This window comes from Phoenix dactylifera, chromosome 18 (assembly GCF_051530095.1).
Source record: "Phoenix dactylifera cultivar Ajwa chromosome 18, Ajwa_hap1_PhDact_Kaust_v1.1, whole genome shotgun sequence".
Taxonomy (NCBI): Eukaryota; Viridiplantae; Streptophyta; class Magnoliopsida; order Arecales; family Arecaceae; genus Phoenix; species Phoenix dactylifera.
In genome coordinates this window covers 7,482,913-7,604,808 of record NC_143207.1, presented here as the reverse complement: position 1 = coordinate 7,604,808, position 121,896 = coordinate 7,482,913, and the positions used below count along the sequence as shown (strand labels likewise).

General features: G+C 40.6%; 3 protein-coding genes across 13 annotated transcripts; 1 reads left to right on the top strand and 2 right to left on the bottom strand.

The window, feature by feature from the left end:
* Nucleotides 1–13,677: 13,677 nt before the first annotated feature.
* Nucleotides 13,678–57,476, top strand: LOC103698259 (protein FAR1-RELATED SEQUENCE 6-like). 11 transcript variants are annotated; one of them, XR_005507173.2, is made up of 7 exons: nucleotides 13,745–13,917; nucleotides 14,462–16,632; nucleotides 16,724–16,792; nucleotides 30,212–30,292; nucleotides 31,129–31,230; nucleotides 33,930–34,050; nucleotides 57,168–57,476. XR_005507173.2 is itself a non-coding variant. In XM_039116613.2 (5 exons), exons 2-4 carry the CDS (start codon nucleotides 14,485–14,487, stop codon nucleotides 30,254–30,256), a joined length of 2,262 nt encoding a protein of 753 aa, XP_038972541.1. In that variant the 5' UTR covers nucleotides 13,745–13,917; nucleotides 14,462–14,484; the 3' UTR covers nucleotides 30,257–30,292; nucleotides 57,168–57,476. The 11 variants fall into 11 exon arrangements, 5 of the variants coding, with proteins under 5 accessions (XP_088570552.1, XP_038972541.1, XP_088570550.1 ...); XR_015974725.1 differs by lacking the exon at nucleotides 31,129–31,230 and adding an exon at nucleotides 30,375–30,611; XR_015974727.1 differs by lacking the exon at nucleotides 31,129–31,230 and having other exon boundaries at nucleotides 13,678–13,775.
* Nucleotides 57,477–88,223: 30,747 nt separating this feature from the next.
* SUB1 (calcium ion binding protein) lies at nucleotides 88,224–90,653 on the bottom strand. Its single transcript, XM_008780642.6, has one exon. The coding sequence runs from the start codon at nucleotides 90,204–90,206 to the stop codon at nucleotides 88,530–88,532; it is 1,677 nt and encodes a 558-aa protein (XP_008778864.2). The 5' UTR covers nucleotides 90,207–90,653; the 3' UTR covers nucleotides 88,224–88,529.
* A 21,074-nt stretch (nucleotides 90,654–111,727) lies between these two features.
* Nucleotides 111,728–113,446, bottom strand: LOC103722899 (pentatricopeptide repeat-containing protein At4g18520, chloroplastic-like). The gene has a single exon (XM_008813624.3). It carries the CDS (start codon nucleotides 113,342–113,344, stop codon nucleotides 111,986–111,988), a length of 1,359 nt encoding a protein of 452 aa, XP_008811846.1. The 5' UTR covers nucleotides 113,345–113,446; the 3' UTR covers nucleotides 111,728–111,985.
* Nucleotides 113,447–121,896: the final 8,450 nt, after the last annotated feature.

The window sequence follows — 121,896 nt, the reverse complement described above, 5'->3', positions numbered from 1 at the left end:
ATTCCGAGGAAGGGTCGAGCATGCGCCCCCTAATTCTGTTCTCCTTATGAGCATAGATCATCATCAGCCGACTGTTCTTCCTCGGACTCTTCCAAAACCATTTTTAGATAATGGTTGAAAAAAAATTAATCTACATTTTGTCTGGCTGAAGACATAAAACTTAGCGCTCTTGGGAGGCAACCCAACATGTAAATATTATATATAAATATATATATATAATAAAAAATAAAAAAATTTAACAAATTACTAACATGCAGGTTTGGGGGTTTTTGCCCCAATTGTCAATTTACCTACCCATATCAGGTAACTTCTCCTCTGTCCTATTACTACTTTAAATTTTCTTTAACATTGAGGACAATGTTAGATTTAGGTATGGGGGTGAGAATACTTTTGAATTTTCTCTTTAAAAAAAAAGGGATTTCAAATTTTTAACTCAAGATCTAATCTTTTTGGTTGTATAAACTAGGAATTGCTTTGACAATAGCTTTGAGTTAAGGAATATGATAGCAGTTCTAGCTTGAGTTTTCGTCCCACCTATCTTCTGCTAACATGATAGAAGACGATTTAGTACATATACGTAAGCACATGAATAGTGGGGCATGTAAACTTGCAACTAATATGAATACTTTTAATTGTCTGGATAATTTAAAATTATATGTGTGATGAACACCCTATTAAAAAATATATATATAAATATTAAAAAAAAGAAGAAGAAAATAAAACGAGTTTATTTTAAGTCTTCTCACTGGGTAACCGGCCCTCTTGCCTGGCAAGCAGCGAGTGTTCGCGTAAAAAGGTGAGGATGGCTAAGATTAAACTCTGAGTGACTAATTTGGCCTTGGAGCCTAGTTAACTTGAGTTATTAAGCCTGTTAGGGTGTCTTTACACTTAGTGCCCTGAGCTATCTGGATCGGAAGTCATTGGCCTAACACTCGCTACATGGGTTAGCTAGAAAGCTTAATAAGGCTAGATATTGCACAAGTCATTCTTTTTAGCATTCCAAAAAAAGTGAATAAATAAATAAATAAATAAATAAAAATCTGGGGTGTTTATTACTATTTAACTCTAGAAAGTCTTGAAAATTGGAGTGATCATGTTGAAAGTAAGTGAAAGCCATTCATTTATATGATACTATCTTGCACCTCACTACATTCTTGACTTGTTAGCAGATAGATGGAGAGTAATGGAACTTGAGTTAGAGTCTGCTTAAATATGATAGCAATAAGTCTTTATTGTTCTTGCAATTCTAAGTTCATACAATAATACTTGTTCAAATTTTGAGTTAAACATTAGAAATCCCTGACTAATGAAGTTTGTGGGTAACTTCACTCAAACTCTCACGAGACAACACTCGTCCACTAGGGTAACCTAGGGGTTTAACAGCTTGTTGCATGTGCTAAGTGCAATCGTATCTCTACGAAAGTGAGTATTTATTTTAGTTCATTGATGAGAGCACAAAAGTGCAATCGTCAGACCATCTTAATTAGTATTTTAGCTAATCATTAATAACAGAATTAACTAATTAATGTTTTATTTGTGCAAGTAGCCCAATCAGCTCGTTCCCCGCATTGTGCCAGCATCCGCGCCGTCCATCAGATCACCATCATCTTCAGCCTTCAATCCCAACGCCCCTAGCCACGTCATCTTCCGCGATCCATTCCAGCAGCCGGTAATCCAGATCCCACGATCAGCAACCGTCCGTTTCAAAGAGTCCCAGCTCCTTCCCAAATCAAGCCGAAGCCCCATCCCAGCCGTTCGCATCCCCCTCTTGGCCCGAGGAAGGAAGCTAGCGTCTTCACCTCGTCTCCACCGCATCCATGTCAGCGGCCATCATCCCGAATCCACGCTCCCGGCTCCTCCCTCCTTCCGCATTCAAGATCCACCGCATCCGTGACACGCCTCTGCACCCACGGATCCATCTCATCCCGTGATCCCGTTCATCTCGCGATCAGCCCAGAAGCAACCTTCCAGCATGCCAGCCCAGCTGCAAGGCGTCTCCAAATCCTCCACGCCATCAACGCGTTCACAGCCAGCCGTCCGTCCTCAGCGGAATCACAGCACAAAGCATCCAGATCAGCCTCTCCCGTGATCTAAGCCGGATTCCCAGCGAGCCCGTGATCCTTCCTTCCGCATCAGGCCGCCATCTTCAAGCATCCCACAGCACCCTCCTGCGATCCCACGGAAATCAGCAACGATTCCGTAGCCAGCCCATCCTCCCAGCGGCATCGCGTGGCTGAAGAAGGAAGTCCACGTCCCCAAACCGTGATCGGCTCCTCCCAGCAATCACGGAAGATCCCAGCATCCGAAGAAGGAAGCCCCAGCCAAGATCGCTCCTCCTCCGCCTCGCAGCCGTCCATCTCACCGCATCCAGCTCCTCCCAGCAGCCGTCCACGAAGCTTCCGCCCGTGATCACCGCATCCAGCTCCTCACAGCGCCCGGATCACGCCAAGATCGACTCCTCACCGCGTCTGCCATCTCCCTTCCGCATCAGGCATCCGTCCGCGGCTATAAGAGGAGAAGGAGGAAGAGAAGAGGGGTGTGCTCGGTTGGGGTGGGAACCAAAGAAGGAGTCGGCTGTTTTTCAAGAACAGGGGTGTTCTGTTCTTGGGAAGAAGAAGAACATAAAAAGTTATTTTATGTTGGAAGTCCACCGTGGGAATGGGAGAGAAAGAGAAGTGATTTTTTTTCTTTGTTTTCTTTTCTTTATTTTATTTGCAAAATAGGGGAGTATTAGGCCTCTAATCTCCACTTTTATTTGTAATCAGTCTTCTTTTTATGAAATCTAGAAAAATTTCTTTCATGCAATCCCTGTTCTAGGTTCGAGTTAATTTCTGTTTTCTTTTTATGAAATCTTTTAATTTTTCTTATATGCAATTCATGTTTCAGGTTAAGTTTAATTCCTGCAGTTTGTTTTATGTTATGCAGTCTATGTTCCAGGCTTCAATCTCCCTAAGCACTATTTTCATCCATTTTAATTTATGCAAAAAAACTCTTCTTTGATTAATTAAATAAATGCTTTTCAAATTTAAGTAACTGTCTTTCTGTTAATTTCAATTAGAAAACATTCTCTGGTAGTTCAGGGAATCATTCAACATCCTCAAGATAATGTTTTCCTTTTATCATTCAAAAATCGATTTCAAATCCGAGTGAACGTTCTAATTTTTAAGCAACTCCAATCGCCTCCCTGTGGATCGACCTCTTACAACCACTATTCTTCGAGTAGAACAGGTAAGAGTAAATTAAATTTAACTTTTGTTCGTCGGTTCTAACAACGATCTGTCTAGCATATTTTTAGGTGGACAGGAACCGGACGAACAAAATTTTGGCGCCGTTGCCGGGGAGGCAAATCGAGAAGCAAGAACGATCACGAAGATCAAATTGGATTTTGGATGCCCGGAGTGAACGCACTCCGGTAGTAAGTTTTTATTTTTATTAATTTTTCTTATTTTGATTATTTTAGTTAGTAATTTCGTAGTTATTAAATTCTGAAATTTGAAATTCGTAATTAAAGTTTTCTAAAAAAGAAAGTTCAAGAATTCAAAAATTGAAATTCAAAATTTGAATTCTGTGATTCGAAATTTGAAATTTAAATTAAAAAAAAGTAAAAAAAAATTAATTAAATTCAAAAAAAATATTATTTTTGCTAGTAATTGATAGGGTGCAATCCCTCGGGGTGATCATACCTCTATTGGGACTCCTCACGGAGTAATCTCCAGAGCTTATTCAACGGGCATTCGGAGATTGACTGACGCATAAGGACTAGTTTTAGTTTACATTCAAGTTATTCCTATATTAAAAAAAAAACATAAAATTAAAAAAAAAATTAAGAAAAATAAAAAATAAAAAAAAAAATTGCTTGCTCATTTAATCAATACAACCTAATGACATTGCATAAATTTTAAAAAATATATTGATTATTTGCTGCATTTAGTATTAAGCATTTGCATAAAGTAATTAAGGGCAAAACCCACTAAAAAGATAAGGTCGGGAAGTCATTACCTGTCCTTAGCCCAAAAATCACCACCTTGCATACTTATCCTAAGCCAAATTAAATTAAAATCAAATTAGACGTTGGCCTTAGGGTTTTCGAGCTCAATTAGGCTCTTGGAAAGAAGCGGCTGAAAGCCACTCCAGTGAGAATTTAGTAATTGGTGATGTCTAGGAAAGTTTTACAACAGTGAGAACTGTTACGGGTATTGTGGTATCGGTGTATCCCTTCTGGCACCACTGCACACCCCGGGACTTTCCTGGTCACTGGTTACTGGATCACTTAACTGGTAAGCTCAAGCTTAATCTGAAAGGGAGATTAGGAGCTGTCTAATCTAGAGAGAATTTCAGGAACTTTTTTAACCTGATAAGTCTCTATGCAACTAGATTTAAAAAGCTACTAAACCTCACTTAGCTCTAAAATTTATAGGGTCAAATTATTGTGTGGTGTTGATTGTGGTCATCTTGGTCTAGCCCTTCTTCTTATCTTTTAGGATTTCGTTTAAAAAAAAAAAAAAAAAATTGAGTCTAATTAAGTTGTGGAAAATGTATGCATGGTAGAAGGTCATTAAGGGATAAGTTAACCCCATTTGATCCTGAGATTGACAGAACTTTTCATCATAACTTGCGAACTGTAAACCAACTGTCAATCTCTACAATGGGTGAACATATTAGAACCCTGAATGAATTATTCGCTCCTGCATCCGCTAGTCCACCTACATGTATAGTATTGCCAATAAATAATGTAGCCCAATTTGAAATTCGGGCTGCAACAATAAACATGTTACCCAAGTTTCATGGGTTCGAGAGTGAACAACCCTATATTCATCTAAACAAGTTTTTGACAATCTGTCAAACATTTAGAAATCAAAACTTAGATGAAGAGGGTATTAAATTAAGATTGTTTCCCATGACTTTAGAAGATCGTGCTGCTGCATGGCTGTATTCCCTTGCTTCAAATTCCATCACATCATGGGAACAGTTGTCTAGGAAGTTCATGGCTAAGTTCTATCCCATAGTAAAAACTGAAAAAATTAAGGATGCCATCAGAACTTTTAGAGGAAAATCTGAGGAGGAATTTTCCCAACTTTGGGAAAGATTCCATGATCTGTTAGTCAAGTGCCCGCACCATGGGCTTGACAAGGCTGATCTAGTACATTTCTTTTACAAAGGACTAACTCCGGCACATAGAAACATGATTGAGTCCATGCACAAGGGTAGGTTCATGAACCAAACCCCGGATCAAGCCTATGAATTTCTTGTTGACTTAGCTGAAAATGCCCAAAATTGGAGTAGCTATGGTGAGGAAGTAATTAGAGATGAGTTTGGATCTAGAAAACTAGGTAATTATGAAATGAAAGCAGACCCAGAACTCAAAAATGTCATGTCTAATCTGGTGACTGAAATGAACAACTTAAGTAAAAAGTTTGATGCTTTCACTGTTTCCACTAGTTCGAGTTCATACAAAGAGTCAAATCCCGTCATGAAAGTGGATCACGAGTTATATAATTTGTGTGTCTTGTGTAACAGTCCGGAGCATCTAGTGGAGTGCTGCCCTAATCTGCCCACCATAAAGGTCGAGCAAGCAAATGCTCTAAATTCATATAGTGCCTTTAAGAAGCCCACTCCCAACTCGTTCAGCCCAGTTTATCACCCTGATAATAGGTTCCACCCAAATTTCTCATACAAGCAAAATGAACCTATTCAGCATCAAGGTGGTCCACTAGGTTTTCAGAACAACTTTCCCAGAATAGGTCCATCACAAATGAACCAACCATTGGTTCCATCTGTACCTCCTTATAATGCCCCTATCCCACAGCAACCTTCACAATTAGAAACCATGATGGCTAATATGATGAAACAACAACAAGATTTTATCAAGCAACAACAACAGACCAATACAGCCCAAGCCCAGACTAACCAATTCCATGCGCAAGCGATTGCAAAACTTGAGGTTAGTCTAAGCCAAATAGCTAACTCTTTAGGGGATAGGAAGAAAGGTGAACTACCTAGTCAACCAGTGCCTAACCCTAGTGGACAACAAAATCAAGGTCAGTATCAAATCAATTCTAATGGAAATCCGACCTATGAAGTCCAGGCAATTACCACTTTAAGGTCTGGCAAGCAAGTGGACAATAAAGTTCAACTTCCTGAACATGAAAAAGAAAATAAAACTGAATCCGATAAGAACCCTATTCAGAAGAGGGGTCAAGAACAGGACAAACCGGAAAAAAGGGAAGAACCCATAGAAACATACAAACCCAAGGTTCCCTTTCCCAGTAGACTTCAGGACTCCAAGAAACAATCTAACTTTGATGAAATCATGGAAGTCTTTAAAACTGTTCAAATAAATATACCTTTTCTCGATGCCATAAGACAAATTTCCTCCTATACAAAATTCTTGAAAGACCTCACCACTGTCAAAAGAAAAACAAGTATTCCTAGGCAAGCTGTTATGGCTGCACAAGCCTCATCTCTCATTCAACAATAGATTGCTCCAAAATTCAAAGACCCTGGTTGCCCAACTATTGAAATAAAAATAGGAGAGACGATCATCCAAAGAGCTCTATTAGATTTAGGAGCCAGTGTAAACCTACTTCCCTACTATGTGTACCAAAAATTAGGTTTGGGGGAATTAAAGCCTACAAATATTATCCTTTTCTTAGCAGATAGGACAGTGAAGTACCCCAAGGGGATTGTAGAGGATGTAATAGTGAAAGTAAATGAGTTTTACTATCCTGTGGACTTCGTTATCCTTGAGACTGAACCTGCAATACATCCAGACAGTCACACACCTATAATTTTAGGTAGACCTTTCTTAGCCACAGCAAATGCTGTGATCAACTGTCGAAATGGGATGCTGAAGTTATCTTTTGGCAACATGAAAGTCGAGCTTAATGTCTTCAACATAAGTAAACAACCACCAGACGACAAAGAAATCAATGAAGTTGACATGATTGAAAGTCTGGTTCAGGAGACTTTCTTACAAACTTATAATAAGGACCCTTTAGAAGCTTACCTTGCCCATTCCGAGGAAGGGGTCAAGCATGCACCTCTTAGTTCTGTTCCCCTTATGAGCATAGATCGTCATCAGCCGACTGTTCTTCATCGGACTCTTCCAAAACCATTCTTAGATAATGGTTGAAAAAAAAAGAGGAAGATTTACATTTTGTCTGGCTGAAGACATAAAACTTAGCGCTCTTGGGAGGCAACCCAACATATAAATATCTTCTATAAAAAAAAAAAAAAAGATTACTAACATGCAGGTTTGGGGGATTTTGCCCCAATTTTCAATTTACCCACCCATATCAGGTAACCTCTCCTTTGTCCTCTTACTGCTTTAAATTTTCTTTAACATTGAGGACAATGTTAGATGTAGGTTTGGGGGTATTTTTAAGCATTGGAATTTTATAAAAATAAAAAAAAAGTTTTTAGTTAAAATAAAAAAAAATAATATACAACACACAAGGTATATAAAATCTAAGAGCCCAATGACTAGTTGGAAGTAGTGCAAAGTGAGTTCTTTTTATTAAAGTTCCTTTTAGTGAGTTGTAAGCTAATTAGTGCTTTGAATTTCACAACACATCTGGCCTACATTTTCTAAGGTATAGGTTCGACATTGTGTTGAGAATATGGTAGCAACCTCGAATCCTGATGAACCATCTTTTTCTGATCCAAAAAAAAAAAAATGGTGGATTTAGTCAGGTACATCGAAAAGGGCTACCTATTGTCAAAGGTCAGCGGGCTTGTGATGAGGAACCCGAGCATAGGTCCGTAGGGGAGTCTTGATGCCCGACACCTCATACCAACTGGTATGAGAATTGTCGACTAATTGCTCGCTACATGGAGGAATCATCACAGGAGTAAAAGTGCACAATATATACACTATCATTTCTCTTTAATGAAAAAAAAAACAAAAAAAAACAAAAAAAATGATGAAAAAAAAATGTATATTGACCTTAAGAAAGACAATAGTGTGAAAGTCGTCGTTGTAAAAATTCGAGTAAACTGGAATATTACAGATAAAACCCATGAGGTATTAAAGTAAACATCCACAGCTCTCGAAATCCTGCAGATAAGATGATTTTGAATCAGCAAATAGGTCTTTTCCGACCAATTCTTGGAAACTACTAATATTAGCGATATTTTGGAGATCCAAAACTTTAGCTGGTGTATGGTCCAAACTTCACTGAGCACTCAAGTATAAATAAGTTTTACAACTTCCTAACGGAAAACTTAATGACTTCAACTTAAATTGCATACTAACCTAGAAATTGGGCTACTTAGTAATTAAAACCTTGTGTGCTTTTTATCAGTTATGTACTTGAAATTAGACTTTCATTTCATAAAACAAATTTTATTTTGGGATTGAAGTTTGTGGGTAACTTCACTGCAAACCCTCACGAGACAACACTCGTCTACTAGGGTAACCTAGGGGTTTAACGGCTTGTTGCACGTGCTAAGTGCAATCGTAATGCTCTACGAAAGTGAGTATTTATCTTAGCTCATGTATATTTATATATATATAATAAATAAAACTTTTGCACTCCCATTTTATCATTGTCGCACTAAATTGCTAGAGACTAGCAATAAGCTGGTTGAGGGATGTGATGAGAGCACAAAAGTGCAATCGTCAGACCATCTTAATTAGTATTTTAGCTAATCATTAATAACAGAATTAACTAATTAATGTTTTATTTGTGCAAGTAGCCCAATCAGCTCGTTCCCCGCATTGTGCCAGCATCCGCGCCGTCCATCAGATCACCATCATCTTCAGCCTTCAATCCCAACGCCCCTAGCCACGTCATCTTCCGCGATCTATTCCAGCAGCCGGTAATCCAGATCCCACGATCAGCAACCGTCCATTTCAAAGAGTCCCAGCTCCTTCCCAAATCAAGCCGAAGCCCCATCCCAGCCGTTCGCATCCCCCTCTTGGCCCGAGGAAGGAAGCTAGCGTCTTCACCGCGTCTCCACCGCATCCATGTCAGCGGCCATCATCCCGAATCCACGCTCCCGGCTCCTCCTTCCGCGTTCAAGATCCACCGCATCCGTGACACGCCTCTGCACCCACGGATCCATCTCATCCCGTGATCCCGTTCTTCTCGCGATCAGCCCAGAAGCAACCTTCCAGTATGCCAGCCCAGCTGCAAGGCGTCTCCAAATCCTCCACGCCATCAACGCGTTCACAGCCAGCCGTCCGTCCTCAGCGGAATCACAGCACAAAGCATCCAGATCAGCCTCTCCCGTGATCTAAGCCGGATTCCCAGCGAGCCCGTGATCCTTCCTTCCGCATCAGGCCGCCATCTTCAAGCATCCCACGGCACCCTCCTGCGATCCCACGGAAATCAGCAACGATTCCGTAGCCAGCCCATCCTCCCAGCGGCATCGCGTGGCTGAAGAAGGAAGTCCACGTCCCCAAACCGTGATCGGCTCCTCCCAGCAATCACGGAAGATCCCAGCATCCGAAGAAGGAAGCCCCAGCCAAGATCGCTCCTCCTCCGCCTCGCAGCCGTCCATCTCACCGCATCCAGCTCCTCCCAGCAGCCGTCCACGAAGCTTCCGCCCGTGATCACCGCATCCAGCTCCTCACAGCGCCCGGATCACGCCAAGATCGACTCCTCCCCGCGTCCTCACCGCGTCTGCCATCTCCCTTCCGCATCAGGCATCCGTCCGCGGCTATAAGAGGAGAAGGAGGAAGAGAAGAGGGGTGTGCTCGGTTGGGGTGGGAACCAAAGAAGGAGTCGGCTGTTTTTCAAGAACAGGGGTGTTCTGTTCTTGGGAAGAAGAAGAACATAAAAAGTTATTTTATGTTGGAAGTCCACCGTGGGAATGGGAGAGAAAGAGAAGTGATTTTTTTTCTTTGTTTTCTTTTCTTTATTTTATTTGCAAAATAGGGGAGTATTAGGCCTCTAATCTCCACTTTTATTTGTAATCAGTCTTCTTTTTATGAAATCTAGAAAAATTTCTTTCATGCAATCCCTGCTCTAGGTTCGAGTTAATTTCTGTTTTCTTTTTATGAAATCTTTTAATTTTTCTTATATGCAATTCATGTTTCAGGTTAAGTTTAATTCCTGCAGTTTGTTTTATGTTATGCAGTCTATGTTCCAGGCTTCAATCTCCCTAAGCACTGTTTTCATCCATTTTAATTTATGCAAAAAAACTCTTCTTTGATTAATTAAATAAATGCTTTTCAAATTTAAGTAATTGTCTTTCTGTTAATTTCAATTAGAAAACATTCTCTGGTAGTCCAGGGAATCATTCAACATCCTCAAGATAATGTTTTCCTTTTATCATTCAAAAATCGATTTCAAATCCGAGTGAACGTTCTAATTTTTAAGCAACTCCAATCGTCTCCCTGTGGATCGACCTCTTACAACCACTATTCTTCGAGTAGAACAGGTAAGAGTAAATTAAATTTAACTTTTGTTCGTCGGTTCTAACAACGATCTGTCTAGCATATTTTTAGGTGGACAGGAACCGCACAACATTCATATATATATAATAATTAATAAAAATAATAATAAAAAAAATTTTGTACTCTCATTTTCTCATTTTCGTACTAAATTGCTAGAGACTAGCAATAAGCTGGTTGGGAGGTGTGATGAGAGCACAAAAGTGCAATCGTCATACCATCTTAATTAGTATTATAGCTAATCATTAATAATAAAATTAACTAATTAACGTTGTATTTGTGCTTGAGTGCAAGTAATCCAAGAAACCAATTAACATTGGGTTTGAGCCCAATGCCCGGCAGCCCGAGCTCAAGTCAAGCCAGCATCTTCACATGATGGAGCTCAGCCCCACGATGCAACCGGATCTCTTCCGTCATCAACGGTCTTCAGCCTTCAATCCTAACGTGCTCCCAGAATTTTCTAGCGTCCGAGCCGTATCAAAATCCTAGCTTCCTTCCCTATTGCGTGAGCCCAAGCATTCAAGTCCAGCCGGTCCATGCGATCACGGGAGACCCCAGCCCATTCCAAGCTTCACACGATGAAGCCATCAACAGCCCGTGCCAACGCCCATGTCCCAGACTTTCCGTAATCCAAGCCTCCCACGTCTGCTCCTCCCAACATCGTGCGCAGCAGCCCGCGTTCTTCACGCGGTGAACGTCCCAGCAGCCGGTAATCCAGCTCCTTCCGTCGTCTCCACCCTCTTTCGGAAACCCAGCATCAACCCGTTCGCAGCTCCTCCCAGCGATCCCGCAACGTCCCAGCTCTTCCGTGACCCAAGCACCGCGTCCGTGATCGGCTCCTCCCAGCGATCCCACGGCGTCCTCCCGTCGATCCCGCGGCATCAGCCTCCTTCCCGTGATCCCAGCGCCTCACAGCCGCTCCATTCCGTCTCCTCCGCGTCTGCAAGCATTCCATGATCCAGCTTCCCGAATCAGCGCCCCGCCAGCTGTGATCCAGCCATTTCCTTCTTCGTCTGCAGCTCCTCCGCCTCTGCTCCCTTCCGTTTCTTCATCCCGCAGACCCCAGCCACGGATCACCTTCCAGATCCAGCCTCCTCCGCCTCTGATTCTGCCTTGATGCAGCCGAGATTCCGCGTCCGTTCCGAAGAGGTGATCCCGCACACGACCGCAGACCGCGCCCTCCTCCTCTCCCGGGATCCATCGCTGGCTTCAAGGTCTTCGGCGATCTATAAGAGGAGGACGGGAGGAGAAGAAAGAGAGCTCTCGGCGGGGAGAGGATGGAGTGTTCGGTTTAGAAGAGAGAGAGAAAAAAAATAGAAACAGAGCATGGCTCTGTTTTGGTTTGAAAAAAAAAGAGAATAAAAAAAATAAGGGGAGGGGAAGAAAGGGGAGTTTTCTTGTTTTTTTTTCTTCCTTGGTTTTTATGTTTTATTTTGTTGAAGGAGGAAGTATTAGGCTTCCAATCTTCATTTTATTTTTGTAATTGCCCTTTTATGCAATCCATACATTTATCTTTTATGCAATCTATGTTTTAAGTTTCAGTTTAAATCCTGCAATTTATTTTATGCATTTTGGAATTCTTAGTTTTAAGATAACTCTGAAATTAATCTTTGCTGTTCAACTGGCGATTTCAATTCATAGTCCGTCTTTAGAAATCGACCCCTACTCTGCATCCAATTTCAATTGCAAAGTTTTCCTTCTTCCCTTTGTTTATTTTCAATTAGAAATCATTTAACATCCTCAAAGTAATGTTTTTCCTCTATCATTCAAAAATCGATTTCGCCTCCCTGTGGATTGACCTCTTACGACCACTATTCTTCGAGTAGGGCAGGTAAGAGTAAAATTAATTTAAACTTTGTTTGTCGGTTCTAACAACGATCTGTTTAGCATATTTTTAGTTAAACAGGAACTGGACAGAGGTGCAGTGTTGGTTTATGGTAGAAAGGCGTAGTGCTGGGCTAGGTACAAGTATAGCGCTAGGTTACAGTAAGGATGTAGTATGGGATATGGTTGAAATTATAAGTTATGCCTACTCTTGAAATAAAAGAATAGGATAAAAATGAAGGTAATTTGAGTGGATTAATTGTCGAAGTGTTTTTCTTCTGAGTATAATTCTACTATTTACACTAATACATAATAATTGTCCACAAACTCAATAATTATTTAGTTTGATGGTTGCTTCCTATATTTGGTCTCCATTTTTGGTGGTTTTAGTAATTATAGCTAATCAACTTCTCACTGTGTGCAGAAGCATAATAACTTTGCCACTACCAGACCAATAATCATGCTTTATTAGCCTTTAACTTGTCCTGATATAGCTTGTGTTGGCCATTTTCTGTCATTCGATTTATAATAAATTCTCTGTTCTTAGAAACTAGGGCAGTATGATCCTCAGTCTTCTACCAACCATCTTTCATAACAAAAATTTGATCTTCTTAACCTGCTTATTCATATTATGATTGAATTCCAGCTGTTAGTTTGGATCTCCACCCTTAATATGATTTTACAACTGAATTCTATCGAGTCTTAGCAAGAGATAAGTGATTCTCACGAGGTTCAATTCTATCAAACTTAATCCACATTACGCTTGCTTTCAGCCACCAGCAAAATTATTGAGATGTGCAAATACTACCTTAATATTTCTTGTAATTAGAAGTTATTTAGCTCAAGGATAGGGTATTTTATACATAACTCTAAATGCGACCAAAATCAAATTTATTTACTTTTAAAAGTGCTATCATTATTTAGTTAAGTCGGCTGTACTTTGTTGGAGTCAAATTTAGATCCAAAATCTTAGGACTTGTTGGTTCGTGGGAAAAGAAGGAGAGAAAGAGTGGTCAACGAAAAAATAAAAAAATATCTTTTGTTTGATTGGAGTTTTCAAAGGATAGAGATTGAAAAGTAGTATTCTCATAGAAAAAAAAATTCTTACATTCTTATGGGAAAGAAAAATTTATGGAAGATATGAAAAAACTATTTCCCTGCCGGTTGAAAATTGAGGTCATTTTGTTTTTCAAAAAGTATCTTTAAGCCATCAAAATCAATGAATAAAGTCTTTTTCTTTATTATAAGTACATTTGTTTAACTTTCTTAAAAAATGTAGATGCTCACCCAAATATTAGCCACTTTGAAATATAATATTTTAATAATTAATTAAATATATTAAAATTAGTTTTTAAATATTAAATTTTTTTAAAAATATTTTGACGAGGAAAATTTTTTGACGCGAAGCAAAGGAATTTTGGATGATAATATTTTCGATCCACGGCCGAGGGCGTTAGGTTCGTGTCGGATACGACTGGAGCGACAGCCCTATTTTATCCTTGACATATCTCCAACCGGTTCAGGATAGAGAGGTCATTTGCTGTCAGTCCAGGTACGAACGACGCCGAACTCGACTCCGCCGCTTCTCTTTCTCCAGATCCTGCAATCCCCACCCTCTCCGCCGGCTTCCGGCGGCGGCGACGGCGTTTCTGCAGCGTCGCGCAATCAGGAACTCGTTACAGTCCTTGTTGTCGGTAATCGTTCGGTTTCTTCCATTTTTTTCAAAATCGTTGGTTATTCTTTTATGAATTTTAGCGTGTTTTATCGTTTCGTCGGACCTTAGCAATGAAGCACCGGGTCAGTCGAAAGCAGCTATTTTTCTTGAAGAGGAATTTTTGGGCTCTCCTTCGTATACTGTTTTCAAATTTTACTATATAAACAGTTGTCACTTTCGTTTGAAATTTTCAGTTCTCCTAGTTTATTTCTGATTTTTTCCCCTTTACTTTCTTTTGCTCCTTTACATTTTATCAAGTTATATCAGTATTTTTCTGAACTTTAAATGGAATTCGTGTTGTTTTTGCGTCTTTTTTGGCTTTTGTAAGAAATTCGCTATTTTTTTAGTGCAGCACGAAAAGTTGCGATTTTGCTTGATATTTTCAGTGCTCCATGTCTATTTCTTGATTTTTTTTTTTTTTGTTTCACTGCATTGTGTTAGGATGTCTAAAAGAGTTATAAAGTATTGTTTTTGTGATTCTTCTCTTGAAGCATAACCGAAGGTGCCTTTGTTCTCTGGTGCAGGAATTCTTTCGAATGCTTCTATTATGGAGGAGCAATCCGATGATGATCTCACGATAGTTTCGGTAAATGGATTAAGAGAAGGGCAGGAGCTTGCCATGGTAAATGCGCAGGAGACTGATGTGAGGAAAGAGTCCGAAGCCACTCAGGAAATGAATGGAGGTGATGAGGATGTACCGAAGTTGGGGATGACGTTCCAAACCCCAGAAGAAGCTTTCAGATTTTATGACAAATATGCTTGTCGCACTGGATTTGGCATAAAGGTGCTAAATTCAACATACTATGAAGATGGAAGATGTAGGTATCTCTGGCTTTCGTGTAACAAGGATGGTAAGGTGAAATATAAAACGGATTTCCATTCATCAAAACCAACCAAAAAAACAAACTGCATGGCGAGAATCCAACTTCGGCACAGGGCTGATGGATTGCTCCACATCAAGCAAGTAATACTTGATCACAATCATCCACTTAGTCCTGGGACAGCTAAATCCTATCATACAAGGAAGCGGAAACGATTTCTTGAGAATGATGATGGAGTGATGACGCCACTGGACTGGTCATACCCAGAAGGAGGGTTTGGGAGGGTACGGAAGCGAGGAACTGGAGAAAAGAAGTGTGAGTTGAGGCTTGAAAAAGGAGATGGTGAGGCTATACATCAATTCTTTATAGGCATGCAAACCAAGGACTCTTTCTTCTTCCACTCGATGGATCTGGATGAAGAAGGTCGTTTAAGGAATGTATTTTGGGCTGACGGCAGGTCTAGGACACAATATCAGTACTTTGGTGAAGTTATTTTATTCGATACTACCTATTTGATAGATAAATATGATGTGCCTCTGGTTTCTTTTGTTGGGGTAAACCATCATGGCCAGAAGGTGTTACTTGGATGTGGTTTGCTTTCAGATGAAAGCAATGAAACATATATTTGGCTATTCAAAACCTGGCTATCTTGTATGTTTGAATGTCCTCCAATTGCAATAATCACTGATAGATGCAATGCCTTGCAAGAAGCTGTTGCTGAGGTATTTCCAAAAGCTCACCATCGTCAATGCCTATGGCATATAATGAAAAGGATTCCAGAAAATTTACAAGGGCGTGTGGACTATAAAGAAATTAAGAAGACTTTGAAGAAAGTAACATATGACAGTTTAAGAACTGATGAATTTGAGGAAGACTGGAGAAAAATGGTTGAGAAATATAAACTTGAAAATAATGAATGGCTCGAGTTATTGTATGAAGATCGACGTTATTGGGCCCCAGTCTATGTCAAAGAAACATTTTGGGCAGGAATGTCTGTTACTAGACGTGGTGAGAGCATGAAGTCTTTCTTTGATGAGTATGTTCATTACAAGATTACTTTAAGACAATTTCTTAGAAAGTATGAGATGGTTGTGCAGAATAAATATGAAAAGGAAGTTCAAGCTGATATTGAATTGTTCCATAAGAGCCCTCAATTGATAACACAACTCTACATGGAGGAGCAGCTTGGCAAAGCCTACACATTTGATGTGTTTAAAAAATTCCAAGCTGAGATTAGGGCCTTGATATACTGTGTCTCTTCTCTAGTTAAGGTTGATGGTCAAGTATATACCTTCAAAGTAAAAGAACGTATAAGAGTGAAAAATAGTAAACATATGGAGAATAAGTTCTATGAAGTTCTTTACAATGAAAAGGAATTAGAGGTGAGCTGCATTTGTTGCTCTTTCCAATTCAGAGGTATTTTATGTAGACATGCATTATCTGTGCTTAACTTTCAAAATGTGGTTGAGATTCCATCTAAATACATTCTTGAACGTTGGAGAAAGGACTTCAAGCGCATGCATGCTTTGGCTTGTTTTCCTAATGAGGTTGTAGCTGATGGGCCATTGGATCATCATGGAAACTTTTACAAGCATTGCCTTAAACTTTCTGAGATAGGGCTGATGTCCGATGAAAAATATGAGTTTGCATTGAAAGTAGTAAATGAGGCAATACAAAAACTTCTTGCAAATGACAGCATATGTGATGTCAAACAAACAGAGAATGTTTCTCATGAAGCTCTGTCAAACTGTAATATGGTTAATGTCAATGTGAATGGAGATAGAAATAGGGGAATTGAAAGTAATGGGTTTCACAATCCTGTGCAAGTGAGGGAGACAGTGAACCATCCACATTTTGAATTTTTTCAAAATAGGGTAGGTACATGTAGTTTATAGACTTGTTTTTCTTATATATATTTGTCTATTTAATCCAAATAATTCTTATTAAGCAAATTACTTGTCATAGGGTCGCAATGATCAACAGTCAGCTGGCTATCGGTCAGGGATGGATTGGGGCTTTCAACAGTATTTTCGGGTACATAATCAAGTTTTATCTTCAGTTTATGTGTCTCCTATCAGCATCTGGTTTCTCACCTAATGGGATTTTATATTTCAATGAACATTTGCCCTGATCTATTTGTGAGAATCTTAAAAGGGGGAGATATGTCTTTGTACATCAATTCTAATTCAAAAAGCTATAACAAAAGTAAGAAGTATACAGATTCTATGTGATATCTCTTTAACAGAATACCAGACAGAAAAAGGTTCTAGTTTACCATACATGACAAAGAAACAACTGCAAATATAAAATTCATGAAGAAAATATCCAAAGTAAAGAAGATTGGAGTTGAAAATAAAAAGAAAGCGTGAGCTATCCTAGTATCCTTAAAGACATTTTCAAAGCATATGCCTATCTTCATCTCCTTCCTATTTTAGTCATGGTCATATGATACTCACAAAAAATTTGGCAAGCTTTGATTATTTTTTGTTTAACTATAAATGACTCCAACCCTTCTTCAAAATTTTATTTGCCCAAGTTCTTTCTTTTTTAGTTAGTTCACGGATTCAACATTTTCCATTGTAAGCACTGAAAAACAGAGAAGAAAAAAACTGTACAAGAGATAAATAGACAGGAATTGATATGTTCGATGCGGAAATAAATATCAAAAGTTCTAAAAAAAGATAAATGTTAATGTATTTTGAAAAAGTAAAAACATGACACTAATGACCTTCAATAGATAAGTCAAAATGGAATAGAATAGAAATGTGCATCCTTTGCAAATATGATGTCTCAGGGCCGTGCTGTAACTGTCCCTAGGACCACTATTATGGGCTTTAACTCTCAGCGTAGTGGAAGGAGTGCATTTCCACGGAAGGCAGGAGAGCCACTATCCGAGGTAAGAGGGCTCAAGTCGGCCTAGAATGGCAATCGGGTTGAATGGTTGTTTGCCCAAGCTACAGGACTTTATTTGGCACGTTGGGCAATGCGTGACCTCGGAGGTCAGCTACACAACTCGAAGATCGGTTACTTCTGTTCTTCTCAACCTAGCTTTTAGATTAGTCGGAGTTGACCTAGGCCAATTATATCAAGGGGATGCTGAGTGTACCTCAGTTACCATGTCAATTGTGAGCTGGGCTAATCCGGCCGTGCCGCATCATTAGGCTTATTTTATGCCACATCAATGACATTAATAGGAGTCAAAGAAAGCAATACTTTAAATTCAGGAAGCAAATAAAATTACTATTTTATCACTAACTACATGGTCTCGGTTTCATTACTTGGTTTTCTAGAGGTTTCTCAATGTAATATGAAGAAAAAAAAATAGTGGAAAGAGTGGTTCGCTGTACCGATCCGAACCAAGTGGTATGGGCCTTACTGTACTGTACTGGTTTGGTACTAGTACATGGTACGAAAGTGTACTGACACTCAATATGCTGAAAAGATCCGTTAGCATACCGTACCGACACAGTGCTAGTTTAGCACCAGTATAAGGTCTGGTACTGAGACGACGAACCTTGGTTGAAAGCAAAGTATGCTGAACCAGCCCATATCGGCCGGTTCAGCCCATACCGAACTGATCCGGTCTCTGACCGGTTCGGTTCGGCCTAAAAAACGGTTTCGGCCCATATGGGGCCGGAACCAAGTGGCATCGAGCTGGAACTGGCCGGTGCTAGACGCGTACTGGACGAAACCATCTCTGGTACGGCTAGAAATCGGTGCAAACCAACCGGTTCGCATTGGTTCGCTACAGTGTACGCTGTGGGCAGCGCGCTGCCCGCGCATGCTGTGCGCTGCTCGTGCTCGCTGTGGGCAGCGCTCTGGTTCCGTCCGGTACGGCTAAGAATCGGTGCAAACCGGTTGGTTCGCACCGGTTCGCCACAGCGTGCGCTGTGGGCAGCGCGCTGCCCGCGCATGCTGTGCGCTGTGGGCAGCGCGCTGCCCGCGCATGCTGTGCGCTGTGGGCAGCGCGCTGCCCGCGCATGCTGTGCGCTGCCCACGCTCGCTGTGGGCAACGCGCCCGTGCATGCTGGGGGCAACGCGTGCGATGCACTGTGTTATGACCGGTTCGGCACCGGTCTGAATCGGTCCTGAACCGGTCCGATAGGCGACCGGTAGCGGTTCGGCATACTTTGGTTGAAAGTTTTAAGGACCATGCTTCCAGCACTCCATACTAGGACGATCACAAAAATGACCTCCCATTCTTATACAAAAACTATCAACAACTTCCGTGAAAGGTGAATGAGGGGGGAAATAAAGGGATTAGATAAAGATTTATGTACATATATGCTAAAATAGGCAAGCTGCATAATCTAATCGTCCAAAGTTTGAGCTTTGAGAGCACATTTTGATCAGAGCATTTCTGATGGGAGCCTTGCATAGGACCCTTTTAACGGCCCTCGGACGCGCATAGGATGGTAAAACATTCTCCCATCAAACAAGCAGAAATTACACTAGTCATTCTCAAATCAACGTATTAATTCCCCATATTTCTCACCAACTTTCTCCCATTTTCCATTCTGACCGTACCCAAAATCAAAGTACTCCTTGAAACAATGTCTTTCTAATACGTTCCATCAAATGCCTTTGAAGCCTTGATGCCAAAGAACCAAACCTCACATCCATGTTACTCAGAATTCTCAGTATTTGGATCTGATCCAAAAAGCATTTCTAAAACATGCCTGTGGATTCTCTGACCCATCCCATGTAACCTAAATCAGCAAGAACTCCAGTAAAGTTCAATATATCAAGGACCAATCTCATCCTTCTTGTTTGCTATAATAGTCCAAAGCTTTTGAGAACTTGCCATTACAGGTGTGACATTGTTATTCAAATGGGAGGTTGACAGAAACACCGACTGAGAAGCAGCTGGATTCCTGGGATCTAAATACTTATGAGAGAAGAAGGTGGATTGAACAAGGCTGAAGGTGAGGAAGAGAGTGGATATGATGTTGTAAGGGGTTTTGAGAAGGGGGATGGCTTCCGCCACCAACTGACAAGGCATTAGATGAAAAGGAAACGGTATACTAAGTAAAACTTTAAATTTCTTCCACTGCTGCCTGTTGGGAACCCGCCCATGCCGCTGATATTTCAAAAAATTTCAGATGGCAGCGGAATCGGCATGCACGGGTTCGACGTTCATCGCATGAACGCTTGTTTCGAGACCTTTCGTAATTAGGTAAGAATTAAAACTTTTAGAACTAATAGGAAGATCAAATCTTCACCTTGCGCGGGTAGATGATCACCGCGAATCTGAATTCGTGGTTTTGGAAGAGGGTTCGTTTGAAGCCGTTCAAACGTCCGGCCTCTACGGGTATCCACACGAAGTAGAGAACCGATCAGAGCTTTCTTGTCTTCCCGGGGTGCTAGCTCCCTTGCAAAGACTCCTTTGATGGCTGATCTCTTCTCTTTCTTTCAACTCTTGAAAGTGCTTGAGAGGAGGAAGAAGAAGAAGGAACTCAAGGAAGAAGAACACAGCTTCTGCAGCCTTCTTTCTTTTCCCTGCGTTGGAAGAAGGATTGGAGGAAGAGGAAGACGCCAACGCTTGGACCTTGCTCTTCCTTTGCTTGCGGCTGAACTAAGAGAGGAGAGGGGAGGGTGGCGGCAGCAAGAGGAGGATGGCTCCAATATCTAGGGCGCCGGCCTCATGGTGCTTCTTATAGCCATCAAGGGCTCCTCCAAAGTAGGAGCCCTAGATGGTTTTCCAAAGAAAGAAAGGGGGGGTGCGCCGGCCCCTCTCTCTCCTTCAATCCGCACCATCCAAGATGAGAGGGGCTGATGCCCCTCTTACTTGGTTAACCTAATCCTCTTCCAAAGAGGATTAGGTGCCTCTCTCATGGTTTAATCCTAATCTAATTAGGATTGGCCAAATTGGGTTCAATCTATACTAGTCCTAATCCAATTAGGACTTGAATGAACCATGACTCAATTGAACTCTTCAATCCTAATCCAATTAGGAGTCATGTTGATTCATTAGATTAATAATTAATTTGGACTTAAGGAATCCTAATCCAATTAGGATTTGTTTAATTTTAGTCCTGATCCAATTAGGACTCTACTTGAATCCGAAGTCCTAATCCAATTAGGATTTCTAGGAATCCTACTCCAAGTAGGAATCCAATTTTTAATTCAAAACTCCTAATCTCATTAGGATTGAGGAATCCTATTCCAAGTAGGAATCCCAGTCCTAATCCAATTAGAACTCTAGTTATCCTACCCAAAGTAGGATTCTTGTTTCAAGTCCAATTAATTAATTCCTTTTTCCTTCTTCAACTTCTTATCAATCAAATTGATTTCTTGTGATTCCTAATCACGATTTCAACCATCGGATCGGTCAATACTTCTAGTGTGTGTGACCCCATAGGTTCTATTCTGACTGGTAGTGAGATATATTGTGATCTCTATCACTATATCATTGAAAACTCCTTTCAATGGGTTGGAACGATTCCAACTCAACTCATTAGGGTTTATCGATCATCAAGATAATCCCTATGAGTCCCACCATCCACCAGTGACACCTAGCAGCATGTAGTGGCTACCCAGCAGAATGGAATGATGAACCTCTAGGTGCAGTTAACATGTGATACTGTCCTACTATCGTGGATCCCTACAGGACGGAGGTCATGGACAACTCGTCAAACCCCATCGTCTGTCATATGTCAAGATTTATTCGACTCGAGTTCGATAGTGAAAAACTCTTTCTCCACTGTGCATACTGCCCTGGCCGAGGTCTTACGAACTCAGTCTTATAAATCACATAGGATCTCTCCTTATCTATCAAGGTCGATAGATTCCATATAGGTGCATACCCTACTCCTACAGTGAACTTACTGCAGCCAATCTACACTGCATGGACCCATATGGCTAGAGACCATGTATGTGTGCAGTCAAACTACAATAACCTCACTGTGAGTAGCCGAAGCGCCGCAGGTCAAAGGACCAGTCACACTACTGCAACATCAAGCAAGTCACTGACGAGTGGATAGACATCCAAGTGACTTCTTGTATTGGTCACGCTCAGTACCCTTGTTCTCTAACAAGCACCTGCACTATCACTTCAGTGTCCCTACACTGTGGACTCAAGTCTCGTCCATCCAGAAGGAGAGTGATCTGTGCACTGATCGGATCGATCACCGTCCTCGTGATGATCCTTTGATCAGGAGCATTTAGAAATTAATCACCAATGATACATGGCTCAAATTCTCAACTCTTGAGAATATGTATCATCATCTTATTAATTTCTTGGACGATTCATAGACACATAAACAATATGAATGAAAAAGATGCCTTTTATTTATTCAATAATAAATAGTCAAGTACAAAATTATGTCCCTAGAATCAACAATGTGTCAGCCAAATTGGCTTCTAGGGCATACATCTAACAATCTCCCACTTGCACTAAAGCCAATTGGTCATATATCTTAGGCCCATCTTCTCAAGGTGGGCTTCAGTCTTTTGCTGACTCAGCTGCTTAGTGAAAGGGTCTGCCACGTTATCTGCGGAGTCTACTCTCTGCACCTCTACATATTTCTTCTCCACATAGTCGCGTATGAGGTGAAAGCGCCGCTCTATATGCTTAGACTTCTGATGAGACCTTGGCTCCTTAGCAAGGGCTATGGCGCCATTATTATCGCAGTAGAGTGTTATGGCATCTGATGTCATCACATCCAACTCTGCAATGAATTTCTTGAACCAGAAGCCTTCCTTAGCAGCTTCAGAGGCGGCGATGTATTCGGCTTCCATAGTCGAATCAGCAATGATCGGTTGTTTAGAACTCTTCCAATTCACCGTACCACCATTGCACAAGAACACGTATCCAGATGTTGACTTCCTGTCATCGACATCAGTCATGAAGTCTGAATCTGTGTACCCTTCTACCTTTAACTCTGATGATCCTCCAAAAACCAAGAATAAATCTTTAGTTCTTCTCAAGTACTTAAGAATATTCTTCACAGCTGTCCAGTGTTCTTCACCTGGATTCGACTGATATCTGCTTGTGACACTCACAGCAAGAGCTATATCAGGTCGTGTACATAGCATGGCATACATGAGGCTTCCTATTGCCGATGCATAAGGAATCTTGCTCATGCGTTGAATCTCCTCAGATGTGTTGGGGCACATCTTCTTGGAGAGATGAATTCCATGCCTTAGGGGTAAGAGACCCCTCTTGGAGTTTTCCATGCTGAACCTCTTCAGCACCTCCTCTATGTACATTTTCTGTGACAGGCCAAGCATCCTTTTAGATCTATCTCTATAGACCTTTATTCCCAAAATATAGGATGCTTCCCCAAGGTCTTTCATGGAGAATTCTTTTGACAACCAGACCTTGACCGAGGTTAGCATGGGAATATCATTCCCAATCAGGAGAATGTCATCTACGTACAGTACGAGAAAAACGACAGCACTCCCACTAACCTTTTTATAAACACATGGTTCCTCCTCGTTTTTGATGAAATCAAACGTTTTGATTGCATCATCGAAACGAGTGTTCCAACTCCGAGAGGCTTGCTTTAGTCCATAGATGGATCTTTGCAGCTTGCAGACCTTGTGATCTCCATCACTGGAAGTGAAACCCAAAGGCTGTTCCATATAGATATCTTCATCAAGATATCCATTCAGGAAAGCAGTTTTCACATCCATCTGCCAGATTTCATAATCATGAAATGCTGCAATGGCAAGCAATGTTCGGATGGATTTTAGCATGGCTACAGGTGAAAAGGTCTCCTGATAGTCAATGCCTTCGCGCTGACTATACCCTTTCGCCACAAGCCTTGCCTTATAGGTCTCTACCTTTCCATCCGAACCTATCTTTCTTTTGTAGATCCATTTGCATCCAATAGGTACAATACCTTCTGGTGGATCTACTAAGGTCCAGACTTGGTTGGAATGCATGGAGTCTATCTCTGACTTCATAGCTTCCAGCCATTTCTCGGAATCGATATCAGATATCGCCTCGTTGTATGTTTTGGAATCCTGTATGTGATCCCTATCTCCCACTAGGAACATTTCCTCAGTATCCTCTTCAAGTATACCTAAGTATCTATCGGGAGGATGGGAGACTCTACTAGATCTACGAGGTGGTTGAGGGACATCGTGTACTGGCTCCTTATGAATAGGTTCTATAGGATCCATGACTCGTTGCTTTTCAGAGACTTTCTCTTCAAGCTCAATTTTCCTCCCACTGCCTCTATCAAGGATAAACTGATTTTCCAAGAAGATGGCATGACGGCTCACAAACACATTGTGATCCTCTGAGACGTAAAAATTGTATCCTAATGACTCTTTAGGATATCCTATAAAACGAGCACTTATGGTCCTAGCCTCTAACTTGTCCGCCTGTAGTCGCTTGACGTGGGCCGGACATCCCCAAATCTTGAGATGACCCAGACTTGGTTTCTTACCATGCCATATCTCATACGGTGTGGTAGGAACGGATTTAGAGGGAACTCTATTCAATAAATAAATCGCTGTGAGTAAGGCATCTCCCCAAAGGAACATAGGTAAATCAGTGAAGCTCATCATGGACCTGACCATATCCAATAGGGTCCGATTTCTCCTCTCTGACACCCCGTTGAGTTGAGGTGTTCCCGGAGGTGTCCATTGTGAGACTATGCCGTTTTCTTTGAGATAGTCCCGGAATTTCCCACTAAGGTATTCTCCTCCTCGATCTGATCGAAAAGCCTTAAGAGGTTTTCCAGTTTGTTTTTCTACTTCATTCTTGAACTCTTTGAACTTTTCAAAGGATTCAGACTTGTGTCTCATAAGATACACATACCCATACCGTGAATAATCATCGGTAAAGGTAATGAAGTAAGAATAACGTCCCCTGGCTAGCACATCGAATGGGCCACATACATCTGTATGTACTAGGGTAAGTATTTCAGTGGTCCTCTCCCCATGTCCTACAAAGGGTAGTCTGGCCATCTTTCCTTGAAGACAGGACTCGCAAACTGGATATGACTCGGAAGTCAATGAGCCTAAGAGCCCATCTTTATCCATTTTGTTCATTCTATCTTCTCCAATATGGCCAAGTCTGAGGTGCCACAAATATCTTTGGTTTATCTTATCTCTGGATCTTTTGGATCCTTTGGCACTCACATCTTGCTCGGTAACATTCACAGATACATCCATATGTAAATGATAGAGACTGTCAATCATAAAACCACGTGCGACTATTTTATTTCTCAAATAAATAGAACAACAGTCTTTGTCAAATGTAAAAACATGACCTTCCTGTGCTAGACATGAAACAGAAATCAAATTTCTGCTAGCAACAGGTACATAATAGCAGTCTCTAAGTATTAAACTAAATCCAGACGGTAGTCGCAGATGGTAGGTGCCCACAGCCACAGCAGCAACTTTTGCCCCGTTGCCAACCCGAAGGGTTACCGCACCTTCTGCCAGCCTTCTACTTTCCTTTAGACCCTGCATGGTAGTGCACAAATGAGCACTAGAACCAGAATCTATAACCCAACTGGAAGTAGAAGAAACCGTTAGATTAGTTTCAATTATGAGCAAGTCTATACCTTCTGAAGGTGTGTCACCTTTCTTGTTCTTCAGGCTCTCGAGGTATGAAGGACAGTTTCTCTTCCAGTGGCCTTCGACATTGCAGTGGAAGCATTTTCCTTTGTCGTTAGCCTTTTTCTTTTGAACTTCCTTCTTTGGCTTCTTGTCTTTCTTCTGTTTCTTTGTAGGCTTCCTTTTCTTCCAAGTAGACTTTCTCTTGGAACCAGAAGTCAACTCAGCAGCGAGGACATTGCCCCTTGAACCTTTCAAGGCTCCCTCAGCAGTTACCAACATGTTGATTAGTTCAGTCTTAGTGCATTCAATCTTATTCATGTGGTAGTTTACTATAAACTGACCAAATGAATCAGGAAGTGACTGTAGGATCAAATCCACTTGCAATTCCTTGTGCATGTCCATACCGAGCTTCTCAAGCTCCTCTAGGTCCTTGATCATGGTCAGACCGTGATCATGGACAGACTGCCCTTCGCGCATCTTCGCTTTGAAAAGCCTCTTGGACACTTCAAAACGAGCTGTGCGACTCTGCTCACCATACAACTCTTGTAGGTGTGCCAGTATGTCCCTAGCAGTCTTTATATTTTCATGCTGGCATTGGAGTTCATTAGACATAGATGCCATCATATAGCATTTTACTCTAATGTCATCATCCAACCACTTTTTATGCATCTCACGCTGAACATCAGTGGGACGTGCTGGTAATGTGGGGATATCTGAATCGAGTATATAGCCTATCTTCTCACAGTCCAAAACTATTTTGAGATTTCTAAGCCAGTCCTTGTAATTGGTTCCAGTCAGTCGGTTGGTCTCAAGAATACGGGTCAAAGGGTTTGAAGCCGACATTGTATCTGCAGAGAGTAAAGATTCTAGTTAGACTCTTGTACTTGATCCTAATCTGTCCTAAGGTCTTTTAGAACAAATATGACTCCCACTATTTTTTCGAATTCCTCACACTCCCCTGGTAGGAAAACGGAAATCCCACACGACTAGGGTTTCTAGTGGGTACTGCGGTCCCACCAATTCACATGCCACCTCACCTAACAGTTATTGGTGACACATAGATGGATGAGTGTACAACTCTTGTACAATGCTTCTCAAGCATGTTGCAGTGCAACTTGGTCTCTAAGCCATGAAGACCTCACCTAACAGTTATTGGTCTCATTTCTTAGTTAAGTCAGACCCACCGTATAACCGTAGGAATAAAGTCGTCATTGGGTCTTCACCTAACAGTTATTGGTGCCCAACCCCACCTTTACCCTACAACATCTCATGTCTATAGAGAGGTCCAGCCCCCCAATGCAACTTGACCACTGTGTCCAGCCGAGACAAATCAACATCAGAAAGGCCTTAGCAGCTCTACTACAGTGGAAGACCTATTGACTTAATATTGGTTAATCAGGTCTTAGTGTTTGCAACTTGAGCCTTTCATAAGAGGTAATCGAACAATTGGCCAGGTAAGCAGGTGGGAGGCTCCCCTTACTTAGAGAGTAAGGTCCTAATTAAGTAACCACCTTTCATGCTTTCCTAGACACCAATTAGATCAATTAATCTAATATGACTTGCTCATGTCGGTTCACTCTCGACTTGATTGAGGAGGTTTTGATTTAGGTCTCAATTGGGTTTGCTACATCACATGTAGACCTATCTACCCGACTCTCATTCACATCACATGCAAACGGCGCATTGCAGGCAGTTATAATCGTGGCAATAATTAAAGCTAAACTTTAACTAGGTGATGATCATGGATTCTAATTAGGTCGTATTACAAGCACATGCACATCAATCGATCAAGTGGTCTTCAACTCTTGAATTGGATCCAAGCTTCCTTGATTCGATCCTTGATCAACTCTTGATCCCATCGCCATCAACCGCTTAGACCCCTGTTCATCTCATGCATCGTCTTCGACTTGATCGTTGATGTACATCACATCACAGAAATACAATCAGATGTAAAATAAAAATAAAAATAATTTACATCTCCTTTTAGGAGGCACGCAGGCCTCTCAAAATATCAAATAAGATGCATGCAAGCATCTGAAAAATTACATGACATCGCAGATCACATCGCAGGTCATTACATTTGATACCAAAAGGGGTTGAATCCTATGATCATCACTGTATGCTACAATTATAATTTTCAGATCTGAAACTTAACTGATTATATCATGACATAGGTCGCTGATCATGCTAATCATGATTCTAAACTTTGTAATCCCATTAACAATGCAATTAGAATCATCTTTTTATCACATAAAAATCAGCATGTAAAAATCAGCACCCCTGAAAAAATCTGCATGCAGAATTTTTCAGCATGCATGATCATTTAATTTTCAGATCTAATATGCCTTTAGATATTTAATTCTTACCTTAATCTACGAAGCCTAGGCTCTGATACCATTGTTGGGAACCCGCCCATGCCGCTGATATTTCAAAAAATTTCAGATGGCAGCGGAATCGGCATGCACGGGTTCGACGTTCATCGCATGAACGCTTGTTTCGAGACCTTTCGTAATTAGGTAAGAATTAAAACTTTTAGAACTAATAGGAAGATCAAATCTTCACCTTGCGCGGGTAGATGATCACCGCGAATCTGAATTCGTGGTTTTGGAAGAGGGTTCGTTTGAAGCCGTTCAAACGTCCGGCCTCTACGGGTATCCACACGAAGTAGAGAACCGATCAGAGCTTTCTTGTCTTCCCGGGGTGCTAGCTCCCTTGCAAAGACTCCTTTGATGGCTGATCTCTTCTCTTTCTTTCAACTCTTGAAAGTGCTTGAGAGGAGGAAGAAGAAGAAGGAACTCAAGGAAGAAGAACACAGCTTCTGCAGCCTTCTTTCTTTTCCCTGCGTTGGAAGAAGGATTGGAGGAAGAGGAAGACGCCAACGCTTGGACCTTGCTCTTCCTTTGCTTGCGGCTGAACTAAGAGAGGAGAGGGGAGGGTGGCGGCAGCAAGAGGAGGATGGCTCCAATATCTAGGGCGCCGGCCTCATGGTGCTTCTTATAGCCATCAAGGGCTCCTCCAAAGTAGGAGCCCTAGATGGTTTTCCAAAGAAAGAAAGGGGGGGTGCGCCGGCCCCTCTCTCTCCTTCAATCCGCACCATCCAAGATGAGAGGGGCTGATGCCCCTCTTACTTGGTTAACCTAATCCTCTTCCAAAGAGGATTAGGTGCCTCTCTCATGGTTTAATCCTAATCTAATTAGGATTGGCCAAATTGGGTTCAATCTATACTAGTCCTAATCCAATTAGGACTTGAATGAACCATGACTCAATTGAACTCTTCAATCCTAATCCAATTAGGAGTCATGTTGATTCATTAGATTAATAATTAATTTGGACTTAAGGAATCCTAATCCAATTAGGATTTGTTTAATTTTAGTCCTGATCCAATTAGGACTCTACTTGAATCCGAAGTCCTAATCCAATTAGGATTTCTAGGAATCCTACTCCAAGTAGGAATCCAATTTTTAATTCAAAACTCCTAATCTCATTAGGATTGAGGAATCCTATTCCAAGTAGGAATCCCAGTCCTAATCCAATTAGAACTCTAGTTATCCTACCCGAAGGAGGATTCTTGTTTCAAGTCCAATTAATTAATTCCTTTTTCCTTCTTCAACTTCTTATCAATCAAATTGATTTCTTGTGATTCCTAATCACGATTTCAACCATCGGATCGGTCAATACTTCTAGTGTGTGTGACCCCATAGGTTCTATTTTGACTGGTAGTGAGATATATTGTGATCTCTATCACTATATCATTGAAAACTCCTTTCAATGGGTTGGAACGATTCCAACTCAACTCATTAGGGTTTATCGATCATCAAGATAATCCCTATGAGTCCCACCATCCACCAGTGACACCTAGCAGCATGTAGTGGCTACCCAGCAGAATGGAATGATGAACCTCTAGGTGCAGTTAACATGTCATACAGTCCTACTATCGTGGATCCCTACAGGACGGAGGTCATGGACAACTCGTCAAACCTCATCGTCTGTCATATGTCAAGATTTATTCGACTCGAGTTCGATAGTGAAAAACTCTTTCTCCACTGTGCATACTGCCCCGGCCGAGGTCTTACGAACTCAGTCTTATAAATCACATAGGATCTCTCCTTATCTATCAAGGTCGATAGATTCCATATAGGTGCATACCCTACTCCTACAGTGAACTTACTGCAGCCAATCTACACTGCATGGACCCATATGGCTAGAGACCATGTATGTGTGCAGTCAAACTACAATAACCTCACTGTGAGTAGCCGAAGCGCCGCAGGTCAAAGGACCAGTCACACTACTGCAACATCAAGCAAGTCACTGACGAGTGGATAGACATCCAAGTGACTTCTTGTATTGGTCACGCTCAGTACCCTTGTTCTCTAACAAGCACCTGCACTATCACTTCAGTGTCCCTACACTGTGGACTCAAGTCTCGTCCATCCAGAAGGAGAGTGATCTGTGCACTGATCGGATCGATCACCGTCCTCGTGATGATCCTTTGATCAGGAGCATTTAGAAATTAATCACCAATGATACATGGCTCAAATTCTCAACTCTTGAGAATATGTATCATCATCTTATTAATTTCTTGGACGATTCATAGACACATAAACAATATGAATAAAAAAGATGCCTTTTATTTATTCAATAATAAATAGTCAAGTACAAAATTATGTCCCTAGAATCAACAATGTGTCAGCCAAATTGGCTTCTAGGGCATACATCTAACACTGCCAGCATGTTATACTAAGATAACCTAATAACATCTAAAACCAACATGTCTTAAAAATTGAAGGTTATCATGGGAAGTAAAAAATGTGCTGCCAAGTCTGAATGAATATTTGCAAGATGCTTCAACATCCTTATACCTTTAGAGATGAATGATTTTAATACCAATTGTTATTTCTGCTCTTTCTTGATGTGTTAATGTGCATTAACATGCAGGAATCTCAGATACAGGAGACAAATCCCAGCCCAAGGCCTTGGTAGATGATGGAACATCTACTTGCAGAAATGTAGCTTCAGGTATCTTTTGAATCTAGTACTATTATCTATTGCTTTTTGTTTCTTTATGCTTCAGATATCTGAGGTCAAATCTTACTAACAGAGGAGAAATAAAGGATGCTGGATGGTTTTTTTGTTGGTTGACTAGAATATTTGTCTGGTCCATATGGATTTGATTAGCTCTCATTTAGTGTATCTTCATACATTCAAGCAAGATGTGCCACAAATATTTGTTTGTCCATGTAATGTTGCTCCAAATCCTGTCATGGGAAAAGAAATGTGAGTGCATCTTGAGGGGTCCTTGTTCAGATGGCTTTGCACCACTTGGAGAGTTTTTAAGGTCAAGTATTTGCATTGACTTATCTTTCAGCAGTACTTTTTTTTGGTAAAATATTTTTTTTGAGTTTTAGAGTACTGAAGTTGATAATGCTTTCTAAAATTTATCTTATTGTTTTCGAGAGCAAATGATTATCACTTGCAATATCTACTATTATACTGGGAACTCCTAGATGATGGAGAACCAAGATTGTGCCTTGATATATCAAGTGTTGCAGCTTCGAGGTTTTTATTAGATTTAATTTTTGTTATTTGTTTTCTGTACTTTTAGTTTTTTCCTGATTATGTTTAGTATTATTGGGTTATTTTGGAAATGAGGGTTGAGAATTTGTGATTAAAAAGATCTTAGATCTTATTTGATGTCTTGATGAGCCCAATTACTATAACAATTACTGTTCATGGCATCATTCATGCTACAGTAACTGGCCTTTTATCAAGGGTAATTTAGGGAGTTTGAAAGTTTTATTAATGTTTGTCTCTTTAAATAGAGAGTTGCGTTTGTAATCAGGTTTGTTTTGCAGAAAAAGATGAACGAAAGTTGAGAGTTTTCTTTTCTCCTATGGTGTTATGTGGTAGAACAAGTATGAGGCTTTCAACCCTAGGTGCGATTCCTAGGTTCTTAAGTGAGTCCGGTGTTATTCCCCCTCTTTCTTCTTTTTTTTCTTAATTTTTTTTCTTTTTTTTTTCTAGTCACTACATGCCTTCTTCAAATCTTCTTTGATAAAACATATACTTTTATTTTCCCTAGATCTTTCATGTGGTATAGATATCAAAATTTTTCAGAAAAATTCCAGCAAGCTTTTGATTTCCATTATTTAATTGTATGAACCCTTAAAATCTCAATTTAAAGCCTAGAATTCTAAACCCTATGTTAGATTATAACCATCTATTACCTACTTTTTCAAAAAAATTACCCTTCTAGTTTAGTTTTATTGAAAACTCAGGTTTGAACCTAAAATTCTGGCAACCCATAAGGTTTAACCTTGCTTTCCTGGACCCTATTGATGCCTATCATAGATTGTCTTACATCATTATGGTATTGGTATCATTGCTTAGGTTACCCACCATGTACCCTCATCAACAATGGTCATGGTATTAAGGTGATGGTGGTCCTTGACACTTCATGTAGAACAAATTGGATGCAGTTTCGCACTACCTACAAGCCTTTGATTACCATAGTGTGGAATTGTAAAATGGACTGAATCAGGAGAATTTCTAGCCAGGAGATTTGCAGCTATACATCATATGCAAAGCATTAAAGCACCAAAAGCTTGAGGACTTCATGAAGCCCTTGAAGAAGACATGAAGGAGGAGACAGTATCAATTTCATCAAATAAATTTTCTCAATGTGAAAGTTAGGCTGTGGAAAACAAGAGAGCATTATGGTTAAAGAAGTGAAAGAAGAGCAAAAAGAGGAGATGATCCCACAATTCAAAGAAACTCACATTGAATTTGTTGCAATCAAGACCACTATAGAAAGAAATCATCAATATTCTGAAATTGTCTGGGAACATCTAACGGCCTTGGTTGACATGTCACCTGACCCATTGAAAATCTATGAGAATTTCCACTCAAGAGCGGATTTGTGAAAGTTATAAATATAATAAGATTGCTTATACTGAGTTTGTAGAATCTAAAGAATTATTTAAAGATAATGCTATTGAAAATGATCATGAAGGTTTGATGAATAGAAAATTTTCAGCAGTAAGATGTATGCTTTGTTGCTTCTAACTTCAAAAAGATCAGAAGATGCATAAGTCCAAAACTTAACAAATTTCAGATATGATTGTAATCATCGATCACCAATTATCATTGCAACGAGGAATCAACTAGATCAGTCCCAACATTGACTTAAAAGAACTCGAGGCAAGTTCTTGTGCAGCAAAACCAATGGAGAACCAAGATCATGCCATGATGCATCAAATGCTGCACTTTAGGGACTTTTATTAGATTTTATTATTATTATTATTAGTTTCTGTATTTTTATTTTATTTCTGGTTATCTTTAGTATTAGTTGGTTATTTTGGAATAGAGTGCTAATATTAAAAGATCTTAGAGATCTTATTTAATGTCTTGATGGGCCCAATTACCCTAACAATCACCCTTCACAGCACTATTCGTGATACAGTAACTGTGAACAGTAGCTGGCCCTTTATGATGGGTATTTTAAGGAGTTTGGAAGTTTTGTTAGGATTTCTTTCTCTTTAAATAGAGATGGGTTGTAATCTGGTTTTATGAGGAAAAAAAAGATGAGTCTTTTCTATTGAGGTGTAATGCCGTAGATGGGGTGTGATGCTGTAGATGAAGTGTGAGGCCTGCAACCTTTGGTGTTATTCCTAGTCTCCAGACCACATTTGGTATTATCCTTCCTCTTTCTTTTCTTTATTTTTCTTCATTAATTTTTTTAATTCTAGTTGCTACTTGTCTTTCTTCTAATCTTCTTTGATCAAAAACATTTCTTTCTTCTAATCTTCTTTGATAAAAAAACATTTACTTTCCTATATCTTTCATGTATACATACTTTTTCCAGAGAAATTCCAGCTGGCTCTTGACTTCAGTTATTTAATTGTATAAATCCTTAAAATCTCAATTTAAACTCTGGAATCCTAAACCCTTGGTTATATAATGGCCATCCTTTGCCTATTTTCTACAAAAATATTACCTTTCTTGTTTAGTTTTATTGTAAACTCAGGATTTAACCTAAAATTCCTGCAACCTACGAGTTTCAGCCTTGCTTTTCTTGTCCCTGTTGACCACCATAATAGACTGTCCTACATCACCAGAGGTGGGCTTCCTTTCCTTTTTGACTCCCTTTTTGTGATAATTACCAACTGCCACACAATTCTTCACAACAAGTGAACAGTTCCAAACATCTCACAATGCTTAACATTTTCACTAATCTCACAATGCCCAATATTTTCACTGTATTTCTTTTCCCTTCAAAGTAACATGCATTGCACGTGTCTGATACTAGTTAGACATATATGCCATCCTAATATGGGCTCTCCCTTACATGAATTTGTTACATGTGTATTTGTATTATTTCATTTTCTTTATCTTTTCTGTTGCCTTGAAATAGTAAAACTTGTCATGAATTCTTGAAATTACGTACCTGGGCTGTTCAGCTTTATGGTTTCACTTAGATAAATGACTCTAAAATTTAAACTCTAATGACATGTTTTCAATGGTCAAACTCTCCTGATCTATGGGCACTCCAATTCCTTCTTGCTGATTCATATGAAATCACAATTTGCTATAGCTTTAGTTAGTTTGTCATTTTTAAGATTATTATTTTTACTGATATACTGCTTATTTGTTTCAGTTAAGTAGGTGGATACTTCAAGACAAACAAGTTTCTTCCTATCTACCTCAAATCAGGATTTCAAACAGCAAATTTGTCATGTTTACTGCCTTTGTGATGTGGATACTTCTATCTTGCTGAGGTATTAACTTTGGCGACCTATTTGGCACTAATTCTTCACATGATTAGTGTTTCTAAATGAAGAATCTTTTGTTCGTCCAGTAGAATTTATGAATTCTCCTGTCTTTGAAAATCTCATACCTTTTATTTTCCTTGCCCTTAACCAAATAGATATTTTGTAAATAAAAACAAAATTTGCTCATGCAATTCTATCAATATATTTTTCGTAAAACATTTATGATCATGACTAGCAAGGTCCGCCGAACCGGTACCGAGACTCGTATCGATCGGCGGACGGATCGGTACAGTACTGGAAACACGGTTTACTTGGGCGTGCTGGTTCCGTACCGACACATCCAATTTTATGGAGTTTTTTAAGTTGATTTAATTGGAAATCAATCTTTTTGAATTTTTTCAATAATTTTAAGTCTAATTTGATGTTTTTTTGATGTTATGATCTCGATTTAATCTAAATATTGCATCTTATTATTCTAAAATGATACAAATCATAAAATAATTAGTGGGATGTTGCATTCTACAAGAAGCAATATGAAATCTTCAAATCAAGTAGTAAGGTAAAAAATATAAAATAATACAATCAATTATATATATTTAAAGTACAACATATATACCGATATCTAAAATCTTGTCGAGTGGCGATGCCTTTCGTAGATATCCAGATCATGAGCATAGTCAGGAGGCACATTACCCATCCTTTTAACCAAGCGGTGTTATAGTTTTGTATGTTTATCCCATAAGGAACGCGCTTCGGATTATAAGCACTCTCGAATCTCTCGCTGAAGCTCTAGTTTTGAAAGATGTCTTCTGGCTGATAAACTGGCTGTGAAAAAGTCCATTCGAATAAACCGGCAGCAAAATTCGATCCATAAGATACTTCGGATTGCGTAGAGTAGTAGCCATTGAAAGATGCCTCAGACGCACTATATCCATATCCGTATCCGTATGGGTCATAAGCTGCTTGTGGTTGTGGATAATAGGATCAACTATACGACTCGGAATCTGATACGTCTATAGATCCTACTCCACATGCGAGGTCATCTGCAGCTGCATCATGGCCTTATGAATGACCTCGAGGAGCCTGTCTACTTCAAAAATTACTTTTGAATTATGTAATACGTACTACTAATTTTTTATAATTTTTGGTATTATTTATATTATTAATTATTTTTTAAATTTAAAAATAATTTTTAAATATTAATATTTTTAAAAATTAATTTCAGCTCAGATCCATGTAGAATCCAACAATAGATACTACGTATATTTTTCTAGGCCTATGGGCATGCATCAAAGGCTACTTATTTCTCAAACGAAATTGTCGAATTTCGTAGCACGTCTTTCATCGCTTTTTTTTTCATAAGAGAAAGAGGCTCCTAGACAAAGCTGATAGACCAAAGGGGAAAGACGTAGGAGACAAAGGAGACCTTGTTGGTAGGTCTTTATGTCTCTCAAAGGACTGCGGACTTAGCGAGACTCATGATAAGAGTGGCTGTTCTTTTCTCCAGTTTTCATATTTTTTAAATTTAAAAATAATTTTTAAATATTAATATTTAAAAAAATTAATTTCAGCTCAGATCCATGTAGAATCCAACAATAGATGCTACGTATATTTTTTTAGGCCTGTGGGCATGCATCAAAGACTACTTATTTCTCAATTTTTTCTAAATTTAGGCCTAGACCACCATACGTATGATCACATCAAAACTTGAATAAATAGACACTAAATTTTGTTGATAGCTTGCATGCTCCTAAATATATTATTAATTTTTAAAAATTATATATAATTCAAAAATTAAAATTTTTATGTCATCTTATAGATTATCTATAGATCTACAACATATAATAAAATCAAGTTCAGATCAAAAATTTTGGCATGATCTTTCTTTATTTTGCAAATTTCTAGCTATTTTTTAAGCCTCCCTAAAAAATTGAGAGAATGAGATAGGAGAGAGAAAGCATACCTTATTTAGGCTTGGATCTTTCTTCAATCGTACTGAATCGATGTGATTTTCGCCATAAGAGGAGGGAGAAAGCCGGAGAGTTTAGAAACTATGTTGGGAAGGCTCGAGAAGGCCTTCCCAACATCTTTTAATCAGCAAATAAAGAAAAGAAGAGGGGTCTGGTTTGCACCGAGTTTGAACTGAATCGACCGATTTCGATCGGCTTGAAATCGGTTTCGGCTGGTTCGGGGTCGGAACCGACCCAGTTTTCCACCGGGTCGGCTTGGTACAGGCCGAATTAGATAGTTCGGTCCTGTTCGGCCTTTCTTGATAACTAGGGTATATTTTCAATTAAATCTTGTTGGAATAAGTCCATCTATTTGACTTTACATCTATGGACTAGCTTTATTTGTTTTATCAAATCTAGTTCTAGTTTTTTTATGGACTCAATTAAAGTTTATCGTACTGTACCGAACCGGATAGTATGGGACGTAGCATACCATATCGGTTCGATATCGATACATGGTATAGGAGGCATATCGACATTCGGTATGCCGAACCGGCCCCATACCGTACTGTACCGATATAGTGATAGTTTGGCACCAGTATAGAGCCTGGTACCGAAACGGTGTACCTTGATTGCAATTGTCCTTGGAATACACTAAGAAAAGTGTGTATATTTTCATAAATCTGAAAGGTTTTATCATGTCATAATGGGCAGCTGCAGCTAGGAATTTTAAAAATTTCTTAATAAAATCCCTTAACATGAAACCCTTTTAAGCCTAGATCAGCTTAATGGTAACAATCAAATAATAAATAAATATAAATGTAGGAATAGAATAATACCTCTAACGCTAATTCAATATGAATGATCTCCACGAGGCGTCCAAGTGTCCGCCCTCCAATGGTGATCCACATGAAAACTTGATTCAAGACTTTAGCTCCAAAGACTTTGATCCTTAATGCAGAATTCTTCTAAAGAACTCTAATGGCTTGCTTTCCTTCCTTTCTAATTTTCTTCTTCTTTCTAAATTTGCTTCCAATCCTCTTGTCCTAAAGAAGAGCATCTTGTCTTGGCTTAGGACACACTAGTAGCAATGTAAGAAAGAAGGGAACCAATGTAAGAAAGAAAGGAAGAGAGAAATACGGTGGATTGGGATGATGAAACCCATGGAGCGCTAACCTATTTATAATAGGCGTGGGGATGCATCTCCAAGGGATGCATCCCATCCACACATCCTCTCATGAAAGGGCATCATCTAAAGGGCCATATCAAATAAGAGGAGGCGCAGATCAAGTGAGGAGGTGTATGAAATGATATGTCCTTTCATGTGGCCATATTTTGACCAAGTCAACATCACATGCCAATCACATGTCCATCATGCCTCACCTCTTGATCTTTCATGATGATGATCCAAGGGCTCCAATGCAAGGCGCCATTCACTTGATCCATTATGTCTTCATCCAATGGTGGAATTTAGAACCAATGGTCAATTATGATAGCCATCCTCTAACCCAATCCAATTGGGTTAAACCAACTCTCCATTATGTCTTCATCCAACGGTAGATCAAGATCTAACGGTTTAGATTGAATGATTTATCAAATCTAATCCAATTAGACTCAAACCAAGCCAATTAGGTGCCAACTCTTGGCTAACCCATATTAGAACATGATCTAATCAAATTAGATCAATTAAGAATCAGATTGGAATTCAATTCGAATCAGATTTGAATCCAATTCGAATCAGGAGCTAAGGGTTTGCAACACCTGCTAGGATGTCTATCTTGCAAACATGATTTAATCCAATTAGATCCTTGATAAGTTTCCTTGTGTGTGACCCATTGGGTTCCATACTTAGCCAGCAATATGTGTGAGTGCGAGTTAACCCAACTTGATTAGAACTCTTCTAATCGATTTAAGTCCAAACTGCACGAACCCGAACTTAACAATTAGAATTCTTTCTAATTGGTGATCGAATTAAACTCTTTAATTCGATCAAACCTATAAGACAAGATTGACGTCTAGCAACGTGTCATGTCTACTCGGAAAATATAGAATTTGGTGGAAATACCAAAAACACCCTTCAGTGGTAAGTTACCGTGCAATTCAATCCTTCAATTAAACTGCATTCCGAATATGTATATGAGTATGAATATATGTCAAACTCAATTTCATATTCATATATTTCTCAATTTTCTAATGATAATTCGAATAATGAAACATTAGAAACTCTTTCTAATTTTCATTCTGCTTTGATCAAAGGCTCCCTGAATTATCATATGATTAGAATAAATAGGATGCGATCTTCTCTTACTATAAGTGATTAATTCCTTGTTGACTTACTCATAACCTTCGCACACAATCTACCATATCCAGAAGACCTCGTACACAACTTACTGTCATGAATGAGTGTAAACCAAAATATGGATTTATGTGCACAAGATATCATGGTGATCTCAGGTCAAAGGATCAGTTGCACAACTCCCACTAAGAGAATCATCTTTTGACATGTAAGTAAGACTTCATAAGATTTCTCTTTGTAGGTCAATTCAGTGAACTCATTCTTCTAATGAGCACCCATATCTTTGTATTAGTGTCTCCACACAAGTGATTGTGAGATCAATCACCCTCTGCATCGAGCATACATAAGATGTGCCAGTCTTGCCGGTAAATATTGATCCTCGACTCAATGTACCAATGACTGGAAATATTTAATATTGGGGTTTTAGGATTTTAGGTCTCACTAGTATGATCTCATCATAGCCTCAAAACCATTGCCCTAATCTAAGGGGTTCATCACAAATATAATCAACAGCATATGATAAAACACAATGCCTTTATTCATATTTAAATGTCATGTACATGATTTGGAAAATCAAAAGAAAATCCTTTGCAATACATATTGCGATTGGCTTGTAGGGCATCTACTCTTTCAAAATCCACATCCAAGGCCTTGCTGCTGGATCTTTTTTCTCTCTCTTAGAATATGGAGAATAACATGTTTCATAATGCCCTAAACTGGTATCCTATACCACAGCTTGTGTACTATGTTAATCACTTCAACTTTTAGGATATCTAACATTAACCTGGACGTATACAGGTTGTTTATGGATCTTGATTTTTTTTCCTGTTTTTTATGGGATTTATTCCAGCTGTTTGATGCATCACTTGGTTCAGTTTTATCTTCTAATTAAAGCTGGGTGGGCCTAGGAAGCTTGTTGCCCAAGGTGACAAGCCAAAAGGGGGGGTGAATTGGTTTCTTTAAATTTTTACTATCTTAATTGAGTCAATTGATGAGTGAGTGAAGTTAAGACAATACACAATGCAAACACACAAGAAGTATAGTGGTTCGGTGCTCTCCTAAGCACCTACGTCTACTCCCCAAGCGACCTCTTGGAAATTCACTATAATCTCGCGGATTACAGTTGGATTGTTTTCCGGATTCACAATCCAAAAATCTTTACACTTTGATTTTCCGGGATCACCAAAAACCTACGTTGGTTTTACGGGCTCACCAACGAACCTTCATAATTGGTTTTACGGATTCACCAATCAACCTACACCATTGGTTTTACGGGCTCACCAACAAACCTTTACAAGGTGATTAAAAAGAAGAAAGTTGAAACTCCTAGATGAGCAAATATAACAATTATAAGCTACAAAGAAGAGTTTAGAATATAGTTATCGCTTGATGAGACTTCTCTCTTCTTTATCAAGATTGCTTCACTCTTCAAGGGTTGATGAATCTCTTAATGTTGCTTAGAATCTGCTTTTCCACTTTCTTTTGACTCTTGAGTGAAGCACTTGGATAAAGAAGATTAGGGCACTTGTCTTTCTTGTGTAAGCTTTGATATTTTGCAAAAGGATACATTCTCTAATGAATAGTGTCACTTTAAATAGTTTTCCTCATCCATTGGACACCCCCTATTGGTTAGATTTCAAAAACTAGCCGTTACTTACTGTTGGAAGGACAAAAAGTACTTCTGCAGAACTAGCTGTTATGTTTTCCGTGCTGGGGTCGATCCAAACTTTCATGGGGTCGACTCAAACCACTGTTCATCAGACTTGGGGTCGACTCAACTTTCACTGGGGTCGACCCAACTTTCACTGGGGTCGACTCATGCTACATTGGGGTCGGCCCTCTCAGGAAACACAAAACCTTATATTTCAGCCGTTTTTCACTGGGGTCGACTCAACTCTTTTTGGGTCGACTCAAGGTACAGTGGGGTCGACTCAAGTTCCATTGGGGTCGACCCTCTCAGGGATTCCAGAGATCCAGTTTTGAATGACACAACCTTGGGGTCGACTCATGTTCAGTTGGGGTCGACTCAAGGTGGGGTCGACTCAAGTTACATCGGGGTCGACCCTCTCAGAGATTCCAGAGACTTGTTTTCTTGAGGCTTGAAGATGGGGTCGACTCAAGCAAGCTTGGGGTCGACTCAACTACTGTTCATTCGTGCCATTTTTGCTGAAGTGTGCCTGATGGTTCCATGATGTGCCGGGGTCGACTCCATCAACCTTGGGGTCGACTCATTCCACACTTTGCTGCAACTTAAGGTTAGATTTATCCGTATAATCAATGAAATATACTTCAAGCAATTTTGAATGTATGCCATGATATTGCTACATACTCTTAACAATGAAAATTACTATTGTCCTCTTAAGAGTACGTTTCACTTGAAACTTTGCCGAATTAGAATTTAGAATTCACTATCTCTTTTTTATCGCAAATTCTATCTCATTATTAATCATTGAAATACATCTTGATCTCATTCTTTTAATGTACCGAGAGTGTCGAACTTAGTAATGATGTATCAGATTAACCTGTAGTATTTAATTAGATATTTTCTTAATAGTTGTGTTAATCATCAAAATACCACTATCATCCTCAATCTCTCCCTTTTTGATGATTACAAAATATTGAGTATGAGCAGATTGATACTTAACTTAAAATCAGTTTTAGAAGAGCTCAAGTTGCTGAATTTCAACTTTTCAAATTTGAGAGTGAAGTCTCCTCCTTTTTCATCCAAATATTGCCAATTTGAACTTTTGATTTTCTCCCCCTTTCTTTTATATTTGGTTAAAGATGAAACTTCAAAAATTTGAGATAAAGTAAGAGTTTCAGATTATGTATTGAGGTATGAGAGGTATGTGCCAAATTCTGAAATTTGATTGAGAGTTTAGACTTTAACATTTTCATTGTTACATATCGCTCCCCCTTAAGTGTATATTATCTCCTATTATAATTTTCAACCTTGTTTGTCAACTTATTGCAACTTCTTTCTTTCCTTGCTTCTCCCCCTTTTTGTTATCATCAAATAGGTGCATTGCAATAGATAAGTAGACGCAGTAAATAATAAATAGTCAAGTTTTACTGATCAAAATGGAACATTGTAGTACATTAACGCCAAAAATACAATGTTCTTCAATCAAAGTGCAAAGTACATGAACAACACAAAATACATATGAGAACTAGATAAATCATAGGCACTAATCATAATGCTAACATCAGCCTAGGGGGTATTTAATGGCTGTGATCTAGTCCTCATCCTCCTAGCATAAGTGGCGAGGGGAGGTCGAGCCTGATGGGACTGAGTCTGGCGTGGACCTCGCTGAGCTGGATGACTCTGTGCCGAAATCTCTGACTCAGCTGCTCGGGGCACAGATGGACCATGAGCCTCTCTCTTTCTCCGTAATGCTCCTACCTACTCTCTGAGATCGCTAATCTCAGCAGTCAAGATGTCCATCCTGCTCATCAACCCGTCAGAGATGGTCCTCGCCTGAGCTGACACAAGCTCAGTCATCCTACTCCAAAAATTCTCTGTGCACCCCGTGGGTACAGATGACGATGAAGGTCCAGCCTCTGAAGGTGCTGTAGGATGATCCGCAGGTACCTCAGCCTCAGGGATGGGGTCTCCAATCTCTGGCGCATCACCCTCTGGTGCATCACCCTCTGGTGCATGTATCCCTGCTCCTGCACGCACCCACTGCCCGTTCACCTTCTCATAACCCATGCGAATTAGGGACTGTGCAGTGTAAGTGTCAGTGAATAGTAGATGCCTGGAGATCTCTCCCTCTACTGATATGTCATGTTGTCAGAATATCAGGATAAGTATCATACCGTAGGGCAAAGAGACTCGATTTGCATATGGCCTCTCGCATCTGCCTGATCATCATAGCTGGAAGATTCAGGGGAATGCCCTGAATGACATGCTCCATAATGACCATGTCTCGCTCAGATATGTGATCGAATCTCCCGCTCTTCGGAAACAATATCCGACCTATGAAGTTGTGCAACAACCTCATCTCAGCTGATAGAGAGCTAGATACTAAATTTCTGAATAATCAAAATTCTCTCTCTCAAAAATCAGCTGTAGAGCTCTCAACTTACTTTCTGGTCTTTTCGATGTAGCTCCTTCGCAGGGGAGATGAAGCAACTCACTCAGACTTTTTTCTGAAACCTTAACCCTTACACCTCGGACCTCATATACAAGCCCTTCCATTCCAACTTTTAGAAAGGCATAGAACTCACGAACCAAGCCCGGGTAGGTCATCAAATCTAGGAAGCAAAGATACTCCCATCCCTGCCTTCGGATCCAATCCTCCAACCGAAACTCTTCTTGATCCAAAAATTCGGAGTGGATCCTTCTCCCTGTGGTTACCGATCTCCCCGCATATTTAACAAGTTGAACTGAAGGGGAGAGAGGTGGAGGAGGCTCTGCACGTGTTTCACCTTGTGGAGGTACTGTAGACGAGTCCCTAGCATGCCTATCAACAATGGTTGGCCGTGAGACTCTCCCGGATCGCTTAGCAACGGCTCGCTTGGGTCCCGTTCCTTCCAAGATCTTGATCTAACGGCTTGGGGAAGCAATCTAGCACTATTTGGAGATGATTGGAAGAGATTGGAAAGTGGAAAATGGGGTTTTAGGAAGAGGACAAGATGAAACAGTGCCCTAAAATAGCTCACGGTTCCCTCTTTAAAAACAGGGTCCCGCCGTTGGGTCGACCCCAGATTTTTCTTGGGTCGACTCAACGTGGGGTCGACCCCATTCTGGCTCGGGTCGGCCCCAGTTCAGAAAATTTTCTTTCTCTTCCTTTCCTTTTAAAAATTCTTCCTTGCCTCCAATCCTTACAAATTCTTCATGGGACACTGATACATGAGTAAGGAATCTATAGATGACTAGTTTGACTAATGTTTCATGGGTTTTTCGAAATGGAAGGAGAGTATCATGAGACAACTTGCTCCTTTTTATATCTCCTCAATCAAAAGGATCACATATGCCTAATTCCCTCCTAAGCATGCAAAATCTATCTTTACTTAAAGGTTTTGTGAATATGTCAGCTAATTGTTTCTCAGTACATACATGCTCAATACATATGTTCCCATTTTGCACATGATCTCTAATGAAATGATATCTTATTTCAATGTGTTTGGCTTTAGAGTGCTGAACCGGATTTTTAGTAAGGTTAATGGCACTAGTGTTATCACACTTTATAGGAATGTTGTCTAGTTTAATTCCATAGTCCTCTAGTTGTTGCTCGAGCCATAGTACTTGAGCACAACAACTTCCGGCAGCTATATATTCGGCCTCAGCCGTTGACAGTGCTACCGAATTCTGCTTTTTGCTAAACCATGATACTAAGTTATTTCCTAAAAATTGACATGTTCCACTAGTGCTCTTTTTATCTAATTTGCAACCAGCAAAATCTGCGTCAGAGTATGCAAGTAAATCTAGATAGGAGTCTCTAGAGTACCATAAACCTATGTTTGTGGTTGCTCTCAAATATCTAAGGATTCTTTTGATAGCACTTAGATGTGACTCCTTAGGATCTGATTGGTATCTGGCACATATTCCCACACTAAACACTATGTCTGGCCTACTAGCAGTAAGATAAAGCAAAGATCCAATTAAGCCTCTATAAAGCTTTATATCTATACTTTTTTCTTTTTCATCTTTGTCTAGCTTACTAGTGGGATTCATTGGGGTGCCTATTCCCTTGTGATTTTCATTCCCAAACCTCTTTAATATTTCCTTTGTGTACTCAGTTTGATGAATGAAGATACCTTCCTTAGTTTGCTTGATTTGTAATCCGAGAAAGAAATTTAGTTCTCCCATCATGCTCATCTTGAATTCTCCTTGCATTAATTTAGCAAACTCTTTGCATAGATTATCATTAGTGGCACCAAAAATTATGTCATCTACGTATATTTGAACTACTAGCAGATTTTTGTCTTTTCTTTTGAGAAAAAGTGTTTTATCTACATTTTCTCTACTGAAATCATTGTTCAGTAGAAATTTGCTTAGTCGATCATACCAAGCCCTAGGTGCTTGTTTCAATCCATATAATGCCTTATGTAATCTAAACACATGATTTGGCAATTCATGATTCTCAAAACCAGGAGGTTGCTCTACATATACTTCTTCCTCAATAGAATCGTTTAAGAAGGCGCTTTTTACATCCATTTGATACAATGTGAAATCCATGAAGCATGCAAAGGCTAGAAGTAATCTAATAGCTTCTAATCTGGCTACGGGAGCAAATGTTTTCTCAAAATCTATCCCTTCTTCTTGATTGTATCCTTTAGCTACAAGTCTAGCTTTATTTCTTATAACTACCTCATTTTCATCTAATTTATTTCTAAAGATCCATTTTGTTCCAATTACTGAGTTATGCTTTGGTCTCTCAGTTAATGTCCATACATTACTTCTTTTGAATTGATTTAATTCTTTCTGCATAGCATTTATCCAATTTGTGTCTTTTTCAGCTTCTTCATAAGTCTTAGGTTCTAATTGTGAAACAAAAGCAAGATAATCGTTTAAATTTCTAAAAGAGGATCGAGTTCTTACCTCTTGAGATGGATCACCAATGATTAAGTCTTTAGGGTGTCCATGTGCATACCTTCATTCCTTTAGCAAGTCTTGAGATTGTGGTGGCACGCGTTCATTTTTCTTTTCTTGATTTGGCACGTCATCAAGATTCAATTTTTCAAAGTCAATAATTCCTGCATCATCATCAATAATATTTTCTCTCCTAGGAGGCTCACTATCAGACTCATCAAATATGATATTAACTGACTCTTCAACTACAAGAGTTCTTTTGTTGAATACTCTGTATGCCCTGCTAGATGTAGAGTATCCTAAGAAGATACCTTCATCTGACTTGGCATCAAATTTACTTAGATCCTCCTTGCCATTATTTAAAATGAAACATCTACATTCAAATACTTTAAGATATTTAGCAGTTGGTTTCTTATTCTTCCAAAGTTCATAAGGAGTTTTCTTGGTTATAGGTCGTATTAAAATCCGATTTAGAATATGGCAAGCAGTACTTATAGCTTCAGCCCAAAAGTACTTTGGAAGATTTGACTCGCACAACATTGTGCGTGCCATTTCTGCCGAGGTCCTATTTTTTCTTTCAACAACCCCATTTTGTTGAGGCGTTTTAGATGCTGAAAATTGATGTGAGATACCATTTTCATTACAAAATTCTTCAAAGTGTTGATTTTCGAATTCAGTTCCATAATCACTTCGAATTGCTATTAAGGTGAGCTACTTTTCAGTTATGATGTTTTTATAGTATTTCAAGAATGCTGAAAATGCTTCATTCTTATGTGCAAGAAATGAAACCCATGTATATCTTAAAAAATCATCTACTATAACCAGTCCATACTTCTTCCCTCCTAGACTTGCGGTTCTAGTGGATCCAAATAGATCCAGGTGTATGAGTTCAAAAGGCCTAGTGGTTGATACTATATTCTTTGATTTGAAGGATGTTTTTGTTTGCTTTCCTAATGAGCATGGTCCACAGATTTTGTCATTTTCAAAGATCAATTTTGGCACATCCTTTATCAAATCCTTCTTGACTAGTTTTGATATTAAGTCCATACTAGCATGTCCTAGTCTACGATGCCAAAGCCAACTTGTTTCATTTTTTCTTTCTTCATTAGTAATTAAACATAATCCATTTTTCTTGCCTAACTCATGAAGATCTACTATGTAAATATTTCTCAGCCTTTGTCCTATAAGTACAATGCTATTATCTTTAGGATTTGTGATTATGCATACTGAAGCTTCAAATGTGACTTTAAGACCTTTATCACAAAATTGACTTATGCTAAGTAGGTTATGTTTCAGACCATTAACTAATAAAACATTTTCTATAAAGGTGGATGGAGTAATGTAAATTTTACCCTTTCCAATGATAAGTCCTTTTCCATTGTCTCCATAGGTTACCACTCCACCCTTCTTAGATTCCAAGGTGACAAATTGTTCTATGTCACCTGTCATGTGTCTTGAACAGTCGCTATCTAGATACCATCATTTATCCACCTTATTTGCTGCAAGACACTCCTGCAATCAAGATCAAGAATATACTTTAGGTACCCAAACTATGTTGGGTCCTTTAAGGGTTAGTACTTGATGTTCCTTTTGAAACCCAAATTTTCTTAGATTTTAGCTTATAATTATTACTCAATTTGTTGTAGCTAGACTTTATATAGTTATACTTATATGCTTTATATCCTAATTTATTGCAGCAATGATAAGTTATATTTTCATTTTTGGCTTTCACAAATATGTTCTTTAAATATTTTTGTTTTCTATTTGTTTTATATCCCAATCCAGCTTTATCGTATACAGCTTTTTGACTATCAAGAATCATATTTAATTTGGTTGAGCTAAGTGTAAACTTGTCCACTAAGGATTTGTATTTTTCAGCATCTTCTTTTAACTTGACATTTTCAGCAATTTGACTTTTGGTTTCATTTGTAAATCTCCTACTTAATGTTTAATAGTCATTAGATAGTTTTTGCTTTTCTTGGATAAGAGATTGATTTTAATTTTGTAAAACTTTATTTTTATTGATTAATTTCTTGTGTTTTTCTATGAGTTCTAAAAATGCATCATGTAATTCTTCAACAGTAAAATCACATTCAAGTTCAGAATCTACCTCATCGTCATTGGCCATATGACAGATTTGGGCCGTCTCTTGTTGATCTTCCTCTTCCGAACTTGACTCCTCACTTTCACTCCATTCAGCCATGAAGTTCTTCTTCTTAAGTTTTCTTGCCATCCACTTCAATTCCGGACAATCTATCTTGGAATGCCCGGGCTTGTTACACTCATAGCAAATTGGTGTTTCCTTTTTCTTTTCTTTGTCCTTACCCTTTTCTTTGCTTGAGCTACCTTTGAGGAAGGGCTTCCTTTTATAAAATTTCTTCTTTCCTCTCATGAACTTTCTGAATTTTCTTTCAAGCATAGCCATTCCTTCTTCATCATATTCCTCCTCATCATCAGATTCTTCTGATTCAGTTTTCTGTTTTGGAGTAGTAGACTTCAAAGCAATGGTCTTTCTTTTCTTGACCTCATCTTCTGAATTTTGCCTCATGGTCAACTCATAGGTCATGAGTGATCCTAGAAGTTCTTCCAATTGCAGTGTATTGAGGTCCTTTGCTTCTTGAATTGCTGTTACTTTGGCCTCCCAAACTCTTGGTAGAGATCTGAGAATTTTTCGCACTAAATCAGAGTTAGTATAAGACTTTCCTAAACTCTTTAGCCCATTTATGATTTCCGTGAATCGAGTAAACATTTCAGTTATAGACTCAGTGGACTCCATTTAAACAACTCATACTTATGAACTAATATATTTATTTTTGACTCCTTGACTTGATTAGTTCCTTCATGTGTGACCTCCAGTTTATCCCAAATTTCTTTCGCGGAGATGCATGTCGATATTCTATTGAATTCACTTACATCTAATGAACAGTAAGTACATTAATTGCTTTTGCATTTAGTTGTGTTAGTCTTCTATCACTCTCATTCCAATCCATTTCTGATTTTGGAATGATAGTGCTCTCTATACTAATTGTGGGTGTGTGTGATCCTCTAATTATAATATACCACAATTCATAGCCTAGAGTTTGAATGAATATCCTCATCCTAGCTTTCCAGTATGTGTAATTAGTGCCATTAAACAGAGGAGGTCTATTTGTGGATTGCCCCTCGCTCATAGAACATCCTACTTGGGTTGTCATGATCTTTGTCTCTTGATTGTGAGATCAACAAATACTATGTGAGCACCTTGCTTTGATACTACTTGTTGTCCAAGGTGACAAGCCAAGAGGAGGGGTGAATTGGTTTCTCTAAATTTTTACTATCTTAATTGAGTCAATTGATGAGTAGTGAAGTTAAGACAATATACAATGCAAACACACAAGAAGTATAGTGGTTCGGTGCTCTCTTAAGCACCTACGTCCACTCTCCAAGCGACCCGTTGGGAATTCACTATAATCTCGTGGATTACAGTTGGATTGTTTTCCGGGCTCACAATCCAAAAACCTTTACACTTTGGTTTTCCGGGATCACCAAAAACCTACGTTGGTTTTACGGGCTCACCAACGAACCTTCACAATTGGTTTTACGGGTTCATCAATAAACCTACACCGTTGGTTTTACGGGCTCACCAACAAACCTTTACAAGGTGATTAAAAAGAAGAAAAAAGTTGAAACTCTTAGATGAGCAAATATAACAATTATAAGCTACAAAGAAGAGTTTAGAATATAGTTATCGCTTGATGAGACTTCTCTCTTCTTTATCAAGATTGCTTCACTCTTCAAGGGTTGATGGATCTCTTAATGTTGCTTAGAATCTGCTTTTTCATTTCCTTTTGACTCTTGAGTGAAGCACTTGGATGAAGAAGATTAGGGCACTTGTCTTTCTTGTGTAAGCTCTGATATTTTGCAAAAGGATACATTCTCTGATGAATAGTGTCACTTTAAATAGTTTCCCTCATCCATTGGACACCCCCCATTGGTTAGATTTCAAAAACTAGCCGTTACTTACTGTTGGAAGGACAAAAAGTACTTCTGCAGAACTAGCCGTTATAGTTCTGCCCGTGCTGGGGTCGATCCAAACTTTCCTGGGGTCGACTCAAACCACTGTTCATCAGACTTAGGGTCGATCCAACTTTCACTGGGGTCGACCCAACTTTCACTGGGGTCGACTCATGCTACATTAGGGTCGGCCCTCTCAGGAAACACAGAACCTTATATTTCAGCCGTTTTTCACTGGGGTCGACTCAACTCTTTTTGGGTCGACTCAAGGTACAGTGGGGTCGACTCAAGTTCCATTGGGGTCGACCCTCTCAGGGATTTCAGAGACCCAGTTTTGAATGACACAACCTTGGGGTCGACTCATGTTCAGTTGGGGTCGACTCAAGGTGGGGTCGACTCAAGTTACATTGGGGTCGACCCTCTCAGAGATTACAGAGACTTATTTTCTTGAGGCTTGAAGATGGGGTCGACTCAAGCAAGCTTGGGGTCGACTCAACTACTGTTCATTCGTGCCATTTTTGCAGAAGTGTGCCTGATGGTTCCATGATGTGCCGGGGTCGACTCCATCAACCTTGGGGTCGACTCATTCCACACTTTGTTGCAACTTAAGGTTAGATTTATCCGTATAATCAATGAAATATACTTCAAGCAATTTTGAATGTATGCCATGATATTGCTACATACTCTTAACCAGGAAAATTACTATTGTCCTCTTAAGAGTACGTTTCACTTGAAACTTTGCCGAATTAGAATTTAGAATTCACTATCTCTTTTTTATCACAAATTCTATCTCATTATTAATCATTGAAATACATCTTGATCTCATTCTTTTAATGTATCGAGAGTGTCGAACTCAGTAATGATGTATCAAATTAACCTGTAGTATTTAATTAGATATTCCCTTAATGGTTGTGTTAATCATCAAAATACCACTATCATCCTCAAAGCTGTTCTGATTGGCAGTTTTGTGAAAGATTTTTCTTAACATCTGAATTTTATGAAAAAGGTAAGGTTCAGGAAGTGATGTGTGGGAAAAGAAGTGTAGTTGTTTGTTGTTTGGCATGACATAATGAAAACAAGCTTTATAGAACAGGTCACTGTAAGCAGATTCTATTGATCTGCTTCTGATTCGGAACCAGCCTAAAATTAATACTATCCAATCCAAACCTATGTATTTGAAGTAAGCTTGGATTATGGCTTGTTTGATATATGGGTAGCATACAGATCATTAAGTACGTCGATCTGGATCTGAGCTAACCCAAGCTGACCCCAGACCAATTTCACAATCCTCCTTGAATTTAAGAAATTAATTTGATTTTAGAATTAACTTTGATGTAGTTAATCATCAATTTGTGTTCATGATGATAATTTATATGTCAAATTTCATTTAGCACAGTTGTTGACAATGTCTTCATATTGTTAAATTGTATTTCTTGCATTGTCCAATTTGTGCATGTTTTTTGTGGTTTAGCTTGGATTATTCTTGATCTGTTTGGAGTTGAAAATCCTGATGGATCAATAAATAAATCTCAAATCCAACCCAATCTGACCTGAATGGACATGGATTAGGCTTACGTTCAAGTTCTTGAGCCAATTCAAATATGGATTGGATTTTGGGGGTGCCAGGCCCTGACACGTTTACCTGCTTGCAGCCTACTTGGGAGTAGACTTTCTGATATTGGACATAGCCCATCAGAATGAGCTTTCTTCGAATTTATATGGCAATCTGGGTCAAACAATTTGCTTAATCTTGTGAAATCAGTTGGCTAACTCAATAGTTCAAGTTCATCAACCTAGTTAACCATCTTAGAGTGGTAAACATTGTAATGTATTGAAACAGATCATCATTTTTGGAAACCTTTTCAATTTCAGAAGCAATTTTGGGGACATGTCAATAGAAACACTTTTGAATATTCAATTATCATTTCTTAAAGTCATAACTAAAAATCCTGTTGAAATATGTTGCTTGATAATATAATTGAATATCTTGCGTGAGAGTAACTGACCTATTGCAAAGATCACCATTTTTCTTGGAAAAAGATATTGATTGGTTGTTAGACAGGTGCATTTGGTGTTCTGGGTTGTGAGATATGTTGTGCATAAATGGATCATACTTTTGTAATCAAAAGCTGGCTATGGCATTCCTATGGCAATTTAGTGGGATAAGTTCTTGACTACATCTATACGTCTAAGCAGTTTCTGCGATCGTCCATTATATTGAGGTAATAAATTTTGTAAGTAGTGCAGGAAGGACTCATAGTCAGGCTGCTGATGCCAATTCCTAGTGACTTCATCAACTGGTCCAGTTGGCACCTACAATATTCTTTGATTGTTTAGCCTGTGAACTACACCTGGTATATAAACAGATGATATACTTGAAATTATATGTTGGCCAGGTTACATCAGATCCCTTTACTTCTTCCTTCCTCATTTCTCTCTTTAGATGAATAGAACATTGAAGGTAATTCTAGTAATATATCCTCTAATGCACTAGATATTGTAAGCAGGGATCAACAGTGGCCATAACTCAATAATTTGATCCAAGCTGACCTCAAAACCTAAGTTCGGGACCTGGCAATTGTTGGGTTGTGTTTGGGCTCTAAATTTAAACATAAAACATTTGTTGGGTCAGGATTGGATTTTAAGCTGATCCATACCTGAATCTTTACAACTCAACCAGATTTCGTACATTTATGCATGTATGCTTACATATGTAAGCAAGGAGCAGGGACATATATGCATACATGCATATATACATACATTGAGTGCATGTGTATGTATGTATATACATGTACATTATATATATACACATATATTTACATATACATATATGCTTATACATATACATACATACATACACATATATATACATATACATGTACATATATCTATACACATATGCATGTATATACATGCATATATATATATATGTGTGTATATGTATATGTATATGTATATGTATATGTATATGTATATATGTGTGTACACACACACACACACACATATACTGAGAAGGGAATCTGTTAAAACCAATAATATTCTGGGTGCATTAATTTGAAAAAAATAGTTTAAATTTATGTTGAAGTAGATAACAAATATCCAACTATGACCTGGTTGTTGATTAATTTTGGGTCCATTATTAGGTATCAGTATAGGACTTAAACTAGGTCTAGGCTAGGTAATGTATGTTATCCATGTGTGTGTGTATGTATTAAACCAGGTCATTAAACCAGCAATATCCTGGTTGCATTAATTTGTAAAAAAAAGATAGGTTAAATATATGTCAAAATAAATAACATATATCCAACTATGACCTGGTTGTTGATTAATTTGGGTCCATTATTAGGTATCAGTATAGGACATAAACTAGGTCTAGATTAAGTATCGGGTGATCAGGTCTAACAAATATATCGAGTTTGGGCATGGATATATCTACATCTGACCCAAACCTGACCCAGTGATGCACTAATTGTGAATGATTGGATAGCAGCCAAACTGCTTTTATATTTTCCATCTATACATGTGATGTCATAGAAATAAAATTCAGGAATCAGTCTCCCTTTACATGGCTAAGCCTTCCCAACACTGTCGTTGCCTTATTTGGGTTGATCCATATGGATGGGCTGGATCATTGGTTGAAGCTTTGTCTGGTGTAGACCAATCAAGAAATGCACGTTCTTATTCACGTCATTTCTTTGGTCTAAGCTCAGAACCGGTAAGCAGCTTAACCATGCAAACTGTGTCCACTAGAATGCAGGCTACATTGCATCTTGTTGGCTGTGGGATCTCTTAAGCCCACCACCTACTAGTTTCATGTGACCACAGCATATGCCTATGTGATGTTAGATGCAGTTTTCCTTGTGGCATCAGCTTCAACTATGCTGCCAGTTTAGTGCAAAAATTATTGCCACTGCAAATTCAACTGTCCCTATTTTACCTTTGTCTTGTGATCAAGAATGTCTTTTTATGGAATATTTTTTTATCTTTGGAGGTTATGTTAGAAGTAGTATTGTCAAAGGTGCGACTAGGTGCAAGGTGCAAGCAAAGCCCAACTGCAATGCCTCGCATACCTCAAGACGATGCCCCTTTGGCGCCAAAAAGGTGCACCCTTTTAGCACTTTGAAAAAGCCTAGGTGCGAAACAAGCATGTTTCGATACTTCTGAATCTCAACCATTGATCGCGGTCAAGATTTGGGGTTGCAGCCAAAAGGGAGAAAGATTTGAAGGGGAAGATAGGTGGACATCAAGAGGAAAGAGGTAGATTAGGGTTCTGATTGCCTGATTGAGAGAAAGTGTGTATCCAGGGCTCCGACCAGCTGACCAGAACTTATACACATTCGGATCTTCCATTTGGTAAATTCTCATCCTTCTTGTGGAGAGAAGGTGCCATAGATCATGGACTAGTGGTTAGGATTGCTTTTCAAGGAACACAAATAGATCCTTTGGCTCAATTTGAATTTAGGCACATGTCTTTTTTAGATAAGTTGGTAACTTTCGTGGTCCTAAAGCGGGTAAAAATAAGTTTAAGTGGTGCAAGATGGGAAGCCCATGTATGAGAGCATGGTGTAGCAACTAGTTAACTGGCTTTCTAATATAATGGGTAATTGGGGGGTGTATAGAGCTGGCTTCGAGCTGAAAATTTAGGGTTGGTTCCTAGTATAGAGAGAGATATTTGATACAAATTTTTGGGTATTTTAACCATGGTCAAACAAAAGTCAAATCATGTCACATGGTCAACATGAAGGGAATTTCAGTTAACTTCCTGACACCAAAATAATGATGAAATTAGATAATTAATGTGCAATTGAGTTTTAGATAGTTGATTGGGACTAGGGAAAGAATTTGGATAGGATTTATAGGCTTGGGCAAGGGTTTGACCTATGGTTCACTCTGGACTTTTGGATTCCATATAGGTCATCTTGGGGTTCTGGCTGATCCTATAGGTTGGCTTGAAGCCTTTGAGAACACATTTATTACAGAGACCAGGAGGGGTGCTAGTACCAGATCTTAAATCCTTGCGTCATTCATTTATATGTCATATAACTTATATATGCAAGTATATGCACAATATACATATACATACATACATATATACATTCATACGCGCACAAAAACGCAAGCATGTGCACGTATGACGCACTTGGACTTTGCTATGATGAACAAGAAGCATCACACCTGTCTGTGTGCATGTATATGTGTGTTAGACTTTGCTCTGATGAACGAGAAGCCACTCTATCGAGATTATCTTGACATGTGATAAAGAGTGGGAGATTCAAACCTTGAACTTGAGCATGTGTCATGTCTATAGACTTAATGAATATTTATATATATGCATAACGATGAATAGATTTTTGGTTTATTTTTTTGATGATATTAGAAAATTGATAAAACCTTTTCTAAATTTTAAGTTATATTGGAAAACTTCTTTGTAGAAGTGCCAGAGTTTGATCTGTAAATATGAAGATATCATGTTTTGTTCAGTAAAAGTGTCGAATTGTGTTATGAAGTGTCCAGTGTCCAGCATGAAAAAAACCCACAACTTGAAGTGTCTAGGTAATCTTGCTCTCCATTCAAATCATAAGACATCATCATAAATCTTTGGATACTGCATATGATAATTTATAAATATTGTTTAGTTACTAACAAAATCATCTTCTCTAGAAAGTAATTGGCTGAGATAAACTAGCATTGAATTTAAATTGAAGAAAGCTCATGATATATATGAAAGCTTGTTAAAATTTTAGTTTATGTTGTTAATTGTCTGAACTATCATTTCTTCTTTTGTAAGTGCCGTGGATCTAAAATATAAAACAAATGATTCATAATTACAAAAATGTTTCACTCTCCATGTTAAGTGTGCCGATTAGTAAAAACACAATGAGTTGGAATTGAATATTACCAAACTCAAATAAAAGTTAATAAAATAATAAAAACAAATGTGATTTTATAAAAGAAGGAAAAATGATAATAGAATGGATCGTTGCTCATTTGGCCTTTTAATTGTTGAATGAAGAGGATGTCACCCATCTTGCATTAAGATGTGCTGAATGGCAAAGTAACCATTGCCCGTTTCAGACATTTAGGAAGCAACATAGAAGGCTAAAGCTACAAAAAACCAAATAAATTAATATCATATCAAACATGCTTTTAAGGCTAGAAATGGGTAGCCGGTAGATTGGGCAACCACCTACCCGAGCTTGGCCTAAATGCTATTAATTAGGGTGTGGGTTGGGCCTAAGCTTGAAGGTTCTTATGTATGCTAGGCTCAAGCCCAACCTTCAATTTTGACGTGAAGTGCAAATGAGCCTAGATGCTTCCTCTTCTGCTCCTTTCCCTTCTCTTTTCTTCTTTTCACACCAGTCCTTGTCCTTCCTCCTCTCTTTTACTTTGATCTTTCTTGGCTTGCTGAGATCCAAGTATAGAAGCCGGCCCAAGCACCCAACAAGCCTCAACAACAATGGGGAAAGCAAAGAGGATGCTTGGTCTAGATAAGAAAATTACAAGGTGGAGGATCGCTAATGTGGTGGTCAGATCATCTTCATGAGGAAAAGAGGGAAGTAGATGCGGATTAACAAGGTCCTGAAGGGTGTAGGTGTAATACAAGCATATGTTCGTAATACCTCAATCTTGCAACATCTTAGCTATGACTATTGATGTAACTGAGTTAGATAAATGATAACTTTTGGCAATGCATGTGCATATGACCTATTTGGAGATAACTGATTGATGCGATTTATCTTAGAGATAAGTGCAAGGACTAGGCTATATTTATCTAAAAACTGCCATCTCACGCATTTTGGTGAGTTGCCACATTGTGCTTTCTTTAATGAGCTGTCATCTCATGTTTACCTTAGACTACCACCTTCTGCTTGTATTACCTCATGCTTGAACTTCCACCTCATCTTTTTTAGGAATGGCCACCTTGTATTAATTTGCTTTAAATTATCATCTCATGTTTGTTATACCTCTTGGTAAAGCAGCCACCTCATGCTCGAAATTCAACCATGTATTTGAACCTGAACTTGGCACCAAGCTGCTAAATTGGGATGGCTAGATACCTCATACTTAGAAGTTATCTATAAATAGGAGGGTTCTGTCCTCGTTCTGTCGTTTTGCAACTCTAGAAATCCCAGCCACCTATAAAAAGTAGCTAGCGAAGAAAAGAAATAGAAAATAACAGTAAAGAGGAAGTATAGTGTGAAGCTTCGGAATTCTTCTAAGTGTAAATGTCCTTACATAGTAGATTTTTCTACTTTACAAAAGGATTTCTAAGCCATTGATTCATGATTTCTGTTTCTTCCTTTTCATGTTCAACATCAGTTTGATATCCTTATATATGGATGTTCGAATCATCTTAAATACATTGAATTTCAGAAATTTTTTGTTGTGGGAAGAACTCAAAAATCTAATTTTATTATAAATGATTATAACTTGTATGATCTTCTGAAGTCACTTCTAGACATATTTGTATGAACATACTGCGAAAACTTGGTCCCTTTGAATTATTAGTAACATTTGCATTTATTAAACTCCAGCTATATTGCCTTAGTAAGATCTTACACGGTATCAATAAAGTATGCTATGGAGCATTTAGATCTTACTTGGTATCAGCAAAGTATGTTATGGAATAACTACATCTTACATGGTATTAGTAAAGTATGTTATGGAATTATATGTTATAATCAGAAATGTTTTTAGCAATGATGTTTCGTAATATTGAAAATATCGTATTCTATGAATTGATATAAACTTCTGATGAGCCAGTGAACCCTAATCAATAGGTATAATGGTTGGTTCCTGTGAACCCCTAATCAGCAATTGTAAAAGTTATTAGTAAATCCTAGCTTGCGGGTATTGTTAAGTTGGCATTAACGAATCCTTGACCAAGGGGCATAAAAGTTAGTCTTAGTGAACCTTTAGCTAATGTGCCTATTTGATCGGTGAACCAATGACCAATAGGTATAATAGTTGGTTACTGACAAGTTAGTATTGAAATGATTGTAATCAGTTTTTTAAAATTTTCGGTGTGTTCAAGTGTTTCAAGTGTCCTAATGCCATAAAATGTTTCTATTGTATCTTAATGTTCTGCAAATTTTTGTTTTCAATATTTTTGGATGAAAAGTTATGTACTTTAATGATACTAATTGTTCAAAAGCATTCAAGTGTACTAAGAACAAAATTATATTAGTAAATGCATTTATTCTTATAAGATATTTTCTATGAGTTTTACTAGTATGGATCCTTATTGCTTTCATCATTCCTTTTTTTTCCTTTCTTTTTGATGTTATATCATTCGCTATATTTTGTCACTTACTGAGTTGTAGCTCATCCACTCACCATATTTTAGAGTGAAGGACTCGTTAGCTTCTTACTAGAAGCTGGAAAGTGTTTTGGGTATGCATATCAAAGCCTACTTCAGAAAGAGCCTTAATGTCATATTGGAGGTTGTATTACAAGGTAAGATATGTTATAGATTGTTGTTGTATTGGGAGTAAAGAGAGAATTTGTAATGTATCTATAATAAAGGATGTAAAGTGTGTGTATAATGAACTAGTTTGGGCATTACGTGGAATGAAGTAGATCTTGGTTTGGCTTCATGGTTATACATTGTAAAAAAAATTAAATTTTGAATGAGATTTAGCTTTTTTCTGTTTCAGCAAATGGCCATCTGTTGTATAATTTCTCCCAAGGTTTGCAATATTAAATCAAATTGAATTTCAATTATTAATTCATCGAAAATGTTATCGGACTTGGATTGGCAAAGCTGGGTTCCTCCCACAATGGGATGAAGTAGGTGGTGGGGAACAACCTGCATGAGGCCTGTCATGGGGCTCCAAAATCGGATGGAGGTAGAACTGGGGATAAGGGAGTTAAAGTTCAGTACTAAAATATATTTGATCTTAACCTGCCATTTGGATGGATAGTTAAAATTTGCTATAAAATATGTAACTAATGCATGTATGATATATAGAACATATATTAATATGTATTATTATCATTTCAGCTTTGGGCAAAGGCTGCCAAACTTGTCCCTGATTCATTTTGGGTTGTAGCCTTTAAGCCAGACTGAAGCTTCAAAAGCATACTTCTAAATCCAAAGCCCAAGCCGGTTCATTCCAACAAGCCTCAAGGGAGCCCAAACGTGGTATATCTAGGAACCTCAATGGGAGAACTTTAGAACAACAGAAGTAGGCTTATGGATATTGTTCTCCTGCACCTTATTGGTTCCTTTTTGAGCTAGTAGCAATTGAAGACTAAATCACTCATAAATTGAGTAGCTATCTATTTAACCTACAATGTAAAATATAAAGTACTAGTTTCCTTGGTCATTATTAGAATTTGGTTCAAATTGATCTAAAATGATGGGGCCAATTTGAGCAAGAAAAATGAATGATCTTGTTTGATCAAGTCAATCCTTCACATTTGTAGGGTTCAAATTATTCATAAATCCCCCAATGTTGATAAATTTCAAAATTTACGATGAAGCGTGGATTTAGGCCGGCTCACCAATTCAATAGGGTGATTGTGACTTTCAACTTGATGTCTTAGTTTTAACCTATCGCACTTGGTTGTTTTCTCTTGTAACTCCTGCAAATGTTGTAACACTAATTATTATTCTTCATTGGATCAAATATCTATTTTCCATCTATTTCTCCATCTTAAATCAGGAGATCACTGTATCTATGACAATTGCCAAAGCTTTGCTGCTGTATTGGTTATCGAAAATAGTGTTATTTGACTTGATCTGGATTTTTTTTGGTAAAATGGCTTTATCTGGATTGACTGGTTACATGGTAAATTATTGACTTGGCACAAAGGCAGTCTAGTTTGTGATCAAACTAGGAACATGAAATACTTGCCTCTTATTGTTCAACCTAGTGGAACTTCATTGAATCAAATAGACAATGTGCTAATTTTTCAAGACGGATTCATACAGGCTTTTACAATTTATTTAAAGTATTTGTGCCTCTTTCCATTCTCTGGTTTTAGGAAAAATGATAACACTCAACTTAACTCAACTAAGCCTTAATCTAGAATTAGTTGTGATCCACTGCATAAGGGCCACATTTTTTCCTCCATTCCATCCTACTAAGGGCCATATTTTTTTAAAGATGTAGTGATATCAAGTCCTTTCTTGGTATTTTATTCTATGTGATTTCTGGTCTACCTCTATTCTCCTTTCTTAGGTAAGGTTGAGTATTACTTAATTTGCACGGATAATGAGCAGACAAATTCAGCTAATTCTAAGATTCTCCTTTAGAACCTAATATCCAAAATTATATTTTTATTAAAATTTAATTTTGATTAATTAAAAAATAAAAATTTTAAATCCCGATATTCTCGTAGAGCTGGTCAAGTGGGAGTGCTCAATGCTCGGGTCGGTTTGACCCAAATAAATCTATATGATCAAAGTCAGTCTAGGCTCCATAGAGTCGAGGTTGACTAAATAAAGGCCAAGATGGCGGTTGATACGTCGTTCGACGTTTAGCGGCCTGTTCGATCAAATAACACTATCTAATTAGAGTCTCGTAAGATACAATGACTCTATAAAGACCGTTGCGGTTGAAATCTGGCCTAAGAGTGACCACACTAGATGAAGGCGAGGAGACGCCAGCCGGGACGGAGAAAAGGGCCGCCTCCGGTGCTTCGGGGTACCTTCGAGAAGATACCGGCCGGGACGAAGAAGAAGGGCCGCCTCTTGCACTCCGGGGTACCTGCACAAGGCCTTGGCCAGAGATTCCGGCGAAGGCCCTCCGATGGCTAAGTTAGCCGAGCCTTTTTTTTTTGAGAGAGGAGAGTTTTCTGAGTGTCTTTAATGGCCTCTTGTAGCCCAAAATAGCTTGTAATGGCTTATCAAAGCTTATAATAGCTTGTAACCGTTTACCAAGGGCCTTTTCCTATCCCTTTTTTAGGGTGAGGGTGACAACCGTTACCTGAAATTTCGAATTGAGATGTGATCAGCTGGTCAATAGCTAGAGATGGCATGTGTTGGCAGGTGCGGCGGGGCATGGCCTTTGGCAGGTGTGGCCGGGTACGACCCTTGATTGGCGCTCCATAGCATGGCTAGCAAGCAATGGTTCGTAGAAGGGGGCTGGTTAGGCTGAGATGTTCGGCCACATGTGCGGGCGTGGGCATGCGCGCAGGTTTGGCTGTGGGCAAGGTCGGGCAGGCTTTTAGGCTGCAACATGTGCTGGGCGAGGTCGGCTCGGCCTTCGGCGGACCGAGGTCGGTCTGGCCTCTGGGCGAGGTCGGCTTGCCTTCGGTGGACTGAGGTCGGCCTGGCCTCTGGTCGAGGTCGGCTTGGCTTCTGGTCGAGATCGGCTTAGCCTTTAGCAGACTGAGGTCGGCTCGGCCTTTGGCGGGACCGAGGTCTGCCTAGATCTTGACAGGGCCAAGGTCTGCCTGGCCTTTGGCGGGCCGAGGTCGGCCTAGTTCTTGGTGGGGCCGAGGTCCGCCTGGCTCTTGGCGGGCCCGAAGTCCGCCTGGATCTTGGCGGGGCGTTGTTGCATGCAGTCGAGGGAGCCTCTTTGGCTCGCGGTCGACATTGCAGGGTGCCCCGGAGCTCGGATCGAGACGTTATTGTACCTGCCGTCAAGGAAGCCTCTTCGATGGATTTAGGTGACTCCATGCCAGAGTAGGACGATCCATTTTGCCTTCCATCATTTGCCCCCCGACTTCTGAGTTCGAGTCGTTCTTTGGCTCGAGCGAAGGAAGTAGTCGAGCTGTGGATCGTCCTGTGCCACACCCACATATTCGTGAAGATATGTATGCTGAGTAGGGTACTCCTCTCTGATCTTGGGGTTAATGGCCTCAGGCTGAGCTTAGGTGGTCTACGCTGCACGTCATTCCAAGCGGCAATGGTTGAGGGGGCTCTTTAATGCATTGCGTGCGCGCTCCATTTCGAGGCGTTACCTGGTGGAACGCGAGGGGCCAATCATCAATGCCCCATCTTCCAAGGCGGCCACCATGATGACCTTTGCCTTTAATGCCGCGATCCAGGAAGATTTGCTGAGGAATTTGCCTCTATTGTCGAATCTCGCTTCTAGTCTCACTCCCATAGTAGGACCATGTCCGAAACTAAGCATCTGAATTTGTAAAGAAAGGAAAGAATAATGCGCTCGACAGCCGAGTAATAAATATTTTAACTAGATAATTTATGTAATTGTGGAGTGATTGATTAAAACCCCATTTGATTTTGATGAGCTCAAAGCATTGGAGTATATCTTTTGATTACTAATGAATTCAATTGAGTGTTTCAGTGAAAATCCTGTCTAAGTGTCCCAAGACTTGGTTCATAATTTTTGGATAAGTTAAGGAGTCTGTTTGAACCAATGTCTGAGACTCGAGTCGACTCCCGAGTATCACGAGTCGACTCCAAGCGTATCAAGTTCACTGGCACGAGCTCGAGTCGACTCCAGATAAGTACGAGTCGACTCCGACTGAGAACAGACAGAAGGACAGAAAGCTTCAACTCAGAACCTGTCAGCGAGTCGACTCCTGAAGTGCGCGAGTCGACTCCGATGTTCACCGAGTCGACTCCAAGGAAGTAAGAGTCGACTCCAAGCAGTCACAGGCAGAAAAGTCAGAGAACAGTTTTCGGGTCTGAGATTCGAGTCGACTCCAGTGGAACGCGAGTCGACTCCGATAGGTGGCAAGTCGACTCCAGAGAAAGCAAGAGTCGACTCTCAGCGGTACACAAAGAAAAAGTCAGAGAGCATTTTATGGACTCTGAGATTCGAGTCGACTCCCGCAATACGCGAGTCGACTCCAAGACACCGCGACCCCAAGACAGACAGAAAACCAAGTTACTGCCTCTGAGATTCGAGTCGACTCCCAGACAGCTCGAGTCGACTCCAAGACAGTTTCACGTCAAAAGGCAGAAGACCATCTTTCGGAAACTGAGAGCCGAGTCGACTCCAAGGAAGTTCGAGTCGACTCCAAGACTGGACGAGCCAAAAGACAGAGGATCGGAAGTTCGGGCTCTGAGATTCGAGTCGACTCCCAGGACAGTCGAGTCGACTCGAGTGGACAAAATTCAAAATTGGATCCACGGACTTCAGTGGATGAGCCGACTCCAAAATTGCCAAGTCAGCTCCAGAAGTTGACGAGTCGACTCCAGGTCAAGACGAGTCGACTCCCAGTCGTGAAGACAACTTTAATTCAAATTTGGAACAGTTGCCGAGTCGACTCCGGAAAAGCTTGAGTCGACTCCCGCTACAGCCGAGTCGACTCCTGATCGCGCGAGTTGACTCCAACCCACCAACGGTCATATTGTCAGGCTGCGCAGAGTGTTCAGAACGGGCAGAAAAAGCACTCTAACGGCTAGTTTCCGTGGGGGTTGGCTTAAATAGCCACAGAGGACTGTAGCAAGGCAGAGAACAACCATTCCACTCCAACTAATCAAGCATTCAAGCTCTGCAACGTGCTCTTCAACGAAAAAGAGGAAGATCTGCATTTACTGCTTCCAACTATATCTTCCCAGCAATTAAAGCCTCCTTCTCCTGCATTCAAGTCGACTACTCTTTCAAGAGGAGACCAGAAGTTTAAGAAGCCATTCCTCATCTCCAATCTAAAAGCGTTTGAGGCTTCTTAACTTCATTTATTGTTCATATTGTTTTCATCTGCTTTTTGAGAAGCTCATTTTCTGTTTTCTTTCTACAACTTGTATTTACTTAGTTCAATCGGGGATTGAATCAAGGGGATTGAGGTTGGTTGGTGAGCCGAGTTAAAACCAACGTGTGTAAGGATTTGATTGTGATCCCAGGAAAACAATCGGGGCGGTTCTAGTCGGTGAGCCTGGGAAAACCGACCGAGTTCGTTGTGAGCTCGTAAAACAACAAGTTTGGTTGTGAGCTTGGAAAACAACCGGCTGTAATCCAAGGGGGTTATAGTGAATTCCCAAGTGAGACTTGGGGAGTGGACGTAGGAGCAAGGGTTAGCTCCGAACCACTATAAAACCTTGTGTTTGTGTTGGATTGTCTCTCTTCTTCTTCCCCTCACATCACTCACAGCACTTAGCATTAATTAAATAACTTGCAATAGTTTTTAATTAGTCAATCACATCGTTTTAATTATTCAAATTATTTTAAAACCCAATTCACCCCCCCCTCTTGGGTTGTCTATCTGGGCAACAAGTGGTATCAGAGCCTAAACTCTTCCACCCAAGAGTTAAAAGATCAAAATGATAACCCCATTTGGATCTTCCCACATTGAGGGTCAGTTCTCCCAAAGACCCCCTTTCTTTAATGGATCCGACTACTCATACTGGAAGGCTAGGATGAGAATATTCATCCAAGCCCAAGACTATGAGATGTGGACCATTGTAGTAAATGGCCCATACATCCCATCCATATATGTAGAGGGTATCAAGGTATCCAAACTAGAAAAGGATTGGGATGAACATGACATGAGGAAGGCACAACTAAACTCTAAAGCTATGAATGTATTTTATTGTGCCTTGGATAGAAATGAATTCAATAGGGTCTCTACTTGCAACTCTGCAAAAGAGATTTGGGATAGACTTGAAGTGACCCATGAGGGCACGAATCAAGTTAAAGAATCCAAAATTAATATATTGGTTCATAAGTATGAACTATTTAAAATGGATTCTAATGAGACAATCACTAGCATGTTCACTAGGTTTACTGACATTGTCAATGGCCTAAAAAGCCTTGGCAAGAGCTATACTAACAGTGATCTTGTCAGGAAAATACTTCGCTGCCTACCAAGGTCATGGGAAGCCAAGGTGACGGCAATCCAAGAAGCTAAAGACTTGAACAAGCTTCCACTTGAAGAGCTCCTTGGATCCCTAATGACTCACGAGCTAACCATGAAGCAACACAGCGAAGAGAAGTCCTCCCACAAGAAAAAGGTAATAGCTCTTAAGTCTACTTCATCTAACAAGGACTTGTCTTGCAGTAGCAGCAGTGACGAAGAAGAGAATGAGGAAGATGATGGTGAGGCTCTTCTTGTGCGCAAGTTCAAGAAATTCATCAACCACAAGAAGTCCTATCATCAAAGGAGAGGCCCCTCAAATTCCTACCGCAAGGACAAAGGTAAGGAAAGAAAAAATGAGGGGATTGGGTGTTACGAGTGCAAGAAGCCGGGTCACATAAGAGCTGAGTGCCCCTTACTGAAGAAGGGGAGTAAGTACTATTGGGAAAAATTTAAATGCGCACGCGGCCCGAAATTTGGCCGCGTGCGCGTTTGAGAGGAAAAAAAAAAAGGTAACGCCCAGCGGGCGTTACGCATTTCATTCTAGAAACGGCCGCGGCCGCGGCCGCGTGCTCGTTTGAAAACGAAAACGCTCGTTGGCGTTTTCGTTTGCATTAAATGGAACGCGTGCGCCCGTTGGCGCACGTTTGCGAGAAGAGCGCGGACGCGTCCGCGGAAGGCGCGGACGCGTCCGCCGAAAAGACCAAATAGCCCCTGTAAAAACCTCTATTTAAACCCCTTGATTTCATCTCTTTGTGAGTACGAAAAAAATATAGAAAAATAGTGAAAAAACTCTGGAAAAATTCTTCTTCTCCTTAGCCACTTCCGATTTTCATTTTTACATTTTTATTCAGTTTTATTTTATTCTTTTCATACTGCTCTTTGCTGGATCTGCAAGTCCGATCGGGTTCGTTTTGACTTCTTCCGAGACGTGCCGAAGAAGAGGTTGTAGGGTCGTCGTATCTCCGAGAAGGATTGCCGGGTGACCCGTACGTGGGGGCAAATACTTTTTTGGGACAGCGTCTACACGCTTCGACCTGCTTTCAATCAGGCTACTTTCTTCTACCTTTATTTTTAATTTAATATTAGTAGATTGGTAGGATTTGAAATTCTATGATATAAACTTATTAAATGCATAGATTTATTTTGTGCTAGAATAGATTTATTTTATATTAAAATAGAATTATTTGGATGCCGAATGATATGCATGTATATTATTTCCTTTAAGATTTTTATTAATTGAATTTATAGATTTATTTATTTAGTTAGGAGATATATTGCTAACAATCCAAAGAAGTATTTGTTTTTTGTTAGTAATATATAATTAATTAAATTCTTTATTACAATTGTGGCATATTAGATTTTAATTGCAATAATTGTTTTTGCTAGCACATCATTAATAATAAATTATTCTAAAGAGTTAATAATTTGGTTAACCTCCAAGAGGTTTATTATACCTCCATTTGGACTCCTCAAGGAGTAATTTCCAGATCCCATTCAAACGGAAAATTCGGAAATTGGTTGATATATAATAATTAATCTATTGAATTGACTTATTAGATCTTAATCAATTATTCTAATAAAGAAATAAATCTTCTAATTCATCGAATTGACATCTTAATTACAATAATTGATTTGCTACAAAATTAGTAATTAATTATTCTAATAAGAAAATAAATCAATTCTACTATATATAATTTATTGAATTGATAAATTAGATTTCAATTACAATAATTGTTTTGCTAGAATTAAATTTAGTAATCAATTGTTACTAATTCGGAAAGGTCAAACAAAAAAAAAAATTCAAAAATTAGTTAATTCGTTTAAATTTGCATTTAGGTTATTTTAAATATTGAATTTGTGTGATTTCTAGTGATTATATCCACTAACTAATAGTGTCTAAGAAAAGCTTGTCAAAAAGGCATACGTGCCTAAGAAAGGCTGGTACTTAAGTGAGCCTAGTGCTCCACCACCGATCTGGAGCTGATCTGGCTATTAGTTTTTAGATATATCAATTAGACATCCAAAGTTCAATATAAATATTAGTGCAATCTTTTGACATAGATTTTTTGCCTTCAATCAGGTTTCTGTCACTATTCTGTAACCCTGATCCTATGGCCTCAAACACTAGTGACCATCTTAGTGCCAAACCTGAAAAATTTGATGGCCATAACTTTAGGAGGTGGCAGAACCAAATGCGGTTCTGGCTCACCACATTAGGGTTAATCTCAGCCATAGGTGAAAGTACGACCGAAGTTGATAACGGATCCAACCCAACTACCTCTTCCAACACTGAACATTCTGCCTCCACTAGCACACCCTCTAGGACACCTGATGAGATAGATTATCATTGTATCCATAGAATCCTAGGTGCTCTTTCTGAGAGGCTGTATGATATCTATTACACAGCCAAGAGTGCCAAAGAACTCTGGGACACCCTAGATAGCAAATATGGTCTTGATGATGCTGGGGTAAAGAGGTTCAAGGCCTCCGATTTCAATAAGTTTAGGATGGTGGACTCAAAGCCTATGAATGACCAAATTCATGAATTTGAAACCCTGATCCACCAGCTTAGGGCTAATGGAACCAATTTGGATGAATCATTCCAGGTAGCCTGTTTGATAGATAAACTACCTACTTCCTGGTCTGATTTTGCTAAGACCCTGAGCCATACCCAAGGAATTCTCACCCTAACCCAAGTCTTAAACTCCATTAGGATTGAAGAGCAGCATAGGCTTAGAAATAATACCTCTACTGGACCTAAAAATAATGCATATAATGTAGAAGCTCCTCCTAAGAAAAATCAGAACCGACCCTTCCGTAAGAATTTCAAGAAGAAACCCTACAACCCTAGAAACCCTAACCACCACTACAATGGGAAGCCTATTCAATCCCAGGAGCAGAAGAAGAAGAAAGAGGAAGGTGGTGCTCGTTTCTGTTATGTGTGTGGTCGGACCAACCATTTGTCTCCACAGTGCTTCTATAAGAAGACTGCACCTCTTCAATCTAAGAAGAAGGGTCCACACACATCCAGTGCTCAAGTCAACATGGTGACTTCCGGCGCTGGCTCCTCTGAGACAGCTTTCAGGTCTGTTTCCTTCACTCCTGAAGTTAACATGACTTTACAATCACTAGATTGGTGGATTGATACCGGAGCTGGTATTCATATTTGTTCGGATCGTTCCTGATTTTCTTCTTACCAGATCTCAAGTGGAGGAGCTGTGATCATGGCAAACAGCTCGGAGGCACGTGTGTTAGGAGTAGGACGTGTGGACTTAAAGCTTACCTCTGGAAAAGTCCTGTCACTGCACGGCGTCCAACATGTTCCAGTTGTTAGGAGAAACCTCATTAGTGGTTCTTTGCTTGTCCAGCAAGACTTTCGTCTTGTTTTTGAGTCCAATAAGGTTGTAATTTCTCATGGTGTTATGTTTATTGGAAAAGGATTCCTTAGTGAAGGATTGTTCAAATTGAATGTAATAGCTCCTTCAATAAATGAAAATCCTTTGATTATGAATATAGAGCCTCCTTCTATTTGGCATGGTAGATTAGGTCATATAAATTATAATTCAATTAAGCAACTTATGAACCTAAATCTAATACCAAAAAGTGATCTCAAGAACCATGAGAAATGTCAAACTTGTGTAGAAGCCAAACTCCCTAGGAAGCCTTTTAAATCTGTTAATAGGGATTCTGATCTATTAGAGTTGATTCATAGTGATGTTTGTGACTCTGGTAGAACTTCTAGGGGAGGTAACAGATACTTTGTAACATTTATAGATGATCTATCGAAGTTCTGTTACATCTACCTAATTAAAACCAAGGATGAGGTGCTCAGCAAATTTAAAATTTTTAAGATTGAAGCTGAGAACCAACAGGAAAAGAAAATTAAAATTCTTAGATCAGATCGGGGAGGTGAATATACATCAAATGACATAACTCAATTCTGTGAAGATCATGGAATCATTCATGAAGTGACTGCACCCTATTCTCCCCAATCAAATGGAGTAGCAGAAAGGAAGAATAGGACTTTAATGGATATGGTGAACTCCATGCTTATAAGCTCAGGAGTGCCAGAAAATTTGTGGGGGGAAGCTCTTGTTTCAGCCTGTTATATCCTTAATAGGATTCCCTCTAAAAATAATGATCTAACCCCATATGAAGTTTGGAAACATAGAAAACCTAATCTTAGCTATTTAAAAGTGTGGGGGTGCTTGGCAAAAGTAAAAATACATGATTTTAAGAGAAAGAAAATAGGCCCTAAAACAGTGGATGCCATATTTATAGGTTATGCAGCCAATAGTAATGCCAATAGATTTCTGGTGATAAGTTCAGAAGTAAATGATATTAGTAACAACACTATCATAGAAGCTAGAGATGCAACATATTTTGAAGACACCTTTCCACTTAAGACTAGAGTAGATAGCGGTATAGCTAGTAGCTCTAGTAGAATAAGGACAAGAGAAATAGAAGTAGAAGCAGAACCTAGGAGGAGTAAAAGATCCAGGGTAGAGAAAACATTTGGAGATGATTTTTATACCTTCCTAATAGAAGACTCTCCAACTACCTTTGAGGACGCAATGAAATCTTTGGATTCACCTTTTTGGAGAGAAGCTGTGGACAATGAGATGCAATCAATTATCCAAAACCATACTTGGGAATTGACTGATCTTCCTCCTGGTTGTAAAACAATAGGATGCAAATGGATCTTTAAGAAAAAACTTAGGCCTGATGGCTCTGTAGATAAATTTAAGGCTAGATTAGTTGCCAAGGGTTTTACTCAGAGACCTGGTGTAGATTTCTTTGATGTTTATGCACCTGTAGCTAGGATTACTACTATTAGGGTCCTTATAGCATTAGCCTCCATTCATAAATTAGTGATTCATCAGATGGATGTTAAGATAGCTTTTCTAAATGGAGACTTAAATGAAGAAATTTATATGGACCAGCCAGAGGGATTTAAAATCTCAGGCCAAGAAAATAAAGTTTGCAGACTAGTCAGATCTCTTTATGGTCTTAAACAAGCACCCAAGCAATGGCACTTGAAATTTGATGAAACCATAATGACATTTGGATTTGAAATCAATAGCACAGACGAATGTGTATATCATAAGAGAGTTGGACACAAATTTGTGATCTTGTGCCTTTATGTAGATGATATACTGATCTTTGGGACAGATCTTCAGATAATTGATGAAGTAAAACAATTTTTAAGTAATAAGTTTGATATGAAAGACTTGGGACAAGCTGACTTAATTTTAAATACCAAAATAATTAGAAGTGCAAAAAGTATTGAGTTATCCCAAAGTCATTATGTTGACAAGATACTTAATAAATTTAATTATTCCGATTGTCAGCCTGTCTCTACTCCATTTGATCCCTCTACACATCTTAAGAAGAACTTAGGAACTCCTATCCTTCAAAGCCTATATGCTCAAATCATAGGCTCACTAGGATTCCTAACAAACTACACCAGGCCAGACATAGCATATGCTGTAAATAGACTTAGTAGATATACTATTAATCCAAATAGAGATCACTGGACAGCATTAGAGAGAATTCTTAGGTATCTTAAGGGTACCAAGTCCTATAGTTTGCACTTTAGTGGGTTTCCTGCTGTTCTAGAAGGCTATAGTGATGCCAACTGGATCAGCGATACCTTAGATGTTAAATCCACCACAGGATACGTCTTTCTCCTAGGAGGTGCTGCTGTGTCTTGGAAATCCACCAAACAAACCTTAATATCTAGGAGTACCATGGAATCTGAACTGATAGCTTTAGACACTACTAGCACTGAGGCTGAGTGGCTCAGAGATCTACTTATAGACCTTCCTGTAGATGAGTCACCTTTACCACCTGTCTCCTTACATTGTGACTGTAAATCTGCAATAGATAAGTGCAACCAAGAAAATGCCAATGTAAAAATGAACAGGCACCTAAAAGTATGTCATAAATCATTGAGATATAAATTGAAAAATAATGTTATTGCCTTGAATTTTGTAAAATCAGAAAATAATTTGGCTGATCAGCTTACAAAAGGTTTATCTAGAATAGTGGTTCTAGAGTCGTCGAGGGGGATGGGGCTTAGCCCATAAAGATAGATCACCACGGTGGGAACCCAACCTTAAAAGGTTCAATGGGTAGAAACAAACCGAAGTGTGACTAAGAGGAGCACTATTTTATGTTGTCCTCATCCCTATGGCGCTAGTGCTCATAAAAGCAAGCGGTAGGATGAGTTCGTTTGTATAACTCTTAATGAGTCCGAGACCCAAGAGGCAGGAGCTTCCTTGCTAGCATCCTTATTAGGACTCACCTATATGTGCAGTCGTGAGGCCGCGATTATGGAAAATGGGCGATTCCCTAAAAAGCACATGAAAGATACCTGCGCATGGCCATAATAGCGCAACCCGCTTAGAACCCAGATCGGGCTATATTATGTGTGCTGTTGATTTAATCTGAGCCATGGACCGAGGTTCAAGGTTAAGACCACCTTGGCTCCACAGATGTAATCAATTGTCACTAAGTGAAGGTTCAAACCGAAAGGTACCTACACCTATTACATAATATAAGATATCCAGCATTTTATTTTGATTTTAAAATTATTTAAATTTTTGTGGGGGATTGTTGGGAAAAATTTAAATGCGCACGCGGCCCGAAATTTGGCCGCGTGCGCGTTTGAGAGGAAAAAAAAAAAAAGGTAACGCCCAGCGGGCGTTACGCATTTCATTCTGGAAACGGCCGCGGCCGCGGCCGCGTGCTCGTTTGAAAACGAAAACGCTCGTTGGCGTTTTCGTTTGCATTAAATGGAACGCGTGCGCCCGTTGGCGCACGTTTGCGAGAAGAGCGCGGACGCGTCCGCGGAAGGCGCGGACGCGTCCGCCGAAAAGACCAAATAGCCCCTGTAAAAACCTCTATTTAAACCCCTTGATTTCATCTCTTTGTGAGTACGAAAAAAATATAGAAAAATAGTGAAAAAACTCTGGAAAAATTCTTCTTCTCCTTAGCCACTTCCGATTTTCATTTTTACATTTTTATTCAGTTTTATTTTATTCTTTTCATACTGCTCTTTGCTGGATCTGCAAGTCCGATCGGGTTCGTTTTGACTTCTTCCGAGACGTGCCGAAGAAGAGGTTGTAGGGTCGTCGTATCTCCGAGAAGGATTGCCGGGTGACCCGTACGTGGGGGCAAATACTTTTTTGGGACAGCGTCTACGCGCTTCGACCTGCTTTCAATCAAGCTACTTTCTTCTACCTTTATTTTTAATTTAATATTAGTAGATTGGTAGGATTTGAAATTCTATGATATAAACTTATTAAATGCATAGATTTATTTTGTGCTAGAATAGATTTATTTTGTATTAAAATAGAATTATTTGGATGCCGAATGATATGCATGTATATTATTTCCTTTAAGATTTTTATTAATTGAATTTATAGATTTATTTATTTAGTTAGGAGATATATTGCTAACAAGTACAAGAAGAAGAAGGCTCTTGTCACAACACTATCCGACTCCGACTCATCATCCTCCTCATCAGATGATGAACAAGAAGAGAAGGCCAATTTCTGCTTCATGGCCAATGAAAACGAGGTAACTTCCGATACGCATCCTGATTTTTCTTTTGATGAACTTTATGATGCATTTAATGAATTAATGGTAGAATATAAGGCCATAAATCTTAAGAATAAAGAACTAAAAATAGCTAATCAATCATACCTACATAAATACGATAAATTAGTTAAGGATAAGGATTTAATCATCAAAAAAAATATAGAACTTAAGACAAGCAACCAACTTTTAACTCAAAAGACTACTACCTTAACTAAAGATAATGAAAAATTAACTAAGGAACTTTCAGAACTTAAAAATCATAAACAAATCTTAAATAAGGATCTCACAAAAGAACTTAATGACCTAAAAGCAGAAAATCAAACTCTAACTAAAGAACTTAACAAATACAAACCCTTAGTTGAAAAATTTACATATAGTTCTGAAAAATTAAACATGATACTTAATAGTCAACGAGCCGTATTTAATAAAGCGGGTTTAGGGTATAAACCAAGAAATAAACAAAAACTTCTTAGTAACTTCTTTGTTAAAGCTGGGAAAACTAAAACTAAGAAAATAACTTGCTTTTGCTGTGGTACTATAGGTCATAAAGCGAATGTGTGTAATTTTAGGAAAAATAAAACAAAAAGAAAAATTAAAAGGGTATGGGTTCCAAAAGGAACCAACTTGACTAACCATGAAGGACCCAAGAAAACTTGGGTACCTAAGATGACATGATTTGCTTGTGTAGGAGTGTCTTGCAGCCAAGGTCAACAAAAACTGCTGGTACTTGGATAGTGGCTGCTCAAGGCACATGACGGATGACAAAGATCAATTTTTCACCCTTGAAGCTAAGAAGGGAGGTGCTGTGACTTTTGGAGACAACAACCAAGGTCACATCATTGGTATTGGTAAAGTTCAAATCACCCCTTCTACTTTTATTGATAATATTAGATATGTTGATGGTCTTAAGCATAACTTATTAAGCATTAGTCAATTATGTGATAAAGGGTATGATGTTATGTTTAAGCCATCACTATGCATTATAACAAACCCTAATGATAATAGTTTAGTTTTTAAAGGGATTAGACGTGGAAATGTATATGTTGTAGACCTAGAAGATCTTGCAAAACATAACCAATGTTTAGTTGTAAATGAAACTAAAGATAATGATGCTAGTTGGTTATGGCACCGTAAGTTAGGTCATGCAAGCATGGACACAATAACTAAACTAGTTAAAAGAGACTCCGTGATAGGTTTGCCAAAATTAAAATTTGAAAAGAACAAAATATGTGAAGCATGTCAATTTGGCAAACAATCTAGGAACTCTTTTAAATCCATAAAATGTGTCTCTACCTCTAGGCCTCTAGAATTATTACACATGGACCTATTTGGTCCAACTAGAACAACAAGCCTAGGTGGAAATAAATATGGTCTAGTTATAGTAGATGATTACTCTAGGTACACATGGGTCATGTTCCTAGTGCATAAGGATCAAGCATTTTCTATGTTTAAGAAGTTCCATAAGGAAGTAATAAATGCTAGAGAGTCTTCAGTCATAGCCATTAGAAGTGACCATGGTACCGAATTCGAAAATCAGTCATTTAATGAATTTTGTAGTAAGAAGGGGATAACCCATAATTTCTCAGCACCTAGGACACCACAACAAAATGGAGTGGTGGAAAGGAAGAATAGAACACTAGAGGAAATGGCTAGAACTATGTTATGTGAAAGTAACCTCCCTAAGTACTTTTGGGGAGAAGCCATTAATACCTCTTGTCACATACTAAATAGAGTTCTATTGAGACCCATTATAAAGAAAACACCTTATGAATTGTGGAAAAACAGAAAACCAAAGGTTAATTATTTTCATGTGTTTGGATGTAGGTGTTTTGTGCATAATAATGGGAAAGATAATCTAGGAAAATTTGACCCTAAATCTGATGAAGAATATTCTTAGGTTATTCTACAACTAGTAAAGCCTATAGAGTCTTTAATAAAAGAACCTTAGTTATAGAAGAATCTATACATGTTGTTTTTGATGACTCTAGTGACATCTCGTCTAGTAAGAAGGTTAATTTTGATGATGATATGGAAATACTTGAAGAAAAGATAGATGAGATGGGATTACAAGATGATAATCAAAAGTTGATTGAAGGAGAATCATCAAGCCAAGAGGTTATTATGGATCATGGGCTAACTAAAGCTTGGAGGTATGCTCATGGGCATCCTAAGGAACTAATTCTAGATGATCCATCTCAACCCGTTAGGACTAGAGCATCCCTTAGGAATTTGAATAACCATCTAGCTTTTGTTTCACACTTTGAGCCCAAACATATAGAAGAAGCCGAAAATGATGTAAATTGGATAAATGCAATGCAAGAAGAACTAAACCAATTTACTAGAAACAAAGTGTGGAATCTAGTAGAGAGACCTTATGAATATCCAATTATTGGTACTAAATGGATTTATAAAAATAAACTTGATGAAAATGGAATTGTTATAAGGAATAAGGCTAGACTAGTAGCAAAGGGGTATAATCAAGAAGAAGGTATAGATTTTGATGAAACCTTTGCTCCCGTAGCTAGACTTGAGGCGATTAGACTACTATTAGCATATGCATGCTCTAAGGACTTTAAACTATTTCAAATGGATGTAAAAAGTGCATTTTTAAATGGGTATATTAATGAGGAGGTATATGTAGAACAACCTCCTGGTTTTGAAAATCATCAATACCCCAATCATGTATATAAGCTAAATAAAGCACTTTATGGTTTAAAACAAGTACCTAGAGCATGGTATGAGTGGCTTAGCAAATTCCTATTAGAACATGAATTCTCTAGGGGAAATGTAGATACAACACTATTTCTGAAAAAGCAAAATAAGGATATGTTATTAGTACAGATTTATGTTGATGATATCATTTTCGGTGCTACTAACAATCGCCTCTGCGAGGAATTTGCTGATTTGATGCAGAGTGAGTTTGAGATGAGCATGATGGGAGAGCTGAACTACTTTCTCGGGCTTCAAATCAAACAGTTTGAAGGAGGCATCTTCATCAATCAAGCCAAATATATCAAGGAGATGCTCAAGAAGTTTGACATGGAGGAAAACAAGTCAATCAGCACCCCCATGAGCTCATCATGCAAGTTAGACCAAGATGAATCAGGTAAATCTATAGATCAAAAACTTTATAGAGGTATGATAGGATCTTTACTGTATCTTACTGCAAGTAGACCTGATATTATGTTTAGTGTGTGCATGTGTGCTAGATATCAGGCTAATCCTAAAGAATCACATCTAGTTGCAGTTAAGAGAATTTTTAAATACTTAATAGGAACTAAGAACATAGGGCTATAGTACTCTAAAGAATCTAGCCTAAACTTAATAGGGTACACAGATTCAGACTTCGCTGGATGTAAGCTTGATAGAAAAAGTACCAGCAGGTCTTGTCAATTTCTAGGAGAAAACCTTATCTCATGGTTTAGCAAGAAACAAAACTCGGTTGCATTATCCACTGCAGAAGCTGAATATGTTGCAGCCGGGAGTTGTTGTGCTCAAATCTTATGGATTAAACAACAATTAGAAGATTATGGCATTAAACAAGATAAAATTCCCATTAATTGTGATAATACAAGTGCCATAAACCTAACTAAAAATCCAATTCAACGTTCAAGAACTAAACACATTGAGATAAGACATCAATTCATAAGAGATCATGTATTGAATGGTGATGTGACACTCCAATTTGTTTGTACTGATAATCAATTAGCAGATATTTTTACAAAATCCCTAAGTGAAGAGAGGTTTAGTGTGCTTAGGAGGGGATTAGGAGTGATTGATCCATCCTAGTGGTTCCACTAGATACATTGATTTTGATGATTACAATGTGGTTAAAAATAGAGTTTCTTTCCAATGATCATCAAATCAGATCTTAATTAAGTGATTTTCCGTCATTCGGCACGATTATAGCATGAGTTTTAGGTGCGTGCCAAAGTTAGAGACGACTCGAGTAAGTTTCAGAGCCGGCTCCTAAGGGGGAGTCGACTCGCGCATTGGCGGGAGTCGACTCGCAAAGATGGCAGCAGAGGGGGAGTCGACTCGCATACTGTCGGGAGTCGACTCGAGGTCGAGTCGACTCGCGACTCAGTGGAGTCGACTCGCAGTCGGGATCCGACTTTTTAACCCTAGATTTGTCGTTTCGAAAACACTTTTCTTTCAAGCCGCCACTGTTCAAAAAGCCCTAGAGCCGACTCCTAGGTCGTCACCGATCGTCTCCAAGCCATTTTCCCGTCGATTCTTCGCCGGACATTGAGTTCTCCTCCCTTCCTAGGTCATTCCCGGTCGGTTCCGAGTCTTTTCCGTCGGTCCTTCACCGTCCTCTAGGTTTTTCCTCTCAGTTTAGGTCAAAATGCCGCGTAAGACCGTAGTTAGGAAGAGGTCCCGACCCGAGGCCGGTCCCGAGCGGCGCTCCAAGGCGCGGCACGATCCCGCGAGGCAACCACCTCCGGCTCGTTCCCCGCCTAGGGCGGTTCCCGCGAGGCCATTGGCCGGGAAGGTCGTCTCCACCGGGAGGTATGTCGATTTCGACTTCCTCTCCCGGGAAGGGTTCACCATAGGTGATAGACTTAGGGCCCAGGGCCTAGAGTACTTCCTTACACTGGACCTCCCCACATACCCGGGCCTTATTAGAGAGTTCTATGGTACCGTCCATCGGAGAGATGGAGGTATCGAGGGCACAGTAGCCGGTGTCCCTTTGCGTGTCACGGAGGATCTTATTGCCCACATCCTCCACCTTCCATTAGCAGGGGTGGCTCCCGCACACCCTGAGGATAGGGTTGAGGCCCTTACGGCCGTTCTAGGACATCCACCCCAGTCACCTCTAGACGAGGTATCCGCGAGCTCACTACCGATTGAGGTGCGGATCCTCTTGAGTATTTTGTCTAGATCCATCTTCCCTAAGACAGGGAGATTTGATTTTGTAAATGAGAGAGACCTAGCTCTTATGTTCTATATCCTTCAGGACACCCCAATCAACTTCCCTAAGCTCATCTATAGGTATATGTGTGAGCCCCTAGATAGACCTAGGCTCACCCTCCCATACGGCATGATTTTCACCCTTCTTTTTAGGGAGTACGAGGTTCCCATTCCTGAGGGGGAGCCCTTTCGCGCTTTGCGATGGACTGATCGCACGCGTGCGGAGACCCTACACAGGATGGGGTTTCGGAAGAGAGAGGGGGTATGGGTTAGGAAGTCTACCCTCACCGCTCAGACCACCAGACCTTCACCCAGTCCTGAGCCCGATTCAGACTACCCAGACCTTCCAGACCATCCAGACCTTCCATCCACTCCTCCTGCTCCTACCACCTCCGCCGGACCTTCCTCCTCGGCTCCACCATCCATGGAGGTCCGGATTGATCCTGAGCAGCTCCAGGAGCTGCGACAGGAGATAGTCAGAGATGTGAGGGATGAGCTGCTTCGGGAGCTCCGAGGTGCAGTGCCTGCTCCCACTCCTGCACCCGTATCTTCTCAGTTGGTCCCTTCCTTGACAGCCGTGACTGACATGACGGCTCATGTACGGGAAGAGATCTACAATGTCCGGAGTTTGGTCCAGGCCCAGTTCCACAGCATGAGTGAGGTCACGAGCACCACTCGACAGATGCGAGAGGACATAGGTCGTGACATGCACACCACCACCGAGGGGGCCGAGCGCTTGTCGAATGTACTCATCGACAAGCTGGACGCACTTCAGACGTCGGTGACTGGGCTTCAGACGTCGGTGACTGAGCTCTCCACTACACATAGCAGAGCCACTACGTCTATTATCACGCAGCTTGGCCATGTTACAGATGCAGTCACCCTCCTCATGGAGCAGAGCCGATTGAGAGGAGGAGCCACATCCACGAGAGGAGGACCCACATCCTCGAGAGGAGGTGCCTCATCCTCGAGGAGGCCATAGATGTTTTTGTGTTTTGTCTTGTTTTACTTTACTTATTGTATTCTCACATGTATTCACATTCATATCAATACAATGAGTAGACATTTTATCTTCAATTATGTGCCATTTGATGATTGGTTGTGCCATTGATTGTGTGTGATTGCCTCCTTTTTGATATGATGACAAAAAGGGGGAGAAATAAAATATGTAAAAAAAAAGGGGAGAAATATGTATAAAGTATGTAAAAGGGGCGAAATATGTAAAAGAAATCAATGGAAATCAATAAAAACATAAAACTCTTAAAAACACACAAATTTGTTCTAAGTGGATTCGGTACCTCGAGGCTCATTATCTCTCTTTTGGGGCTCCTAATGGAGTAATCTCCAGAATCTATTCAAGGGATATTCGGAGATTAGCTGAATCCTACACAAGAACAAATTGATAGATTTTCCCTCTAAATACAAAAAATTCAGTTCAAAAACTTCAAAGCATTAAAAGGAAATTCAGAGAATCAAAACATAGTTGAATGCATATGTTGAGGGGGAAAATCTGAATTTTAATCAAACTAAATCATTAATGACATATAAGCCAAACAATTGATTGCATAATATGAAGGCTTATATAATTCCAAATGAAAGGGGGAGCTTTAACTCCGAAATTTATTGTTTCACTCCTTTCAAGCTTGGATAAATTGAATTACCAGACATTTGAATTCATTTATGGATTTTATTTCATTATTTATTGAGCAATTCATTTTACATATACTCAAAGTTTTGTCATCATCAAAAAGGGGGAGATTGTGGAGTGATTGATTAAAACCCTATTTGATTTTGATGAGCTCAAAGCATTTGAGTATATCTTTTGATTACTAATGAATTCAATTGAGTGTTTCAGTGAAAATCCTGTCTAAGTGTCCCAAGACTTGGTTCATAATTTTTGGATAAGTTAAGGAGTCTGTTTGAACCAATGTCTGAGACTCGAGTCGACTCCCGAGTATCACGAGTCGACTCCAAGTGTATCAAGTTCACTGGCACGAGCTCGAGTCGACTCCAGATAAGTACGAGTCGACTCCGACTGAGAACAGACAGAAGGACAGAAAGCTTCAACTCAGAACCTGTCAGCGAGTCGACTCCCGAAGTGCGCGAGTCGACTCCGATGTTCACCGAGTCGACTCCAAGGAAGTAAGAGTCGACTCCAAGCAGTCACAGGCAGAAAAGTCAGAGAACAGTTTTCGGTCTGAGATTCGAGTCGACTCCAGTGGAACGCGAGTCGACTCCGATAGGTGGCAAGTCGACTCCAGAGAAAGCAAGAGTCGACTCTCAGCGGTACACAAAGAAAAAGTCAGAGAGCATTTTATGGACTCTGAGATTCGAGTCGACTCCCGCAATACGCGAGTCGACTCCAAGACACCGCGACCCCAAGACAGACAGAAAACCAAGTTACTGCCTCTGAGATTCGAGTCGACTCCCAGACAGCTCGAGTCGACTCCAAGACACCGCGACCCCAAGACAGACAGAAAACCAAGTTACTGCCTCTGAGATTCGAGTCGACTCCCAGACAGCTCGAGTCGACTCCAAGACAGCTTCACATCAAAAGGCAGAAGACCATCTTTTGGAAACTGAGAGCCGAGTCGACTCCAAGGAAGTTCGAGTCGACTCCAAGACTGGACGAGCCAAAAGACAGAGGATCGGGAGTTCGGGCTCTGAGATTCGAGTCGACTCCTAAGACAGTCGAGTCGACTCGAGTGGACAAAATTCAAAATTGGATCCACGGACTTCAGTGGATGAGCCGACTCCAAAATTGCCAAGTCAGCTCCAGAAGTTGACGAGTCGACTCCAGGTCAAGACGAGTCGACTCCCAGTCGTGAAGGCAACTTTAATTCAAATTTGGAACAGTTGCCGAGTCGACTCCGGAAAAGCTTGAGTCGACTCCCGCTACAGCCGAGTCGACTCCTGATCGCGCGAGTCGACTCCAACCCACCAACGGTCATATTGTCAGGCTGCGCAGAGTGTTCAGAACGGGCAGAAAAAGCACTCTAACGGCTAGTTTCCGTGGGGGTTGGCTTAAATAGCCACAGAGGACTGTAGCAAGGCAGAGAACAACCATTCCATTCCAACTAATCAAGCATTCAAGCTCTGCAACGTGCTCTTCAACGAAAAAGAGGAAGATCTGCATTTACTGCTTCCAACTACATCTTTCCAGCAATTAAAGCCTCCTTCTCCTGCATTCAAGTCGACTACTCTTTCAAGAGGAGACCAGAAGTTTAAGAAGTCATTCCTCATCTCCAATCTAAAAGCGTTTGAGGCTTCTTAACTTCATTTATTGTTCATATTGTTTTCATCTGCTTTTTGAGAAGCTCATTTTCTGTTTTCTTTCTACAACTTGTATTTACTTAGTTCAATCGGGGATTGAATCAAGGGGATTGAGGTTGGTTGGTGAGCCGAGTTAAAACCAACGTGTGTAAGGGTTTGATTGTGATCCCGGGAAAACAATCGGGGCGGTTCTAGTCGGTGAGCCTGGGAAAACCGACCGAGTTCGTTGTGAGCTCGTAAAACAACAAGTTTGGTTGTGAGCTTGGAAAACAACCGGCTGTAATCCAAGGGGGTTATAGTGAATTCCCAAGTGAGACTTGGGGAGTGGACGTAGGAGCAAGGGTTAGCTCCGAACCACTATAAAACCTTGTGTTTGTGTTGGATTGTCTCTCTTCTTCTTCCCCTCACATCACTCACAGCACTTAGCATTAATTAAATAACTTGCAATAGTTTTTAATTAGTCAACCACATCGTTCTAATTATTCAAATTATTTTAAAACCCAATTCACCCCCCCCTCTTGGGTTGTCTATCTGGGCAACAGTAATAACATAAAATATAATGATCAAAGATAAATTACAACAAATTGATATAAAGACAATAAATTCGTTTCAAGCACAAATCCATTTAAACCAATATCTTTCAAATATTTATATACATAATTATAATTTCGATTTGAAACAAATCATATTCAACTTCACAACCTTTAACTATGACCACACTTGTATCATATAGCTAGGCTAAAAAATAGGAATAGAACCACACTTATACATTGCGAAGTGGGCCATAATATCGCATTTATACTCTGCGGAGTGGGTCAGAATACTATATTTATACCTTATGGTAGAGCTAGAAACAGAAACAAAAAGCTCAATAATTGTTAGATTCCAAGAGATACTTTTAGCCGGATCTTGTTTCGCCGGCCCCATTTCACAGTGGAGTCCAGTTTTGCTAGACACACCTAAATCAATTGGACAACCTAATCTAGACTCAGAATCCTAGTTCCAAATACTAGACATAGTTTAGCTCCAAATCAGATATATGTTCAGATGCAGATCTACTCAATTCATTTTCACTCCTAAATCTGTAGCATCAGGGTGAATGAGGTCAAAGGCTTATGAAGTTTTAAGAGGTCAAGAGCTAGGATTTGAAAAGATATTATTGGGATTCTTCATAAATACTTGCTGCTTGACCTTTAGTGTAAGGCAAAAGATCCTTCATGCGACCAGTAGCGATAGCAATTTCAATGATGCTAGAGACCAACGCTGCAATAGATCATGTCATGAGATTATGTCTCGAACTCCTAGCTTAGTATGATAGGAAGTCTTCCTATCTGATCATCATAACATCTTCTACTTTTTTAGAAGGCTTTTGCATCATATGCCTTGTCCTTTGTAGCAAGAAATTTTCGCACAAGGTGCCGCAACCCAGTTCAGACTCTCACACCTGCTTCCTTGGAACTTCATGCTCTTTTTTTATTCTTCTTCTTCTTTTTTTTTTTTCTGAAAAGTTTGTTTCCTGTACTCTTAACCTAATCTTATTGTGCACCCGCTCCCGCTCCAACTAAGGTTTTGTCTGTCACTAATAAAAGCACAAACGAATACTAATGTTGTTTCTGTTTGTGTATAAACGAAAATACATGTGGGAATCCAAATGTTTAGGCAAAGTAAAATATTTTTTGACCTATTAACTATTAACTACAGTTCTGCTACTTCCAAGAAAAGTCCAGACTTCAAAATTTGTGTTACTTTTGAGCCTCACCATACGTTTTTCATGTTTGGTCGTGTACTGCAGAATCTGTGTCAAGTGAACTGAAAGCTAGGATTAACATAAAGTGCTCGAATGCCCGTTAAGGTCCGGAAAAATTGAAAAATCTATATGGATGCCTCCTTAAGCATTGCATACAGAATTTTAAAGATCAAGTGAGGATATAATTATGGTGGAAAATTTCACAGTTATTTTCTACATAGCTGAGAGACCAGAAGTTCGAAATTCTAAATCTTTTCATCCACAAAACATTCTCTCATCTATTTTCCGTCTTTTCCTTGCATTGTCTATGTTTCATAATGTACCAGATGCAACCCATTCAGCCAAGTATGATTTGATGAATTGTTTTAACATATTTTTTATGCAAACTACTCCATTGCGTCCAGAGTTACACAGGCACCAAACACTATTTGGTTCCCAGCAATTAGGAATGCTGCATAGATGCAGCTGTCTTCTAATTTCAGCATTTCCAATTACGAGTTGATTACTTGATTGTCTGGAAGTACACTTTACTAAGAACAAAAACACTGCTTGGCTAGATGTGACAGTGAGATACAATTTTATATACAATAATTTAATAATACAATCACATAGTATATATAGCAAAATATAGTAACATACTATAACTTTAGATCATTACTGTTATACTATTATTGGTGTTACTTAGAATTAACATGAGGTCATCATGATATCATAATTAACATATTAATGCACATGTAAAATTATAATAAGATTATGCTATGAGTTGGACTACTTAGTAAATGTTAAATCTTTGATAAACAAAATTGAACCAATCTTACTTGGGATTGCAAATCTCAAGTTTGACTATAAAGAGCTGATCAAATTGTATTAGTTTCTACAGTGAATTTCTCCTATATAATAATAACTGATAGGGTCTCATTAATAAGTGCTACAAGATTTCGTGCATTGTAACCCATGGTTATGGATCCAAATACATTAGTATAAAATATATTTTTTTCAAGTGAAATCTCCTAATATATTAAAGAATGAAAAAGTGCCTCCGTTCTGAAATAAGAAGCCTTTGTATTTTAATGCATATGTTTAATTTATTTGGAGCCGTTAGAGCAGGCATCCAAATTCAAAATCCACATCATTGCTCTTGATTTACACCACTTAAAATACCTCAAAACCAAAAATAATATGTTTTGTAGATTAATGAAATCTGCATCAAGTGAGTGCAAATATAATGACCAATGACATGATACACAACAGTCATCTATGATATGCTGTAGTGAATTGCTTGAGAAGGTTTCATAGACAGGTCATCCATGCATGCAGCAAAAAAAAGTTTAGATGATCGAAAGGACATGTCTTAGCTGTTGCCCTAAATCTCAGAGAGTACATAAGTTATTGATGCAGTATTACAGATTTTAGGATGTCGTCTACCTTCAAGTTGCCTTGAGCATACAAAAGTTGAACAAATTGCAGAGAGAAGTTAGTCATAGATTCAAGCTACTGACCCAACATTTGTTGCAATAGAACACTCATGCATCATGGAGCTGACACACTAAATGGATCTCAGGTAGTCCAGGAAACCAAGTTATTGACTAATGCTGGCTCGACAGCAGAATCTTGCTTCTGGAAATAGTAAAGAAAGCTGGCCACATTGGCAAAAGTTTACAAATATCAAAGTTTTTCTGCTAAACATTCAGCTAGTCATAAGAATCAACAACTAACCTGATTTTCAGAGTTCACTGATCTATCGTAACATACATAAATGACAGATCCATTTGCATTATATTCCTATTAATAGATGGTTTAAATACTAAAAGAAATTTAAAGACAAGATGCAAAGTGAAGATGAAAAAGGGGCAGAGAATGTTTTAACTTGAATTTGGGATGCTCCCACATTCCCATCAATGACATATGTAATCTAGTGAATCTGTCTAGACTCCTAGTAGGATCACTCAAATCGACACACAGCTTCTGTAGCCCATTTAGCATAACCTGTTCACATCCATGGAATCAAGAACTGCACGTACCGAACCAAGCTGAACTTGTACCCAAAAAAAAAAAAATCTGAAGCTGAACCAAGGGCATCTTGGTATGCAGAGAGTCAGTTCAGGGGGGATCCAAGCAAATCGCACCCCAAACTGACCAAAGCACTCAAGGATTGAGTGATTCGGGTGTATCGGGCTTGTTATCCCCGACCCACCCAGTTCATGGGCAGGACCTACAGTACTGCTCAAGACCCTTAAAAAACCTTCTTTCCCCTTTGTTCTCCATTCCTTTCTCTACAAACACAAGTGAGGGTGAGAGAGCGAGGTGATAGGCTTGGGATCTAGGTGTTTTAAACCCTAAATCAAGGAATTTTAACTCTCAAAATGAAGGAACTAAAAGTACATTTTGGAGAAAAAATGTCAAGGCAGGATATGAAATTCAAATTCATTATAGAATCAGACTGTAGCACCAGCAATGAATATATAATTTTGAAAAAAAATATAAATAAAACATCTAAAAAATAAAAATTTATAATTATATAAATATATATCCAGCCCATAACCAGCATAAGGTAAAAACATAAACAGCACAATTATAAATTATAGAGATAAAAAATTCATTATAGAGATTAAAAATTCATTATAGAGATAATTTGTATAATTTTTATAATTATATAAATTATAATTTTAGGTGTTTTTGTTAAATTATTCCTTTGTAGATATGGTATATGTATCCAGCCCTTACTAGCATCTGCTTGAATTTTGAAATTTTCATTATTAATAAAAAATTTGACTCATTGCTTGATTTAGGGATATAATAATTTGGTCAACTTGATTTGTGATTTATAATTTCTAGTGATCTAATTGCTTTTCAAATACTAATTTGAAATTTGGGCATCTCTATGCATACTAATTAATACCCTTAATTTGTATGATCCTTGGTTCGTCCTCTCTTGCTTACCACGGATTTGACCCTCAATATTTTGATCCTTGCTCATATTTTCAACCAGGCTGCTTCACCTTCGATATAAACAGGTAAACCAGTGAAGGTGAAAGCGTTGAGTAATCAAATCATGTGAATTTAATGAGAATCCAGATATAAAAAGTGTTTTGTTAACATTATTACCAGCTAAAATGCAGGAAGAAAGATGAAAGAAAATTCACATAAGGAAATTTCACACTATCCATAATAGTAGTCATCTTAAAGAATCATTGGGTATTATCAGCATTACCTGGAATCCGGCATCCAGCTCAAAGAAAACGATGATGACACGTATTGGCATGTCAATTGTGTGTTGAACACTTTAGACACTTATTGAATTCTTGGTACAGTTGGACCTATGGAATAGTGGTCACTACATAAAATCTACCAAAACATCTCTAGTTTACTATCTTGCTCCGCCTCTATTTCTCTTCAACTTCTCAATCTTTTGAATATTCACTCTGCCTTCCTCTGAAACCTTTCCTTTTCTCTGCTTCTTTCCCCTTCATCTCTTTTCCTTTCCCTAACCTATTCGCCTTCAACCACATCAACACATAAACAACTCTTATCCAATCTCCTATCAACCAGTTCTTTTAGGCCTAATTAGCTCCTCACTACATTTCCATACCAACCACCTGAGCTATTTTCAGAGCCCAAAAGTATATGGTCACTGAGTAATTTGATCTTAGATAGGAGTCCTTCAGACAGCCTCACACTTCCCAGGAGTCATGCATTTTTTAAATCTTTAGCAACAAAATTGTTATAATTGTTAGAATATTTTCATTCTCCCATCAGGGTTAAAAAACCAGTCAGTTTGGCACAAACCATGTGGGTCATGCCAAACCGACAAGAGAACAGCATATACAGGATTGATTGGAGAAGGAAACCAAGTGACTGACCATGAACAGCTCGAACTGCTCACACATACCGAGCAGTTTGCGGCACGCTTGCCTCAATTCCAAGCAGTTCTAACAATTTTTGGGCTTTTGCCCAGCCTATTTTTGCTTTTGCCACCTGAAAACATAGTCCCAACAAAATGATGTAGATTGGTTATATTTTGTGAAATGCATCGAAGAACAGAGGCCAGAATAGGCCCTCTTGTTCCTTCTTATTCTCTCTCTTTCAAATATTTCTTTCCCAAAACTCTTTCCTTTTTTAAATAATTTCTGGACTATATTTGCTCCTTTGCAGTTGTATTATTCTCTTGTGGTTCAGCTAAATCACATGCTGCAGTCTGTCTTTTTACTAATTACACAATCAACCTGATGTAGCACATTCTAGGTGATGGAATCCATTATGGTTTAGATTAGGGACAGGGGTTGTATCATTCGCATGAAGAAGGATTCACCTTCCTTTGCACGAATCCACTGTTGGATTGTGCAAAGCTGCTTTGAGATCTGTGAGGAACATGATCCAACAGTCTACATCGTGAAAGAAGATCAATCATTCTTTCCCGTGAAAGATACAACCCGAACCCTTAGATTAGGGCTGATATGTATAGCATGCTCGAAAATTGTGGTTCTGGCCCAAGGTTTACTCAAAATTTATTACAATAAATAGAATTTGGTAGCACGATTGACAATATAAATGAGCACAATTCTGGGGAATATGTATTGAACAATGAATTGATCACGAATGTCAAAGTTTTTTTAATTGCTTCAAATTAAATTAAATATCTTATTGTCCTTTCAGATCAGATATGGATTTTCATATCTAGTGAACTAACAAGGTGAATTTTCTGTAGGTTTGAGAAATTGAGTAACTGGAATCTAGCCTAAGGTCTTGGAATTTAGAGGTTGTTTGATGCACTAAGTTCTGAAATATACGAAACCAACAGATTGAAGGGGAAGGTTGAACAAGAGATTTGTGCAGAAGGGGTTAAGGCTCAACTGAAGGCTGGTTAGAGATAATGAGATGAACATTTGAGCTCCCAGACAGGAAATAAATCAAAAAGAGAGAAGTACAAACTCAAAAATAGAAAGTTTAAGTTGAAGAGTTAAAGGAAGAAGAAGATAATATTGGACTAACTATGGAGACCTAGGAATCACACCCAGGGGCAAGTCTAAAACCATATTTATGCTTCACAAAGAGAACCATCTTCAACACAAAGTAATTTGTCCAACTATTCATCTATTAGAGGGTGCGCCTTAGTGCAATGGTAAAGTTGCTCCATTGTTATCTGAGTGTCACTAGTTTGAAACATAGAGACAACCTCTCTATACACAACGGTGAGGCTTCTTACATCTGACTCTCCCTAACCCCGCAATGGCAGGAGCCTCATGCAATAGGTTACCCTTTTTAAATAGTCATCTGTTTAATCATTAAAATGTATCGCTCCTACACCATAGAACTCAATAAATAGAAGAATGCTAGAACAACTTTATTTCAGAATCCCAAAACTACCAACTATTAAGGCATGGTTACTGTTCAGAGTAGTGTGGCATAAATAGTATACATGAAAAGTATGCTACAGTATTGATGGTTGATGCGGCACTTTAGCCCATAACTTAATATAATCATAAAAATTAATACACAAATAAAGGCATAAAAACTGAAAATAAATCTAATATATGCAATCAAATGTGCTGATGTGTTGGTCATCCTTTTGTCCATTTCTTCCTCTTCTTCTTTATTATTCTATCAATCATCATGGTTGTTGTCCATATAATAGAATTGCTCCAGCATCAAAATATATTTTCTTACCTATTGCAACATTTAGTATAATAGCCTTAATTGTCCTTTTTGCTTTCATATTCCTCTAAAACTGACTCCACTGGGTGCACCTTTGTTGCTGATTAAGTCGTCGGCTGTTGAAAACACTCAATTGATTATAGTGTTGATCATTCCTTCATATTATTTGAAAATCAGCATAGCGTGCACTCCACTATTACATAGTTTCATATTAGCAACTTGAAGATCTCTTACAGCACTCAATTGACTAATGTTTTGATAATTCCTTCAGATTTAACTGCACTAATTATTTAAAATCAACATAATGCCCACCCAAATTTTGCATAGTTTCATGTTAGTAACTTGAAATTCTCTTATGGATCAGCTTCAAGTGATCTTCATGCTAGGATTCATACATCCACAACCACAGTAATTTATAGGTCAGGTTCAAGTGATCTTTTGATTGCTCAAAATCCTTAAATTTAGCATTTTCTATCCTCTTTTCTTGGACCACACAACAAGCATTTTGATTGAGCAAAACCCTTGATGAGTTCATTAGGTACATCCTTTTGTACACTGACCATACCGAACAGATCCTGCATGAACTACTCACTTGCCCCAACTATATGATATCATATGAAGACTATCCGATATCATATGAAGACTGTCGTATCAATCCTATGCACACAAATATGTTGAAAGAACAGTAAGATTCTTCCCCAAGTATTGTTGCAGAATGAGACGAAAAGGAGATAAAATATGAAAACACCAACACCGATTTTATTCTATTAAGGACTAGAACATACTTGCAATGCTTTGATAAAACATGCTCCAGATCATTTTGCAATAACTGTAATAGTTCATGCCGATTATCAAGGTATCAAGAAGGCAGCCAAGAATTCATCTAAATGTTAAAAAGAGAAAAAAAAAAGGGCTGGGGAAAGAGAGGTGTTCACAGCAGATGCAAAGTCAGAGGATAAGGAAAGCAAAAGAATTTCCAAGAAGCATGCTGGAACTCTCCATGGCCAAAACCAAAGAGCAAACAAAAACCTGAATTGCCTCTAACATAAGCATTTATTTACATATATGAGCTGCACCACTTCACACTCCTTGCTGTTCAATGCTAAGTCTGCTTTGGCATCCAGATTTCTTTAGGTTCTAAAATCAATGACTAACAATTGAATGCCACATATAATGAATAGAATGCAGAGAAACTTTTGTGTACTTTGAAGTTATTTCATTTAAAAAATCTAGTTCTAAAAGACAGAAAAGCTTTCTGATACTTGGCCCCCTTTCTTAGTTCAGTGCTCCTCCATGATGTTCTTACCAAGATATCCAATATCCACCTTTTAACCAAATGCTGACATCAAGGAAATTTAAAGATCTGTCATCAATTGTAAACATGTTTTTGATACAATTTTCAAGATATTATTTAGGAATCACTTGCTATCACTACTAAGAGCTTTTGAGCCATTCAAATGGGTTCCATTATCAAAAATGAAAACAGAAAAGGCATCTCAAACTTACATCTCATATCCAATAAATGGAATCCAAGATACATCACAGATCATGACAGAAGAGAGTTAAGGCAACAAGAACACACAAATCTATGGACCAATACATTATGATGACAGAAACAATGAACGTGAAACAAAATACAACAAACAGATACAGATTGAAATTTCTCAGCTTTCCAATTACAGAATCAAATGAACAGCACATAAACTTCAGTTTAATACCTCATCAAGCTTACAGTGGGATGACCAAGAATCCCTACATTGTCCTCGTTTCCCTTCCCTCCATGCTCTCCTTATGCACCGGTCAACACGTATTGATCCCATCCTTACAATCCCTGGTCAGGTTATTGAATGTCTCGACCCTCGTCTTTCCCCTGTACAGCACCTCTGTATCCACTGCCACCCTCATATACCCATCAAACTCCACCGGCCGTCCACCATTGAGTGCCATTGTCTCATTATACCACTCGCTCTTGTTCCCCCACATCTCCTTGTAATCATCGAGCAAATGCACCTTGAAGTGCGACCTCAGCTTATCGAAGTAGTTATAGAACAGCTCATTGGTAGCTATGTATAAGTTCCTCATAGGTTTAATTACATTCACCAGCTTCTTCACAAGCACATCCGGGGATGTGTCAGCATCCAAATTAGGCCACAGCAGCTTATTCTGAGCCTTCTCCCCGCGGACCACATGGACGGCATCATAATCCCAGTCCATCTTTCCGGCGATCTCCGTGACAATGTTCATCAGCCGCTTTGACTTCCAGATGGCATGCCATGGCCGCTGCACATACTTGGCAGCCCGGCCCTCGCACACACGGTACCAGTAGTTCTCAGGCTCCGGCCCATCGAACTGCCTCCAGATGATCGTGCTCCTGTCCTTCTTGAGCTGCATTGGGGTGACCTTGTAGGTGGGCACCTTGCGAACCCCGATCCGGCCGCCCCCCTTCTTCTGGGCAGCCGTGCGGTCCCACCACCGCCATTGCCGTAAGAAATTTCCCTCTTCCACCACCGACGCCGACTCCTTGAGGTGCTCGAAATCAAAGTAAAACCGGAAATCCTTGCCCTCCTCATCTCGGCCACTAGGATTATAAGTGGCAGCCAGGCAAATGCTCAGATCCATGACGAAGGTCCGGTTCAAGAACTGCGCTTCCCCGAGGCCGCACAAGAAGCTCCAGAGATAGTGATTCATCCCCTTGCAGTAGTCTCCTCCGCGAGTGTAGTAGAGATAACGCCCCTTCCGGAAGTCTGATTCGGATCCGAGTGTCGGGATCGTGTCGTTGATCTCGGCGTCGGAGATCTGGACGGCCGGGGCGGTGGCGGAAGAGGACGACGATGGGCGGGTGCGGCGTCGGGCGGCGTTGGTGCCGGAGCGAAATTTGCCAGCGAAGACGACCTCGAATGTGCAGTTGTCGGCGGGGGCGAGCCGGAAGCGACGGTAGTCCCTGTAGCGGCGCCAGGATTTCTCCTTCCGGTTGCGAAAGCGCCAGGCGCCGTCGCACTCGTCGGGCTTGGATCCGGCGACGGGGGTCTCGTAGCCGAGGAAGATGATGGAGCGGCGGAAAGAGACCCGGGCGTTGAAGCGCCGGATCGCGACGAGGACGCGGGGATCGGAGCAGTTGAGCGGCGCGTCGGGGTCGCAGGAGGCGACCGCAGCGGCAGGGGCGGAGGCAACAGGCGGCGCGGCGGCGGAGGGGGAGAGGAGGGAGGCGTTGGGGGGGAGGGAGACGAGGTCTTCGCCGGTGGGGAGGAGGGATTCGTCGGTGGCGAAGGTGGCGTTGGGGAGTGTGGCGGCGAGGTTCTTGGTGAGGGCGGCGGTGGACTGGAGCCAGGGGTCGGGGGGCTGGTAGGTGACGGCGATGACGGTGAAGACTAGCACGGAGAACACGAAGGCGGTGAAGCATACGTTGCTAATCACCTTGATCAGCTTCTGCCCCACCGGCAGCTCCGCCGCCACGGCAGCGCCGCCCGTCTCCTTCATTTCGGCGGCGAGTCGATGGACCCCGGGGTTAGACTGCTTCACGGAGGCCGGGAACTGGGAATTGGAAGGAGGAACGGCGCTTTCTGGTGACGCTGGGCGATGCGTGTGTCGTCGATCCGGTCTCCGTCTGGAGAGTGGGAACAAGGGCGAAGACACAGAAGGTAGGAAAATGCTCTGTACACTGTACCTACCCCGTTAACGTATCCCGATCCGGATTTCCTGAAGAGTTGAGGGGTTTTTACTTCGGGGTCCAGGCGGGGTCGTAGTTGAAAGGAAGTAAAACGTAAACGTCAGAGCGATATCAGCGAGAGCGACTCCTCACCTTTCCGGTTTATGTGGCTCATTGAACGGTTGCGGTTTATTTAAGGGATAAACAAAGCACGAGGATATTTCTCTGAATCCATCTTGAGATGCCAAGGCCAAATTCTCAGACCATCCAGCCAAAGTAATTCAATCCAAACGTCACTTCTCGAGGAACAAATAGGGTTTTTTTTTATTATTATTATTACAATATGGTGGTCGTATATCACCATCCAGTGATTGTAAAATCTGGGCCGAGGCTCAGGCCTTCTTTTTTTTTTTTTCTCTTCCTATTGCGGGTTCTTGCGTGTACGAATACATTTAATAAATTCAGAAAACACAAGCTCATAGAGTGCCCAAGATAACTTTTTCTCTCCTGACCACAAAGTATACCCTGAATGGTTAGTCACTAAGCAGCTACCTAGTCGGCAGTCCCACTAGCCTCTCTAAATACATGCTTGGCCTGAATGACCCCTCCATCCCTCGTCATCATTCGGATGTCCTGAAACAAAGGATGGTCCAAGCTCACATCCCTCGGACCCCCCTAAATCCAACTGATCACCGTGGCTGAGTCGTCCTCCAAGATGACCGAACTGGCCTGCAGCACCCGCCTCGCATGTCGAAGGCAGCCCTCAACTCTGTCTCGGGAACCGAAGTGTTGAATAATTGGCAGCTGCTCGCTGCCACCACCCAGTAGTATGGATCTCATATGACAAAACCCACACCTTCTCTCGTGCCGCCATCCAAAACAAACCCATTGAAGTTGACCTTGAGGAAACTCAAAGATGGGGGCTCTCAGGTAAGAACACTATCTAAAGGGCTGCCTAAGCAGAAAGAGAACCTTATATATCTCGAGCTATCAAAGGTCCGTTAGAAGAGGAAGCGTGATTGATCTCCACCACCTGCACTTGGACGTACTCCGCCACAAACCTTGGTGACATCCTGTGCTCACCAAAGGTACGAGCATTTCCTGCCTACTAAATCTGATACATTGTGCAAGTCGCTCTAACGGCCTCCTGACGTGTCTGTGGACTACCCAACCACTAGCGAATCACCTGTAAGAACTGCACCCTCTAACTCCATGCCTCCCGCGGAGTCCCTGCCCACTGCCATATCAACCTTGCCCATGTGCCCTGAAATAGTACGTGGTCCACCGTCTCATCTAATAGAAATGTCAAAAGTAGTTGATAGAAATAATCTCCTTGTCATCGAATTGGATCTCCAAGTGATCTTGACATCTAGCTTTTCCAAATCTGCCTAGATTTTGATGATATCGATCTTATTTGATCAAATCTCTAGGGTTTTTCTTGATTTGTATTGGCTTCCCAAAACTAACCTAGGTTCAAGCCTAGTGTCGATCCCCTTTACTCTTCTAGTCAGCCTTAGACACACTACAAAAAAATAATCTTTTTCGACGCTTTTTAGAGCAAATACCAACATTTATAAGCATCGGTAATTTTGGTGCCGATGCTTTTGAAAGCATTGCAAAAGCGTCGGTAGGAGAGCCGGTTTTTTTTTTTTTTGCCGACGCTTTTTGAAAGTGTCAGCAAAAATGGAAGTTTTACCGATGCATATAAGCGTTGAGATATCTTGGCTTCCAACGACGTTTATAAACGTCGGCCTCTGCCGAGCAACTTCATATATATAATACTCTTTCAAGAATTGAGAGTCTATTGTTGATGAAGAAGCATGATCATGCTCAGAAAATTCAAGCCTGAAAATATGTTTTTTTTACAAACTCCATCAATGAGATGCTGCAACAAAAGAACATATAATTTCATATGGGTTCTAATGATATATTTTTTTTAAACAAATTACAATAAATTACGTATAATCTCATCAATGATGTTTCTTTCATAAATTATAATAAACTGCAAAAGATCCTCTAACCCCATCCCCAACCCCATCTGGGGTTCCATTTACAAATTACATCACCTAACCCCATCCCCAACCACAAACATAATATAGACCAATGCAATCTAAGGATGTTTCTTTTCTCCCTATTTTTACCAACAAAAGAAGGAAAAACTAGAAGCGAAAACTAGTAATTTCTAACTTCGATTTCCAACCCCACGGTTAGGCATCTCCTTGTACCTCATGATGGAGTCGAGCCACTGAAGGTCGAGCTACTGTCCACCTCCCCTCCCGCATCATCCTCCTCCCCCGCCTTCGCCTCTCGTTGTCTAGTCCTTCGCCTTCGCCTCCCGCTGCCCGCATCGTCCTCCTCCTCCACCTTCTTGGCCAGCTTCACCAATGCCTCCCCCACCGTCGGGCGCATGTTTGACTGGATCTAGATGAACTAGTGGTGCTCCTTACTAGGGGGATCGGCCTCCGGGGCGTGGATCACCTTTGTGGCCCCGAAGACGGTGGGATCCGGAGCTAGGGTTTCCATCCTCTTCCTCCTCCTCCTCCTCTCTCTCTCTCTCTCTCTCTCTCTCTCTGTGAGCAGCTAGGTTTCCATCACCGGGGGATTGTGTTTTTTTTATAACAGGATTGGCAGTTGGGCGTCATGGGGATTTCGACGCTTTTAAGCATCGTTTGGCCCTTCCCTTTTTGGCCTCTGACGACACTTTTTTTCTATTTTTGACCTCCGACGACGCTTAAAAGCATCGTCTTACAACTTGCATTCAATGCCCACCCAATTTAGCATCATTTTAGTTTGATTTCTGCCGACGCAACTTAGAAGCGTCAGCAAATTTTGGCGCCGGAGCCAAAATTACCCACACTTTTAGCTAGCATCGGCATGTATACATTGCCAGTGCCCCTTTTTCTTGTAGTGACACGAACTAACTTAAATACGTGTTGGTTATGTCGACAATGTGCATCACTATCCAAATGTCAGTTCCTTCCCCTATTCGTGTTGGGTAAGGAGGAGATGCTAATCTAAAAATTAATTTAATTACTAGTTATACTTTATGCCATCCTCAAGATGATGCTTTCTGCCTTGAAGTTATAAATTGCTAACCAATCTTTTGATATTTCATGAGAAACTGCATTTGTTACGCTGTAAATTAGATCTGGCGCAACTTAACTGCAGATCATCAGATGCAAATAAGTCATAAATTAATGCATGATGTTTGCTTCATAGTGTCACGGCTCCTCGAATCGGGGCTGGACCGGACGCGGATCAAGGTATAAACCAGATCAGGTCGCTGGACGGGTTCGAGGTCTGACGGTGCTCTCTAGAGATTTGGGCAACTTGGAGACCAAATCTGGGCCCTAGGATCACCTAGGGAAACGTGTGCAAGATGTAGGTGGAATACCCAAAAGCATGGGGCCGTGGGCACGTGCTCCAAGGCGTGTATTGTTGAGAATACATGTTGGTTCATCATTAGGAGGAAAGCTGCTGCAACGAGACTGATTCAGCGTTGTGGGCTTATCTCGAAGCATGGACTGAATCCAAAAAATTGGGATGCATGAAAATGTGTGCCACTGATGGAGGAACGTGGCATAAGTCTCCAGAAGGCAAGGGACACGTTTTAACACGTTTTTATAACTGAAAACGTGTATGGTTAGAAGACGTGGCTGTAACGCTGTTTCCACGCGCTTTCACTTTGAGGGGCATTTCGGAAACTCTACAGAAGTCCGTTCAAAGTGGAAAAGGTGTCATCTGGAAGGGTTTTTCATTCCGAATCCAACGAATCTAGTTTCATGGTAATCCAAGTTCATGCCTCAAACGAACTCGGATTACCACCTTCTCAAACGAAAAGGTGTCATCTGTAACGCTGTCATCCCGCATCTTTGGCCAATAGTAGTTATGTTCTATGAGAGCTTGGGTCCGATGCACCCCCTGGTGTCCCGCCCACATAGAATCATGGTGTTCTCGCAACACCTCGCGCCTCAGCCCTCCACCTGAAGGCACATAGACACGTCGCCCTTGTGTCAAAATCAGCCCTCCTTCGATCCAGAAACGGCGCGCCTTGCCGTCTTTGATTAGTTCACCCATGGAAGTGGCCCATTGATCCTTCTCCATCTCGGTCTTGACCCTCTCCATTAGGTTACTTGCTGGTCCGGAAAAGGAAGAAACTGCAGCCAGCTGTGCCTTTCTACTCAAAGCATCAGGGACTGAATTAGTTCGGCCCGGCTTGTACTCGATGTCGAAATCGAATTCAGCCAGAAACTGCTGCCATCTCGCCTACTTGGGGGTGAGTTTTGGTTGGGTCTAAAAGTAGCTTGTGGCCACGTTATCCGTGCGCACCACAAACTTAGATCCGAGGAGGTAATGACGCCAGGTTCGAAGATAGTGCACAATTGCAGTCATCTCCTTTTCATGAACCGTATACCTGCGCTCGGTGTCGTTCAACTTCCGACTCTCGTAGGCCACTGGGTGCCCTTCCTGCATGAGCACCCCTCCAATGGCAAAATCTGATGCGTCGGTGTGGACTTCAAAAGAAATAGAAAAGTCCGGTAGCACGATGACCGGCTCCGCCGTGACCGCCTGCTTGAGACGATCAAATGCCTCCTGACATTGGTTTGACCACCGCCATGGTCGATCCTTCTTTAACAAATCCGTCAGTGGGGTGCATAACTTCGAATATCCGGTGATGAACCTCCTATAGTAATTTGCCAAGCCAAGAAAAGAGCGTAAGTGTGTAACACGTGTAGGTACCTCCCACTCGGCTATGGCTGAAATTTTTGAGGGATCCATCATGAGCCTTCCATCCCCAATGATGTGCCCGAGGAACGGCACCCTCTGCTGCACAAACACACACTTCTCTCTCTTCACAAAGAGTTGGTGCTGCCGTAGGGTAGAGAAGACTTGCCTCAGGTGTGCCACATGCTCATCCAATGTCCGGCTGTATACAACTGAAAGTGTATCCTAGGTTCTTCGGTGTTAAGCATGCGGATTTTTTTTTTTTAAAACCATGGCTGAACCTGATCGGGTTGCCTACGTACCCCTTCATAAGGGGGATCAAGCCATACGTAGTTCTTTTTAAGTTTTAAAACGCAGCGGAAAAATCGAATCAAACAATTTAATTCATGCATGCTTATAAGATCAAATCTAGAAATCAGCACCTTAAGAACACATAGGATTATGCCGGAATCGTTTAAACAATTATGCCAAAACTTTCATGCATGATTAACTATCAGATCTGAAACTTAAGAACTCTATTCCGATTAATCTCCGAATATCCATTGAATGGATTCTGGAGATATCTACGTGAGGAGCCCCAAAAGAGGGTAAAACCTCGGGAAATCAGACCTAGATCTTGACACCATAATAAAAGATTAATGTAGGATTAATACCTTTTATGATGGATGAAACTTGTGGATCTGATCCTCGACTTCGCAGCCACGCACACGAATGGCCTCTACGAGAAGTCCACGCGAAGTTTCTGAAGAGATCCAATCCTGCGGAAGTGCTAGCTTGCGCAGAATTTCTTGAGGCTGAAATTTGATCTTCCAAACACTATCAACTTTTGATCCGCCTTCTTGGAAGAACTTGGAGGAAAGGTTTAAAGGGATTGAAGAGGACTTAGATCTGATCTAAAGACTCTTATCAGGGACCCCTAACACTAATGGCGCGATGGACTTAGAGGAGGAAGAAGTCAGCTAGATTGAATGCAGAATTTTTCCATGCATGAACTAGGGTTCCTCTCCTTTCTTTTCCCTTTTTTCTTCTTCTTTTTCTCTCTTTTTTCCTTGAATTCGACCACCAGATGATGGAGGTCCTTTTAATGTTGCTCTCCTACCTAACTTCATGCCAACCATCCCATATTTGTGGAGGATTTTGTGGGGTTTTGAATTTTGAATTCAAAATTCAAGTTCATGTGCCATTACATGATGAAGCTTGATCTAATCTAAACCATTCATCATGTTGCCACTTCCCTCTTTCAATTTCGAAATTCCCATGCCCCTAATCAGATTAGAGGGTCACGTGGTGATTTTGTGGTGATTAAATTCGAAATTCAACCTTAATTAGAAGTGAGATAAAGATAAGGATGGCATATGTCATGAAGAGAGAGAATTTGATCTTATCCAATTCTTTTCATGAATTTATCTCTCCATTTCGACCCATCTAATGATGAAAGAGGCCCTGATGTTGCCAAGTGTCCCATGGCACCATTAAATAAATTAAACTAATTTTTAATCATATTAAAAATCAATTTATGGCGCCATGCATGGATATGTGACAAGTGGATTTCAAGATCCGAATAGTTTCAGATCAAACCCATTTAATTTAATTAAATCCTAACAATTAGAATGATTCAATTACCATGGGTTGAACCTAATCCAATTAGGTCAATCCCTAATTAAGCACAAATTTAATCTAATTTAATTTGGTCAACCTAAGTCCTCTTGATTCAGACCTAATCCAATCAGGTCAAAAACCCTGATTGAGCCCAGAATTGAATCTAATTCAATTTGGCTCATCCTTAGTCTAATTACTCAATCCAATTGAGTTCATTAGCAATCTAATTACTAATTAATCCTCCGATAATTACTTTAATTATTTTATAAGATAATTTGCCAATCGAATTGACCAAATTACCCCTGAATGATTCTTAATCATTCATCAGCCTTCTTGATCAATCAGGAATCTTCTATGCGTGTGACCTCATAGGTTCGAACCTAAGCCGGTAGTATAGGAACGACTTCCTACACTAATCGATATGACCATCTAGCAATGGTACCCGACGTCCGAATAGGCCGAATATATGCGAAGCAAATATTCTGGAACCCTGAACTATGGTTACTGTATAATTCAATCCCTTTGACTCTTAATGCCAGGATGACTTAGAGCTCACTGTCAACCCTATAATTAGTACATCCATTATGTGATTAACTTTAGATATCCCGTGACTCCTCACTGAGATTACCCTGGCCAAGGTTTTGCTAAATTAGTCACAAGACATTATCTCCTGTTTGCAGGAGGGGTTAATTCCATCTTGACTCACAACTGACTACGCAAGTACTTGACTGCACCCAGTGACCTTCCGTCACTGAATTAGAAATTCAGGTAGTCCGGTACCAAAGTACAGTGAGTTGCTTGCTAGTCACAGGTTGCGGTCTCAGGTCAGAGGGCCAAACTTATACCCATATCCACTCGGAACATCTCTCGACAGTAGAGCGTTCCGGAATTGGTCACGTTCAGTGAAATGTACTCCTACACTTCACCTGTATGGCATACCAGTGTCTCCACACTCCTTGGTTAAGAGGACAACCAACGTATATGTTACACAACGACCTAATCTCGATAATGTTGTCGTCCTAGTAACAACATATCATTTGGTCGCGAACAAGTTTAAGGACTCAAAGATAAATCCTCCTTTATCATAACATAAGTCCTAAGGACTTCATCATATAAGAGTTCATTTGAAGATGAAATGATGAATAATGCCAAATAATACTTTATTAATTTGTCAATTTATTTACAATATTCAATCATCAATATGCTGACGATTGACATTTAGGATACAATTCCCAACAACTCCCACTTAGCCTAAAGCCAATCGGCACAGTATCTAATACCCATCTTCGACTTGTGTTCGTTGAACTCTTTGATGCCGAGGACTTTGGTAAATGGGTCAGCCAGATTTTCTTTTATGTCAATCTTCTGAAGATCAATATCACCTCGTTCTATAATCTCTCGAACCAGGTGATAACGTCGCAGAATATGCTTGGTCCGCTGATGTGCTTTAGGTTCTTTTGCCTGAGCTATGGCTCCAGTGTTATCACAAAATATAGGAACTGGACCATCAATGGAAGGTGCCACTCCCAGCTCGGTGATGAACTTGCGCAACCATACGGCTTCCTTGGCTGCATCAGATGCTGCAATGTATTCTGCTTCACATGTAGAATCTGCCACTGTATGCTGCTTGGAACTCTTCCAGCAGATGGCCCCACCCTTAAGAGTGAAGATATATCCCGACACGCTCTTGCTATCATCTTGATCTGACTGAAAACTTGAATCGGTATATCCCTCAAGTTTTAAGTCAGAATCACCGTAGACAAGCCACTGATCTTTAGTATTTCTCAAATACTTAAGGATGGTTTTGACAACCTTCCAGTGGTTGCTACCTGGATCAGACTGGTATCTACTCACTACTCCTAGTGAGTATGCCACGTCTGGTCTAGTACATGTCATGGCATACATTATAGATCCCACTGCCGAAGCATATGGAATTCTATCCATAGTCTCTCTTTCTTGAGAGGTTGTCGGACAATCCCTTTTAGAGAGGTTAATTCCATGGCCCATTGGAAGATAGCCTTTCTTGGAATTAATCATACTGAACCTTTTCAGTATAGTATCAATGTATGTGGATTGGGATAATCCAAGCAATCTTCTAGATCTATCTCTATAGATCTTCATCCCTAGGATGTAAGATGCTTCTCCCAAATCCTTCATGGCAAATTGAGATGATAGCCAAACCTTTATTCCTTGTAATGCAGGAATGTCATTCCCGATTAAAAGAATGTCATCCACATACAAAACAAGAAATATAATAACTGAACCATTTGCCCATTTATAAATGCAAGGTTCCTCTTCATTCTTAATGAAGCCATATGATTTGATCACCTTATCAAATCGTATGTTCCAACTCCGTGAAGCTTGCTTTAATCCATAAATGGATTTTTGAAGCTTGCACACCTTAGACTCATCTGCAGATATAAAACCTTCAGGTTGCATCATATACACCTCTTCTTCTAAATCTCCATTTAGAAAAGCGGTTTTAACATCCATCTGCCAGATTTCATAATCTAAGTGTGCTGCTATCGCAAGCATAATCCGAATGGATTTGAGCATTGCCACAGGAGAAAACGTCTCGTCATAGTCAATACCATAACGTTGACGATATCCCTTGGCAACCAGATGGGCTTTATAGGTCTCTACTTTTCCGTCTGCGCCCCGTTTTCTTTTGAAAATCCACTTACACCCTATGGGTTTAATCCCTTCGGGTGGGTCAACTAATGTCCATACATCATTGACCTTCATGGATTCCATTTCGGATTGCATGGCTCCAAGCCATGCATCAGAGTCATGCCTCTGCATAGTATCCATATAGGTGATCGGATCCTCATTGTTTTCATCAAGTTCGACAGGATCCCCGTCCTGGACCAAGAAACCGTAGTATCTGTCCGGCTGACGTGGTACTCTACCTGATCGCCTTAATGGTGCATCTAAGATGGGTTCTGGATCTGATCTAATCAAATCTGACTCAACTAGTTCAGTAGATGGTGTCGGATCTTCTACATGTTGAACTTTCCTAAGCTCAACATTAGAGCTTTTAGTTCCTTCACTAAGGAATTCTTTCTCTAAGAAAACAGCTCTATTGCTTACGAATAACTTTTGTTCTTCAGCAAAGTAGAAGTAATATCCTTTAGTTTCTTTAGGATAACCAACAAAGAAACATTTGTCAGACTTGGGTTCAAGTTTGTCTGTCTTCAAACGTTTGACATATGCTGGACACCCCCAAACCCTAAGGTGAGACAGCATTGGCTTACGTCCAGTCCACATCTCATGTGGTGTTTTATTTACAGACTTACTTGGAACCTTATTTAGAATGTAGCAGGCTGACTCAAGTGCATATCCCCAAAAGGATATGGGCAGACTTGCAAACCCCATCATGGATCGAACCATGTCTAACAGAGTTCGATTTCTTCTTTCTGATACACCGTTATACTGTGGTGTACCAGGAGGAGTCCATTGGGAGAGAATCCCATTCTCTCCTAAATATGTCAAAAACTCATTGGAAAGGTATTCGCCTCCTCGATCTGATCGAAGAGTTTTAATACTCTTTCCAGTTTGTTTTTCTACTTCATTACGATACAATTTGAACATTTCAAATGCTTCAGATTTATGTCTCATTAAATAGACATAACCATACCTAGAAAGGTCGTCTGTAAACGTAATGAAATATAAATACCCACCTCTAGCATCTGTGCTTATTGGCCCACATACATCAGAATGTACAAGGGTCAATAAATCACTGGCTCGTTCACCTTTTCCGGTAAAAGGTGATTTGGTCATCTTACCAAGAAGACATGACTCACAGGTTGTCAATGATTCACAATCATTAACATTGAGGATTCCCTCTTTACTTAACCTGTTCATCCTGTTCTTGTTAATATGACCTAGCCTATGATGCCAAAGGTAGACATCCGTGACATTATCTATTCTAGGACGCTTACTTGACGTGTACATTACATTAACAGGTTGTGATAACAAGTAGATGCCATTGCTCAATTGTCCATTCATTACAGTAACACCATTCATAATGATATCACAAGAATATTTCTTTATTGAAATTTCATAACCGTTCATGGCCAAAAGGCCTACGAAAATTACATTCAATAAGAATGCAGGACAATAGTGACAATCACTCAAGACAACTACATGAGAATTGAAAACAAGTTTGAGATTTCCTAAAGCTAGAACTGGAACAGATCTTCCATCTCCAACATTCAGGAATCTCTCGCTGTTTTCAAATCTCTCATTGACCTGAAGTCCTTGCAATGAATTGCATATATTAAACGGACTTCCAGTATCTAATACCCAGGTTGAATTATCACATATAGAGAAATTACAAGGTGTTATCATATAAATACCTTGATCAGCAACTGATTGCCCTTTTCTCTTGCTTAGCCTGTTCGGGTCAAGTGAGGTAAGGTACTGAGGACAATTCCTCTTCCAATGCCCCTGCTTCTTACAATAGAAGCATTCTGCCTGACTTTGGTCATCCTTAATCCTTTTGGTCTGACTATGCTGAGTTTTCAGCTTTCTATACCAATTATTGAAGTTGGGACTAGTCAACTTGTCATTATCCAATAATGAGCGAAGTGACAAACTTGTGGCCATTTCTACATAAAAGAAAATTTGGCTATTAGTATATGAATTGACTAAACACAGTAGACTTGGACTTTAGTCTAAAGATACTCCCACTATTTTATACAAATTGGTAGCCTCTACCTCCAATTCGAAAAATTACTCCTAATTCTTTAGTGGGCACTAGAACCCAATAGATCGCATATAGGCCCGAGTGTGGCTCGGCTAACCCATATGCACCTATTGGTAGGTTCTAAACCAGTTGCTTCACCAAGTAACTTCTAGTGATAATTTTGCCCTAGGTTCTTCGGCAGGCGTGTGGCGCCTCCACCGAATACCCTAGTCAGGTCCAACCATTAAATGATAGGGTTAAGTCTAATCAACTAATAGACGACCAAGCCCGAGTGTGGCTCGGCTCACCTGACCGCCTATTGAAGGTACACTTAACTCATCATATATTGAATGATAATTCCAATGCTTGATAAGTACCAGGCGTGTCGCGCCTCCAATAATATCAAAACATTGGACCCATTATCACCCAACTTAATGGGAGGCTATGACCTAGTTATCCCCATAACCATTTCATTTTAAGGACCTAATAATTTTAGAGGATTTCATAATTAGGATAGATGAGAAGATCCGGTTAGTCTAATTTCTCCCACTGACTTCACCAAATCAGATTAGACTCAAACCGGTTAAGGAGACACCTAAATCAGTCAAACTGATTTTCCTTATAGGCATGGGCTAACTCGAATCATTAAGTGATCCAATCAAAATGTGATTGACCATGTCGGCCAGGTAAGTGAGATCGGTGGAAGGGATATGCCATTAACTCGGCAAAGACGAATCAGTGCGAGTAGCTCCCAATTAAAAACCACCGGTCAAAACTGCCAAACTTACCTTAGACACCGACTGGTTAATCAATTTCGATTTGATTACTCAAATGACTCGGGCTACACCTCTGAGCCTAAATCAAGTTCCATCTTGGTCTAATCAAAGACATGGACTTGATCCATCTACAACTATTGTAAATTGATCTAGAATTTTCTTGACCTAATCTAGTTACTACTTAATTAGATTTGATCAATTAATTCTATTTGTCCATGTATGATTCTAACCTTAGGTCTAACCCAATCCTAGGAACTTGATTCAAGCTAACCCATATGTCCAAAGAATTATGCAATGTCAATTAATTGAGTTACAATTCTATTTCATAACACTTAATTCGCAATTAAGTTTAGACTTATGAAAGTTTTGATCATTGCATATTTCTTTTTAATTACATATTAATTACAATCTTTCAGTTCTTAAAACATATTTTCAGATCTGAGTTTTTGTAATTAATCACATGTAATCAGATTAAATTCATGTTTAAGTCATTATATTTAATGTTCATGCATCACATATACATAACAACATGAATTAATACAAACAACATACATCTTATGTATTTATTTTTTTACTTTTATTTTCAGATCTGATTTGTTCATTAAAATCAGAGATCATATGAATCATAAATTTTATTTAGATCTAATCTAAAAAATATTATGATTTCAGATTTATTTATGTTACAAATCTTAACACAAACATGCATCATATGCATTCAAAATTTCAGATCTAGTTAATCATGCATAATCAGCAATTAAATCAATCATAAAAAATACTTTAGATCTAATCTAAGCATGCTCATGATTTCAGATTTAATTACAAGAATTAAAATATAAAAGTTTAAACATGAACCTGGCTCTGATACCAGTGAATGGGGAGTCTCCACTCCTACATGGGTTCGGTCTTATTAAAAATAGGGTGACACCCATGTATACCTATCAGAGCACGCATCTCTATACGCCTCCGGACGGAGAGCCACGCTTCGTCACACGATCACGCGTGAGAGTTCCCGGAGATCGGTCACAACTCTTGGACCTTTGCTCTGATACCAGTTAAAGTGTATCCTAGGTTCTTCGGTGTTAAGCATGCAGATTTTTTTTTTTTTAAAACCATGGCTGAACCTGATCGGGTTGCCTACGTACCCCTTCATAAGGGGGATCAAGCCATACGTAGTTCTTTTTAAGTTTTAAAACGCAGCGAAAAAATCGAATCAAACAATTTAATTCATGCATGCTTACAAGATCAAATCTAGAAATCAGCACCTTAAGAACACATAGGATTATGCCGGAATCGTTTAAACAATTATGCTAAAACTTTCATGCATGATTAACTATCAGATCTGAAACTTAAGAACTCTATTCCGATTAATCTCCGAATATCCATTGAATGGATTCTGGAGATATCTCCGTGAGGAGCCCCAAAAGAGGATAAAACCTCGGGGAATCAGACCTAGATCTTGACACCATAATAAAAGATTAATGTAGGATTAATACCTTTTATGATGGATGAAACTTGTGGATCTGATCCTCGACTTCGCAGCCACGCACACGAATGGCCTCTACGAGAAGTCCACGCGAAGTTCCTGAAGAGATCCAATCCTGCGGAAGTGCTAGCTTGCGCAGAATTTCTTGAGGCTGAAATTTGATCTTCCAAACACTATCAACTTTTGATCCGCCTTCTTGGAAGAACTTGGAGGAAAGGTTTAAAGGGATTGAAGAGGACTTAGATCTGATCTAAAGACTCTTATCAGGGACCCCTAACACTAATGGCGCGATGGACTTAGAGGAGGAAGAAGTCAGCTAGATTGAATGCAGAATTTTTCCATGCATGAACTAGGGTTCCTCTCTTTTCTTTTCCCTTTTTTCTTCTTCTTTTTCTCTCTTTTTTCCTTGAATTCGACCACCAGATGATGGAGGTCCTTTTAATGTTGCTCTCCTACCTAACTTCATGCCAACCATCCCATATTTGTGGAGGATTTTGTGGGGTTTTGAATTTTGAATTCAAAATTCAAGTTCATGTGCCATTACATGATGAAGCTTGATCTAATCTAAACCATTCATCATGTTGCCACTTCCCTCTTTCAATTTCGAAATTCCCATGCCCCTAATCAGATTAGAGGGTCACGTGGTGATTTTGTGGTGATTAAATTCGAAATTCAACCTTAATTAGAAGTGAGATAAAGATAAGGATGGCATATGTCATGAAGAGAGAGAATTTGATCTTATCCAATTCTTTTCATGAATTTATCTCTCCATTTCGACCCATCTAATGATGAAAGAGGCCCTGATGTTGCCAAGTGTCCCATGGCACCATTAAATAAATTAAATTAATTTTTAATCATATTAAAAATCAATTTATGGCGCCATGCATGGATATGTGACAAGTGGATTTCAAGATCCGAATAGTTTCAGATCAAACCCATTTAATTTAATTAAATCCTAACAATTAGAATGATTCAATTACCATGGGTTGAACCTAATCCAATTAGGTCAATCCCTAATTAAGCACAAATTTAATCTAATTTAATTTGGTCAACCTAAGTCCTCTTGATTCAGACCTAATCCAATCAGGTCAAAAACCCTGATTGAGCCCAGAATTGAATCTAATTCAATTTGGCTCATCCTTAGTCTAATTACTCAATCCAATTGAGTTCATTAGCAATCTAATTACTAATTAATCCTCCGATAATTACTTTAATTATTTTATAAGATAATTTGCCAATCGAATTGACCAAATTACCCCTGAATGATTCTTAATCATTCATCAGCCTTCTTGATCAATCAGGAATTTTCTATGCGTGTGACCTCATAGGTTCGAACCTAAGCCGGTAGTATAGGAACGACTTCCTACACTAATCGATGTGACCATCTAGCAATGGTACCCGACGTCCGAATAGGCCGAATATATGCGAAGCAAATATTCTGGAACCCTGAACTATGGTTACTGTATAATTCAATCCCTTTGACTCTTAATGCCAGGATGACTTAGAGCTCACTGTCAACCCTATAATTAGTACATCCATTATGTGATTAACTTTAGATATCCCGTGACTCCTCACTGAGATTACCCTGGCCAAGGTTTTGCTAAATTAGTCACAAGACATTATCTCCTGTTTGCAGGAGGGGTCAATTCCATCTTGACTCACAACTGACTACGCAAGTACTTGACTGCACCCAGTGACCTTCCGTCACTGAATTAGAAATTCAGGTAGTCCGGTACCAAAGTACAGTGAGTTGCTTGCTAGTCACAGGTTGCGGTCTCAGGTCAGAGGGCCAAACTTATACCCATATCCACTCGGAACATCTCTCGACAGTAGAGCGTTCCGGAATTGGTCACGTTCAGTAAAATGTACTCCTACACTTCACCTGTATGGTATACCAGTGTCTCCACACTCCTTGGTTAAGAGGACAACCAACGTATATGTCACACAACGACCTAATCTCGATAATGTTGTCGTCCTAGTAACAACATATCATTTGGTCACGAACAAGTTTAAGGACTCAAAGATAAATCCTCCTTTATCATAACATAAGTCCTAAAGACTTCATCATATAAGAGTTCATTTGAAGATGAAATGATGAATAATGCCAAATAATACTTTATTAATTTGTCAATTTATTTACAATATTCAATCATCAATATGCTGACGATTGACATTTAGGATACAATTCCCAACAACAACAATGTCATCCAAGTATACTACCACGAATTTATCGATGAAGTCATGGAGTACACGCTGCATCAAAGCACAGAAAGTTGCTGGTGCGTTGGTGAGGCCGAAAGGCATGACAAGGTACTCGAAGCTTCCGTACCTTGTCACACATGCAGTCTTCTCAATGTCCTCCTCCGCCACGCGAACCTGATAGTACCCGCTGCGAAGATCCAACTTGGAAATCCATCGTGCCTTGCCAAGTTGATCGAACAAATCATCAATCCGAGGAATGGGGTACTTGTTCTTCACCGTGAGCTTGTTGAGGGCCCTGTAGTCGATGCAGAGTCTCAACGAACCATCGTGCTTCTTCTGAAAAAGTACCGGTGCTCCATACGGACTCTTCGAAGGTCGAATGAACCCGCTGTCCACCAACTCCGTTAGCTGCCTCCTCAGCTCCTGGAGTTCAGGTGGGGCCATCCTATATGGTGCTTGAGCTGGTGGACGTACTCCATGTACCAAATCAATCCGATGATCGATTTCTCTTTTTGGCGGCAATTACTTGGGTAACTCGGGGGGCATCACATCCCTGAATTCAGTGAGAACACCCTCGATGGGCGCTGGAATCTCCTCTCCTTCCAGTAGTTCTTCCTCCTGAAGGAATGCAATAAATGTTGGAAGTCCCCTTCTCAGCCCCTTAGCAAGTTGCATCGCCGATAGGACTCGCTGCGGAGTCCCTTTAACTCGCTTCCCTGGAACTACGCAAGCTCCACTCGGATTCAGGACCACCACCACATCTGAATCCGGCTTTATCATGGCTTGTAGCTGGGTAAGCAAAGACATACCGATGACCACCTCGTAGTCGTCGATCGGGGCGACCACCGCTGTCACCCGTCCGGTCCATGCGCCGAATTGGATCTCAACATCCTTCGACGTTCCACTGGTAGCCACTTCTGCGGAGTTGACCGCCTTGAACGTATGTTCATCATGTTCAATTTTCAGATTTAACCTCTTTGCCGTAGCTAGGTCTATGAAGAAGTCAGTGGCACATGTATCAATGAGTGCCTGGAAGATGTGACCACCAATGCAGATAGGTGCATAGAGCAGACTTCGTGGCCCCTTGGCCTTCAGGGCCTTGAGACTGAGTGAGCCCATCCTTTGGTCGGTCTCTTCCTTCTCCTCCACCGCCATAGATGCTATCTTGCCCCTCAATTGACAGTCCTTCACCTTGTGCGGTCCATTGCAAATATAGCATGAGATAGTGCTGGTACCTTGCGCCACCCCTTTGCCCTTCGCTTGGGAAGCCCCTCCACTCGAGGAGCTCGGATTCGAGCCTTTTGTACCTCCTTTGTGACCTGATTTTGCTCCCCCACCTTTGCCCTGTTTCAATGCTTGGGCTTTGGGAGCTGTGGGTTGAGTCTTGAACTCGATGAGAGCCTTCGCTTGAGTTATCGCCTCGTTCAAACTCTGGACTCCTCTTCGCTGCAATTCCATCTTTGCCCATGGTTTGAGCCCGTCAAGGAAAGTGAAGAGAGAGTCCTCGTTGCTGAGGTCTGGTACCTCCAACAACAATTCGCTGAACTCTCGCACATATCACGCACATCGCCCTTTTGCGTGAGTCGCCGTAGTCGTGCTCGAGCATCATCCTTAGCGAACGCGGGGAAGAATTGTTTTCGAAGTTCAGTTTGGAACTGTACCCAAGTGGTGATTGGAACAGCCCCTCGCTTCACATCGTCGGCCCGACGTCGCCACCAAAGCATCGCCACGTCCCTCAAGAACATGGCCGCCGTGCTCACCTTCATGGCTTCCTCCCTCACGCCGGTAACCTGCAAGTATTGCTCCACGGCGAAAAGAAAGTTATCCACCTCCTTCGCGGACCGTCGTCCGCAGAACTCTTGTGGCTTGGGAACATCAAGCTTGTGCAGGGGGCCCGTAGCCTCTCTTGCGACCTCCATTGTCAATGGAGAAGAGGATACGCCTGTGGTGGTACTCTCCTTTAAAAGGTCAACCACCAAATTTTGGAGAGCCTTCACCATGATCTCCAACTCCTCGTTACGCTGCAGCACTTCCTTATAGCGCCGCTCCATATCGAAGGAAATCTGGTTCAGCTGAGCGGTGATTTCACCTCGGAGGGTTGCGTCCCTACCCTCAAGGTCCTCTATCCGTCCTTCAACCTCAGCTATTTGGGCCTCGCACCTCCGTAATCGATTGTCGGCGGAGATAACCGAGATGCAATACGTAACCCATACAGAGAATCATCAACTGGATGCGCTCCACCCATCGCCGTGCCTCCTCCTGAGGCTGGATTGGGATCCATGATCGAGGATGATGCGTCCGCCATTCCCACCTTGGAAGTTACCGTAGAGGTCGTCTCCTTCATTTCTGGTATGGCTCTGATACCAAATGACATGTACGAAGGGATTACGAAAGCGAATCCCAACAACGTGCGGCTTGGTCTATCGAAGATAACTACTATTGGCCGAAGATGCGGGATGACATCGAGGAGTATGTTCGCACTTGTCTACTATGCCAACAAGACAAGATTGAACATCGACGGCCTGCGGGGTTGTTGGAGCCATTACCTATACCAGAGCGTCCGTGGGAGAGTGTCTCCATGGACTTCATCATCGGGCTACCTCTGGCGGATGGGAACAGCTCTATCATGGTAGTGGTGGATCGCTTCTCGAAGTACGGAGTCTTCATTGCAGCACCTACTACTTGCCATGCGGAGGACGTGGCGCGGTTGTTCTTTACATATGTGGTGAAATATTGGAGGATACCACGGAGTATCGTTTCTGATCGTGATGCTCGCTTCACGGGGAGGTTCTGGACGGAGTTATTTCGGATACTCGGAACGGAGCTGAAGATGTCCACGGCCTTCCACCCTCAGACCGATGGCCAAACAGAGCGAACCAATGCATTATTGGAGATGTATTCGAGGCACTATGTGAGTGCCAACCAGCGGGATTGGGTGCGACTCTTGGACCAAGCCCAATTCAGCTACAACTTACAGCGATCGGAGTCGACAGGTAAATCACCATTCGAGGTGATTACAGGGCTGCAACCAGACACTCCGGGAAGTATCGCAGCGGACTACATGGGACGTAGTCCGACCGCCTACAGGTTCGTGAGGGATCTGAAGGAGGATATAGATTTGGTTCAGGTCTCCTTGTGGAAGGCGACCAAACGGATGAAGAAGTGGGCTGACATAAAGCGGCGGGCAGCTGAATTTCAGGTTGGTGATCGGGTATTGGTAAAGCTTTACCATCACATGAAATTGAAGTCGGGCTACCACAAAGCACTTGTGAGGAGGTATGAAGGTCCCTTCATCATCACACATCGAATTGGAGAGACAGCATACCGATTGTCGCTGCCTTCCAAGCTGAAAGTGCACCCGGTGTTCCACGTGTCCCTATTGAAACCGTTCAAAGAGGACACAACTAACCCTTCTCGGGCTCGAAGCGGGCGAGCTCCAGTGGCCGTACGAGTTCATTACACCAAGAAGTTATCTGAAATCAAGGCAGACAGGAAAAAGGGTAACCGTGTGCAATACTTAGTCCGATGAAAAGGACTATCAGATTCAGAAGCAAGCTGGGAATATGGTGACGAAATATGGCAGTTCGAGGACATCATCAACGAGTACCGCCTAGCCTCGTCAGGGGCGACTTTGGCTTAGGTGGGGGAGGGTGTCACGGCTCCTCGAATTGGGGCTGGACCGGACGCGGATCAAGGTATAAACCAGATCAGGTCGCTGGACGGGTTCGAGGTCTGACGGTGCTCTCTAGAGATTTGGGCAACTTGGAGACCAAATCTGAGCCCTAGGATCACCTAGGGAAACGTGTGCAAGATGTAGGTGGAATACCCAAAAGCATGGGGCTGTGGGCACGTGCTCCAAGGCGTGTATTGTTGAGAATACATGTTGGTTCATCATTAGGAGGAAAGCTGCTGCAACGAGACTGATTCAGCGTTGTGGGCTTATCTCGAAGCATGGACTGAATCCGAAAAATTGGGATGCATGAAAATGTGTGCCAATGATGGAGGAACATGGCATAAGTCTCCAGAAGGCAAGGGATACGTTTTAACACGTTTTTTATAACTGAAAACGTGTATGGTTAGAAGACGTGGCTGTAACGCTGTTTCCACGCGCTTTCACTTTGAGGGGTATTTCGGGAATTCTACAGAAGTCTGTTCAAAGTGGAAAAGCTGTCATCTGGAAGGATTTTTCATCCCGAATCCAACGAATCTAGTTTCATGGTAATCCGAGTTCGTTTGAGGCATGAACTTGGCTATTTTATCTGATTGCGCAGAATCCTGCGGGAATCGGGGTTTTCCTATCTTATCTAGAATTCATCCTTATCTTGTGCATGGGAAGCTGAGTTCGTGAGGGACTTGTAACTGGAGGTTGCTCCTCTATAAGAGGACCCTCAAAGGGGGAGGGATTGGGATCCGATAGAGCTGGAGAGGCCAAGAGAGCTTATTGTAATTAGTTGAGTGGTTATTCAATAAAGTTCTCTTCCCCTACATTTCTTCTTCTCCTTCGTGGTATTTTCTGGTGTTGTGTTTCGCTGCATTATTGTTGTTAGGTGTGACCTAAGTCATAGAGACTAGGTACCCACGCCAGGAAGGCTGATCGGTTATCTTCGATAGACCGAGCCGCACGTTGTTGGGATTCGCTTTCGTAATCCCTTCGTATGTGTCAATAGTATCAATACAAGCCTGAAAAGAATGCAGACATTACCTTGTCACTTTACATTAGTTTGATTTATTTGCCATGTTTATCAATGCTCCATTCTGCATCATTTGGCTCAAGCAAAGAACTCAGGATGTTGGTAAAGGAATTCTTGCTCTAATAATTTATTGAAGCATTTAATGCTTTTTCTCGTTTCATCTAAGTCATTTCCAACGTCATTGCATTCACTTAATCTGGATGTTTTGCTGTTATCTGCATGTGCAGTATGGATACCCAAGTGAAGCTTGCAGCTGTGGTGAAGGTCACACGGGATGAACGGGGTCAAGAGCTCAAGTGACCCAGGTTAGGGTCAAATTTCTGGATGACCAGAACGGCCTAATCATGCGCAATATGAAGGGTCCTGTGAGGGAGGGTGATGTCCTTTTGTCCCGAATGGGGTCATTGTGAACCCCTGGAGCCAGACTGCTCTTAAAACTAATAGTCTCCATGTCTTCTCAATCCCATTTTATTTACTCTGCAATGATCGGGGCTGACTAAACCGAGCACTTCACTCACTTAAGATCCCTGCTCGTGTATTCCTGCTAGATGTTGCTCTCCATCTAGTTGTTCCATTTATTTGTAAGAATAATTCATTTTGTCCAAAGCCGGAATTATCCATTTCGAGTTCTTTACCCACACATCTTGCTTCGAGTGGGACGACTCAGATACAGTGAGACTTTATTAAAGAAGATTTTACGAATATAAGTTGAAATATGCCTTTCATCATGATGTTCAGAGATATTGCAAGCAACGTATGAAATCATGGTTAGTAACAATGAATTTGAGAATTCTTGGTTTGGGTCTGGTTGGATGAAAAATAGTATATCTGCATATTTTTTTAGCTGACTATCCACAGGACAGTTTAACATTCCCTCACCTTTGCGGTAATTTGCTGAGAAAATTTGCTGCAAGAATAAGGTCAAGGTCTTTTTGATGGAAAAGTTTTGTAAGGAATGGGCTAAAAAATAAAGGTATATCATAGCCCTTCCAACCACACTAACACACTGGTCAATATAAGATTTATACTCTGGTATGTAGTAGAACTATCAGGAGATTTTACCAGCTTGGTAGGCTAGTATCTAACAAATCCTCAAAGGAGTATCTAAGCAGGAAAATATGCTGGAAACTGTTTATGGTATGATGACATGCTTAAAAAAAAAACAAATGTTTACATGGAATCTGAGATGAATTTTTAACAGGTCACATAATTTTCCTTGCTCCTCCATCGAACTTGAACATCTTTTGTCACCATATAAAACATATGTACATAATTTGTTTGAAACGCAGCAAGAGATTCAAAATTCAATACATTTTCTTCGATTAGAGCTTTCAAATAGTTTGATTTTTAGCCTGGTGAAGCTATCCTCTTCACCATATGGTCCATATCCACCATTTGCGAAGAAACTATTCTGCAACGCCTCTTGCAAGATCTCCATAAAGCAAACCTATTTCTGCAAGATCTTCTTCTGGTTCAGTAGCTTGTAAACCTTTTCCTGCTCTCCGCATTCACTATAAAGCTCACCAAGACCACCAATCACAGAACCTTCCAACAAGTGACCAAGTTTGATGACCCTGCCATGCATCTGTTTTGCTTCTTCCAAACCCAACACCCCAACACATGCCTTAATAGCCTGGAAAACTATAAAAGTATCCATTCCAATATCTAAACATACCATCCTGAGGTAAAGCTTCAGGGCTTCTTCACACAACCCATTCCTCACAAACCCGGCTATCATTCTGCTCCACAAGCCTAATTTTTTTGCTACCAAGCTGTCGAAAACTCGATAGGCAATCTCCATCTTATCACACTTCTCATACAATTCTACCAGTGCACCTAGAGTTTTCATCCCTGGCTGATGCCTGAATTTGATAATGTGGGCATGAATCTCCTGCCCCTGTCTCAGTGCCATTTCCACGACGCACGGTCTGATCATCGTCGCAAACCCCAACCTACTAGCCACCTCGCTATTCCTCCCATTTTGCAATGTGCTCCTGATAACATCCATTGCTTCCTTGGCCTTGCCATTTCTATTATACCCCTCGATCATCGCGGTGCATGCCTCGACCGTCTTAATTTGAGCTTTGTTGAACACCTCACGAGCATCGCCGACACGGCCACACTTTGCGTACATGTCGATCAGTGCCACGGTGACAAACTCATCCTGTTCGCATCCATCTCGTTTAATCTCCTCATGAATTTGGATGCCGAGCTCAAGATCTCCAATGCTAGCGCACGAGTTTAAAGCAATGGTGTAAGTGAAGGCGTTGGGCCGGACTCCGGTGTCGGCGGCGGCGGCGGTCATCGAACAGTATAGTTGGACGGCATCACGGGGAAAGCCGGCATGGAGGTACATTGCGATGGCGGTGGTCCAGGTGGCAACATTCCGCTCGGGCATTTCGTCGAACAGGCGGCGGGCGGCACCCAGGAGGCCGCAGCGGGAGTAGAGGCGGAGGAGGCCGTTGGCGACGGCGGGGTGGGCTTGGAGGCCGGCGCGGGCGGCTCTGTCGTGGACGAGGCGGCCGAGACGGAGGTTGCGGGCGTCGGCGCAGGCGTTGAGGAGGGTGCAGAGGAGAGCGGGGTCAGGCGAGATGGACTGGGCGTCCATGAGGTCGAGCACGGACAGGGACTCTTCGAGGCGCTGCTCCAAGGGCCAGTCGGCGGGCGGGGCCGAGTGGAGGGCGGGGTGGGGGCGGCGCCCGGAGCGACGGAGGAGGGAGGGGAGGCGTGGCGAGGATGGAGACGAGACGGGAAAGAAGGTTTTGGGGAGGCGTTGAGGCAGGTTTGAGGCGAGCACAGCGGCCATGGGAGGAGGAAGTCGATGGAGAGTCGAGTAGAGGAGGCTCTGGAGTAAAGTGCTGAGCTGGGCGTGGACTTGGCTCGACGAATCCCATTGGTGAGAGACATTCCCTGGAGTGGCCAATCACTTGTAAATTTGTCAATTATTTTTTAAAAATAAAAATAAAAATGGTGGTGGAGACGTTGATGTTTAAGGCTGCAAATGGTCGGATCGATCCGTGATCCAACCCAGTCCGACTCGCGTAGATCTAAACCAATTTGAATTTTAGGACCCGTAGGTTCAGGTCGGATTCTAAAATTAGATCCGAATCATTTTTTGGGTCGGATCTGGGTTTACCGAACGGAGTCGACTCGATCTGAATCGTCCTGGAGAGAGAAAGAGAGAGGGGAAAAGCAAAAGCTTTTTTTTTTTTCTTTTTGTGCATGGGTTGTGGTATTATTGGCCGTCTTTAAGTGAATTTATGGCGAGTTTTCAAGGTAGACAGGAAGGAGATATGGGCTTCTTAGGAGCTTGTTAGCTTGCTCCTCAAGGGATGGGAAATGCCAACCAAACGAGGAGGAAAAGTTTTGTACCAAAAAAAAAAAAAGAAAAAAGAAGAAGAAGAAGATGATGATGAAGAAGGAAAAGCCTAAGAGTGGATGGTGTATCGAGAGGTGTCGGATTCGTGATCAGAAATTTGTTTGGCAGATTGGTAGCAGCTGGGGGTCGACGCACGCCTGGGATCACTGTTGTAGGGGCAGAGCTTTGGGCCGCATGGGAGGGGCTGTCATATGCGAGGAGGTCCTTTAGAGCCGAGAGGATGTACCTTAAGGGGGATTCCTCAGTGGTGATTGACTGGATCCGAGGTGTGGATAGGTATAGTGATGGCCACCCTCTCATCAGAGAAACCCATAGGCTGGCTCGGGAGATGGGTGGCCTGCAGGCAAGCACATGTGTTTCGAGAGGCGAACAGGGCAGCAGACTGGGTCGCCTTCTTCGCCGCCTGGCACTTCGAAGACTTTCTATGGATATCTACAGGAGATATTTTTTCTTCTTTGTACGCTTTATTTTTTCGTGATTTGGCATGATGTATTCAAGTTAGAGCTATATAAAATATCGTATTTACTAAAAAAAAAAAAAGAAAAAAGCCCAAGGGGAGTAGGGCTCAAGTGTGGAAGGATAGCAACAAGCATAGGTTCACATAATCCAAAAGAACCTCAGCCGTCAGGATTCTCTCGCGATCTATTACACCGTTGATACCTCTGTGTCTCGATAGCTGGCTTTTTTTTTTTTTTTTCCTTCTGTTTTTTTGTTTTTGTTTCTTTTAACTTTTGAAGGGAGAAAGTCAGGGAACACTGAACTACAAATGGGTCATGTGCCATTTTTTTTCAATGGAATTGGATTTTGGAAGAAGGGCTGGGATTTTTTTTGTCCTCCTGAGAGGGAGCAGGGAGACAAACAAGTTCCGTCCAATCAGTCATAGATAAAAAATAGTGTGATATAAAATTTGGCTTGTAGACCGTCTTACTTGGTAAGTCATGGGTCATCTGTTCTGACTGGAGGTCAATCGCAAGTCCTCCACGTCATGGGTCACCCAGAACCTCATAATTACGTTATGACCAAATTAGATTTGCCCAAATTCTTTCCCAAAAGAGGACCCCCCCCCCCCCCCCCCAAAAAAAAAAAAAAAAAAAAAAAAAAGGGTAACATCCGACTCAAACCCAAATTTGACTCGAATCCGACTCGGACTCAATCTGACCCGACCCTCAACCAGATCAGATCGGGTCCAAAATTAGGACCTAAATAAAAAACCGGATCGGATCGGGATGAAAGATCTGACCCGATCCGATCCATTTGCACCCCTAGGTCCAACACTTGTAAATTTGTTAATTATTTTTAAAAATAAATATAAAAATGGTGGTAGAAATGGTGATGTTTGCAGCGGAGATAGTCGGAATGATGGTGGTAGGTTTAAAGATGGTAATGTGGAGGTGACAACAATAATAATAGCGGCATGGTAAAAACTATTGCAATGATGGTGTTAGTGGCGGCAGTAGTAATGACCGGAGCGATGACTATGACCATAGCGATAACAATAGTGGTGGTGGGGTGGTGGTGTGGTGGAGGTAAAGTAATAGTGAAGACATGGTTGATAAAAGAAATATGAGTTTTGTTTCTAAAAATATTAAAAATAAAGTTTACTTATTTTTTAATCTAAAAATAATAAAAATAATTTTAAAAAATAGAAAATAAAAATATTAATATCAAAAATTTGTTTTTTAATCTCAGTTTTAGTAATTTTATGGTTAAAATAGAAAATAAAAAATAAAAACAATGCTAAATTACATGATTAGCATTTCTTGACCATTTTGTGCGACGTACGTGCACATTTTAGGCTCAGGAAAGCGATTTGTGATAATAATTAGTGATGGAGATATTTTTCGCCCCACGTGTTCGTGGTGATAAAGCTGTTTAGTTGGGAAACAAATAGAAACCAACTCCTCCCTTGATTGCGAATATCTGCTTTTTTTAGCTTATGGTTGTGTTCAAGCTGATATTGATAAATAGGAGGAGAAATTGGCGCCTGTTTTTGCTCTTTAAAATCAGGATCATAAAAAACTGTTTTCAATTGTTGGTTGTTTATTTGGTTGCCTTTGTCATATCTTGTGGTGAGCCTGTCTCATTCTTGCATTAACTGTCTTAATGAATTTAATTGGGTTCCACCCTTTTATTTTTCCCCTCAAATTTGTCGCACTCCCTGATGGATAGGCATCCAACTCTCCACCAGTATGTCAAAACATTATAGCACTCATAGCATTTCTTGCTTGAAAGCGTTTCAAATGGTTCAAACTTTCAGAGGATTGTATCCAAGGCTCTTGCTTACACTTGGTCATCAGTCCAGTCCACTGAAGTTATGCCTTGATATAAATTTCTTGCTACTATTTGGGACTGATCTTTCCATCATTTAGCTATATACTTGTTGCTGGAAATTGGACCCGGGGGCAGTCTTCGGTCGAGGAGAGGGAGCGGCGATGAGTTCTCACGGCGGGGCGGCGGTCCGTCGGCGAGGGGCGTCCTCCGTCTGGGGCGGTCGGAGAGAAGGGGCGGCAGGTCCTCGTGGCGAAGCGGCGATCCGTCAGTTGGCGGCGTCCTCCGTCCGGGAGCCTGCACACGAACCGGTGGCCGGGTTTTCCGGCGCCGGCCCTCCGACGCTCAAGTCAGGAAGGGGGCAAATAGTGTAGAAAGGGAGATAAATAATGTCTGTAGAGTGTATCAATCTTCCAACCCCCTCCTGAGAGGCCAAGGCTCCCTTTTATAGGCGGGGGTCGGTTTACCTGCGATGTAACAGGGCGAGGCCGTAGTACGGCTCGGCATGTTGTTCAGGTCGGCGCATGGTCAGGCGAATCATTGCTCTGATGTCGGCGGTGAGGACGTCGTATAACCCGAACTAGCACGCTGTCAGACGAATTATTGCATTGGTGTCGGAGGTATGGCCGAGATCGGAGACTTATCATAGTTGACTAGACTCTGCTGGGCTGATTTGCCGTGGAGAGCTGAGAGTCCGTAGATGACAGGAGCCATGCGCATTTATGGTGGAGTAAGCTGGAGATCCGCATTTATTGTGGAGTAAGCTGGAGGTCCGCATTTATTGTGGAGTAAGCCGGAGATCCGCATTTATTGTGGAGTAAGCCGGAGATCCGCATTTATTGTGGAGTAAGCCGGAGATCCGCATTTATTGTGGAGTAAGTGATAAGTGCTAAATAATGCATAAATTAATATCTTATTCATAGCACTTATCATTATTTTAATTGACATATTTGGTCAAGTTAACCATAAAAGATGTGCTACCCTCATCATTGCATTTTAATAATTATAAGAGGTGATTCGAGTTGATTTAATTATTTAATGATTAAGTCTAATGTGTGCAGGTCACGTCTGCAGCTGAACCTGTGCTTAGTAATTAATGCTCCAAGTTTGATCCCAGCTGTCCCATGTTGATCTCCCAATATCTTAGCTCACAGATCCGTTTCATTACTCTCCCAACTTCCTTATTTCTTTCAACATTGGGCTCAACAACCGACTCCCTTATTCCTTCCAAACCAAGTCCCTTCCCCATTTAAAAATAAAAAAATAAATAACACTCCAGCCTTCATTCGGACCCAAAACGGGACTAAGGAACATAACCACAACCCAGCATCCTCTTCCTTCGGGATAAAGCTCTAGCTCATCCCATCTTTTCCGTGATCACTTCCCAGCTCAGTCCTCCCGTATTTTCACGTCTAATCCTCCTAGCGGAACAACCTTGCATCCTTATCCCCTGTTTTGGAACAGAGTAACAGCCTATCCACGCTCATTTCAGCCGAGAACCTCTCACGTCCAAGCTTCCGTTTCTCTTCCAAAGAACAAACCCACCGATCCTCATCTTCTTCCGTGATTCACCCTAATCTACTCTCAACTGTGAGCAACATCCCTTCCGCATACAAAGCCCCAACGCATCTTCTCGTTGCTCCATTTCTTCCGGATCGATCCCAACTCCCCATCCGCGATCATCTCCCAGCATTTGTTAGCAACCCGAGCTTCACGTTTCTCCCTCCCGTTTGCGGATCAAGCCAGCCTCCATCTCTCTCCGCGTCTGGAAGCTAACAGCTCCACACTGATTCTCCATGAATCACGGATCCGATTCCATCATCCCAACTCCTCTGTTATCAGCCGAACTCCCATCCTCATACCGTTCAACAACCGAGATCCCAAAACCAAGCACAGCTCCCAGCTCACCAAACCAACCGAGTTCCGAAATCCTTTCAAACGCTCATGAGATAAGATCAAATCCCATGCATCATCCTCCCCTGTTTCAGCAACAAAACAAAGCCAACGGCAGCATCCACCGAATCTCCCGCGTCTGCAGTTCAAGGGATCAACTCCCAGTTCTTCCCAGCATCCGCAATACAAGGTTCATCAGCTATATTCCGTTCCCAACCTCTTCATCTCCGCTAGATCTCCTCCCAGCTTCCGCTAGATCCCGTTCGACAACCACCCACGGATAGCTCCTTCCGAACTCCCCTGCATTCACGAGATCCAAACAGAGTCATCCTCATCCCGCTATCAGCCGTGTCCACCGTTCACAGCTCCGAGATCTTCTCCAAATCCCAGCGTCTTCTTTCCTTCCGCGTCCGAGATTTTCTCCGCTGCATCCCAACGCAGATGAGCTCGGATCGGATTGATCCCAATCATCTGCGGTTCATCTCCCAGCCATCAACCGAATCCAAACCCCCAGCCGCGTTCTCCTCTTCCGAACCAAGCTAACCTTCTTTTGGATTAACCCCAACGTCCCATGATCCTCTCCGAGTCTCCTGCTCCCAGCCGAACAGAGCCACGTCGCCAGCCGCGTCCGAGATCCTCTCAGTCCACGTCCTCGCCATCCGAGCTCCAAGCAACCTCCTGCAACTTTGGCGGGATTCATCCTCATCTCAACCGAGAAGAGAGAAGGAGGGAGAGCCTATATAAAGAAGAGTTCTTCTCTTTCGGAGGCATGAATTCCCTCACAGGCCAATCCCACGGGAAGAAAGAAAAAGTAAAGGGAGAGAGTAGTTTGGTTATTTTGGGAATAACTTCCCATGTATATAAAAATATAAGATTGAAGTGCTGAGGGAAAAAGAAAGGGAGCTGATCATGAAGGAAGAGACGGGAGCCCGCTGCTGTGCTGCTGCTGCCGCCCACAACTTCATGGAAGGCTGATTTCTTCACTAGGGCTGGATGTAGCCCTAACAAAGGGCCAAGGGTTTTTATATTTTATTTATATTCTTGGAGTTGTATGAACTTATTGTTTATAATGGATATCTTCTTTTGAATCATATTTAATTTCTGTGATTTTAAGTATGATGTTCGTACAACTGTTCTTCATGATCACTCAGTAAATATAAGATAGTCCATGCTTAGGGAAGATGCGATGTGCTACCACCTTAGATTAGGGTAGACATTTCATGCCAACCGAAGATGGATTATGCCCAAATTACTTTTGTGAATTTTTATTTAAATGCTTATTAGGCTTGTAGCCAATTTGCATGTTTATCCAAGAATAAATTAAAATATAAATAACCCTTGTTCCGATATTAGTGGTGAATTCCTTGCCCTAGGTTCTCCCAAACTGATATCTTTTTAATTGCATTTTGCTTTATTAAAATTCCTTAGTTTAATTTTCTTCACCAACTCTTCCTTTTTAAATATTTTATTTTTTTTAAAAGAAAAACAACTGTACCCCAATCCCTGTGGATCGATACCCGTAATCACTATCCTACTAGATACGTGCTATTGCGTGGTCTTTAAAGTTGACTATCAATTTTTGGCGCCGTTGCCGGGGATTGGTAGCATAGTTGTTTTTTTTTTCTTTTTATTAAAAAATTTTCAAAAAAAAAAAATTCGAAAAATAAAAAAAAATAAAAAAAATAGTTTCTATTTTTACTTTCCTTATCTCCTTCTCCTCTCTTACTAATTTTTGATTTTTCTTGATATTATTTGATCAGGACTTAAAGAGGAAGTTTGGGACAATCAGAAAGGGAATGGCTGAAAAAGAAATGCTGTAGAGGTTGGCTTTTAAAAATTTTTGCTGAAAATTCTGGTAACATCTAAACCTTTCTTATTTAAATTTCCTTGTGTGGTGATTGTTTGATTTTAAATTCAGCAAAAGTGTGAATGCATGCTTGATACACATACACCAATTAATTTGCACATAGTAAGGGCAATCACCCCAACAAGATAAGAACTGGATTTCATCACCAGATTCTTGCCCAAATTAGGTGAATCAATTCTCACATAGCTATCACATTAATTAAAATCAATTAGACGTTGGCCTCTAGGGACACTCGAGCTCAATAGGACGAAGATCACCGAAAGTTGCACCAATTTCGCTCTGTGGCTTAGTTGATGTCTAGGCAAGCTTTGTCCCTTAAAGGGAGACAGTTCATCTGTTCGAGGCAAGTGGTTTTTAAGTGGGACCTTTGCAACGCATCGTGACCCCCCCACTTACCTGGGAGCTTACCTGGTCAGCTCAGTCATTAGACCGGATTGGAGGCTTAGGTGCCCTCTTCAAACCAGTTAGGAGCTGTCTAGTGGTTTTAGGGTGAACTTAAGGAATTGATGTGTTTTTCTTTTTAGTGCATGCTTGACTGTACTGATCAGAGGAGTATTAGTGTATGCTAGGGTGTCGTTCCAGATCTCCTGAATTAGTACCTTTTGACCCTGAAATAGAGCGTTCTATTAGGACCCTTCGAGCCGAAATCCGTACCTATAGAACTATAGGATCTGCTTCACCTATCAAGATGGCTGAAGAGCAACCCAAACTGTTAAAGGAGTACTTCACTCCTTCTATTTATACCTCTCCATTTTGTATTCGACTACCTGATACCACCGCTGCTGCACATTTTGAAATTAAGTCTAGTGTCATCCAAATGCTTCCCTCTTTTTATGGACTTAACAATGAAGACCCATATAAACATTTGGATGAGTTTCTTGAGATCTGCACTACTGTCAAAATTCAGAACTTCACTGATGATGCTCTGAAACTTAGGCTGTTTCCTTTTTTCCTTAAGGATAGAGCTAAACAATGGCTCCACTCATTAGAAGCCAATTCAATTCTTTCATGGGCTCAAATGCAACATGAGTTCTTAAAAAAATATTTTCCCATAGGAAGAACAAACCAATTTAGGCGTGCGATCACGAGCTTCTCCCAATCTGACGGAGAAGAATTTCATGAAACCTGGGAAAAATTTAGAGATTTACTCCGAAAATGCCCGCATCATCAAATACCCAAATGGCAATTAGTGCAATGCTTTTATGACGGACTGTCCGAACGAAATCGTCAAATGGTTGATGCTTCTTGTGGGGGTACTTTCATGCTTAAAAGTGAACATGAGGCATGGCAATTGTTTGAGAACCTTAATGAAAATTCCCTCCACCATGCCTCCTCCGCTCGTCAAGCACCCCCAAGTTCTCAAAGAAAAGGAACCATATATGAAGTTAGCCAGTCCATAGGTCTATCTGACAAAGCAGATGCACTATCCCGCAAATTGGACCAGCTAATGTCTAGAGAACAGTTTCCAAACTTTCATCAAGCACAAGTATGTACTCTCTGTTCTAGTCCATCTCATACTGTTTTTGAGTGCCCTTCGGCAGCACAATTTTCTGAATTTGTGCAAGAACAAGTAAATGCTGCCCAAGCACAGTCCCGACCGGGTAATGATCCGTATTCTAACACTTATAATCCGGGGTGGCGCAACCATCCAAACTTCTCTTGGAAGCAGCAGACTTCCAGTACTTCCCAGCCTTATTCCCAAAACTTTCAACCATACCAGACTGTTAATCCCTACCGTCCTTCGACTCAATTTCAACACACTCCCCCAGCACCCCAAAGAAACACAGCCTTTGAGGAGAAAGTGTTGACCTCCCTTCAAGGTTTGGAAACCATTACACAATTGGTGCACTCTCACACGCAATCTATCGCCAAGCTAGAATCCCAAATGGGGCAACTAGCTAATGCACTGAACAAGCGAGAGGAAGGAAAGCTTCCAAGCCAACCAGTGAGT

Excerpts from the sequence above, each read along its gene's own strand:
- LOC103698259 (XM_088714424.1), top strand. The coding sequence starts at position 14,485 with ATGGAGGAGCAATCCGATGATGATCTCACGATAGTTTCGGTAAATGGA. Across the intron at positions 16,633-16,723 it reads TTGAATTTTTTCAAAATAGG|GGTCGCAATGATCAACAGTC; the intron begins GTAGGTACATGT and ends TACTTGTCATAG.
- SUB1 (XM_008780642.6), bottom strand. The coding sequence starts at position 90,206 with ATGAAGGAGACGGGCGGCGCTGCCGTGGCGGCGGAGCTGCCGGTGGGG.
- LOC103722899 (XM_008813624.3), bottom strand. The coding sequence starts at position 113,344 with ATGGCCGCTGTGCTCGCCTCAAACCTGCCTCAACGCCTCCCCAAAACC.